This window comes from Silurus meridionalis, chromosome 18, assembly GCF_014805685.1.
Source record: "Silurus meridionalis isolate SWU-2019-XX chromosome 18, ASM1480568v1, whole genome shotgun sequence".
In the NCBI taxonomy this organism is placed as follows: Eukaryota; Metazoa; Chordata; class Actinopteri; order Siluriformes; family Siluridae; genus Silurus; species Silurus meridionalis.
In genome coordinates, this window is record NC_060901.1 from 9,696,151 (window position 1) to 9,840,329 (window position 144,179).

The following is a 144,179-nucleotide window of genomic DNA, read 5'->3' on the forward strand; positions in this document are numbered from 1 at the left end:
CTAAAGAAGTGCTATGTTATTTCAAGTGTTTCACACACCAAACAAATAGTAAATGTATGGTTAATAATTGCTTGTTTAAAGTATCAAAGAAAAAGAAAAAAAAAAAGAAATAATTTGAATTTTTAAAGTTTTTGAAGTTTGTTTATCAAACACCCAGCAGTGGCTCAGAGCTAAAATAATACAAAAAAAGGTGACTTTTATATAAGGAATTTTGTTCATTGAGATTAAAAAAAGTTTAGTGCATCAAACATTTCTAATTTCTAATTCCAATCCTGTCCCTCTTTAAAAAGTGCAGTTTAGCAAGTAATGTCTTACATTTAACAGAGATGAGTCAGTCTTATATTTAACAGAGATGAGTCAGTTTAAAAACAAAAAAACAAACAAAAAATAATTTCTAAAACACAGGACGTACCAAACGTGTCAATTGCAACATAGTGGCCCTTATTCATCATAGTTATGTAGAGATGAGCACAGATTTGTGTGCACAAAAAAAAATTATGAAATCTGATTCAGGAAAGTGATGAACATCAAAACAAATGATAATTTGAGCACAGATCACTCAGCATTTTTACACTGCTATATCAAACCCCATTAGCTACGCTATATGAACTAAAGTATTGGGACACCTGACTTTTCCAGTCATGTTTCTTCCACAAACTTTAGCTACAAAGAGTCACAATTGCATAGGATGCATTCGGGTGCAGTAGCGGTAAATTTGGCCACTTACATCTGCTCCAGCGTGACAATGAGCATGTGCACAAACCGAGCTCCATGAAGATGGTTTACATCGGTTGGAGTGAAAGATCTGCAGTAGCCTGCTATAGATCTCTGACCTCAAACCTACTGAACACCTTTAGAATGAACTGTCCTCCTCATCAGACATCAGTACCTGACTTTACTGACACCATTAAGGCTGAATGAGCAGTTCTCCACAAGCACACTCCATAGTCTAGTGGAACACCTTCCCATAAGAGTGGCGGTTTTTATAACGGAGACTGGGGAATAAATGTAGACGGGAATGTTCAAAAATCAAATACGAGTTTTATGGTCACATGTCCACAAAATCTCGTCCATACAGTGTATATGTGTATGAGGTTCACTAATGCACAAAAATGATTATTTAATAGATTTACATTTTTTCTACTATATTCCATATATTAAAAAAATGCAAAATTATATATATATATATATATATATATATATATATATATATATATACACACACACAGTACAGACCAAAAGTTTGGACACACCTTCTCATTCAAAGAGTTTTCTTTATTTTCATGACTATGAAAATTGTAGAGTCACACTGAAGGCATCAAGGGCTATTTGACCAAGAAGGAGAGTGATGGGGTGCTGCGCCAGATGACCTGGCCTCCACAGTCACCGGACCTGAACCCAATCGAGATGGTTTAGGGTGAGCTGGACCGCAGAGTGAAGGCAAAGGGCCAACAAGTCCCAAGCATCTCGGGAACTCCTTCAAGACTGTTGGAAGACCATTTCAGGTGACTACCTCTTAAAGCTCATCAAGAGAATGCCAAGAGTGTGCAAAGCAGTAATCAAAGCAAAAGGTGGCTACTTTGAAGAACCTAGAATATGACATTTTTTAGTTGTTTCACACTTTTTTGTTATGTATATAATTCCTCATGTGTTAATTCATAGTTTTGATGCCTTCAGTGTGAATCTACAATTTTCATAGTCATGAAAATAAAGAAAACTCTTTGAATGAGAAGGTGTGTCCAAACTTTTGGTCTGTACTGTGTGTATGTATATATATATATACTGTTACAATCGCTTACGATGTAGATTTAAGTAATGTCACTACAAATCAAGCAGTGGTAAAGTAGACTGCTCACATTTTTTTCCTCGCACACTAACCAGATGCATGTCTGATCATACTGAGTCACCAAAAGATAAAACTGATAAATAATGAAAATGTTTATAAAAATAAAATAAAAAAACGCTTTGGCTGTAAGTAACATTAATGAATGAGGGCCATTATGACAGCAAAACGTAACAGTCAGCATAAACATCAATCATTTCATCTAGATTAACGAATACATGTACAACCAACCTAAAAAAAAAAAGGCTTCAGGAATGTATAGTTTTGAATAATATGTCCAGTATTTAAGGTAAGAACGCGCTATGCTTTTACTTTAACAAAGGTTGAAAAAAAAGTTTATAAAGTAATGAACAACAAGACTTGTAGGAAAACACTGTCTGGTTATTTCAAAAAGGAATGAAAACAATGACAAGAAATGGCATTCATTATTGTTAAGCTACATTGAAACAAAGGACTGTCTACAAAGAATATCCTATTTTGAATAACTTTTTTTTTCTCCCGAAAAAACTTTCAGAATTCATTATTAGCGTTTTTTACACCATCCTATCAAACACAAAATGAGGGGCCTGTAATGAATGAAGATACAGTAGACAATGCTTAAAGAAAGACCACTGAAAAATAAAAACAGGCTGTTGAGTAGTAAAAAAAAAAAAAAAAAGAATACCCATAAAACACAGAGCCTAGACCTCTACTGCATAAGAGTCATGAATCTGTGGAAATTACAGTGTTGTTTTAGAGCATAGTAGTTTGAAACCTACCCTAATATAATCTAGAGTAATACATGAAATACGCAATCATGGTTTAAACTGAGTTAGAAACAAAACACCAAGACAGACCTAGTCAACTAAAAGACGTCTCCAGAATTGTTGACATTATTCATTGCAATGAGCAAAAATAAATATATATTCTGAAGGGCATGCACAATGAATGCTATGCTGAACAGATTTAAAAATAAGTAGCATTGATTTAATTATTAAAACAAATATTATTTGGTGAATTGCATCATCCTCTATGTGCAACAAGGTCGTCAAAAACTTATAAAGGTATCCTAGACCTCTCGTCTATGCATTTTACTTAAACCTCATTTATATTCTCATGTTTGCTCATTAAACAGCGGTCAAATCTGTTTCTGAGAACATTTCAGTGTTGATTTACAGGTATAGTCTGGCTCATGATTTTGTTTAGAGACCCATCTATGGTCAAGTAAACAACCTTGGTTTGGACTTTATTATCGTAGTGTTTAGTGCAATTCATGGATCCAATCATCATAATGTATTTTGCTGATGCTGGTTTTGTTTTTTCCTTTGTACACATTGGAGTTAAACACACGACTCTATCTGTACTAATGACAATCATACTCCGAGATCTACATAAATCTGCATTATATACTTGGAAACATTTTGTTTAAGCACGTTGATTGTCTTGCTTTTAGAAAAAAATGACGTGTACATCTTAAAAGTCAAACTACATGTACTTTGTCAAAGAAAATTTCTAGAACTATTTTATTTTTCTCCACAGAAATGATCAATTGTTTGCATTATTTTTAAATATAAAAAAAAAAAAAAAAAGATTTAAAAATCCCCCCAAAAATTGTTGGGGAGAAAATATGGTTATTACTTACAGCTTGAAAAGACAAGTACTTTGCCCAATTAATTTTGAATCAGTGTGGTGTAATGATTATATTATAATGTGATATTTGCTCATGCTGTAGGTGGCAACAATTCGGGAGTAAAAAAAAAAAAAAAAAAGTTTATAACAAATAATAGAATAACTGAGTCATAATATTTACATACACAAACACTTTAGAACGTATGGAGTCAAAGCAATAAAGTATCTGTTTGTTCGATGAAGGCCAGACTTGTATTTTTTTTTTGTTTACGTATATGCATAGTTATCAAACACAAAATACAAATATACATGCACATGTGTGTGCTGTCACACACTGAATGTCTCTCTCTCTCTATGCGCTATCCACTGGCAAACAGGCTTTTATGTGGGAAAGCAGATGCCACAACACTCCATGCAGATTTCGAGGCAGTCAGAGGATTCGCAGCAGGCGTCCATAATGCCGCAGTCCATGTCGCAAGGGCAGTTGCAGTCGTCTCCCAGGTCGTCTGCGCAGCAGCAACAGCAGCAAACCTCTGATGTGCAAGCTCCGCATGATGCCTGAGCCACCACCATGTTGCAAAGGGTGAGGAACTCACAGAACAGGCAGGCTAGGATGCAGTGCACACAACAGTCTGCTCCCACTAACCGGTTAAGAAAAGACAGTTCAATTAACAGAGAAAAAAATATTAGTAAGACCAAATGTGCCCATATACATAATCAAAAACATATAATAAATTTACAGAACACAAACAGACTCCTACATCCTTAAAAAAAACATCCATATTGAAAATAATTATGCATTTTCAGTACATTTTGACCGACTTATGAATCACAAAATAACTGCGTGGGTGTGCGAGAGAGAGTAGGGTGGATACCAGCTAAGCAGGGAGGAAAGATGGGAAGAATCAGAGAAATTCAAAGGAATGAATTCCACTTTATGGCTGATTAGTAGCTTTGGGAATAATGGGGTTATCATCATGCAAGAGCACAGGCTTGATCACGTAAAGCTGATTAGCAGTGTCCGAGATTTTCCCTGGCAAATTGCATTAACGCTACCGTTTCTCTCATCCGTGATTAACATTTAACCTCTTTCCTGACCTCTTATAAGAAAGCAGCACATGATTTCAAATTATAGATGTTTAAGATGACAGATACACAGCTTTTCTGCGGTTACAATGGCATAGAAGATGCAGATGTTTTTCACTTAGTGAAATACATGTTCTACATTGAGTAGCATCTTGATTTCTGAACAAAACAATATTAGAGGCATATTAAACAGTTACATCTCACTAGGCATAGTTTTGCCAACTTTGAACCAGGTAATAGGACTTTATTTATTTTTTCGAGAAATTGGTTCGATTGTTATTCCAAACAGTACATGAGCATGGCTTTCATCAGTTCACGTGAGCTGTCAGGAAGACTATTCAGTCTGACTGGAGCTGCCATAAGAAGAATAAAGAGAGCAGCTCAGCCTCAAGACCCCTGAATGCTCATGTTTGTATAATCAGTATTTTATAAGAAAAGGAAATATCCCTGCTTACATGCAGATTCACTAAAAGTAAAATGCACCATTAAAAATCCTGAAAAGTTAGAGACATTATATTCAGAAACTTAGACACTGCCATATGTCAGACTTGCAAATTAAATTGATTGTTTACTTTTTTTTTTTTTTTTTTTAAACAAGGTTTGCAATTCAAAGTTTGCAAACCTTATGTCAGATTTCTACTGGTAGTTTCTAAAACGGTGCTTCATGCATTCCCTTGCATGCAAAATTAATCGGCAGTGATTATTATGAAACGTAAGGAATAAGAGGCTTGGTAATATACGCAGGAGACAAGCAGGCCTGCAAAACTGACATCACTTCTAGGAACATGTTATTCTTAATGTCAGCTGTAGCTGAAAAAGTCCAGAATTTAAGAAACCCAAACCAGCCTGAGCACCTCAGAGGAAACAGCATGAGACATCTGGAAAAACCCAGAGGCTAACATCAAAAAGAGGGGCAGCCTGACATAAAACAAGATGGATCTGGCACAGAACAGTGAATTGTGTAGGAACATTGAAATGAAGAAAGTCTTTTCTTTTTTTCTATTCTTCAGACCCCAAATGACAGGGGAGCCAAAGACAGGCAGAGACAGCAACTTATAATGCCCAGTCAAGTAGGTAAAATGTAAGGATATATATATATATATATATATATATATATATATATATATATATATATATATATATATATATATATAAAAAAAAAATTTTTTTATTTTTTTTTTTTTCCTCAGGACCTCACAAAACATTTCACACAGCAAACTTAACCAGCATACATGCAATTTGAAAAAATTATAAACATTCCGGGGGAAAATATTTGGCTGCACTGAGGAGTAGAGACAAGAGATAACTATAGTAATATAAAATATTGAATAGCAGCTATTCGGTGGACTCTGCTGCCCTAATTAAATTTGCCAGAGAACTGAAATGAGTGCATGCCTACAACACAAACTTACTAGAACTCAAGGTCCTAAACGATTCACGAAACAAAGCAGCTCTCAATTAAAGGTTGCAGTTATCACATTTTAATATAACTGGCAGACATGGAAGCCAAGAATGCAAAAAAGCAGAATCCCCTGAGCACCTCCTTGTAAGGCTTTATTCTTCTGCTTTCCCACCTGTTTAGTAGCTAATTTCCCATGCAAACGGATTATGTTAATCCATGTAAACATTAAAACACAACAGATTGCTGTTCTCCAGTGGGAAATAAATACTTGAGTGAGCATATTGATTTAGACCACAATTCTACAAATAACAGACACAAGCGCAGTAATGAGACTTATTGAAGTGGCTTTTTTCCCCCCTTTCTTACCAATTAACAAGTTGATGGCATGATGCTATTAAAACAGACAATTCGGTCGAATCAATAGGGACACAAAATCTATGCCACATTCTTTCTCTACCATAACTGAACTTAACATTGATAAGCATGTTGCAACTTTATTTTTTAAGAAAACAGAAATCTATGCATGTTTTGAAGTTACACAAAATTTCGGTTATTAAACCCCCCCAAACGAACATATCATGTAACTACACAATGGACATCTGCTTCATTCTAAATGTTAGTATAAAGGGCAGCATGGAAGAGCACTATGCCAAAGTGGGGGGTGTGAGACAGTACTGTCTCTGTGCATGTGTGCGACGAGCTGAAATGGGCAGAGGTGTGTGTTGGCGAGCCACAGAGCAGATCTTAATGAGAGGACACTGTGAGAGAGGAGAATGAGAGCCCATGCAGAGGTGGAGCTGACATATGGTAGACCCCCTACTCTCCATAGCCTTGTTAAAAGGTCGCACCTTGGTGACCATTACTAATGCACTGGTGAGCGCCTTCATTACAGCATTCAAATCATCATCAAACCTGACAAGGTGCAAGCTGCTTTTTGAATGATCAAAGACCTTGCACAATTTTAGCCTTGTGAGCAATGATACATATCCACCAAATAATAATAATAAAAACATCTACGGAGATAATTATAAAGAATTGAATTTTGACTAAATTCATCAAAAATAGTGATTATAGTTGTGGCTTTGTTTGCAAGACCAAAGAGAAGAAAGAGCTTAAAAGGTTTGAGCAATAATTATGCAAAATTACTGAGCTTATAAAAATATTTGTGTGTGTGTGTGTGTGTGTGTGTGTGTGTGTGTGTGTGTGTATGTGCGTGCGATATTGCTTACCCTCTGGAGATGAGCCCGGTTTGTGGGAGCCTGTGGAACTGCCTTTGCTCCTCCTGCTGCTGTCACTGTTGACGGACAGGCTGGAGCGGAGTTTTTTCTGCATGCACTGAGAGACAGGGGGTGGAGGTTTTCTCGTCTCAGAAAAGGAAGCAGAAGAGGCTGCAGGCTGTGTGGTTCCTGGTGAAGTTCTGTGGCCATTGCTCATGCCTGGGTGGAGGCCATTGTGCAGTCGTGTGGCCTCTCCATCACTGGGTTGAGGCTGGGCTGCACACACACGCACGCACACACACAGAGTTGAAGAAAGAGAGAGAGAGAGTGAGAAAGAAAAAGAGAGAGAGAGAAAGAGAGAGAGATTTAGTTTTAGTCACAATGCTAAAAATGTTATATGCTTTAGAATTACATGTAGATTAGTGTCAAATAACTTATCAATTATTCCCCAAAATATCAAATTATTACCCAAAATATATAATTGCACATCATTCGGATCTTATATTCGAATCATCTTTCAACACAACACAAACTGAAAAAGATAATACTTTAGAGGACACACACATGGGTGCAAAAGGGAGTGGTAATCAAAATAGGCATGTGTTTCTTAAAAAAAAAAAAAATAAATAAAAATAAAAACAGGGGGGTAAAATGCCAGCCTATAGCCACAGGCGAGTCTTATCTATCTAAAGTTAGTGTTTGGGTGATGTAGCCTGTTTGTAAATGCAGTTACTTCAACAGTGAACCAGTACATTAGGCTTGCATCAAGAAAAAATTAAAAGCCATGTAGGTTTTGGATTTGTAAGGATGAAAAAAAAAAAAAAACCTGCTGTGATCCATTATCAGAGGTCTGTCCATCCAGAACAGCAGCCTTCACTGACTAAGAATTTGACTTTCATGTCATCTTTGCTCATAATAAGGTCCACGCTGCCATGATGTACATTCACTCACATCCTCACATGTTACAGGCTTGAGAAGGTGCTGGGATGAACTGATCTACCTGAGAAAAAAGGAGCAATGGCATTCTCCTGTGTATTAACTCTACTGGGAGAGCAGCCTTCCTCACCATCTGTATCAGAGAAGGAGTCACACCTCAGACACTTATTGAGCTCTGAATTATTCATCTTTCTTTGCTCCTGTACATTCTTCAGTTTCACTTTGCATTTTCTTTATGCAAGTCTATACAACAGTAATCATAATCCAACTTTTTCAACAGCTTGCAAATAAGCATTGATTTGCAAAAAGACTGAACTTTTCAATGAAGTCAGCAAGAGAACAGCTTTTTTTTCTTGTCTTTTTTTTTTTTTTTTAATCATCAGAACACCAACAAGTGCAATTACAGTTAACAAGAGGCAGAAAAAATGCAGCCCACTGCTTTTTAACAACACATCACCGAGGGAGATCTCGGACAAGAATGCAAATGTAAAACAATGCAATTAAACACAGGCAGAGCCTGGATCTTCATCCTCTAGCCAATCTACAAGCATGTTCTCCTAAACAAGAGATATGTCCAACACCAAACATGCACAATAAGGTCATGGCTATTATTTCATGCAGCTGCTGGTCAAATTTGATGACTTTACAAGTGTTGATGAACACTTGTTCAGAACAGAATCAGACAAAAATTATGTCTGCATCTAAAAAAATGGAACGGATACAACACATTGTCAAACTAAAGACACAACAAGAAATTCTTCAGATTACACCAGCGGTCCCCAACCTTTTTTGAGCCATGGACCGGATTAATGCCAGACAATAGATTCACGCAATAGATTTCCCACTGGCCATTATGGAGTGGCGGATAAATACAACAAAATAAAATGATATGACCGGCATAAAAACTGTTATTTTCTATATATAATAATAAACGTGAATCCATTGTGATGGTTTTTTTTGGTCATTTTTGGCTGGCTTCGGGGTTTCAATTTAGCGGTAATGTATTGTGTGTTACACCACATGTGTTACGCCCGGTACCAATTGACCCGCCCGGGGGTTGGGGACCACTGTTATACAGGAATGACTGTTTTAGGGTACATTTCGAATTCTCAGCTGACAAACAGGTAAAGTTCAGTAATTCAGTAAAAAATTTGTGTATAATATCTATATATATAAAACATTCAAATTTAAGGTGGAAAGCCAAATTCATGGATAATCAATATGAACTATGAATAATGCTTTAAGCTCATCATAGTAGAGATCCAAACAGATGCAACTAACCAGAAAAAAAAAATTATTATCCCAAGGGCTGTTGTATACAAGTTGACAGGTTGCATTAAAACACCATGATCAGAAATGGGGGGTTAATTGGACTTCTAACTGCTCAGTTTTCAACACATCAACAACTGTTGAGAGTGTACATTTGTAGTTGAATAATACATGGTATTCCTTTACTCACTCTGTCAAACACATCACAGGCAAACTGGGGGTGAGTGCTTCTTGACTGTCTAAGCAGCATCCCAATTTGGTTCCCTGCATCTGACAGGCTGAAATATCTTGGGAGCATTTTTAAAAGGCCAATGTTTGATGGATTCATGAAGAACACACAAATATAATTGCCATTTGTCACCATGTGTTCGGCGAATACCCCACACAGGGACCATGCAGAAGGAACACGGAGTGAAGCGGCATCGCTGCTGCGGCGCTCTCTATGTAAAACTGTGGATAAACACTATCGTTTTTTTTTGTGTCACGGAAAATAGCTCCATTGGAAGAATTTCAAATTGTACCCCAAAGACCCAGAGCCAGAGCATCACAGACCTCCCAAGAACGAATATGTATGAATATCATAGGTGCAGCATAAACAAGACTGGGTTAAATATTTAAAGAAACCCCCCCACCCAAAAAAAAAAAAACACAGAAGTAAGGAAAGCCAGGTACACCCACTCATTTACACTACTATCAGTGGGAAGCTGAATCACAAATAGAAAAAAAAGGTTAGACTTCTGCATTTCACCGCTTATTTGGCAGTATATTGTATATTTGGTTTTGTTTAGTGAAATAAAGATTTGTTTATAGAAATGTGCACCAGCTGTAACATCCAATAATTCATTTCAGACCTCTGTTGAGTCATCCAGCTAAATAACAGAGCGACGCATTAATCATTTCTAAATAGCTAGAAATATTAAGCGATAATAACTTAACATGGGAAAAAAAATAAACAGTGCTGCAGTGATTTTACTGTAGTTTTTTAATTCAAATAATTTTACATGATGTATATAATTAGTGTACATATAGGTAATGTATATATGTATAGTCCCTTCAAAAAGGTTTGTCCTGTCTAAAGGGAGAGACGTATATTAGGATAAACTCATCCAAAATGATTTATTTATATTCTCCTGTCATCTCAGTTTCATAATATATCCAAATAAAAATATTTCATTTATCCTCCTGTGTCTGCCCCCAGACTGAATGTCTCCTTTAGAAAATATGCAGTAACTTACTAGCCAGGATTCTGTCTTCAATAAAAAATAAATAAAAATACACAGCCCGAGGTGGCATTTTTTCTTCCAAACAAACACACTTGCTCATGCAAGTCCTTTCTATTCAAAGGGATATTCTTCTCATTAGAAACTATATATTTCATACCCATACATATAACACAAAAACAATAAGATTATGTAAAAAAAAAATAATAATAATTATATATATATATATATATATATATATATATATATATATATATATATATATATATAATGTACATTATTACTAACAATTCAAACCCCACACATGAGCTGACCTTCCAACTCATAACAAGAACTTTCTTCACTAAGCAGTGTGGTTTAAAAATAGTGATCACACTGGAGGTGTGCATTGGGACTGGTGTAATACAGAAGTCCAGCAATTCATGACAGGGGCAGTTCTCCTGCAGGCTGAAGAGGGAGGTCAGATATGAAGCTCATGGGACAATGAAAACCTAAATGAAAGAATTGTGGACATTCAAGCACATGTACTGTGGCTGGTGTGTATAATCTGGGATATATATTTCATATATTTCACTTCTATATTTAGAACTCAAACAAGGGTTTGTTTTCATATAAATTACTTATATATTCTTTATTAACTCTTGGCCAAGCAGGTAACATTTCAGGAAATATAACTAAATATCTTTATTAGGGAATATGAAGGATGAACAAAAATAAATGCATGAATATTTTAGAAATCAAAATTCCTTTAGGAATGAATGGGATTGAAATAAAAAAGGAATGCATTCCCACATACAGACCTTTAGATCTCACTACCACACAAACACTATCTGCTTCTGCCTTGACCTACTCTGACTCAAAAATAATCCAAGTAAAGTATAGCATTTGCATAGCACCCCTGTAAAACAAAAAGATATACAATTTCTTATATTGTTTGACAATTTCATGCATCTATACACATTATCTTATTTCCCCCCCCACTTGAAGCTGAAAATGAAACACAGCCATAACAGGCCATATTACTTAATTGCTCAGTAATACTACATTTCTATTCTGTAAGTCATGCAAATTTATTCCCTTAAATAAACTGTAGAAATGACAATAATGTAAAGGTTCTACACACCCCTCCTGTATAAACTTGACACTTGACAACTGTCTGATATTCCAAATCACCCTCATTCACACTCACCCACTGTTTCTGCCCCTGCCTGCCTCCTCCTTTAATAACGATGAGGAAAGCCAGGCATCTGGGATTTACTAATTTCAAATTTGGTAATTTGGCTGCTGATTGAGTGGAAAAAAAAAATAGCCCCTTCGGACCTTGTTCTGCTTAATTACATTTTATAGTGGAGAAGGCAACTTGAAAGACAAGAGTGGGGATTCTTGTGGAAGAAATCTTTCGCAGCTCCAGGGAAAGCAGAGGCAATCATCAATCATTCTTTGATTTCAAAATTGTATTTACTGCGATTAACATGTCTGACTGCTATAGAAATCATTAACTCATTCAGTGAGTGACAATTTGTGTCAAATAACATGGACTGAGAAATTTTTTTTTTTCAGTTTTCAAGAGTCTGAATCCAGGCTCTGAAGTCTCTTTTTTATTGTGCCATCATCATCACAATGCAAAACGAAGAGACCCAAATAACACACTGGGATAATAAAATGTACTCAGGGTTTTCTCCTTTTTTTGTTTTTTTAGTTTTTCTGTTACCTATATAAACTCTAAGGCTTTTTCTTACAATCTGGGTGTATTCTGGGAAAATAGTGGAATGCAGTAATTGCAAAACTTTACCACAAGTGCAGCTGTAAAATGCACATCTTGTACAGATTTAGTCCTTTTACACAGCTACCACATTTTCTCGAAAGATCAGTTATGACGTGCCTCAGCCCAGGCTGCTGTGGCAGCTGCCAGCACCAATGCACTCCACCCAGCCTCCTGAACAACTCCAAACACATACCCAGCAACACAGTGGCGAAAGGGGCAAGATGGAAGGAGAGAGGTATTTTCAGTTTCAGTTACACAGATGACTCACAGATTCCAACAAGCTTCCAAAAAAAAAAAAGTTGTCCAGGGCTGTGGGCTCACCAAAAACAAACTAGCCAGAGTCCAACAGTGTTATACATCAGCTTTACAAACAGACACAAGAATGATGAGTTTTGTATCAGTAGCCAGGAAAAAAAGGAGCATGGGATCTGGGAAAGAAGCACTTTTCCCCAGTCCACTAGAGACTGGACAGTTCATAAAAAAAAACACCTATCGACATGGTTCCTTTATTTGCTCTGTATCAATCTCTAACATTAACAGGACTAATATGACAGCTGTGGGTCAGTGAGCTCTGGCTTTAGGGTGCCAATCAAGACCTTAAGCCTAAAAATCAGGTTAAAGGACAGAGAAGCTTGTGTGTCTGAGTGGCTTTTTAACAGGAGACGGCTGTATCGATTTTAGCGCTGTGTGCACTTCGGCTCCCTGGTCACTCCTGAGTGATCAGAGGCCTGACGGAATGACCTTCTACGGAGCCAGTGAACCTGCAAACATGCAGGGCCAGTGGGGGCCACATCACCAGAGATCTCTGTAATAGAAAAGGGGTTTAACCTTAATGTTGAAGCCAAAACCCTGTTAGAAGGCCAGTAATCCCCCTGCTCTACTATCATTTGAAGGCCCCCCTCTCACTGAAAGGCACCAATTCTTGCTTTGGTTGATTCTAAGGCAGGCCGTGTTCTGTGTGGCTGTAAAGTAACTCACAGTCCTCATACAAAATACTAGCTTTTTTATATAATGCAAAAACCACAGTGGACACACACACACACACACACACACACACACACACACACCTCATATTTTCATAAGTAAACTTCCCTTTCACAATGAGCTTACCTTGTTTAAGAAGGCTGAGGTTCCTTATTTTGTTTCTGCACAGAATATATTGACATAATGGCATTGTAAAGTTGAGAAAAGTCAAACACACTTTGATTACTTGGAAAGAAATGGATGCATGAATGAGATAATTGGACTAAATCCAACATGCTGAAATTCTTTGGAACGTTTAGGCATTGGCAGAATGCTAATTAAAATGCTTGAAATTTTCCATATGAATTGTATCTACACCCAAGACAATGAGAAAATAATTATCACAGAGGTAGAATCACAATGGCTATTTTAATCAACCTCTGTTCTAGCATTTCACCCTATTTATACCGCTTTGATTTCATGACCCACTGCGAAGTAATCACTTGAAAATTAGCCTTCTGTTCTAATGGGCCCTTACGTTGGAGGCATGTGATCAGACAAAATTAGCATTCTGTGTAGCGTGAACGATATTAAGCCATTCTTTAAAACTAAAGCGATTAGAATATGCAGGATCAAGGAAACATATGCTGCTATATTATTTGATGTTTTTTTTAATTAGGCCTAAAACTATTCCTCGAGTAATACGAATACAAAAATGCATCAAGGCAAATTATCTACCTCAATGCTTAGTCCATTTAACACTGAGCACTGCGTTTCCCCACGGACTATTATTACAGACACACCACCCGCTAAACTCTGGAGCGCTCTGTACAGGTAAACACTATGGAAGCCCGTTTCTGCCACATTTTCCTAATTCCAACTTTTCATTTTTCTTGCAATTCCGTTTTTTTCCAGTGTAATTCGAAGCTTATTCGAAAGTCTAAATGTGAAGTGAAATAAAAATTTTATAATAAAATTAAAAAAAAAAACATTACACAAGGGGAAAAAACCCAACACATCAAAACAAATCAATACATCAACAAAATGATAAATTTAACAATTAATTGTTAAAAATTGTATTTAATTGTATTTGTCAATTCTGTGTAGTTTTGGGAATTGAAATAGATTTACACCATGATTTAAAACTAACGATTAAATTAACGACTCGACAATGACATAATTAATAATACAAATTCAATAATCAAAACTAAAACTTTTAAAAATTTTCCCTGTTTAATTGCATTTCAACCCTTTCAGGAATGCTGTAAACTGAAATCAGTCATTTACATATTCATAAATTATTAGCTGTAACTAATCTCATTATAAATGATATACAATATTAACATGTTAATATTCTGAACACCTGGAAAAACACAAATCCTACACACAATCTGCATGAAGTAGATTATATTAGGACACAAGAACACTTGTCTGTCACATGTTTCATAATAAAGCCAATTTCCCAGAAAGAAGTGAGCTTTACTACATCTTCACAATGTACAATGTACATGTACATAACCTGCATGGTTAATAGCAATCAGAAAGCTTTATTAATAAACATGTTTTAGGAAGATGTGCAGTTGCAGTTGAGCAGATACAAAGTTAGAATTGAAGAATTTTATCACAATTCTTGAGGAGAGATATTTATATTTATATTATGGGTGTAACGGTAGTCATACCTAACATTTGCAGTACAGGGCTTGGTGCAATCCTTTTGCAAGTTTGCAAAATTTTGTTTGTTTATTTATTATCCGGCTTGCACTTTGAGCCAATTTTTATTTATTTTTATAATTATACTTAAAAACATACACAGCAATGCCAGGGGTATTAAAAAAAAAAAAAGACACTAATGAAATATTTTTTAGCGCAGTGTCACTGTGGCTACTCACGTAACAGAAATAAGATTTGTTTTGTGCATGCATGAAAACGTTAAAGAATCCATAGCGCTAGCCGCTAACCAGGAAGAATTTCTCATAAAAGGAGAAATTCCTAACGATTCCACATATCATGGGAGTAAATGAATGAAGGCTGGAAGGAGTGAAAACATGTGAAAAAGTATGCTGAAATAAAAACAGGTAAAATTTTAATGTAAAATATTTACTCAATTTTATTTAATCAAAATAATTTGTTCAAATTTAATTGGTTGCTCAATTTAATCTATATAATAAAGTGTATTGGATTAATTAGATTTATTCTATTTAATTTTTATAAATATATATTTTATATAATATTTAACCAAGCAGGCATTTGCAACTGTTGAACTGTTGATGGTCACAAGTATTAATAATAACAAATTTATTAATAAAAACAAGAAATTGTGTGTTGCAATTCTTCCCCAAACCGTACTGAACTGTGAATTTTGTGTACCGTTTTACACACACTCACACACACACAAACAAAAGTATATGTTTGTGTGTGTGTGTGTGTGTGTGTATTATATATATATACACATACACAGTGGAACCCGGTTATGTCGATGTCCTAGTGGGTTGCCAAAAAGCATCGAGTTAACCGATGATCGAGATAAAGGAAAATCAAAATGGCGGCAATATATTAATGTGCTTGAAATTTCTTTATGTACATGATGTGCGTTAATAAATGAGAATGTGCATGCACGTGTTTTTGAAGTTTTTTTTTACACAACAGCGTTGCCGTGATTTGTTTGATGAAGGCATGCTATAAAAATACAGTACATGTTTATCTGTCAGGAATCCACCTGCCACGCCCCCTTCGGCCCCCTTTAGCGTGACAGGTGCTTTCTCGGCCGCTTTCTCTGAAGCTCCCGGCTTCAATCGCGCACATATGGTGCTCGTTTATCATCATCACCAGCTCCTATTTAAACTTCCACACTCTCACCATCCGTTATTGTTGGTATATGTTGGTTCACGGCGGTCGTTATCGCTCATGTGTATCCCGGTACGTGTCTTCCCACCGGCACTCTCTCAACGGCTGCTCTTTTCTTCCCAAAACGCACCGCGGATTCCCCCCCGATCCTGCCGGTGTTCATTCTATGCTTTTGCTGCTCATCCCACGTTCCGCGCCGCCAAGCGCGGCTTTCGCCTCCCGTTCATCGCATAACATTTAACAACAAAAGGCATATGTGCACTAACTAACAGCAGAGATTCACCAGTATACAATACAACACCTGTAAGCCTTGATTTTTCCGCCACTTTCGCGAGTTCTTCTGCGGCTGCACCAAGATAACCGACGTTAAATGGCAAATTTTTCCCCCCTTGTGCTCGAGATATTAGGGTTCGACATAACCGATAAAAAATGCTAAGACAAAGCGAGAATTTGGCGGTTCCACTTCAAAAACGTCGACTTAATAGGGTTGTCGAGTTAACCGAGGTCGAGATAAGCGGGTTCCACTGTATATATAAAAAAGTTCTCAAGGGACAATACTGTAGAAATTAAATTTTATATATTTTAGAGTAGTATGTGCAGCTTGTATAGCAGTACAGATTTACTGTCATCTAAAAATAAATATTAACCAAAATAACCACTATTATTTCTGTGTTGATATTTTGTAGGGCTACAACTAACGATTATTTTGATAATGTATCAATCGGACAATTATTTTCCGTTTAATCGGATAAAAAAAAAACCCTACTTTATTTAGTTGAGTATATATATATATATATATATATATTATATATATATATATATAAACCCTATTTCAGGGTATTTATGTATAAAAGTATAGCTAAAAAAATGCAAAAGCCACATATTGAGGTTAACTATCTTTAATTTTGACACTTTATAATGATTATAGTAGCTGCTTGTTGAGGAGTGCATGGGGGATTAATCCTTTAAACAAATTTACTCATGCTGGGTTGTTTCTCTCTGTAAAAAAAAAAAATACAGCATTTGAGTATGCAAGGTGAAGCAATCTGTGTTAATCAACATTTGTATTGTTTTTAATGATAATTGCAGATGGCAAATTGGTAAAAAAAAAAAAAAAAAAATCAAATAAATATATTACATTGTTTTGACAATTGGTTAAAAATATAGACAGACATTTTGTTAATTTGTGACGATATAAGCACCTGGAATATATAATTTAATTCTGTATAATAATTAAATGATATGGATAAATTATGCAATCATTGAAAACAAGCATTTAAACGTGGTAAAGCTGCACTATATCACATTTGAAAACAGACAAGTTAACTGTTGTAATAGACAGATGCTATAAAAAGAGATTGGAACAGAAAAACTGCAGCAAGTAAAAAGGCTTGATAAAAAATTTAAATAAAAGGAAATAATATGCATTGGTAAACAAATGCCAGTTTACACAATAGCACTCAATGAAACTATACCATTTCACACAATGTGCCACCTTCATCCGTGACACCAGTGTGTTTTCTTTTCACGTGCTCGTGCATTACTGTGGTACTTTCATGCTACACAAGCTCCGCTTTGCATAACTTGCAGGTTAGAGTGTTCTTTGTTGCGTTTAATATAAAATGCTCCCATGTCTTGGATGACTTGGGACATACTTTTTCCTGCTGCCGTTTGACCTGTACTCTCCGCCATTTCGCAAGCGGCTGTTATCTTGCCGTCATGCTAACCCGTAACCTGAGCAGCCCAGCTGATCAATAACGGCATCGTTGACATTTTCATTATCTATTATTATCGATTAGTTGCTGCAGCCCTAATATTTTGTGTGAGCACCATTGTTATCTGGCACTGCCTTAATCCTCGGCATGGAATTCACAAGAGCTGAACAGGTTTTTGCTAGGATCCTATTCTACTCTTCCATAATTACATTACAAAGCTGCTGAATGTTAGACACATGGCGCTTCTACATCTACCACTTAAGGATGCCCCACAAGTGCTCAATAGGCATCAGGTCTGGAGACATTCTTCGCCACTCCATCACCTTCTTCAGCAAGGCAGTTATCTTGGCGGAGTGTTTTTGATATTGTTATTATGTTGGAAAACTGCCGTTCAGCCCAGTTTCTGATGGGAGGGCATCATGTTCTGCATCTGAATGTCACAGTACATGTTGAAATCCATGTTTCCCTTAATGAACTGCAGCTTCTCAATCCCAGAAGCACTCATGCAGCCCCAGACCATGATGCTACCACCACCATGCACAATTTTCTTGTTACTCCTCACCAGGACATCGCCACACATGCTGGATACCATCTGAGCCAAACAATCTTTTATATTGGTCTAATCAGACCACAGTACATTGTTCCAGTAATTCATGCTCTTGGACAAGTTGTCTTCAGCAAGCTGTTAGTGGGCTTTCTTGTGAGCCAGCTTCAGAAGTGGATTCCTTCTTGGACGTCGGCCATGCAAACCGACCTGCTGCAGTGTGTGGTGTATGGTCTGAGCACAGACAAGCGGACTTGACGCTTCTACAATCTCTAAAGCAATGCTGCAGCACTCATGCGTCTGTTTTTTGAAGCAGCTTCTGCACCTGACGCACAGCACGAGGACTCAACTTCTTTGATCGACACTTGTGAGGCCTTTTCCAAGTAGAACCTGTTTTGGAAAACCTCTGTATGACCCTGGCCACTGTACTGTAACTCAATTTCAGGGTGTTACTAATCTTCCTTCGGCCTCAGAATCTTTGTGGAGAGCAACAATTTTAATTCTCAAATCCTCAGAGAGTCTTTGCCATAAGGTGCCATGTTGAACAGTGGTCAGTATGAGAGAATTGTACTCAAAGCACCAAATTTTAACTGCTCTAATACAAGATACACAAGTTTCTATGGTCCTGAAAGGCAGACAAAAGCATGAACATGATAAATTGGACATGTGGCTTTGCGTGGTTACACGACATACAGCCGTTATCACTTAGGGTGTACCCACTTTTGTTGCCAGCTATTTGGACAATAATGGACAATAATAAAGGACAGTAAATATGTACTGCAATACAAGCTGCACAATGACTATCTAAAATATATCCAAGTTTCATTTCTATAGTATTGTCCCTTGAGAAGATATACTAAAATTATTGCTGAAATGTGAGGGGTGTGAGATACATGTCTGCATACACACCAACAAATTTCAGTTTACCTTTAGCATGATGTACCACAAATAAAAACATGGCCTTAGCCATGTCCGGTGAATAAGTGAGTTTTATATATGAAAACTATAACTGCAAAAATTGATAAACTGTCACGTTTCTGATGTGTTATGTCTATTATGATTTTGTGTGTGGGAAGGTGTGCTTGCATATGTTTATGACGATTAGAGAGAGAGAGAGAGAGAGAGAGAGAGAGAGAGAGAGAGAGAGAGAGAGAGGACACTCTCTGACAAAGCATACAGCATGAAACTTGGGTTTTTGCACTCCACACAATGGAACTGTAGGAAGAGGGTGTGTTTGTAATTTTCCTCTTCAAAACAAGTGTTGAGAAATTTCCAATCACAACCTCTGTTTCAAATCTGGTTCCATAATTATTTCCTACCAGTGCAGGGGGAATTCAGAAATTAAACATCTTTTCCATTCATACCTATTGATGCGAGTCTATTTGTATAAAACTTACATACAACTTTGTAAATCCTTCAGGCTCAATGAATGAAACTCTCAGACCCTGGTCAAACATTTTACTAACCTTTTTTTTTTTGAAAACATAGGATTGTTTATACTGAAGTGCAGTTAAAATATGTGCAAAACTTTAACATGTAAAAGGCTTTCCAAGTCATCAAGCTCAAGTTCTTAGCTGCGATTCCCAGATCCAGGCCAGCCAATGCCCATGCCAAACCACAATGGGATTTCCTTACTCAAACAGCTCTCAAAGAGAAGGCTTTGGCCAGGAAACCACATGTAGAATTATCAACCATTATCCAACTTAACTGTTGCATGTAGTAGGATCGTGGGTTTAAACAAAAACAGGCCATTCTCTTTGTAAACATCTTACTAATAAAGCATACAGCACTACATTCACAACAACAATTTGCATAATCAAACTCAAGCACTGTAGATAACAGGCAAGGATATTAGAACTAAAGCAAATATACAAGGAAAATTTTTAAATCAACAAAGTGTCAGCAAACAGTGTTTACAAGATTAAAACTACTTTAATGAGTTGTTGTGATATGATTGAGTATAGTATGTATTGATGCTATGAAACATTGATATCCATGCTGATCATTCTTCACAAGATCCAAACTTGCATGCTTTGTAGTTTATGGCACAATAATTCTTTATCAAAGTTGGTCTCATTGTGTATGTAAATGATTAAAAAATATTTCTCTGTCCATGCATCTTAATAACAGAGCTCATCAAACACCACCATAGCTATTAGTTTAATAACTAGTCCATTAAATTAATTACAATTTTAATGAGTTAATTTAAAAAAAGACACTATTTTGTTTGCTTCAGAGACTGTTTGATGAAAAAGTGCAATATAATAATAGGAAAGTTAAGTCGCTTGAGTAGTGATGTTCGCATCCTATAAATATAGCACTCTTTCATATGAGGCAAGTAAATGAGGCAAACCATCAATTTATCTTTGATATTTAAAAATAAATACATCAAACAGGCTATAATTCTAATAGTTATTAAATTAAACAGGCTTTATAATTAAATCTTCTCACCTCTGAGTCTTTTTAGGGTATAGCCCAATGCAAAATAAAGACATTTATCACCTAATAAGCAAGATTTTTAAAGAATGCCTCTATATTCATACAGTATATAAAAATACAATATTATATTTGATTTAGATTTTTGTCAGCCAAATTATACTCTGCCTTGTCTTGTCTGTGTCTGCCCCTTTCTCCTGTCTTCTCAGTGCCTTATATTTAAATCCCAGTCTTGTATTTTTCTCCACAGGGTAGAACAATTTAAATGTACTTCCTGAACTGCACTTCTGCAGCCAGCTATTAGAGGACAGTAAAGCAGCAATGCTATTTACATGTTGGATCTTAAAACTCTTAAAGCTTGGCAATATATAAAATGTGTTTGCTTCTCTGGGGTGAACCTTTCTTTAAACCCACATTGTGGTACATTAATACTGTCAGACACCAGGTGACCAAAACCCTTGACAGATGAATCTGAAGGGTCATCAAGGAGCTGAAACGTGATTGATTCAAAAAGTGCAGAAAAGAGCTAGAGCATATTCAGGTTAATGTTCATGTCTTTGTTGCTCTTATTATTTAGTATACAGCTGAATAGCAGTCTTGTGCTGTTTTAAAAGCAAATCATTTTAACCTACATGATCAATTTAAAAATGGGTAAGGCAAAAACACAAAAGTTTTATAAAAGTGATACATTTTTGTTGGACAAAGGGTTTGTACAGTACTTAATACATGGCATGACTTGGAATCTTTGCTAATTATTTAAAAATAAAGTTGTAACCACCTGGCAGAGACAACAACATTTCAGACTAAACTGTTTTAGCAATTAGCATAATATGTAATGGCATCAACCTTCACATTTACCACCAGCCAGAAAACATCCACAAGTTGCTTCAGTTTGCTTTTTATTTTTTCCCATATATTTACTTACTTACGACCAAATCTGTGGGAAATACTGTGCTTTAACCACCCCTTCACCTTTCTTTCAAGTGTGAAACAGTTTCTCTACCATTAAACTGTACATAAGAGCTCAAATACAACACTTCCCACCATCATATTGGCTACAGTTTCTAGCTTCAAATAAATAAATAATTAATTTGCTATGTCAGTGTTTAATCTACAAATTAACACTTACTCCGTATAGGTTCAGCATGGGTGGGGTTATCCGTATTCGTGCCCACTTGCCCATCAGCACAATGGTCTCTGGAAGACAGAGTTGTGTTCGTCTCTGTGGTTTCCGGTAATCCTTTATCATCAGTGTGGCATGTGTCTATGAAAAAATTACAAAAAATATATTAGACATAATCCAATTGAGAACACATTAAGTATACAATATATCCACCCTTTACAAGGTCGTCAATATAAGGGAAAAAAATGAATGGTTTGGTTCTGTATCAGAAATAACAGAATATCTTTAATTTGCCAGATAAAACGGATTTATTTAGTGAGTTGTTGCAGAACAGTGTGGGTGATGAGGTACAAGCCAGAACTCTGGATCTAATTTTCTCAACTTTCCTCCAAGGTATGCAATACCTGCCAAGGTTTTTACAGGCATGAAAACAGCATTTATCTGAACTGAAAAAAATACAAGTATAAAGTCAGCAAAATGCATAACTGCCTGTAATCTAAAAGAAACAGGTTACTTTTACATTTTATATACTGGTGTAAAGAGCAGGCCATTGACAGAAAACTTTATAAAAAATTTAAATTATAAACTGCCTTTTTCTTTCTTTTTTTTGCTGCGTCTTCCTTCTAGTTATTAGTGCTTCATTACTTTGTACAACTGCATATCTGATTCATTACAAAAATATATAATTACTTTAATACTAAAACTATAAAAGAGAAAGGGCTGATTATCATGAATAAATGTTCACTGAAATAAAAGTAAGATCACAATAAATTAAAATGTCAGTCTTCTGAAGAAAAGACATTATTTGTTTAACTTTGTTTCTCTTGAACTTGAGAAATGGAACTGTGTAAGCTTTCAGTGAGAAAAATGCAATATGAGTCAGCAGAACTACTTTCCTGGACCATCAACACCAAATGGCTGACATGCTGAAGTAGCTTCATATTCAGAGATGAATACAGTGTTACCAGAGCCCAGGGCTGATTTATGGAAAGCCTTTATACAGACAATGACTTCATGAATCGATGCACACTTGCAGTATGCCCAACGTGTAATGCATCACGGTATTTAGTGATTACAGTTTAAAATGAATTGTTCTACTCTCTGCACCTAAAAGGGAAATCCAGTGTTAACTGTGAGGCTTTCAAGGTCTCCTGATTATCCATTTGCAGGCAAAGCTGGTGATTGCTTACTTTGTCCTACTTTGCTATTTTTGACAGTACTGTAATGATGCTTTGTATAAATAGTCTGGTTAACGCTTCAGTGCCCAAAAAAAATGAGACAAGGCTTATTTTTTTTTTGTGAACATCTCACCAGCAACTAAAAAGTTAATTAAAAACTATAATTGCTGGTGGTCCTGTTAAAAAAAACACTCTCTCAAGCTCAAGTTCATAAAACAATAAAAAATATTACCATTCTTATTGGAACCACCCATTAAGGAAGGTATGGTGGCTAAACAGACTCAAACTTTGAAAGCATTTTAAGAGCACTTCCTTGTGTGTAAAGAATCACAGAGTGTTTCATCTGGAGTGGAAAACATCTGTCATTAAACAGGAGGGTAAATCAATATTAGCCGACTAACCAACTTTTGCTAACCTGGCATAACCCTAGCACAGCTACAAGGCAGCACAAGAGGGAGGATCTGCCCATTTCTGAAGTTATATTATAAGCAGTGAACTGTTTTAAGGAATTTGATTATCAGTGTAAAGATATTATATTATATCACACAGTTGTGCCCATATTCAACATTCAAAAAGACTATGTACAGTATAACCTCACTTTAAAAAGTCACTACATATGCGGACCTGAGCATCACATCCATATGTGCTGGGTGAAAATCTCACTCCAGATTTAGTCCGCTTTGCAGTTTTACTAATGTTCACTCATCTTTTTCTCATTTTGGAGTGTGGTAAAAGGATTTCTGATCATTTATCCACCAGAGCAGTGAGGTCAATCACTGATGTAGGGTTAGGAGGTCTGCGGTGTAGCCCGTGCTCCAATTCATCCCATGGGTGTTCAGTTGGGTAGAGGTTAAGGTTTAGTGGTAATTTACATCAATCTTGCCTTAATGGATCTTTTATGCACGAGCTGTCTGCATCCTGGAACATGTTGGAGCTCGTTAGTTTGTGTAAAGGAAATCTTAATTCTGGAAGTAATTCGTTTTTACAGAGAAATCAGTCTGAGGAATAGCCAGATATGGCTGTGATGGTCAGGTGTAGCCTGGGGTCCACATACTATTGGCATGACATATTTATATACACATTTTTTTAAACGGAAGTTCTGAAACATGTTGTACAGGAAGAAGTGACTTTAGTATAACTGCTTACACCTCCAACAGATTTGGAAGCATTTCACTTGCATGTTTTTTTTCACAACTAAGCTTAACAAAACTGCTTAATCAGTATATTTATAAACACAGACCTGCCACACTGTGCATGTAAACAGTACAGCCAACACGTTAAGGCCCATTGCTGCTTTCTCAGTGCATACTGCAGAAAGGCAGAATGAATGTGAAAAGTGCAGTGATGAGTTTTGAACTCGGTTACACAGTGTGTAAGCAAAAGCTGATGGAATAGCTGTCAGGAACATTAACTCAGCCCTCTCTCACCTTGGGAGGTAGCCAGCAGCAGACTCGTCTCATGCTCTCGCTTGTCCGGACCTACAGGCCCCTCCGGAGGTAACACTGTCTCCGCGGACATGAGCCAGACCTCTTGTGGAGATACGGTACACACCCGAAACAAACACACTGCCAACCGTTCTGTGTCAGCCGTCGACCCTGTCAAAGAAAAACGCAAAAACCCGAAGATAAAACCCGAGCTACGAATCCTCTGCTTTCTGAGGAGAAAAGTGACGTCAGCCGGCAAGATGTCGTTAAACTCAAGTGGAAAGTTTTTAGCCCTTTCCTTCTTCTGTTTGAGCATGTAAACAGTTCACTCACTCAAATTTCACTTTGCGACATGTTAACCACTAAAGTTTAAAGTCAGATTTGACCAAGGAGAGCGCTTTTAAATAATAAAACAACAAGGGTTTGGGTAATGTTACCTTTCACACATGTCAACTGCACTGCTTCAGTTCAAGGAGCCTCCTGATTAATCATCCTCCGGCAAATCTCGCCGTGTTTAAACTGTGACTGATTTCAGAGGGGAAAAAAAAGAGAGAAAGAAAATAAGAAATCACCTGCTTTTCGGGGTAAAATAAACTTCTGTTGAAAAGAGCATTTCCGGCTAGCAGCGAAGTTTTGAAGCGACTCGGAGTCGTGAGTGAATCTGAAGAAAACTCGAACTGAAACGTTTTCATCATATCCGGATTCCGCGCGCTCGGCCAGCTGCACACAGCTAGAGCCCGCGCGCGCGCGCCCGCCTGCCCCACTCACGCACACGCGCGCACAGAGAACATGGCGGATTTTCCCCCACTTTTTTCTTATTGAGTTTCCACATAAAACTATACAACCGTTTAGGCTTCTTTTTGACAAGCATTTACACACCAAGAGACTGTTGTTTATACATTTAATTATCATTAATAAACGAATACTTTTCTTTCCTCACTGTTAAACAGTTCCCAGGTGGCTTGTGCCCAGCTGTGGCACATCCAGTGCCAGCTCATCTCAGGGCAAAGTAGTTACTGCCTACTACAACATAATTAAACGTAATATTGTCCTTTCCCTATAGAGTTTTATCAGAATAGAAATTAATAGTATTATTGATTTTTTTATAAAATGATATGGTCACTGTAGCACAACCCATTCATTTATATATTCACCAAAACAATCCAGCTGTTCATATATTCACAAAACATTACAATATCTAAAAGTGCTTGCAGTAGGTAATGAAGGAAATAGTTATATGCTATACGGAGTAACTTTGGTCAATAATTTCTAACAGTTTCTTTGAATTTTATTATGAAAAGTACAGTGGCCTGTCGGTTTACATCAAGATTCTAAATACTGTAAATTAACCTACATCCTATTTATAATTGGGTAGTATCACCCCTTAGTGTGCTGTTGGCCTACACTTTGCTAAATGTGTAAATCATGTCGAAAAATCTGGACATTGCACTAGTTCTAGCTCCGCTTGGGCCGAAGTCCATAAGCATGGTTGATAGATGTGAAATATGCCCTCTCCATTGACTGGGTGAACTCCATTTTCTGCCCATAATGCAGAAATCACTCTAGATCTCTGGCATAATGATTTACGATGAATCTGTGTCAATGTTGAACTCACAAACCCCACATAATCCATCTTGCTGCAATGCGCCCTCCTCCATTTATAAGTGTTGAATCTATTACCACACTGATTGGTAATAACTCTTGGCCTCAATGCTCTTTGGACAGTCATTACTTGGATAGCAATATTCCTAGAGACCCTGCACCAGTGGCAAAAATCATCATCGACAGGGCTTTATCCAGAACCTTTGGCTTGCACAGTTATCTGTGATCTACATTCACCACAGAGCACCATATTCCACATGATCACATTTACTTTGAGGCAAAAGGGCATCAATTTCCCCAAGCTGGTTTAGTGTCAACTTAAGCAAGATACTCATTTGAATATTTTGCTCTGTGACACTTGCATAGGAAGATGGTTAGACGATGTTATGTAAAATTCTATGGTGACACTGCTGACAAACATTTATCATGTGTTAAATCATAAGAATTAGCAGGAGCCACAACGTTTGTATCAGGTCATCACATGGTGTCAGTGTGGTGTCAGCAACATGTCAGAAGTGCATATGTCACTGTCCCTATTCAGACATGACAGGAAATGTCTGTGTTAGCTCATGTGTAGTTGGCAGCATGCCTGATTGCTGAAAGAGTGCCAAAGCCTCCTAGATAATCCTCAGTGGTGACATCTTCCCAAACACTGGGGTGCAGAATGTAGGAAAATGTATGCACTGTTACAAAAAAAAAAACACCTGTTGTAATTTAGTAAATATTCATTCATAGTACACGGATGTTGATATTGGGTGTCACATGATCTTTTATCTAGCAAGTAATGTTGAATACAGTGTCCAATTCAAACCTGATTTTTATTGCATCCATTTATCAGTGTCAAAAATCGTTACCTAATGACTACAGCAATTTAATAATCATTGACCGAACTCCTAACACACCTAAGAAATTGAGCACCTTTGTTATGAAAATGACAGCCATTTTGAAGTTGCCCCTTTCTCCAATTCCTAGGCAATGCCCTGATTCAAAATGCTAGCACTCAATTATAGCTACTATTCAACACAGTGAACAAACTGTCCAAAGCAGACATGCATGGGAGGAGGTTTTAAACCCAGAGCTTACAATGTGGGGCAGGGAGCCCTTTGTGGCGCTTGGCTTCTAGCTCTTGGTGTTCCTAGCATTTGGTTTTTGTTATGGAATTGAAATCAGAAGAAAAAGCAGCAGAATAGGAAACCTGTAATTAGCACTAATGAGCTTATTCTTTGGCCTCTGTGATTGGAATAAAAATGGGTAACTTTCTAATTCATTTCTCATCTTGACTTTAATGGCCAGTGAAATAAAGGTGTCACTTTGAACCATGGCACAGCCACAATGCACATCAGCAACTGATCAAGTCTTCAAAGAAAGCTGGCCAAAGTCTCAGCTGAATGAGAAGAACTTAATAAGACCTGCTTTGAAGCCAGGAACAAGACCCTCACCCCCCCAAGCAGAGCGTGAAATGCAGAATGAATTCTAGTGACCTACATGATTAATGGCGTTAGGGTCATTTTTACATATTTTCAATACAGGCTCTGATCAGTGGGTTTACTCTGTCCACCCGTTACATCTGAAAGAGGCACAGAGGCTTGGGCATAACATGGTACTTGATTTTACAAGTTTTGAGTGATTATGACATGGATAAATAAACTCAACTATTTTTTAGATTGTCTCACATGTGTAAATCGCAGCAACTTTTAAGGGGAAAAAAAAGAAGGATATGTGAATTTCTAGCTTTATATAAATATGACTAATATATGACTAAAATTTTCATCTGAAAATCAACAGTGAATAGCTGCACTGACAATACCTCACAATCACAAATATGTATTTCCTGAATAAAAAAATTTTCATATCTTAGGGAGATGATAAGCAACGGATGACATCATTAATGCAATACTCCAGTTTTTCAATATAATCTGCCATTATGCAGCATTAAGTGATTTCCACAGGGAACATTTTACATAAAGGCCATTTTTGGGCAACATAAAAACATAACTCACAAACACAAATTCACAATAATTAACAAAAATTCAATGTGATATCACATTTAAAAAATAAAGGTCTTAGAATGTAAGGTTTTTACCAAAACTGTTCAGCAGTTTTATAAAGAAAATCATGATCTTGTGCTATACACACATCCAAATCACAGCGCTACCCTGGTGACACATAATCACAAAAATATCCCTTTGGAGCTTAGTTTACAAACACCTTTCAGTGGAAAAATTCAGGAAAGTGTACATAAATTTGTATGGGTAAACATTTATTAAGTTTCTGAACAATGTCCTTATATGTCAATTTTCAATGCAGAAATTTGTAATATGTCAATCAGTGGTAATTGTCCATATGCTACTAAAGAAACATTTTTTAAGTAAAAAAAGGTTGAAGCTGTAACTGTACTTGTATAGAAAGAGCTCAGGTGACTCAGTATTTATTGTGAGTTACTACAAAAAAAGAATAACAGGTCCTGAATAGAGAAAGCAGATATTAAAATGCTGACCTGTATGTGCTGCCAATGTGGCAGTGTTGAAATTTTACAAAAATTACAGACATGTCATTTTATCCAGTCTATTGCAACCCTGTTGCTTTCCTGTCAAGACTGTGAGGTTTCAAATAGGAGATTGAGAGAGGAGAGAGAGAGAGAAAGAGAGAGAGGGGGGAGAAAGATTAAGACAGTAAATGTAGTGTGCATATCTGGCAATATGCTTTAGAAAATAAAGCATTTAGAATGTTATATTTTAGGAATGTAAAAGACTCACATTTAAGACTTTCTGAGCAGTTTTAGTTATTAACTTCGAAATAAATCAGATTTCTGTATTCTGACCTAAACCTATAAGCATAACTGGTTTTTGCCCTAATTGATTTGGCTTCATGGATTCCTTTAAACCATTACAATATAATATTTTGAAAGCAATGACTTTTAAGAGTCCCCTGATTTGTTTTTTTTTATCCAAATTACAGATGAAATATTATTCAGTTTTTGAATTTAAAAATTATTGATTTATTGATTTTTCAGAAGCTGTGGATAAAACATAATTTATAAAGTCCTTTAATAGGACTATAAGCAATATGATTTATATTAATGCACTCTTTCAGTATTGTATCATTTGTAAAAAAAAAAAAAAGGCAGAAGTTGCCTTCAGAACTGCCTTAATCCTTCGTGGCATAGATTAAACAAGTTACTTGAAACATTCCTCAGAGATTTTGGTCCATATTGACATGATAGATTTGTCGGCTGCACATCCATGATGCGAATCTCCCGTTCCACCACATCCCAAAGGTGCTCTATTGGATTGAGATCTGATGAATGTGGAGGCCATTTGAGTACAGTTAACTCATTGTCATGTTCAAGAAACCAGTCTGAGATGATTCGCGCTTTATGACATGGCACGTTATCCTGCTGGAAGTAGCCATCAGAAGATGGGTACACTGTGGTCATAAAGGTATGGACATGGTCAGCAACAATACTCAGGTAGGCTGTGGCATTGACATGATGCTCAATTGGTACTAAGTGTGCCAAGAAAATATCCCCCACACCATTACACCAACACCAACCAGCCTGAACCGTTGATGCAAGGCAGAATGGATCCATGCTTTCATGTTGTTGATGCCAAATTCTGACCCTAACATCCGAATGTCGCAGCAGAAATCGAGACTCATCAGACCAGGCAACATTTTTCCAATATTTTATTGTCCAATTTTGGTGAGCCTGTGCGAATTGTAGCCCCAGTTTCCTGTTCTTAGCTGTCAGGAGTGGCACCCAGTGTGGTCTTCTGCTGCTGTAGCCCATCCGCCTCAAGGTTTGACGTGTTGTGCGTTCAGAGATGCTCTTCTGCATACCTCGGTTGTAACGAGTGGTTATTTGAGTTACTGTTGCCTTTCTATCAGCTCGAACCAGTCTGGCCATTCTCCTTTGACCTCTGGCATCAACAAGGCGTTTGTGCCCACAGAACTGCCACTCACTGGATATTTTCTCTTTTTCGGACTATTCTCTGTAAACCCTAGAGATGGTTGTGCGTGAAAATCCCAGTAGAACAGCAGTTTCTAAAATACTCAGACCAGCCCGTCTGGTACCAACAACCATGCTACGTTCAAAGTCACTTAAATTACCTTTCTTCCCCATTCTGACGCTCGGTTTGAACTGCAGCAGATCGTCTTGACCATGTCTACATGCCTAAATGCATTGAGTTGCTGCCATGTGATTGGCTGATGGGAAATTTGCGTTAACGAGCAGTTGGACAGCAGTGTACCTAATAAAGTGGCCGGTGAGTGTGTGTGTGTGTGTATATATATATATATATATATATATATATATATATATATATATATATATATATATATATATATATATATACAAAAAGAAAAATCTAAAAGAGAAATAAAACATGCTTTGTTATTATTGGAAAATAATTCGGTTAGGTAAAAGTAAGTCCATTTTGTGTCTGACTGAAGCACACACACACACACACACACACACACACACACACACACACACACACACACACACACACACACACACACGTGTGTGAGCATGTGAGTAACCTTTATGCATTATTGAAATATAACAAGAGAATACTAACATTTTGGCCCTCTCTGATTAATTCAATGCTTTGCCTTAAAGTCCAAGATTAGGCTTCAGCCTACAGTAGGTTGTAATTAAATATTGAGAACATAGAAATGCAGTAATATTTAATTCTTCTTTTAACCAAATCGGAATTTTAATTTACCTCATGCCGTGTGCACCTGCAGTGCAGGAATCAACATGGCATTGGTTAAGACAGGAAGCCTGGCTTAGCCACGGACCAAGTGCTTCTAAAATGGGCCTCCTTCCAATTTCTGGAACGGCAGTCAAATATTTATCTAGTTGATGAAGCAAAGCCAGTGTGCTGCACTGACAATAATTAAAGTCCAGCCTATACAATGGTGAATACCAAGATCATTTCTAATAACCTGTACTGGGCTGGTCATGCCTCGTGCATTGGCTTTCTGTAGCTATCTCAGAGACGTGAGCAGTTCTGTTTGTGAGGAGTTTACTCAAGGAATGTTAAATACAGTTACTAAAAGCTGACATTTAACATGAGAGTTTGTATCCTTCTGGAATGCTTATATGTGGGATGATTAAAGCAGAGAAAGCACAGTTTACCAAACACACATCATGTCGGACAGAGGCTTGGAAAGAACCTGCCTTGGGAATGAGTCTGTCTCATTACTTTCACTCTACTTAGCCTGTCAAACATTTGTACACACTTAGTGTTTCAACTTTTATGTTTGTCAGTTTAGAACCATATTAAAGATTTAGATTAAATGATTTAGGTTATTAATGATTTAATACAACACTGCATGTTACTGCAGTATTTATTACAATAAAGAACTATAACTACATAAAAATACATTTATAGTAACATTTTATAGGAAAAATAGAGAATCTTGAATAAAATAAGCTTGGGTGACATCTCTTTCCTTTTTTGTAAAGCTTTTAGGTGTGTGGGGTCTTTAAAAACTTTTCGCAGACCTGTATCTCTATTGCCTCTTTGAAGGATTTGACCTAAACATTGAAAACATTCGAAAGAAGGAGTTAGAAAAAATCTATACCTCAGAGTTTGAAGCTTAAACTTCAATACATTTCCTTAGAAGTTTGATGGGATCTCATATACCTATATACATATATACATATATACATATAATCTCTTTACCTGAAAACTGGTTTGACCTGAGTAATTTTTGAGATAGTGTGTATTGATATAACAAAAAAGGGTGATTAAAGAAGTTCAGAATGCACACCTGATGAGATATACTATATGTGCGAGTGTGCGTTTATTTGTGTGTGTGTGTGTGTGTGTGTGTGTGTGTGTGTGTGTTACCAAGTGAGAGAGAGAGAGAGAGAGAGAGAGAGCAGATAAAATGTATACACAGTTGTTATGAAAACTCTATATTGAACATGTTCATACATGTCTTTTTACCTGACACATGCATGGAGTTATAACCCTGAATGTTAATTAGAGAAGCACATGTGTTTAATTATTTGAGGATGAATATCAGCTGACCTTTGACAGGTCTTGGTTCTTTTTTTTCTTTTCCTGCAAATGCAAAAGAACTAAAATAAACTCCATTTAAGTTATTGAGGATTGAGGTTTAGTTTACTGTGTGTGTGTGTGTGTGTGTGTGTGTGTGTGTGTGTGTGTGTGTGTGTGTGTGTGTGTGTTTTTCCTGATACATTTGAACATGCTGTTGTAAATGTCAGTTCTAAGCCAGAGTCTTGCAGTATTACTGCAGCGCGTGCAAGCTGTGTGTGTGTGGGAACAATTCAGTAAGGATTTCACAAATCACTGATCAAAGTTGTCTAATTATGTAAATCAAGGACTCTCCAAATGTCAGCATCAGCAAAGCAGATTTGCAGAAGTAAATGATACCTTGCCAATCAGTTAGACACGTCAACAGAAATGTCACTTTTAATACAATGTACTGATTTATTTACTCATTCTTTTGATTATGGTCTGATTTGAATTAAGTATAAAGATGCTAAAAATGTGCACAGATCCTTATTACTACTTTTAATAATTACTTGGGAACACCTCGCATTGTCCACGCTCTGAACCATGTGTGAAATCTGGCCAATAGGCAAGTCGTGACGTCGCGACAACCAGGAGCTACAAAATGGCTGCACGGTGGTAGCGACATGAGCTTCTGCTTGTTCGGGTAAGTGCTTTGTGTGTGATTTCTGTGCAAGCATGGATGACAAACAAAAATATGGGTTATGTGTTCACCCTTGCCCCCGTTTCATTACGGGGAAGAACACTCATGATTGGCGTGTTGTTTGTTTGGGATTGGAGCATGCTCAATCGGCTCTCTTGGGAGTCGATTGTTCGCATTGTAGCTGCATGGCTATGTGCACGCTTTGCTCTCTTCTGAGGAGAGCGCTCTCCCTTGCGGCTCCGGTCCAACTCTTGCTGTGGCAAAGCCGCGTCAGCAGTTGTTTGGCTCGCAGGCTGATCTTGCAGAACGCATAGATTTCTATGAGTCCTCTCCAGCCTCAGCATGGTGCTTCACAGCTCTCCCTCCGAGGAGGATGAAATAATGATGCTAGCGAGCCTGCAGACTCCTCACAGCCTGTGCTGTACGAGGAGCTCCTTCAAGTCGTGACGCGGGCTGTGTCCAAGCTTTAGCTAGCTTCAAAAAGTAGGTAAGCTGGTTGAGCGCTTCCTGCGCCCAATGTCACAGCCTCAGCGCCGGGGTCTACCGTTCTTCCCTGAGAACGAGGTGTCCAGGTCCTGGGAGACCCCGTATGCAGCACGTATTTTTTTTCCAGCATACCTCGCTATACGCGAATGTAGCTTGAGCTAAGGAGTCCGGCTACGGGGCGATGCCGCGTGTGGAAGAGACGCTAGCTAGCTATCTTTCCCCTGGCATAGCATTGTTGTTTAAGGCCCCGGTGTTCCCTACTTAGCTGTTGCGGGCTACGTCGTCCTTAGTAGGGAAGGCTTACGCGGCAGCGGGTCAGGCTGCGGGTTGCCTTCTCTATGGGTGTGTTGCAGGCATACCAGGCTAAGTTGCTGCGGGAGTTGGATGAGGGGATAGCTCTGGGGCTGACGACAATAAGGAGTTGTGTTGCGCTGCAGATTTAACCCTTAGGGCCACCAAGCACACCCTGGTAGCCTCCGCGGCGCCCGGAGGCTGAGGCCCGGGACGTGACCCATTGTGCCTGTCTGGGACTTGGCCGTTGTGTTGGCGGCTCTATCCGAGCCCCCCTTCGAGCCCCTGGCCGAAGTGGCTCTTAGGTACCTGTCTGTGAAGACGGCTTTCCTTTTGCTCTGTCCGTGGCCTCGTCCCGCCTGAAATTAGCCCCTGGCATGGCCTGTGCATTTCTCTACCCGAAACCTGGGTACACTTGGAGTGTGGTGGCTTCTACGGCCTGGTCCGCTGGAGTCTCACTCCAGGACATCTGCGACGCTGCGGGCTGGTCCACCCGCTGACCTTCATCAGGTTTTATGACCTCGACCTCAGAGCCACTCCGGGCTACTCTGTCCGACGTGCTGTTTGTGAGGCTCTCACACAAGGCAGGGTCTGGTCAGTGTGGCGTGATTGGGCACTTGTTCCCAAAGCGTTGCGACACAGCTCAAGTTCCCGAATGGGGAACGTCTCTAGGTTACGTATGTAACCCTAGTTTCTGAGGGAACGAAACGCTGCATCCCCAGGCCACACTCCCTGCATCCCTGCGGCACCTACCTTCTCTCTTTTTGCAGAAGCTAATGTCGCTACCACCGCACAGCCATTTTGTAGCTCCTGGTTGTAGCGACGTCGCCCACCGATGACTTCACGGCTTGCCTATTGGCCAGATTTCACACGTGGTTCAGCGCATGGACAACGTGAGTCGTTCCCAAACCGTTGAGACGCAGCATCTTGTTCCCTCTGGGAAACTAGGGTTACATACGTAACCTAAAAACTTACTTAAATGAATTATGTTTTAATCAAATAATTGAATATTTTTAATAATGATAAATTAGTGTTTGATAAAAAGGAATGTACAATATAATAATATCTGACAGTCTGCATTAAAAGTGTTAAAGAAGCTGCAAGGCAGTGATATTAGATAGCAGGTTTCACATAAAATATTTAGTACAAAACAACTACTGATAAGATCTGAATGTGTTGCTACAATGATTTGAGCATGTAGAGCTAGTTCCATTAAAGTATTTTGTTTTATCATAATAAAATGATGCAGACAGAAGCATAGGTACAATATTACAGTAAAATCAATAAACCCAAATTCTACGCAATCAAATAGTAAACACAAATTGTGTGTGTTTGTGTGTCTGTGTGTGTTTGTGCGTGTATAATGCTTCATTTGGCATTTATTTTATTTCTTTAAGTGTAAATATGCCACATCATTAACTTTTTTAGGCCACACAGCTGGCAGTCACAATGCTCTGGGCTTAAGAGACTTGCCTTCATGTTCATTGATCTCTCATATTGATCATCAATACTTAACAAATAATATCCAGTCAAATAACACAATAAAGAGTGTTTACCAGTGACACAGGGCTGCATGTAAAATCTATAGCAGGGGCTTATGCACCCCTGCTGGTTGTGTGTGCGTAAAGGATGTATTCACAAAGTCATTTTCAGGGTAATGAAATATGGTGCTTATCAGTGGGTAGGGTATTCCCTGACTTAATATAATGCAGTCAAACTCATCTGAAACCAGAATTCCCCATGGTATGATATTGGGAGAGATGCAAATGTATGAACCCTACAGATGCCCTGGGCACCACTGCAATCATTACCTTTAAATAAGTGCTGTTTACCTACCAAACACAAATCTTTGTGAAACGCACCCGAAGACCAGTTTGGATTTTTCAATACTCTGGACTTAAAGTGTGTGGTGATTTTGAAAGAAAAAAAGCTGCTCTTTCTTTTTTTTCTTTTTTTTCTAATAAGAAAAACCTTCAAAAATATAAAAACTCACCGTCTGTAATTATTAATAGCATTTCAATCCATCAACAATATTATCAATGAATAAGTAAAAACCTAAGGCTCATATTTGGGTGTTTAATATGAAAGATGTTTCCAAGAAAAATGAAACCATTCGAGGTTTATGGTTGCACATTGTCCATCTTTGTGGTAGATTGTGGAGATCTCTGGCTGCACCATGAATAAAAGATCAGAATTGTGCTTTCCAGCAGACCATGGTTTTCCTCAAACACACCCACCACCAAACACCACCAAACACACTGGAATATACTTAAGACAGAACAAAACATGAGGTATTACACTCCATTTGCATATTATTATCAAGACAGGGGGCCACCACCTTTATGGGTTATTCCCTTATAAATATATTTAAATATATAAATATCATGAATACATTAATTGATATTGCCCTCATATCCTCTCTAAATTCATCCCATCACCTTCTCATTGTATATCTAGCTCTCTTGGGGCAAAGTGACATACACACATACATATATACATATATAGACATTTTTAGTGGTTGCTGATGTCCTCTGTTTTGTGCCAGAATATGAGGAAAATGTTCAAGTTCTACATGTTTCTTTGTTTCACATTCTCCAGCCTAAAGACATGACCCTGCTCAGGGCAAACACCTGGCTATGGCTACAACTGCAGCCGAGAAGCATAGGTCACACATGTCAAAGTGTGCTTGAAGAGAGGGACAACAATGCATGAGCAACAATTATCTACTTTTTGTAAAAAAATACCTTACATACTCCTGCCTCACTTCATGTTTCAGTCTGCAGTTTTCTTTACATCAGGACTCAATCACTGCTATAAAACACTTTAAGTCTAGACACCAAAAGAAAAATTGTGATTTTGCTTTCAATTTTTATATTGAACCACCTTCAGTGTGTGCTAGATCCTGGTCAGGGTTGTAACACAGACTTCCTGGATAGGACACCAGTCTATTACAGAGCTCCATGCACACACTTACAACTAAGGGTGATGTAAGTTATAGGCATGTTTTTGGAATCTAGAAGGCAACTGGAAAACCCAGAGAAATCCTACGAAGGCCCAATCAGAAACACCTCAGAGTTCATAATCAATTTTGTTTTTATCTTCAAATTCACAAACTAGTTCATATGTTATAGTCATAGTTATATTCATAGTTCATATAGCCAAATTTTATATACTTTTATATACTTTTTATATACAACTGACAAATGACCATTAAGATGAGTTGTGGAACTATTTTGGAGGATGGATCATTCTTACTAAAAAAAATGTATCTCTTAATTGACATTTTGATGATTTAGCAAAAAGTGCTGATAAATATATCACTCTAAAACCTCTCAGGTGTTCTAGTCAGGATTTGGTGACTATGAAGGCCATAGCATATGATTTAAATAAGGTCATGTGTATAAGGACTTTTACATTGTGGAAGAGGCCACTCCTATTAAGATAAAATGTTTTATTATATGATAATGGCAATCAGTCAGAATAATCTGTATCGATTTAATTTGCTCTAAGAGAACAATTGGACCCAAGCCATGTAAGATGCTTCTTTTAGAATAACTTTGATTTGTTATCCATTTGTGTAAGTTTTCCTAATACGGTTAATGTGTAATAACTAAGCAACATTTTATCCATACATGTAAAAGATGCACTGTTAATGCATGAGCATGAATGTTTTTAAATAATTAAATGAATGGCAGGCATGTTAACACAAAAACATATTCAGTGTAAATTTCTTGAAAATTAGATTTTTTTTCTATTATGCAAATCAGTGCATAATTAATTAGCACTTTCCTCATTTGCATGCTGTAATACATTTTTAAATAAGTGGTGTAAGTATAGTCAGATCATTCCTTTTAGATCATAGGTCACTCTGTTACCGCTCTACAATGGCTAAGTAAAAAAATTGTACACAATACTGTGTAATGACACAAAACAGACTTTTTAACAGTATGATTATCTATTTATTAGATTTCTGAGGGTGCTGTGCCTGCTGACTCCTGCATGACCCTTCCTACCTCTTTATTGTCCTTGTGAGCGTTGTGTAACAAATCCCACGCCACCGCACTGCATCACTTGTTGCTGGCAGAGTGCCGCCGAATGCCGCTTAGCCAATTAACGGCAGAATAAAGCCAAACAGATTTCAACTGATAAATCTTTAATGATACGAGGGATTTTACACAAACGCACACTTGACAGTGCTAAATTAAAGTAAATACTGTGCATGATTAAAATTCCCCCGGCTGGGGGAAGATAAATGTTTGAATAATTTATCAGATTTAATTGACATGACTGTGATGTTGTAAACAGAAATGTTTTGATGTTCATAATACAGTTTGACAAGAAGATTTTTTCTTTTTCTTTTTTTTTGTTTGGATTCAAGAAAGCTGCAATCAAAAATGATGACAAATACTGTGTGTGTGTGTGTGTGTGTGTGTGTGTGTGTGTGTGTGTGTGTGTGTGTGTGTGTGTGTGTGTGTGTGTGTGTGTGTGTGTTTGTGTGTGTGAGTGTGCGTGTGCATGTATGTCTATATATATCATAGTTGAAGCAAAATGGATAGGAATATCAGACGGTTTTGACCTTGTGGGACATTAGCACACCCCCTCCACCCCTCTATTTACAAAAAGTACAGCTTTTAATGTCCTAAAAGAGATTAAAAAAGACAAACGTATGTGTTGGGGTGATGATTGAGTGGTGCAAGGTGTATAACAGAGGTATGGTAACTAATTTAAACTTCAGTCATGACTTCTGTAAATGAACTTTCAGTGCTCTGTATTTACATTTACATTAAGCTGCGGCTCAGACTTGGTGAAATGGGTAAAGCCACTGGGTATTTTATAATAAGCAATTTTAAAAAAGGTGTGAGAAGGGAGGAAAGGAGAGGAGGGAGGTGAGAGAAGCAAGAGTTGAGGAGTGTTCTGCAAACAGAAGGGTACACAAAGCTCAGAGCCAGCCCCGGGCTAAAGCACTTTAGTTTAACCCTGGGAAGGCGATACTAAACAAGGGTGTAAATACAGCTGGAGAGTGATTATGACAGTGGGGACATGGCTCACAAGTACTTACCACACACACACACACACACACACACACACACACACACACACAGACACACAGACACACACACACACACACACACACAGCTGTAGAACTCTAGTACACACAATAAAGCATCACTTAGACTAGAGGCATGTGGAGAATATAAATTGCATGAAATTTCTAAGGCACCAGTTTGAGTTGTGCCAGAGGCACAGTGTCCAGCTCCTTTTTCAGATAAGCAGCATTCTCCCGTCACTCTCTTCACCTGCCCTCTCCCTGCCCGCTAAACTTCACCATGCTATCTGTAAACAACAGGCTCACTCACCACCATAAATGAATACATCAAATTTTGATGGAAAGGCTTTGTCGGGCCTCTGTGGCCCTCAGTAGCGTGCGGCATGATACAATGTACACCTGCATACATGAATAGGAAAGAAGGGGGCCGCTGTTTGCCAGACTCTGTTGACTGAATTTTTAAAGCAGTAACTCAGATTTGATACTAGACCACAGCTCTGTAGATACACACAACAGGGACATGAGAAAAGACCTTCTGCTTCAATGCCAGCTCAAATATTCTCCTATGACAGGATGCAGCTTTAAACCAAATCACAGAGATGAAAAAGAAGAACAAGATACAGATTTCATTCTGGGTCGAGAAAAATGCCCTATATAGATCAGGGGTCAGTGATTGGTGTGGACCACAAAGTGTTTCAGCGGTTTAAACTGACCACTGGAAAATATAGCAGAAACAGAATCTATGCGTATAGTTTAAATGTTTGAATGTGATTGAACAAAGACGTATGCACTTGAACTTAAAAAAGAAATCTGTTTCGAGTCCATAGCATGAAACAGCAGTGAAAAGCAAAACATAATCATTGTAAACTGATGCATTCTATTTACAGCAATAAACCTGTCACCAATGTTTATAAATCCTTTATAGAAATTGCATGTATTTCATGCGATCAAACATTTCACAGGTGTAATTATGTGAGTGATGTAAAAAACATGTGGCCCTAAAAATTGCTTGTGAACACACGTGACCTCATGAGAACAACATGTGGTCATGAGAAAATAATCAATCATGTGTTCAAAATGGCATGTGAAAATAAATGAATCATCATGCGAAATCACGGGTGAAAATGAAACCACATGCCCTAGATGTGAAAAGTCCACTCTGTATGGAGAATGTGTGAAACCCTACATACTGAGTAAAAACCACATGTGAATTTCTGTGAGGGTCAGTCATGGTTATTTGGAGATGTGAAAAAAAGGATTTAAATGAAGCTAAAACAAAGAGGATATATCGATACTAGGATGCCTAATACACACAAGCTGAAACACACACACTTGTGCAGACAAAAACAAAACATGAAGACATACTTCAAACGCTGAACATCTTATGCTAAATGAAGGCATTCATGTGGCGGCGCGCTTTATTAACTTTCAATCAATAAACATGCAGTCGAGGCGAGAAGTAATCAGGAAATGCAGCCAAATGGGCTGACAGCGTATCAAAGCACTGCGCTCGAAGGCAACAGCGAAGCCCTAACAAGCAGTTTATTACCGGTAGCTGTTACTGACATTAGTCAACACTGAGGAAGATAAAATGGAATAAGGAATGGTGCGTCAGAGAAAAGGCCCACAGGCGGTGAGCTCCTCGCACTCTCTTGATAACGGCACGTCTCCTCTTTGATATGATAACAAATATATGTTGCTGAAACACATCAAATGCGTAGAGAGCTCCGGCCATGGCATGGTGCACAAGTACTCGCTAGGATCAACTCAGTAAGCAGCGTAGGCCCTGTGGATGCTGCAGCATCTGATGCACTAAGCCACACTGGTGAATCAGTAATCCAAGGCTATTTACTGTATGTCTTTTGAAACTGTAATGATAATTGGCTCTGGTATATTACAGGTCTCTGGAGTGGTCCATAATACAGACTGCCTGTTTATTAGTTATGTGAGAGTGTATTCATACTGACCACACACTTGCAACAACATTTGTCTATATTTAGATCATTCACTCTCACCTACTTTTACCAAGTACAAACAAAGTGCAGAGAAGAGCACAGACTGAACTCTGCTTCAGATTTGCTCACAGGCCTGTTTGCTTAAATCCAGGGCTTTCGCAGTTTTTCTAGATAAATATTGTGCAGTATTGCTTTCACATAAGGTTACAATACTTCTTCAATTTCATCTCAAAATACATAATACAAAATACAAAAGTGACGACTTCAGTCATTTGAATTTGAATTTAGTTTTTTTTTTATTTTGCTTTGATTTTATTTAAAGCATACTTAAAGTGTAGTATAGTATGCTACATTTATATTATGCAATACTAATAGGAGAAACCATTGCAAAGCCTAAAACGTCACTTTATCTAGTGTTCAAATGTGTTTTCTCTCTTCTTTTCCATTAAACAACACAGTAGTTTTTCAAATATAAAAACTCTCCTGTTATAATGAAGTTTCTGATAAAATATAAATTCTTTATAGCTTTTTTTCTCATCCTCTTACCCCGAGAATCAATTAAGATGAACGTGTTTCCAAACATAGTTTAACTGCCTGTGGCTTTTGTTCCATTATTTTTATTGTTCCATGTAATGTAGTATATTTTGGTTACTAAAAATATCAAATAAAACAACATACAACTACTACTGACTATTATAATAATAATAATAATATTATTATTATTATTATTATTATTATTATTATTATTATTATTATTAGCTCTGTGCACATCTGGTCATATTCAGAGTTTGGCTTTTTATGGAGATCAAGTGATGTCATGCAGTACATGAACATTTTGACATTGTGCATGTGTGTGTGTGTCTCTGTGTGTGTCCAAGCGTCAGGGGAAACATGACTCCATCACCCCTCAGGTATATTGAGAAGATGCTACAGAGGGAGCGCAGGAAAAAAATCTCATCTAAATAATTTTCTTGCCTTGTGGGCAGTTACATGCAAATATGAGATCAAACACAAATTGGGAAGTAAAAGTGAGATTGGTGTGAATATCATCAAGCTTGCAGAGTGGCTGGTGGACTACACGGGTGGAAAAAGGGCAGGATGCTGAACACCACTGAACATTCAGTGTGGAGAGATAATGTGTTTGTGTGTGTGAGTGTGAGTGTGAGTGAGAGAGAAAGAAATTGGACCAAGTGGACAGGATGTAAATGAAACATAACAGCTTAGTTAACACCTCTGGTGCAAATGCACGGGAGAAAATAGCCTGCTTCTGGTTTTATACATATCCATATGAGAACATGTAAGTGTTGGTATGGGGTCTATTTACATAGATATTGTAAAATTTCATTGTCGTCTATCATATCTTAAATATTTTACTGCTACTCAAGTCAAGTCCAAAGTCTTCAAGCCACTACTTAGGTCAAGAACAAGCAGTTCCTCAATTAGATGCTCGCAAAGAAAGTGTCTCCTCTGATTACTGAATTTAATTAAGGCACTCGAGCTACCATATTGAATAAATAAATAGATTTAATAATAAACTTACTGTAATTAGCCTATATGACAGATCACACAAGTTTGGTTACCTTTTTCAAATCCTATGCGTTTAATCAGTAAGCAAGTCTCAAATCACAAATTAAAAAATGTATATCTTCTTTCTTTCGGCTTCTCCCGTTAGGGGTCGCCACTGCGGATCCTCCGCATGTTTGATTTAGCACATGTTTTTACACTGGATGCCCTTCCTAACGCAACCCTCCCCAATTTACCGGTCTTGGGACCGGCACTGAAAGTGGCTGGGGTTGGTTCCCTGACCGGCGATCGAACCTGGGCTGCAGCAGTGAGAGGACTGCATCCTAACCACTAGACCACCAGGAAAGCCAAATAAAAAAATTCATATAATCAAACAAATTGTGACAAACTTAAATATATGTCCAGTCAATTCAAGTCCTGCATTCAAATGTTACATCTACTGAAACAGAAAGGGCTTTTATTACCTAATCTGCCTTTAACATTGCTTAATCAGTTGTGCTCTTCGAGGATTTTCTGTTAATTAAAAGATTTGTGCTGCGATAATTGAATAAGAAATACTTTCTATTTGAGATCTCATTAAGTGACATTGAAAGGCATGGCAGAACTTGTGTTCTGACACAAAAATGGGAGACCATTCCTCTAAATGTCATTTGGTTTAATCTCAAAAGAGTTGTGCCATTTGAAACTGAGTAGTCATGAGAACAGTGAGGTCACTGGACAGCAGTAGGACAGAGCAAATCACCTTCATCTCCACTCGTTCACCCATTCACAACTTCAGGCTGAGAGAGACATAATCTCTTAATCCTCCTCTCGTTTTTTTTATTCCAGATCTCTCTGTCGGTCTGAGACCTCTCTCTCTCTCTCTCTCTCTCTCTCTCTCTCTCTCTCTCTCTCTCGCTTTCTCTCTCTACACACGTTATCTATCTGTCTGTCCATCTTTCCACGCCTCATTATTGCCAATCATTTGAATGCTGAGTGCCCAATGTCACCTGCTCTATATTCTGATTACTTCATGCAGGAATTAGTATGTATATTTAATGCAGGGTTTTCCTTTTTCTTTTTCTTATCCATCTTGATGAGCACTGCGAGGAGAGGAGGAAAGGTTGGGCTCGCCTGTCTGGCAGACATGCCAGCATCGGCCTAATAAATGACAGCGGATTTATGCATCTGTATTCTTTTATTTATAAAAAAAATAGCAAGCTGGATGATACTCTGATATTAATAATACAAGTGGATCCACTTTGATTAGGCCTGCGCAGAGAGGCGCGCATATTCAGCATTACAATTAAATCTTGTGATGTGAAATGGGAATGACACGCTAATGAAGCGAGCCAGCGAGCCTGAACCGAGTCTGTCCAACATCATTATGGGATATCTTAGATGAAGAGTAATTATACGAGGAACACTGAAATGTCATTAAAAATCTTCAGTAAGTGATTTAACCCACTATTCCTCTGTAATGCCATCTCTTGCTCTCCTCTCTCTCTCTCTCTCTCTCTCTCTCTCTCTCTCTCTCTCTCACTCCAGGACAGAAAAGTTCCTTTTCAGAAGTTCCAACGCAAAATTGTAGCCCTTCAAACACGCCGGGATTTTCCCAGACAGACACAATCAAGTGTCCTAACTTAATTTGGCGCATCAGAACTCAGTGGTGGTTTGATGTAATTGAAACTGTTTTTTAAAAATTTCAGATGAATTGCCAATTAGATCCTGATCTCAGACCTAAGCACTGGCTGAAACTGAAAGCAATATCACTCCTGAGATTTTAAAATATGTATTTAATAGATGTTCATTTATGAGATTTTTCACTCCTCCAGCTATATTTAGGATGAATAGATTAGGATTCAGATTATTAATCAAATAATAACAACACAATTGTTCACTAAATTATATTGATTTGTGAACAGTGTTTGTATGTGTATATATGTGTGTCCCCCTGTGTCTTTGTGTGACAGAAACAATAGATGTGTGTATCTGAAGTGTGTCCATGTATGTGACTTTTTAAGGACCCAAAAGATCAAATGTCTTATAGATACAATAGTATAGTATGTTCTTGAGGTCACAAAAAATGTGCTGCAGATGTAGTTTTTAACATTTGATGCAACACTGGACTTTTAAAAAGGAAATAGCATATGTGTGTATGTGTTTGTGTGTGTGTGTGTGTGTGTGTGTGTGTGTGTGTGTGTGTTGGTGGTTGGGGTATTGGAGGGAAGGGTTTGGTGGGGGCAGTTTTGACCTTGTCGGGACATTTAGCTGCCCCTACAGGAAAAACAATAAAAGAATTTCGCAAAAAACTGCAAAAGAAAGAACTGCACAGATACATGTTTGTGTGTGTGTGTGTGTGTGTGTGTGTGTGTGTGTGTGTGTGTGTGTGTGTGTGTGTGTAGACAAAACCTCACCATCGTCACAATGTTTTACACTTTCACACCTGTTCTACCAGAAATCTACACAAACACATTAAGTTTTATGCCTTATTTCAGCAGGTTTATCTCATTTCTTTTCCCAACACCTGACACTTATACCTTTATTTGTTTTTGGTTTTAAAAAATGTTTTAATACTCTGTGGAAATAATAAAAATAGTGTAGTCGCACTTCCTGTATAATACGTATGTGTAGTCGCACTTCCTGTATAATAAGTACGTGTGCTTCTTCAGTGTGTGAGCAGGTGCAGTGATCCCACATGAAAGCCTGGGTCTCTGTGCCGGGGCTGATGAGCACATCAGTATCATGACCAGCAAAACAGGAGGAGAGATACTGTGCACTAGTGTCCCTTCTGTCCCTGAGGGGGGACCGAGAGAGAGAGGAGAGAGAGAGAGAGAGAGAGAGAGAGAGAGAGAGAGAGGGAGAGGGAGAGAGATCAAGAAAGAAAGAGAGGAAAAGAGAAAGAGAGAGGGAGAGAGAGGAGGCTATCCAACCCAAACGTGCCTTGCAGCCATGCAATTATTTTTTGCACTGCATTCCAATATCAGGTCGGGAGCAATGCAAATTATTTAAGACATACTTTTTTTCTGGAACTGCAATTATAATAATGATGATCTCAATTAGCGTTGCCATCACCTTGGACTATTTAGTGGCCGATTGCGCTGCCTGAGGGTGCCTTCTGCTGCAGACATGCTGTCAGAGTCAAGAGGAGAGAGACTGTTCTGGGCAATGAACCCAGAACCTTAATATACCATGATTCTCTTCTGCAATCATACAAAATCATAAGGGCCAATCATAAGGTCCATTCTGGGCCATATGTAAAGTTATGCACTTTAGAAAATTTGAATATTTACAATATTTGCCTATAAAAAAATATGATTTTTGCCTTATATGATGGCAACAATATTTCAGCTTTCTGTAGTGTTACTGCCTCACGTTTTTCAACCCTTAGCTCGAGATTACAGACTGTGTAGAGTTTCTAGCTTTGTCCCTGGGTCAGTTTGGATCACTTCAATTTCCTCCATAGTACATGCAGGTGGACTGGGGACTCCAAATTGTGAATGAGTGTGTGATGGTGTGTGTTTGTATGCAGGATGTCCCATCCAGTGAGTATTCCTACTTCATGTCCAGTGTTCTCAGGACAGGCTTTGGAGCCATGATAGATCTAAAAAGGGTAACGAGAATGCTGATGATTATTTAAGAATACATTTAAACCTAAACAATTGACTGATCTAATATTGTATTTGTGGGTTTTAATCAAATTGAAATTGTGGGTTGATATATTTGTTGTGGATTGATTTTTTTTGTGTATGGATTTTGGGTGGTTGATATTTAGCATGCTTTAAAATCTGTATTTTTCTGCCCTATTTGAACTGGTTTTATTGACTCAAGTCTCAAAACTCTGCCTTTAATCCAGCCCAAATACAACAATGAACTCATCTGAATTCAGCTGCCAGAACACACTCACCTCTCAGCACTGATTAGACCATATCTCAGGAATGATATGGAGCAGAACTTACAGTTAAGCCACGTTTGGTGTGAAATTGAAATGCCACACAAGCATTAGACATGGATTGTTGCATTTGGGCCATTTTTAGCCCAGACCCCAAACATGGCAAAAAACCTAAATGTTAGTATTCATAACTAAGGTTTTTTATGGCACACAATTGTATACATTTACTACCAAAATATTTTACATCTACTACACACTTTTGCTTGCAATTTTTTAAATATATATTCAATGATTTTGGCATTATCCTTATTCTCAAGTTGCAAATAAACCGATTAGATTTTTCAAACAATTTGTTTTCACGTGTTTCATTCGTTTTTTTTTTTTTTATATTTATTTTCAAATGTAATTTTTATATATGCTTCATTTTGACATGATTTAAAAAAAAATAGGAGGATAGGATTATTTTCAAATGGGTACGCTTTTTTTCACATCAATAATTCAATTTCACAGCTGATCTCATATTCTACACATAATGTCACATGTTGACTTCACACATGCAATTCAAAACCATAGTACAATGAAATGCACCATCACATTTTTTCCCCCACACATGTAATCGCTTATATAAAATGTAAGTGACTTTTTGGGCTCTTATGTACCTAACTGACCAATGGTAAAAACTAATAAATTTGATTTAATGAACCAAAGTCTATTTCTTCAAGTGTAAAATGCACATTGACCCATTTCAGAATTCCCTCTCTATCTATCTCTCTGTGTCTGTCTTCTTCTCATACTGTTTAAAGTGCCTTCCTCTTCAGTGTGTGGTACAGAAGCCTCGCACCACTACCCCTTTCTTTTATTCATTGCACTGTAAATAACTCCACTTTATGAAAAGCAGCCAGTGTGACTCACGGCTACGGCTAACCACAACACATTATTATTTCATGGCCTTTGAAAGAGGGGTCTGTAGTGTTGCTCACACTTTAATGTCTGCACTCTCTCTGATGTTGTGTAGTACACAGCGCCCCTTGTTGCGTGCCGTATGCCATCCCTCACTTGAATTCACAAACACTTCCAAGTGCATAAATAGCACAGAAGAAGAAAAAGCGAAAGAAGAAGACGAGTGCCCCCAGAGCTGGTGTACTGGAACTCTGTATAACAGCCCCACTAAGACTACCAGCTGTTGCCACCGGGGTGAGGGGATAGAGGAGAGGGGTAAGGGGTAAGAGGGGACAGGAATAGGGAGGAGGTGGTGGATGAAACTGCTTCTGATTTTAGCAGGAGAAAAGCACAACAGTTAGATATGTATGGACGGGTTCTTCGGGACCTGTTAGAGCAGTCTTTAAGGAAAAGCCAATCCCCCTTAGACTAAAGGAATGGACAGGGACTGAGCCTGAGCCATCAGTTATGGTAGGACTGGTGTAAATGGTAATGAGACTCTAAGTCTTACACCAGAGACTATGGCTGGTTTTAGACTTTCACTTGAATTCTTTAACAGACTGAGCAACAACGTGTTCTCCATGTCAGATTATGTGATGCAGATCCTCTAACGATAGACTATATATATATATATATATATATATATATATATATATATATATATATATATATATATATATATTCTGCTCACGTCATTAATCATCATGATCCTGGCCCATGTAGAAAACGTTTCATAACAGATAAATTGTTCAAAATGAGCTTGAGGGAATTCTGATGTGGAAGCTTGTATGTAGTTTGGGGGCCGTTATTGCAACATGGTGGATGTTTTTGGTTAATTTTATTCAAAGTGTTTTTAGTTGAAACAAAAAATTGAATGATGTGAGAAAAAATCTTCTTTTTCTTGTGCCAAAAATCTTTTCAATGCCTTTTTATAAAAACGGTTTCTGGAATCTCTTCTTCTGCTTAGCTTTGTCGGTCAGGTATTCCTCATCAACATCAGTACAAACTACACTGAACATTTAACATGCAAATTGATCACTTTTGCCCCCATCTGCTGCGGGCATCTCAGATAAACGTCTACCACGGTTTGTTATTGACTTAAAAAAATAGAGCTACCAAAGTTGTAATTATTACCATTATGTTGGATGTGCACTCACCACGTAATCACGAGATTCCCGACACGACCTGAAGGCAGCCTATAATCGCTACCATTCTAAGCACAGAACACTGGACTGACTGCACTAACGAGGTGCATTTAATTATCTGTGCTGTTGGTTGCAATAACCATAAAGGAAGTGAGGGATTAACGTTTTATTTCACTTGCATAATAATTGCACAGTCACCATAAAGAGGGCCCACTGGACCCCAGCAAAACATTACTGACTGTGTAACGAGCATTTCAGTTCAGGTTGCTAGCTATGCTACACTTGCTGCAAGAGTTAAAGTTATTGCTTTGTCAGCGCTGGAATGGGGAGTGTCCAACAAGAATGTTAATCTCTCAACTGTCTTGCATGTAGACTTATCTTTAATACTTGCTTTTTGCATTTGAACACTGAAATCTAAAACAAAAAAACATGTTTACCAGGTTCATTATACAGTATAGATAAAAGTTTGTGAACAGCTGACTGTATGTGCTTCTGGAACAATTCGCTCCACATTTAGTCCGCATTTGCTGTTATAATATGAATGTGTTCCACTAGATTTGTGGTCATTCAGCCTCCAGGGTGTTAGTAAAGTGAGGTATTGATGCAGGGTGAGGAGACGTGGGGTGCAGTCAGCATTCCAATTCATCCTAAAGGTATTTAATCGGGCTAAGGCCAGAGCTCTATAGCAGGCTACTCAAGATGTTCCACTTCAACCCATGTAATGCATAGCTACATATTTCAGATATGTTATAATATATCCTATATAGCCTTCTCTGTTTTTACACTCTCTGACCATTTAATCAGATCATGTTGCAATACTGTGAGCTTTTTGCCAATACTGTTGACTTGGGCAGGTGGTAGAACACTCTGTGCACTGACATGCACATGGTAGTGGCTGGTATAATTTTTTTAGACACACTTACTTTGTTGAAGTACTGTGTAGGTGTACAGCTGGCCATTTTTGTTTAAAAAAAATGTGTTAATCATCCTTTAGCTTTTACTTCTTCCATGTCAGTTTCTGAACCCAGGATATATTTGGTCTTAATCTATAATACCTACAAGTAGATAAGTTTAATAATCTGGTCAACACACACACACACACACACACACACGCACAAAGTTATACTACAATGTTAGTTTACGATCTGGTCAGTGGAGACGGCCTTTTTATCTCTAAAACAAATCTGTCTAGCCACAGTTGGGCCACAATCAGAAGGAATACCTACAGTATTTAGACAATTTAACCAAACACAGTGCACATGGTGCTACGGCTCATTGTAATAAAACAGAAAAATGCATACGCTCTCCAAAATACGACTGTAAATATCCTGGGTTTTTTTTTTTTTTTTTATCAGGCACTCGGAAAGAAATACACGATGCAGTGTATCAGCTGGCCAAAACCCCCTGATCTCTTCGGTCACATCTAAAATGCACTGTTAAACACACACAATGGAGTCAGAGACAAAAAGAAATGAATTGAAGATGTGCTGCTTTTCCAGGAAGGCCACAGTCTAGCTGTTAAGTAGGCAGCGTTAGGCCGTGTTCTTCCAAGATCAAAGTGGTGGACTGAGCCAAGTAGACTGAGGAAAATCTGTCCTGTCTATGGTCTCTTCCTCAGATCTGCTCTTCTAAACAATATTCTAGGTGCTGGAAGCTCAAACAAAGACATGATTAAACATTAATTGTTTATTCGCCTCTTTCTCTCTCTCTCTCTCTCTCTCTCTCTCGCTTTCCCGGTTTTTACAAATACTTTTTTAACATCGCATAAAAGCATAAGAGCGGCCTGTTTTCCACGTGGTACAGAATAAAACATATTAAGGATGACTACAAAAAAGCAGGGACTCCCTGATGTTGGCGGTGGACAGCGTTTCAAATCCTAGTTTTGGTCCTTTATTTTATTCAGCAGTGGAAAGCCATGAATACAGAAAATAATAATAATAATAATAATAATAATAATAATAATAATAATAATAATTAATAATAATAATAATGCCTGTTACAATTCTCCATCATGATCTCTACTCTCAGAAATTATGGACACAGTACACGGTAATGAAAAGTATAAAAAAAAATGAGTTAACCTTCAAAGAAATAAAGGGAAAAAAAATCACCAATTACATAATTTCTTTTTCTTTTTGCTACTGTCCCAATTTACCGTATACACAGAGGATCATATTCCCCATCATCAAAGAATGATAGTAATAGAAAGGTACATGACTCAACGGCCAGACATAATGTTCCATAACGTATGCACAGAGGTACAAGCAATAAATACACACATTAGGTAAAGCCTTACAGCTACGCAACGCAGATGCAGGAAAAAAGCAGGTTTGCTATTCTCAGCAAGCAAGATGACAACAGTAAAAAGTCATGAAAATCCCAAAAAAAGAAAACACTGATCTTTTAGCTTAGAAAAAAAAATGTCTGGTAAATTCATGAATCCACCAACATTTTTTTAATCTTTTTACATAATATGCACAATTATCAAAATACAGACAAAATCATCCCAGAAAAAAATCCAGACAATCCTAAATCTAGTGGAGGAGCAGATTGCAGATCTGGAGGTCTTTCTGGTATTATGTGCAAGCAACAGTTGTAGACGTTTTTATTTCATTTTATTTTTTTACAAAACCCATGCAAAATCTACAGGTAATATGCATTTTGTGGTTGAAAGTTCATTTTTTTTCTCCATCTTTCCCAAAAACAGTAGGGCTGAGGTATGCATATTTTATGCATTGTACACTTAGGCCATCATCCTGATCTTTTTTTTTTTTTTTATATGCTTTTATTAAATCATATTTCCAGTCCACCACATGAGTTTAGACATGCATTTTTAAAAAATAAAAAAAACACAATATCCCCTTACAGGTATATGTTTACATAATCATTCTACAAATATTCCAGGACAAACTGTGACAATGCAAACCTTCCATCTCTGGCATTGGGAATGTAAACTGTATTGGCAATGTTGTATGGAACAAGTGGAGGAGAACATGATGGCTCCTGTAGCTTTCTATTAACTCATGCAATCTGCCTTATTTTGTTCTGAAATCATGGTGAAGAGGTAGAACCTTTTAGAAAGCCTTTTTGGATAAGTGGGAGAACCCTTTTTTTTCAAAGAAGCTGCGCCCTTATATTTGGTGTGATAAAATTAACATGAACGTCATCTTCAAGTCAATTTCCAGCAAAGAATGTGGGATAAGCTTTGTTCCTGTATCCAGCTCCTTCTTCGAGCTGAAATGGATTATGTGTATCTGCGCTAAGCTAAAATAACAACCGGAGAGCAATAACTGCACGTTCTCTTATGCACAAATTATACTTTTTAGGTACAATAATTGTCGATGTTTTAGATTGCGTGTGACCTGAACAAGGACGGGAAAAAGTCAGCAGAGTGAAAAATGCTGGACTTCAGTGAACCTTACAACAGCTTTGTGTGCTAGCATCTCTTATTTCATAAAAGAGGAGGCAGAATTTTGTGTACCTTTGGTTTGACTTGAAAACAGAAATGACTGTTAAAGCAACAACCCCTTTTCTAGATGACATTAGCTGCGATCGCACGATACACTAAACTCAAATCTGACAGAAATGTTCTTATCTCTACAGAGAAAACACTGTAGTCTCTCTTAATAACCTACTGTATGTGGATAGACATGGATTATACAATGAGTTCTATGAAGCAAAGCAAATATCATCTAGAAAAAGTTTTTGACATCGATCTCCTCTTTTATAATGGCTATTTTATTTGCTTTTTTTTTGTTTTTGTTTTTTTTAAAGATAACCAAGCCACATCATTTCAACTTGAAATCATGACGTTTTTTGGCTTTACTAGATATCTTAAAGTTTGGTTCCTACATTTGTAGTTTCGCATTGACACGGATCGGAGAAGAAAACCATACAGATAGAAGACATGACAGATCTGACAGTCTCACTGTACAATACATTTCACTAGTAACGAGAAAAAAATAAAATAAAAAAAAAGGAGACATTGACGTAAAAAAAAAAAATATATATATATATATATATATATATATATATATATATATATATATATATATATAAAATGATGGTGTATATATAATATTATATATAGAACAAACACAATTCTTTTCTGCACTTCCACGGACACACAAATGGTTGTTTTGGTCATGATCCATGTCTAGCTGCTCTCTACTGCTAGCCAGGCTACATGCTCTCTCTCTGGACCAAGTAAGTGGTCAATGGGAACTTTCCAAATAGAATTAAATAAAAACTTCTGTCTTCTGTTTTATCTTTGCACAGGGCTAAATGATGCGATCCCAGAGGTTATTCAAAGGTAGTTAGCAGAACTAAAACAGAAAAAAAAGCTTCTCTTTGTACTAGTTAAAGTCACAGAAGGATGACCAAAGAGTCTGGTGGCTTCTGTCTAAGCTATTGGCCATTGATAGTGTTGGCTTTGGTTTCTAGCTGTTGCCTGTGACTCTTTGCACGTAGACAAAGCTTTAGAACAAGGAGGTAAAGAGACTAGAGAAGAGAATATGCAGAAATGCACATTTTTTTTTCCTCAGCATGATGCTTACACAAACATTTACATTTCAACTCAGTTATCACATTTCACTTTTCAGCACAAACAGAGATAGAGAGACACTGGAGACTTTTTTTGGACAGCTGCAACAGTCTTGATACCGCAGGTCTGTTATTGGTGTGATGTTAAAAATGGCATTTACAGTCGGTGGTGTTGTAAACATAATGAAAAAAAAAAGCTTTGTAAAAGGAACGAAAAAAAAAGACAAAAAAAGAAATACTGTTTAAAGCGTTCAGCAACATACAGGCAGTGACACTAATTTCTGGTACTACTCCTGTGCAAATAATAACATAGCAACAACTTGAATTGAACCAGCAATTGTTTCTAACATCAGAGACTACTGTGGGTCGGATATTCACAAATTTTAACTTTTTGGCAGTATATGTGGCCATCAACGTTTCTACAGAAAAGACTCGAGTTTTTTCATTCTGTTTTTATGTCCATGAATCTGCTGTGGATGGTATGAAGTGGCCAAGCAATCTGAATGAAATCTTGTCCTATTTTCATTTAAAAGGCAGACATCTGATGCCTGTTCTCATGCGGTCCTCAAAGGGCTGTAAGTGTTTCTTTGGGACAGTCTTCTGAACACTTTCTAAATAAATATTCCTCGCTTTCATCCGCTGCCTTTCCGTGGTGGTGGAGTGGTTAGAGGGGCTGGCCGCTCGGGGTGGGCAAAGTCCCAGCAAATGAGAGAGGAGAGAAACGTCACTCCAAGTCCTCTGATAGGTTTCCCTCCTCGAGCTCTCGTTCCTCGTCCAGCTCTGGACTGTGATCGGCTGTTGTCACCAGTGACATTGGACAGTCATCATCGTCCATGTTGAGTGGCTCCTCCTTGACGTGAATCGGAGGCCTGGGAAAAGTAAAAAACAGTAAAGGTTTAATGCCCTGAGTTATACCACAGACATGGTGAATTCTCCATTGTGATAAGTCAGAATAATTAATTTTGTATATAATTTCTTAATAACCAACTATTAAGTATATAATTATAATTTAGTAATAACCAACTTCTAAGGCAGAAGCTTCTTATTAACACATAAAAACGTCTTATTGCTTTTTCTTATTGCTTTTGCATCTCCAGATTAAGTGTGTTTTCTGAACAGTCAGAGGTTAAGCTGTACGCTGTAAAGTTTATACATTGGAAAGTCTACAGGGGATTCACAATTTCTCTGTAACAAACCTTTTTAAGATGCAATTTCATCCCAATTATTTTCAAACAAGAGAAAAACTGTAAAAATCTGCAACTGTAAATAAAAAAGTATTATCTGTTTTAATAATAAAAAAAAAACAAGCAGAAGAACACTTTGTGAACATTGTGAACGGATGCAGGGAGACTAAAAAAGAACGTGAACGACAAATCTTTTTTCAAAATCCTCCCAGTAAGACTCCAACAAACTGATTGCAAATTCAAACCACCTTAAGGACTTCTCTCAGTTTTTTTATTTCGTATAAGAGCAAAGCTTTTGATACTTAAAGTTTACTGATCGCACCTGGTTGGCAAAAAAAAATAAAAAATGCAAAAAAAAAGCAGCAACCCCATTATAAATAATGGAGAATTTCTCATCCCCGCAGCCCCTGGAGCAAAGGGGGAGTAAGGCTTTTTTATCTTGTTAATAGAACGTGCAGGCCTTCGTTAATATGCAGAGGCTGCAGTGGCACTTCTTGAGAGGAGAGAGGACCTGCAGCTAGGCTCTTCCATTAATCAACTCCAGTCCGTCAGTTCGCTCGGACACTATGATCCATGTTTTTAACTCCAAATGGATGAATATCTTTACTGACTGTCAATAATTGGAGCAGAGAGGGAAAAAAAACCCACAGTGATGCTGTTAGCAAGCACCTTCTTCCCCCTGCAATAAAAGTGTGGAGTAGAGGGTGGAAGTGGGGCTACTAACAAGAATAATAACGCTGTCACACACAAACAAGGCTTAACATGATCCTGGGCCCTTGGCAGGGAAAGGGGTTTGTGCTACCATGATAAATCTGACAAAACCTAATTATTTCTGACACGTTGGATGCATCAGGAAATCCCGCCAGACTGTGAAAGAGAGAGAGAGAAAGAGAGAGAGAGAGAGAGAGAGAGAGAGAGAGAGAGAGAGAGAGAGAGAGAGAGAGCAAAAGAGGGAAAACCTTATCAACTAGTCTCTGTATTAGAACATGTCTGGCAGACATCTCTTGGGCAGCACTCATCAATGACTGGGGAGCTTTAAATTTGAAAAGAATTTGAAAAGGTACAGATTGCTTTAATATTCATAGCAAAATAAATTAATATTCAGAGGATGGTTACTTTTGATAGGAGAGATGTTGTCTGGTAAAACCAGTGGGTTAGAGAGCGAACTAGATTAAAACATGCTCTTCTGAGGGACCCACTAGTCTTAGATATATTTTATATACTAGAAACTATACATATATACTGTATAAAGTGGATGCAGCAAAAATTCACCAGAAGAAGCTTGTAGAGTCTGTAGGGGGCAAATGTCTAGGGAATTCACATGACTTCTACCACTAAAGAGTTATGATTTTACTGGACAATTTTCACTGATATAGTAGTCAGTGTGTGGTATTGCATCGAACATAACTGGACATTCACTTTAGTGTCCTTGCTGGGTTAAACACAGGTCCCATCATGACTGTTTATTGTTTTAAACAACAAGGATACCGTTGTCTTTTACATTATACGGCATTTCATTTTTATAGTGCGGTTGCGATCCATTTCTAATTACACCTATGACTATTTCTACCCACACAGCAACACGTGTGCTGTAAGCGTGTCTGTAAACATGCATTATAGCGATATAATGTGGAATGGGGCCATAAAAACTCCCATTGACCTGCACCTCAGCTCTTCGCTTGGCTCTTTTAAAGCCACCGAGCTCACATTTATCATGCCATAATAAACAGGGCTGCAGATATAGGCCTAAAGATATTACCTGGAGACAAATGATCCCGGGCCATGGCAGCGCTACACTGGCCATTAAGCTCGACACAGGCCTTTAGCCTGCATGTGAAGAAGCATGGCTTACAGCTTTCATTTGCATTTATTACAAATCAGTATCACACTCGTGTTCTTGGAGGAGGGAAGAAAACGATTAATGCCTTCTCCACTGTATTAAGACATCAGGACGAGTCATTTAGTGGTTAATGAGAGGATCACATTAGCAAGCCATGAGCTGGCAGCAAATCTACACTGTATATGGCTGTTTGTTTATCAGGACATGACTTCCACATCTAGGTATCTTAAATGGTGAAAAAGCCTTGATTTCTCTTATATCTGATTTAAATGGGACAATTTATACAGTATCTCACAAAGGTGAGTACACCCCTCACATGTCAGCAACAATTTTAGTTTCTAATTTATTCAAATCTAATCTAAATAATTTAGTTTTTCTCAAGGGACAATACTATAGAAATCAAACTTGGATATATTTTAGACAGTCAATGTGCAGCTTGTATAGCAATACGGATTTACTATCCTCTGAAAATAACACAACATACAGCCATTATTGTCCAAAGCTACATGTCCTATTCATTATGTTAATTTTTTTTTGTCTACTTGACATGACCATACAAATTTGTGTTTCTTGTATTAGAGCAGTTAAAACTCTGTGCTTTGAGTACAATTCTCTCATACTGATCACTTCAACACTGCACCTCATGGCAAAGAACTCGAGAATTACAATTGTTGCTCCACCACAAAGATGGTCGAGGCAAAAGGAAGATCGATAACACCCTGAAACTGAGTTACAGTACAGTGGCCAGAGTCATACAGAGGTTTTCCAAGATGTGTTCCACTCGGAACAGGCTTTGCAAGTGTCGTTCAAAGATCCTCGTGCTGTGCGTCAGGTGCAGAAGCTGCTTCAACAACAGACACATGAGTGCTGCCAGCATTGCTTTAGAGGTTGAAAAAGGGGAAGGTCCGCTTGTCAGTGCAGTCGGACCATAAACCACACACTGCAGCAAGTCAGTCTACATGGGCATCGTCCCAGAAGGAAGGAAGGAAGCCACTTCTGAAGCTGAGATGAGATAAACACAAGACAAGATAAACTTGCTTGGCTCAGATGGTGTCCAGCATGTGTGGCAATGTCCTGGTGAGGAGTACCAAGAAAATTGTGTTTTGCCTACAGTCAAGCATTATGGTGGTAGCATCATGGTATGGGGCTGCATGAGTGCTGCTGGTACTGGGGAGCTGAAGTTCATTGGGGGAAACATGGATTCCAACATGTACTGTGACATTCTGAAGCAGAACATAAAGCCCTTTCTTCAGAAACTGGGCCAAACGGCAGTTTTCCAACATAATAACAATTCCAAACACACCACTAAGATGACAACTGCCTTGCTGAGGAACCTGAAGGTGAAGGTGATGGAGTGGCCAAGTATGTCTTCAGACCTGAACCCTATTGAGCACCTGTGGGGCATCCTCAAGTGGAGGATGGAGTTCCATGTGTAAATATATATATATATATATATATATATATATATATATATATATATATATATATATATATATATATATATATATATATATATATATACATATTTTTTATTTGTCATTTTATTCCTTAAGCACACTTTTAAACAGCACATATCCAAATTGCACACCTGATGTAACATAGTGTGTTTGTTACTTTGTTCTCTGGGGAAAGACACATTCATTATTAAATACATCTGAAAAAAGCCACTTACAAAACACAATTCTTCCATTTTGTAGTGGCCATGTAAAGGAGATACAACATCTGCCACCTTTAATGTCCAAGCCAAGACCAGGGAGAGAGAGAGAGAGAGAGAGAGAGAGAGAGAGAGAGAGAGAGAGAGAGAGAGAGAGAGAGAGAGAGAGAGAAAGAGAGAGAGAGGGATGGGGGGGGAGAGAGCAAGAAAAAGATACTCAACTGTCCATTATTAAAGATTAAATAACCTGAGGGACTAAATATTCTGTCTGACTTTCAGATTTGCTCCAGTTAATGCTCCTGCCCCGCTTCTTAACCTAACATACAAACATACACCTACATTTAGGTAAAAAGAAAACAAACATCAGAGTAACACTGAGCAGCTGCTAAATGCCGCAAATGTAAATGTAAATGTAACACTGAGCAGCTTGGTCATACAGTTAATACCACTAACACACCTGTATAGAAATCCTGCATTACAATTACAAGGGAATGAGTCAAACTAAAAGATTTTTCATACAGACTGGCTGCAGTTGTATATACATACCTACATACACACGTCTGCATCTATATTCTATCACTCTATGTGTGTGGGTGTGGGTGTGTTATGTGACAGTGTTAAGTGTCCTATCTTTGGCTCGGTAAACATGGTGCAGTGACATGCATGACATCACTGATTAGTGGGGAGCACATTCTCTACATCCACATTCCTCAAACTCACCACATGAATGTTTAATCAGCCTGCTCTCTCTCTCTCTCTCTCTCTCTCTCTCTTTCTCTGCACCATTAAAAAGGATGGAAAGGCAAAGATTTTAAAGTAATTAATGATACAGTTAGCTGCTAAATATTAATAGGAACCGTCGTGCATAAAATATAACATCTAAACCTCTACGATGCAGACTTTAGAGTAATTAAACCTGAATCTATAATAAGGATTGTCTCTATTTATAGGTTTGGGGGACAATTGGACAATTTAAGGTAAACTTAACTTGGTGTCCAAAAAAATAAACAAGAAATTATATAACCACTTATGCATTTCACAGAGTCAGATTCAACTTCTTTGCAACGGCTAGTGTACTCACAGCAGAGGGAACACTCATTTTAACACTAATAGGCTTGACCAATGTGAATTTAAAATATTCTCTCTATATTTAGGGCAGGGAATTTTAAAGAATGAGAATTTTCGGTGTAGTTGTGTGAACTCCGCAGTGGGTTTTGAATACTAATACAATATCACATTTTCACACATACATTCTATATTTATAATTTATAATATTTAGATAGATTTATAAGTGTCAAGATGTGTGTTTGTACTGATTGTCTGGGGTCAATCCATCAACAATTCTTTTTATAGTTTCCAAATGCAGACAAAAATGAATCACCAAAAATATGAAGGGCATATTTACATATGTGTAAATGTGTTAAATCATCCTGTGGATGGTTAGTATATTTTAATTGTAGAATAAAACTTTTGCAACAATCAGTGAAGCTATCCATTGACTGATGAACAAATAAATGCTACTGAAGCACATTTCTTTTCTTGTTGTGTATTTTTGTGTTTTTTTATCTTCAGTCTGTCCAGTGCTGTATGTTTTCAAAATACACAGCTAAGACCTTTTGACTGGAGTGTCTGCAATATGCAACACATGTAAATGTAGAGACTCACATGTGGGTGTGTGGGGAGTAGGCGGGGCTGCTGTGACCGTTAGTGTCGAGGTGGTCGAGGGAGCCGTTGAGTTCGTCGTGGAGGCTGCTCTGTAAAAGGCTTGGTGGGCTTCTGCTCAGCAAACCTGGAGGACTGCCACCCATCAGACCTGATGCACTGCTGTTCATTAAGCCTGTGTTACCCAGCAAGGGCAAAGAGGTCTCTGCCAAAGCCGCCTTGCAGGACACAACAGACAACAATGTTAAGAGTTAAAGTTTAATAATGTCATGTTATGCAGTTTATTGTGATGAAGCATATAAAAGATTCTCTAAAAATGTTCTTCTAGCTTGTGTTTGAGTTCCATAAACAACTTCTTTAAATAGACAGACAGGCCTCAAACATGCAGTGGGGAAAAAAAAACCCATCAAGCATCTACATTACAATTCAACTGCCCGAAACTTTACCTGAAACTAGCAAAAAAAATAAAAAATCTCCTGACATTTTTGCCTCCTGCACATTAAAGTTATATATAGTAATTAAAATTTAAAATTTTTGCCATGAGCGCCTCACTGCACCAACATTAGGAAGCCAAATCATTTATGACAGCTGGGATAAATATTAATGCTTATGCCCTTGCATTTGCACAGGCTGCTATCAATCTGAAGCACAGGTGCAGAAAACCTGACTGGCAGAGAAGCTACCTGCCTTTGCCACATGGTGTCCTTCTAGACTCTCAATGCTTTTCCTATGCCAGCCTGGCTCTAACCCTTACAAGTGCACACACACACACACACACACACACACACACACACACACGCGTACATGCTGAAGAATTATTTCTTCTGCTGTTCAGACTGTAATTATAAGAATAGAAAGAAGCATACACAAACTGTGTACTGAGGCAGACGCTAAATGCTCGCGCTAACTCTCTAAGCACAGTCACTGGCTGCCTCTTTATGATTTGTGTGTGTGAGTGTGTAACACCAGTGATAGCTAAACTGGCTGCTCACCTGCAAGCTCGCATTAAGAGCTGCTCCATAACCCAGACTTGGCGGCAGGTTCTTCACCAGTGTTGGGCTCCTGACCAGAACAAAACACACACTCAGTTAAAACAGTACTTCTACAACAAACATCATACAGTCATCCTCAAACTTACTACAAATGAAGGAAAATATATCCAATCATTTTTACATTTGTAACAAAAAATTAAACAGTGATAAAAAATGCTTGATAAGAAGCTTCAGTCTGAGTTTGAGTTTAATTACCACTAAAGGACAGATTCAGGACAAACTATAATTGTTCATTTTACAAAAAGGATTTAGATTTTATGTCCATTCATTACTTGACCCACATCCACTGATTTTGTGTTTCAGAAACTGAGAAAAGGACAAAGGGCTGTACCCTGTTATCTTCTGAGATCTGCGTTTCTGGTACTCCATCTCATCCACTGTCCACACTGCACCCTTCACATTCTCCACCCGCACAAAACACTTATGCAGACTGAGGTTGTGGCGAACAGCATTCTACAACACACAGAAAAAAAAAATGTCCCAATGGGTAAAAAAAATTAAGAATAAATACTGGGAATTAAAAGAAAATTAATAAACCAATGTTAAATATTTAGTGTAGTGCAATTAAATATTCATCTCTAAATGTCTAATGTCTACATTAATAATGTTTATTCAGGAATATATATATATATATATATATATATATATATATATATATATATATATATATATATATATATATATATATATATACTAAGGCATTAGTCTGTGCATATGCTAAGATGGTCACTATTAATATCCAGAAGGTCTTTGAATTGCCCATGAACCTCGCATGGCACTTCTGACATCTATTTGTGAGAACATACCTATATTTAAATAACCAGGATTATAAAAATGACCCCAAAACACATCTAAATGCATAATTAAGAGGGGTGCTTGAAAAGAAGGGTCTCCTATATAATAAAAGAATCGTATCTAATTAAAACATGCGGCAGTGACAGCCAAATAATAACCATGCTTTAATATTACAATTTTTTTTCATTTATTTTGCCGACTGGGTTTTAGTGATTTTGCTCTAAGAAAGGGATTCTATAAGACAGGAGAGTGAAAAAAAAACTCATAAGCAGATCTCGCATCTGACCTGAAAATCCCAGGATTTGATTGATCTTAATGCCCATGGCTCTGAATATGATAATTTTAATATTAATGAGCAAATGAGCAGTTTTATTATGCATGCTATATAGTTATAACTAATAAGCTGCCGGGTTGAGAGCTGGATCCCCAAGCTGAGCTGATGAGACCAAGCGGAGATATTAAATCACCTTTCATTCCTTTTTAAAAATTCTCTCAGTTAATCAAATGACAAGCCCATCACAGCCTAGCCTTGTAGAGGCAGCACAAAGGAACAGCCAGGCTCAAAATGTAAATATCTCAGCACCGCTATTGTAAAAGGAGGGGCCCAAATACTCCTAATGCCAATCCATTGCTTTTTTGTTCCACTCATGGCCAGATTTAAATATTTTGTGATAAGGAGGGAGACTCTGCGAGCCTGTTTATCGGTGTGAGTAAAGGATATGTACACAGAGAGACACTATGCATTGCACTACGCTATCATTTACAGCAGCTTGTAACTAGTAGCTTGTGTTTAGGATCAGAGAGTCAAGCAGTAAGCAGCTGTCTTTGATCGTTTCTGTGCAAGACCACATACAGTAATGGAGTCGCAGCACTGTGCGCTGATGTACAGGGAGCTATTGCACACCCTTGTGGAGCTGTAATCATATGCCAGCATCATTAGCAACCCAAATCCAAATTAATTCACTTTGCTAAATCTAGAGCTGGTGGATGCTTAGCATGCTGATGAGAGAGCTCGCAGACTTGCTCTGAGAAAGGGCTGGGTTTTTTTTTTTTTTACTCAGGCAGGCAAATTCTATAAAACAAAATAAACGAGCACATTGCCAGCTATCTTATCGTCACAAACAGCAACCCTGTCCAAAAAAAACAAAACAAAACTAAAAACCCTGCAAGGCCAAAGACATTTTTAAACTCCTTGTCTCCTTTTCTTGTCTTTCCCGAGACAGAAGAGACAGACATTGTAGTTGTTGGGACAGGGATACAAATGAGAGCCTTTGTCCTGGTAAATAAAGAACGCTTCCATAGTGACAGCAGCATTTACTTAGTGTCGGACAGGCCCTAACCTCTCTTTCTTGCTGTATATACATGAGATATGGTGTACAAAGAACCGCCCAACAACGGCGCAAAAGAAAAAAACAGCTTGCATCTGAAAGGCAAACAACCATCTTTCAAACTAATTAACCAATAATATGCCAGAGAAGGGGGTGTTCTGGGGTTTTTGGGGGGTGGGGGTGGCGAGGGTGAGAAGGAGTGTGCAAGAGAGAGAAAGAGGAAGAAAGAGAGGAAGGAGTAATACACTGCATCTAACAAAAGGTGCTGATGATTGAGTGTCTGGGTAGTAATTAGCATGTCAGAATGCACACCTCCCCGCCAAGTCTCAGCTATTAATTGCACCAAATTAGAAAACGATATCAGAGGCCGAATAATTCTTTCACTTGTCATTTTTCTAGAGCAAAGAGAAAGATAGAGAGAGGAAATTTGCCATTTTCAATAGGCAGGTTAAAAAGAGGAGGATGATGCTAATGTATCCATGTCAAGTAAATAAATGCCCGTTCAGGATCTCTGTCTCTATCCAGTGGACAGGCTAAGGAGGAGGAAGAAAAAAAGGTAAATACATGCAAAAAAAAAAAAGCGAAAAGGAGTAAAGTGTTACCTTCCAAGTGGCAGCGTTGCGTCTAAAGTAGGCAAAGGTGCGCGTGAACCAGCTGTAGATTTCATTAAGTGTTAACTGCATGTCTTTTGAATCCATGATAGCCTGCAACAAGACGCCACCACAGAGCATTAGCTCGTTTAGCCACTCTCACCCCGGCCTAGTGTTAATTCAGGCAGCAATTAATTCTAATCTAATCAGGCAAAAGCTAATTTATTTCTCCACTCACCTGCCTGATGAGTGTTGCATATGTGAACGGTGGTCTGACATCAGCATTTTATAAAACTCATAGTTTGGGGCTATTTCTGCAAGAAAATAAATAAATAAATAAATAAATAAAATTCAAGAATAAATAAATAACTATCAACATTGAGAAAAATTGCCAAATGACCCCTCAAGGAAACAAATTTACCTAGGATTAATTTAAATTATAAAGTGGTGAAGTGAATTGGGGGGGCACATCAAATCACCATTTTACATGTCCAACAAAATGCAATTTTAATTAATCTCTCTCAAGAGAAATCTTAAACACCAACACGTGTGAAATTCAAGCTTGTGTAGCTAGCTGGTGTGGTATTTCATGCCCCCCTCCTTTTGAAACCAGTAAATATAAACATCAAAAAGAAGGGTTTTTTTTAATACACACACAGTTTAATAAGCAACTCATCTAAAATGTGATGAATTTTGTATCATTTCTCTGTTTGACTGTAATTAACATTCATAAAATATTGAGGAACTGTACAGTGTGATATTTGTCTCATTTGCACAGAGTGAAAGGAATGAAATCAAGAGCTTCGTCTGGATGCTGGCTCTTATTGGAGCAAACAGCACACCAGGAGGAACGAGTGTGTATCCAAACAGAAGATGAACGCTGCAGATGCTTCTTGTATTTACCTGAGGATAGTGGCATGGAGTATTTGTCGGAGTGGCGTCTGCGCATGGCGCCCATGCTCGGCACGCTGGCAGGGCTCAGGACGGAGGGTACCTGGGGCATCTGGCTCAGTGGTGTGATAGGGGTGGTGGGTGTGGTGGGGGTTTGGGGCAGGATTGGGGTGACAACGATGGAAGGTTCTTCGACATGGTCATGCTTGACACTAGATTCAACTGATGAGGAAAAGCGAGAGAAGGAGAGACAGAGAGAGCTTTTTAGTTTTGAAGGACTCGGACAAATAAGAACAAATTCCGCCGTACAGCTGTGTTCACACTAATAAGCTGCAGAGAAAACAGCCAATCTCCACTAATTACAGGATGAAACTGTATCATAAGAATTCTAATTAGAGCATGCTGTTAAAGATTATCTAATGATGATCCCTTTTGTTATCTCAACCCATCTCTATCTCACAAGAGCTTCGTGCTTGTGTGAGATTGAATGTTTTCTAATAGAGTGTTGCCAACTGTTATTTTATCCTCATCTAGATCTCTTGAAAGCACCTGGATTACAATCCCACATTGAACAACCCCCACCCCAACAGTTCCAGAGGATACAACAGTTTAAATAAATTGATCCTGACTCTCATTTTTCTCATTAATTTGTCCAAATTGATTCCATTACACACTCAAAATTTCTTCAAGTGTAAATGAATGAGCGAATCCAGGACCGGCGTTGATGGAGAGAAACTGGAAATGACAGCGAGAGAATGAGTTGGACATCAACAATCATTTACAGCAGGTGTTGATAAATAGCGGGAAAATGCCAAGCTGCACGTTCCCTTCATGGCGAAGTGTTTACATAGTTGATCATTACGGCACCACTTAATGATAATGAGATGATGACAACAGAAACAGCACTATACAGTTATAGAAAATAAATCAATTACTCCACTAGAGAAACGCTGCACCTCGGCATCTACAACATCAATACAACTTTAATGATGAACATGCATTAATGCTGACAGATGGATTTTTCTTTCCAGGATATGCCAAGCCTCTGTGTAGTATACCGTAATTCTGTTGTGACTCATGCTAGACACTTTCCATAACATCCCACTGCTCATGAACAATTTTTTTGTCTTAATGTAACCAGCGTGACACTGATGATGGTTGACTTTACTGGCATCATTTTCTTATTAGAACACTTTTCTGTGTATAATGCAGGAATCTCCATATAATTCAGTTAAGGTCAGGTCACAGCAATGGGCTGGTGCTCTAAAGAGCCTCCCTCTTAATCCCCATTCACTGCATGCCACAAAAACCACAATATCAACCAGTAATTATGTGCTACTTGTTCTACATCGGGACCAACAAAGGCTTCTGATACACCATCAAACCGAGCAAAAAAAAAAAAAAAAAAAAAAAAAGAGCACTTCATAATAAATCCTATTAAGAGTGAGTGTGTGTGGGGCATGTATATTTATAGTGTTAAGACAAGATTTTCTTCCCCTCTCTCTTCACCTGGTTACAGCAACAAGCGTAACATGTTTGCAGGCACACAATCCTGTATTTGCCAAATGGAATTTATTAAAGCCTAACTGAGCAGGAGTGAATGAGAGGCAGGGACGAGCACTTTGCCACCTCCACTCATCTGAATATATATTCAAGGTTGGCTGAGAGAGAGAGAAAAAAAGAGAGAAAAAGAAAGAGAGACAGAGGAAAAAAAAAAAATCCTCATTATTCAGGACTTGCAACCTTGGTAACTTTGATTTTCAGCCATCCATGACATGGCCAAAAGGTAACATTTAATGAAGTGCCATTCAGGGCATAAATGGGGTCATATAATAGACAGCACGCCTGCACCTTGTGTTGGGCTACTGATAGCTGTTAAAGGTGCAGTGATGAACCAACAGGGTTCATTTTGCCCTGATAATAAATTCACACTATTAATATTTATCAAACACGTGGGCTGCCTCTTTCTTAGTCCTATGCATGCAAGGTTGGAAATCTGTGCCATATCATCTATTACATTCCTCTTTTATGCTGTACATACAATTTCTAATGTTGGGTACACGTGTTCTTCTAACATCAGTAAAAATGGAATATGCAGTACATAAATTCAAGCGCCGCAAAAATGCTTAAAAATAAAAGCACACACACACACACACACACACACACACACACACACACACACACACACACAGACATACAGATATACACAGACAAGTGAAAAAACTCGTCTAAAAAGCAGCCATTAATTGCTCGCCATCAAATGCAATTAGAAGCCTTTTCATGTGTGGTTTATGTAATGTAATACTTCATTAATAGCATTCATTCATATGCAGTCTTGGATTACAGGTTGAAATTCTTTATTAGTGTAGATGTAACCAAGCTGCTGGAATTCTGAAGATTAAAAAAGGGAGAGTGAATTATAAATTGGCTGAGGGGAGCAGACGATTCCTGGCGGATCTACAAGATAATTATTCTATCTTGTGATTATCTATTTTATATAGTGGGAGGTGATGAGGAAAATTATGCCATTCAAATTAGGCACGTACTAAACGGTACGAAACACACTATGTTCTCCTGTACAAAATATTGAGCTCTCAGTAAATAAGATGGATAAAAATATTTATTTTTGCTCAGATGTTTTGTATGTAAATGCTTTCTAGGAACCATTATTATGTTATTATTCCAACATTTTATATATTTTTGTTTGACATAACTGAAATTTCTTTATCCACAAAAGAAATCCATTTTTTAGAGACACCATTTAACCTAAATTGTTTACAGATTGCTGGCTACTTCATTTCACATCTCGTTCGCCGAGCTCTATCTATCATTTGAGCTGTTTGTTTTCTGAATGCAATGCTGTCTCTGTCCTGTGGCTCCTTTGAGTGCTCCTCCAGTCACAGAGCTTAACAGCTTCTGCCGGCCAACAGGTTGTTTGCAGTATTAAAGCCATCAGGCCATAATGGTTGGGACTTTTTGGCTCAGATTGGGGCTATGATTTAATGCACTCCCCAGTGTCACAGTCTCCCACTGCTTATGTCTGATGGACAGCAGTAAAACCTGGCATTACAAATCCCATTCTCTCCTCATCCTCTCCCTCATTGTCTCTCAGTGCCGTTAAATGGTGGTGTTTAGAGAGCTCATCTGCAGGCTTGCCACCCTGTTTACTGAATGTAGAGCAATATGCACTCACCGGTTTAGGAGATGGTTTGGGCTCTGAGGGCCGCATGTGCAAGTGGGCCATCATTGCCTGAAGACGCTCACGTTCTTTAGAAAGCTGTTAACAAAAGAGAGAGAGAGAGGAAGGGGAAAAAAGACCGGTATTAGAAATGAGTTATTTTCCCCAGACTACCATGCTCATACATCTTGTTATTGAGCTTGTCTGAGTGTAATGAATTCTGCATATGCCAAGTTTGGATTTTTAAACATTGCAGATACAGGCTTTAAACAAACAGAGCTGAAATGAAAAAAAGAAGAAAAAAGAAAATTATATATATATATATATATATATATATATATATATATATATATATATATATATATATATATATGAAGAGAACCACTTCTTGTTCAGTGGTGGGAAGATGTGTGGTGCAGAGAGGTCATAAGAAAACAAATAGCACTTCATCTTTTTGTCAATAGCAGAATTTAGGTCAGCAATGCTCTGACAGTAACAAGCTACTTGGGCTGTAAATTAGAGGGTCCTAAGCGTCTAAGCAAAGTCCTGTGGACTCAGTTAAGGCTGGACTGAAGCCAGCAGCTGCCAAGAGGTGAAGGGGTCCCACAAACAGAGTGCCAGGCGAACCCCGCCTCCCTGCCTAGCTGCTTTCGGCCCACTCCCTCTGAGCTACAGTTAATGCCCTGGCCATCCGCTATCATCAATCTAGCTCACGGCGAGTGACAGAGACCAGCCCGCGACCGTGCACAGCCTGCTGAACTCTGCCATGAAGCCTGTATCCTCACTCTGATCCATGCCTCATTACCACTGACGGAGGGAGGAAAAAAGAAACAGGAAAAAGGGATGACAAAAAAAGCACGATGGAAAACAGCAACACTTCTGTAATTGGTCACAGTGTAAGCACTGGAGGTCGTGCGTCTATGGTCTTGGGGTGCTTTCTGACAGGAAAAATAAAGGTGGTGGACTTTTGTCATTTTAAATATAAACAAGAATTATTCACTGTTCCAGATTCATATAAATAGGAAGAAAATTCACAGAGCATAAAAACCTTTAAAGGTTAAGAGCAACACTTGGCAGGCATTTTTGGATTAGGCTTCTCTAGTCACAGGCCAGCAAATATTTATCAGGTTTTCTCTTACACTTAAACAATACTGTGCTTTTAATATTTAATTAGTCTACCATAACTTTTATCTCAGACATTATTAATTACGACAAGAGAGAACCTGTTGTTTTACACCTCTTCTGATTCAGTGTCATGGGGTTGACCCATGCTTCTACTCCCATAGTGCACTATGGCCGACAGGGGTGTGAAGACAAAGATGGTGTTTTGCCTGCAGGAGAGCTGGCCACAGCTCTGAGTAATAACGTCCTTCAATCACTGCACTCATTATCTTGCCAGCATGACTTCTTAATAAGGTCACGCTCCACCTCCTGAAAATAGTGGCCCACTTTAGAGTTTCCGTCAGGTGCAAAGTGCATTTAATTAACACCGACCAGCCCGAGATGCGTGCATATAAATTGGACAGCGTAGAAAATAAGTATAAATCCCTAATTCATTTTTAAAAGCCAGTGACAGGTTTCTTTAATGTTTCACTCTTTTCATCTGTAAATAATGTAACAAAGCAAAAAAATCTAAGTAATAATTGAAGATGAAATAGAATAGATGAAAGTCCAGTTACTGTAAATCTGTAAATTCACTAGTGTACTAGTGTATGTGTACGTGATGGCATTGTACCTGTATCTCTAGCTGCTGTACCACCTGCATTTGGACCCTGCACTGTGCTGTGCTCCTGTCGTCGAGAGCATGCTCACTGTTAAGGTGCCTGAAATAAAAAAGAAACAGGCCAATTATGCAACACACCCCATCACACATATTCAACAGTCTAGCATAATAATTTTGGCCAAATTATTTTTTTTGTGTTTAGTGTATTTTTTTTCTTCATGTGCCACCCTTTATATTTTTAAAAGGATGAAAAAGTGAAAACTACAATTAACAAATTACAATAGGGGCACTGTCATCTAAATGCAGAGCAGCACTGCTTATAAGGGATGTTGGCATACAAAAGGCATTACAGAGTGGTTTTGTCCTCTTCATTTATAGAAAACAATAAATGCAATTTAACTTGAGTAACATTTAAAAAGGCGCCTCCTACGGCGGGTCCATTATTCAGCCGACGTATTAAATGTATCTACTCATCCCTTCATTAGAATAAAGAAGGAAAAAAAAAAAAACGGCGGACCGCAAAAGCAGTCAATGACGGTTTTTCCTTGATTGGATTTTGTCTGCAGGACACAAAAGAAGCTCGCCATTAAAATAGACCTTTATTCCCTGCGAACGCACGGAGGCGAAAAGGTTTTTAAAAGTGTTGTGATGTTCGGTAATGAGCCTCTATCTAAATTATCATTGGTGACAAACCCACAAAGCGCTCTTTGAGGAGACATGGTTATGAAATGCCAAAGCTGCCACTTTCTTTCCTGTAATTATAGGTTAGCTTGCAGACCCTTCAATGATCATTTACAGTACAGCCTCCAGTGCATTAGAGTGAGCTTAAATCTCTCACACACACACACACACACACACACACACACACACACACACACACACACAAAAAAACGCTATGCATTTCCTCTATTCATTTTGAGCAGGCCATTGTTTATGTGCAATATGCAAAATAACAACGTATTCATAACCCTCCCAAAACACGCCAATCAAAGTGGAGGCCATCTGAACGCACAATAGCTCCACTACCTTTCAATTACAGCAATGCCCCATTTTAAATCATTTCATTTCATCATGGTCATTTCTGCTTTTGTAACTATTTCAGGTCGAATGCCCAGATATTCTCCATTATAAATCAAAAATGAGATGGCTTTAAAACAGAGAGGGGCTGGAAAAGCTGGTGGCTCCCTCCAGCCCATGCCTAATTGCTGTTTCAGAATGCGCATGCAAAGGGGCATTTCATTAATCATTTAATCATGTCCCTCGCAGGGAAGAGGGGAACTAATGTTGCAAATACCCTTTTCATTTCAATGCTCATAATGCTATCTTACGCACTTGATGTATGGCGGATGTCATAAATTACAGATGCTTCAAAAGGGCCAAGCGCCTTGAATGCTTTCCCCTAAAGACACTTACTCCTTTCTTCTTACAATCAGCATTCTGGATTTATCTCATTTTAGTGTTTTCTTTATTTTTAAAGAAAAGCATTGGCACAAGATCATTATTTAGCAATGTTAACTACAGATTAATACATGGATAAATGAGAAATAATAATAACGAACAAAAAGAGACTGCATGGAGAAATCTGAGTGTGAGACAAACGGTATGTGTATGTGTGTCTGAGAGAGAGAGAGAGAGAGAGAGAGAGAGAGAGATTGGGGTTAGACGAAGTCAGCAATACCTCTTAATGAGGCAGAGGCGGTGGGCTCAGTTCAAACAGAAAGGTGAGGAAAGGATGAGAGAGGCCATCTGCACAAAGACAGCTCTGAACAAACATCTTTGGAGCGGCCTGTAATTTATGGGTCATTTTATAGGCATATTGATTTTTGTTTTGAGAGAGGGGAATAAGAGCTCTGATGGCACTGGCTCTGTAAAAAATGACTGACAGGAGAAATCCACATTAAAACTGAGTGCATTTAGCATTTCGCACTACCAAAATGAAACTTTTAACAATACCTCGGATGGATGTAATGACAATTGAATCTTAGAAAGTCGCTAGATAAGTAATGTACATAAATCACATAGCACTGTTGTCTGGTCTGGCTAAAGCACTTATGAAGCCACTCAAAAACTCATAACCAACCCACTTATGAAACTTGTGGCAACCCTGTAGAAATTATATGATACGATTTCGTATAAAAATTGCAGTTTCTGTGTATCATGGTTTAAAAAACATGAAAAGCAAAATATATTAGTAATTCCTCATACAGAAGTTTGCATTACATAAACTGAAACTACCCAGTAAGATAGAATTTCCCTAAATATACTTTTGAGAATCACATTTCAATTTGTTGTTTGGCTGTGAGAACGGTTTATGTGATGAAAAGCAAATTGATAATCTAACTAGCATGGCATCATGCTGCAATGCTCTACCACAAATGGCATTTTAATGGTATAATTGTTCTCAGAGATTTTGTGATAAAGAACATGCTATGAGTGTTAGCATTGGTAGTGTGTTTACAACAGCCCAGTGTAGCCCAGTCCCTTATTAGAGGTTACTGTAGTATGATTAAGGTGGAAATTTTGGAGGAGCCACTGCAGCACAGGGTAATGGACGGAAAAGCGTTTTAAGTCCCCACTGAGGAGACTGCCCAATTATACATCATCACTATCTATAGAACAGTGAGGGGCAAACTTGCGTAACCGTTTCTGGGCTATGAAGCACCCTGTTAATGTTAAATTATGCATCTATTAGGTAATTATCTACATTATGCAATATTAAGTGAAGCTGGGAGTTAAACACAAAGCTGGAAAAAAGGTAAGTGAGATTACTGAAGACATAATGGCCATTTGTAAGACATTTACTGTAAATATCCAGTAAAAACACTTTGTACTGCATCATCCTTTTTCTCTTTCATCAGAACACGTAAAAGAAATCCAATATGAGAAATAGAGCAGCAATCTGCAGCTTATATAATAATAAAAAAACTTGCCAGCACTCGAAGAGCAGAACTTAGGTGGCATGAATTTATTATGCATTTCTTTTAATTTGACATACTCCCCAAATAGGTTGCCCTGAATCACACCACAAGCACAAGAAGCTCTCAGAATAATGTGTTCTCTGTTGCATAAATATACATATCTTGAGGAAACACACCTACACCCACATACCCACACACCCACACACACACACCAACACACACATACCCACACACACATACACCCCCACACAGTAATATTCCATTTGAATTTCAGAGCTAATGTAAGGTGCCAGGCACCTCTAGGCTACCTCTCCAGGTGAAAAACACTTAAAAGAACACTGAACAGCTATTAAATGCTGATCTTGACAAGTTTCTTAAACGCACAGTGCAAATTCTTCACCGGCAGCTACAACCCCAAGCCGCCCGCCACCCCTTCAAAGGTACCATTTGATTCTGACACCTGTTTTATGTAAACCATTTTAGGCGTGTGTACCGGGATGATGCATGGCAGTGACTGCCATCTCCTAAACATTAAAAAGCCTCTCCCTGACACAGACAATAGCTCATCCAAAGCACAGTGACACCCGCCATCTCGATCTCTCAGATCACACTGGCTTTGTGGTGGGGGTTTCAGGTGAGGCTTACTGTACTGGAGATTCTGAGTCAAGGAATGATCAGGGGAGCGTCGTGCTTATTTCAGCGCTACACACACTTGAAACACATGCTGCTTCACACACACACTGACTGTTGTGGCAATGCCTAACTATTTAACATGTCACCGTGAGCTTTTTTTTATGGGTATGTGTCTTTGCTACCTTTACTAGTGCGTAGAGTTTAGTAATCTAGGTCATTTATTGAAGATATTAAAGATGTATATATGTAAGTATTAGAGTAATACTAGCAAATAAAGTCTTTCTTTTGGAATTAACTCGCACATGTCTAATGCCTCTGAACTATACAATCTCTAAAAAAAGAAGACGAGCAATGTCCCCACTTCCAAATGCTGTTTATGCGAACTGACGTGGACATTTGCGCCCACCATAATGTGTTCAAGATCATTATTTCACAGTTAATTAACAAAGCTGATTAGAATATTCAAATGAACAGTTTTTTTTTTTTGACGTTGAGGCACTCGTCTCCAAAGTGGCAATGTGATAACCTATAATCTCCAGCACGGCAAACACCTTCTCCTTTGATGGCCCTCACTAACAACCCAGCAACAAAGCAGACCAATTACAAATGAGCTAATTAACTAAATTGTTGATGGAGCATGAAGAATTCATTTCACTCCATTGGCTGCACCATGACAACACTAAATGTATCCCTTTGTGAGGGGATAGCATGGCTACACAGGCTGCCATTAGCTTCTGGCACTTCTCACCATCCCATCATGCTTTCTTCACGGCTGGTGCAGGAAACTGACGCTTCGTTCCAAAGCTCAGGCTATAACAGACTGACTGATAACACTGAAAGCCAGTCAGAAGCATCATTATACAAGTTTTACACTTTTCAACTGACTGTGAAATCTTTCAGCACCTCTAGAGCTGGTGATAAAAACACATCCTGTAAGCGTTTTGAATTTTTTTTTTTATTAATTAAATTATTTATTTTATTCATTCATCGCTATTTTGATGAACAAACACTGGAAAAACTAACAAGGAAATGTCTGTAAGTTTATATTTTTTTGTATGATTTATTAATTATGGTTTTGGAGCAAACATTTCTACATGACTTGGGAATATTTGGATCCTAAAGTGAATTGGTGATGAATAACAAAGTCTAATGTGTTGTGTTTTTGCACAGATTTGTCAAATTGCTGTAAATAATCATGGATACCTACTTCAAAAACTGTCCGAAGTCCTCACAGATGCTCTCACAGCCTGGCCATTTGCACACTCCATGGCCATAGAGGGAATGTGAGTGTAATGCTCCAGTCTCTTCATGTAATGAGCTAAGAGAGTGAGCAAAAGAAAGAGTAAGAGAGAGAGAGAGAGAGAGAGAGAGAGAGAGAGAGAGAGAGAGAGAGAGAGTGTCAGATTTTACACAAGAGGCACAATAGCTGGAGGCCACTTGCACCTGTCAGGTTACAATCAGTGACAATCAGCTCAAAACAGGTCAATTTAGATTCAGCTCTGTTCTCCATAAAAAGTCTGACTGGCAGCAAAAGGAAGAGGTCTAATTAGAGAAAAGGTATAAATGCTGCTAAGCTGCCTGCTAAAAAAAACTGCAAGACACACAACCTCTTCATGGTGCTACTGTCTACTTATTGATTATTATAATTTACAGTTGAGGACTAAACAAGGTGTAAAATATCAGCACCAGCCATCCTTTTCCAAGGATTTTTAAAAAATGGAAAATGCCACTAAAACCATGACATGATCCAATGTTCACTGCCATATTTCCCTTTGTATTACAACTCTTTCCAAACCTGTAATTAAATCTGACTAAAGCTGTTCTTATACAAAATGGACACCCTCTGACCAATCAAGATCAGATAATTACAAACAAACCTGGATATCAGACGGAAGACCAAAAAGCACTACCTTTGTGTTCTTGTTATTGATAATAAGAGCATTTTAGTTATGATTTTATAAGTCTGTTAAAACTTTGTTGTGATCCGTGCTATAATCATATCAGGAGATAAATAAATAGCATAAACAGTACATTTAAGGACAAGGAATGCCAATTACAACCTCATCTTAGTGTTGTGATGTGTTAGGGCTGAGGAATAAACCTGACAGGAGACTAAAAGACTCAACAGGTCTGTGCTTGTGTGTTCACCTCAATGACTGTTTTACACTCAGTTCTGCCTCCATTGATCATCTCCTGTTAGTAAGCAGCCAGCTTTGACAATTCCCCATGCTCAACCATTAAAATAATGTGTTTTCAAATTATTTCCCCACATTGCTTCCCTCCTCTGTGGTTAATCTTATTTTTTTCTTAGAGAAGAACTGCTCCTATATTTTTCTGAGCGGGGTTTAAGTAGCTGCTATCTACTTTACCCTAATTACACAACACATGCACTAACAGCGAAGTCGACGGCTGGGGTTCTGCATGTCTCGCGTGGCAGCAGGAGCCTGAATAATGTATGGAGCAGGTAGACAGAATTGCAAAATGCTGTTTCACACTGGCAGCACAGCAAACAAAAGGACCATCACATGGATAAACAGCAAGGAAATGTCACACTTGCATCTAGTATTCTGTTTACATGACAGCCGGAGCTGCCGAGGTAATTCCAAAAGAGAAAGCACGTGCTAAACGCTTCGTGTGCGACGAGGCCTGTTTGTTGCACGCTCCTGTGAGATGTGTCTCCTTGCTTTTGATATAATGCGTCTCCTTGCTTTTGATATAATTTGATATCAAGTTTATACAACAACACACAGTCCTTCATCTCCAGGGAGGTTTGGATTTTTATTGCAAATGTGTTAATAAAGTATTGATGAGCAAATAAACATGGTATTTTGTTCCTTTAAGAATTAATATTTCTCTCTTGTTCTTAAACGGGGACAGCACTTTTTTTTTTTTGATGATGTCCCACATGAAAAAGAGTTTAAAAGGAGACTGTGGCTCGTGTTTGGGTGCATGTGTTGCGTTTATATATGCATTAGTTGTTCTATTTATGCACGTATGCTCAGAAGGAAGATGTAAGACAATATTACCATTTGTAGGCTTTAAAGCATGAATGTGTATGCAGTGTTCAATGTGAAGACGTTTTCACAATATATGGCACCTATCATTATATTTAGTTGCGGAAAACATTAGCAAAGTAAAAATTTAATCCACAAAACGTGTTTGGTCAATGTTCGGAAGTGATAATATTCTAACACTGAGTACAGTGAGTATTTCTGTGAGTAGGTTTTGTGTATTCATGTGTTTATCTGTGCATGTGTGTGTATGTGTGGCGGTACTGTACCTCTCTCTGCGGGTGTTGATGGCTGGGGACTGGCCGTTGGAGATGGGGTGATGAGTGATTGGTGGAGAAGCTTTGGAGGTGGTTGAGGAGGTAGTGGATGAAGTGTTGGTGGTGCTGAGGTCCAGGCCGCTGTGTTTCAGGCCATTATCCTCCATGGTGTGGCCGCTGGTCACGTCCTTCCACAACTGCTGAAGCTCGGCGGGGCTCAGGCCTGCTGTAACACGCATATACAAACAAGGTTGGTCAAGTATGTTTAACAGTGTACTACTACTTCCTAACGAGAAATAGGTCCATCATCAGTCATCTTACTATTGCAGACAGCTAAAGACAAGACAGATTTCTTGGTTATAAGGCAAGATAAAATGCTTATTATTATTTTTTTTATACCTTACTGACAGAACAAACTACATGCTAAAAAAAATTATTATTCAATGTCTATGCTCTATCACTGTTACCAACTGCTAAAGCTGGATCACAAAACATGCTAATTACAACCTTCCCAACTGACACACACACAAATAAAAAACGCATTCCTAAATCTGTATGATAGATTGCTTTTTGGTTTGATGGTGTTCAACCTTATAATCTTTATTTAATCTCCCTGATTACTTTCCAGACCTATTTTTCCTCACAGAACCTAAGTCCATGGTTCAAATAGACATAAGGACAATATTAGAAACGGAGCACCTGTACTGTCCTTGTGAGTCTCATGCTCTTCATCCATACTTTCCAAATGTCCAGTGTGTCCTTTAAGCATTTGGAGATAAACAGGAAAAAGATCCACTTGCACCTTCATCTCTTTGCTCTGAATTGCAGAATCCAAAACAGCTCGACTTGTAGCAGTGTGGAACTCATCTAGCCACGAATATATTCTCACAAACAAGCTTCTGTCTGCAAAGTCATATCGTCATGTAATCCCTCAGCTGAGACAACAACATGCCACAACGTTTCAACCAGTCTGCACTCAAGACCCGTTTGCCACAGCTGTTATCGTCTAATGCGACACCGGGTGCTCGTTCCAGCCAAAGCAAATGGCAGCTCTTCATTTTCTAGGCTTGCAGTGCGAGGCAGTAAACAACAACAACAATAACAACACCACCAAGCAGCGAGGGAGGAGGGGAGAAAAGAGAGAGAGAGAGAGAGAGAGAGAGAGAGAGAGAGAGAGAGAGAGGAAAAAGAAAGAGAAACAGAGCGAGAACAACAAGCATGCAAACACAGCCACCAGCCCTGAAAAAGAAGACAGAGACAATGAGAAATGCCGACAGAAGACGAGAGGTGAGAGAAGAACGATCGACAAGATAGCAAGAGATAACAAGGAAGAGAAAACATGAGAAGAGACAAGCAGGGAGCAAGAGCGGAAGAGAGAGCTGTGCACAGACCGAGCATGTGAGTGCGAGTCACGTGATGGTGGTGGGTTTACCTGGCGGGAGAGTCTGCGCAGGGAGGGCGCTCTGTCCTGGGCCCGGGGGCAGAGAAAGCAGGCCCTGCCGCTGCATGCTGAGCAAGTGCTGCTGCTGCTGGAGCTGCTGCATCTGAAGGAGCTGCTGTTGAAAGACCAGCTGCTGTGCCGCTAACTGCTGCTGATGCTGCTGATGCTGCTGATGCTGCTGTTGCTATAGTGAGAGTGTGATACACAGAGCACGCACACACACACATACACACATATCACACACATTAACAAGCAAGTGGGAGCGCAACAAACATATGACTCTAATGATCCTTTACTTTTATTCATCTCTCTCTCTGCCTCCTTTTCATGCTCTCTCTCTCTCTCTCTCTCTCTCTCTCTCTCTCTCTCTCTCTCTCTTTACCTCTCTCCAGGGCGCTAGGAGGATTTAGAAGTGTATGGTATGAGTGAGGGTGGGGCGAGGGGTAAATCTCCTCCCCCTCTTTGCTGATAGTTAATTTTCTTGCATTTCAAAAGGTTTATTAGAGAATATGAGGCTGCAGGGAAAAAGACAGAGAGAGAGGGTAAGGGAGATGGAAGAAAATAGAGAGAGGAAGTGAGAAACAGAAAGAAAGGGAGAGAGAACAGACAGCCCCCAGCTCCCCTCCCTCTGCCTTGTTTACTGCCAGCCTAGTCTGCCTCTTACATAAGGCAGAGCAAAACAACAACAACATCCACAACAACAAGAAGCGACATAAAAAAAAAACAGGGCAGCTCAGTGTGAGCAAAGCACAGCCACACTACTGTTTCTTCGTCCAAATTTATAAAATGTATTATCATTTTCATTTTTTTCAGTTGAATTTATATTCACTAAATCAATAGTGTATGCGCAATTACAAGAATTCTGATGTTTCCCTGTACAGAGAAAAGCACAGCAAGCATCTTTTCGATACACAGTTATAATGGAAGCCTAAGGGCTGTTGCAGCATTCTGTCAATAAATGCAAATGAACAGTTATGACTGCCTCAGGATGACACAAAACAAGGCAAAGTATTCTCAAAGCTGTTGCTATGCACTTTTACCAAACTTTTAAACACTGGCTGTATAGAGTAGTCATTTCGGATAATAACAGTTCCCTAAAGGTCATGTGGTTTAGAGAAAATGCTCAGATTCTTTTGTGTTCTTTTGTGTTTCATGACAGTAATGAACAAATCACAGATTCTTTTAAAAAAAGTTGTCTTATCTTGGATTTGCTGTATGTTTGGGTGGCATGATGGTACCGAGGGTAGCAGTGCATTTCCATCTAGGGATACCTCAACCACTATACAGCAGTTAGTAAAGGTGTATAAAATATTATACATAACTTTGACTAAGGAAAATGTAATACATTTGGACTTCGAGTTTTAATTATTAGTACATGGTAAGGTCTAGCAGCTATTGTATTAACTATCATTATGGTTCAGGTTATAAAGTATACCAGTGTAGTGAAAAGTTGGCATATACAGTATTTTTACACTGTGTAGCATGTGATTGACATTTCTGAGTTGTGTCTCTACTGAAGTCTTGTATCTGTCAAAGTCTAGCATTCTATAGTATTTATATGCCCTATGAACTGAATTCATTACCAGGTTTTAGGTGCCAGTTTTAAAATTGCCTGAGCTTGGGTTCTCAGTGGACTCTGCGTACACTCTCCAGGGGTCTATTAGTAAACTAGGATCTCTAGCAAAGGGCTTCCACAGACACTCTGAAGGCTTCAGCACTTGCTCTCTTCTCTTGTCAGAATACATTACAACCTGGTACTCAAGTCAGTGGAAGAAAACTTCCCATTTTTGCCTGGAATTACAAGAGCGAGCAGAGTAGAGCAGGCCCCGGAGGAGCTCTTCAACACATCACACTTCAGCCTCGGACACGTTCTCTGCTGTGGAAGACCTTCCTGTTTTAGTTTAGATGTGGGGGTGGGGGTGGGGGTATATAGAGAAAGCACAACTTGTGATGCGCTCACTGGAAAACAGGCTGCATAATGGAGCGAGCCATGTGGATTGGCCTCTGTGTCTCAAGAGAAATAAGGGAGCAATTTCTATTCCATATTTGATGGTGGAGGCCTGAAGAAATTCTATTCACAAATCCAAACAGAAACAAAGCCTTCGGGAGGTCATGCCTGCTTCCTCTTGGCTCTGCATAATGGGACACGGGAAGAAAAAGATGAAGAGACAGGGTGTGTGTGTGGGGGGGGGATCTGCCATATACCTGATCAATTTAACCGCTTCAACACATTCTGTTTGGATTTGGGCCCCCCACGTGCAGCGTTTTGTTTTTGATGCCTGTCGCCCCATGTGTCTCTCTCTCCCACTTTCTGCCTCTCTGTCTGTAAACTGACTGTCAGCATGATTTATGAGCATGTTGTAGACTAACTTTTCAGCTCGTCGGCCTGGACCGGCAGCGTTGCTTCATTAATCAGCGGACCCTGTGTACGTCTGTCCCATCCTGTGTGCTACACTGGGCCTTTAACAGCACTTCTTGCTTTGCATCCTCTAGCAGCCTGACACCTGCCAAAACCTACGTCTGTCTGCCTGCCATACTACACTGTCAGCACAGAGCTTTCCTAGCAGCCATTAGAAGTTTCCTTTAATGTAAAACCAAGACTCCTCCCAGTGTTTTGCACAGAGTCAGCAGAACCCGCTTTATCGCTGAGACTGAGTGTTGTGCAACTTTCTTCTGTCACAGAATCCGCTAAAATGTGTGCGGTTTTGTCTGGGTGTCATTAAGCTGTACCTCTTTCGCCTGCTTGGTGGGATGCTGCTGCTGCAAAAGCTGGAGATGAAGCTGCTCCTGCTGCTTCTTGTAGAACTCCTGCAAGTGTTGCTGTGGACAAACAGCCACATACAGAGTGAAAACATTGCTGTGGCTCCTCTAAGCTATAAAAAGCCATCGTCAATAACAGAGGACAGCAGTGTAATCATTGCACATCCAACTCAATTGACAGTGCCGTTTTTAATAATCTTTTGGGGGCTTTAACTTTTATTGCCACAAACATAAAACTTTTTACCAGACATCTGAAATACACGTGAATAAACAAATCCAAAGCCTGTCCTGCATAAATACCCTGATCGAATAGTCCAGAGCTTCTCCATATGGACCTTAAATGCTCCCACACAATATTCCACCAGGAACAATTAATCACTTGCACTATATATTTTTGCTCTGATACCCTGACAGGCAGTGAAATGCTGAGGAGCACTCTGAGGAGCAGATTCATCACTGTGAATTAATGCCTGTAACACAATTCTACTCAGCACCATGAAGAGCAATGTGGATTACTGTACATCTCCAAGATAAAACTGCACCAAATCACTCAGGGTTGTTAATAAAGATTTTCTTAAAAGCAAAGCTCGAGAAGCTAGGTCTTTCCAGCACTATGAAGAGAACTTTAAAGAAAGTCTACATTTGAGTATCAGTTTCTACATAGTGTGGTGAGTGAAGCTAGGGCACACTGAAGTCTCTCCTGTCAGCCTCACTTATGTCTTTACTGCATCAGTCCTTGAAAGATGTCCCCACTGAAAACACCTAATTATACGCCTGTCCATTATTGTTTCCCTCATCTAATGTCAAGTACGGGAGCGTTGGAGGAAGGGGGTCTGCACTTACATATGTCTATACCTATGGAAGACTGATATCAGTATCAATTTGAGAAATTTGACATTGTAATAATGACGCTTTATGAATTTCTGAGAATATTGCAGGAATTCAAGTCCCGAACAAGTCTAGTGATATTTGAAGTATCAAACAATTGACAGAATTTTTGATTATTTCTTACCAATTGCCTCATTTTCCATTCTTTCTTTCTATAATTATTTACAAATTAATAATTTATTTTCTATATTTTTCGACGCTTTCTCAGAAAAGTAAAATTTATAATGGATATTAGGTATCATAAAAATATACTGAAGTGTTGTAATGCTAACTTTTATGAAATATATTCCAGTCCTACATTACAGTTCATAATTACAGACATATTCATGTGTATTAGGGATGCTTTTTTTTGGGTAACTATGTAGCTGAACACAACAAATTGATGACTCAATATTTCAAATAAATAGCCTCAACACGTGCAAAAAATTACTAAGCATTGAACAGCTCCAATTTAATAACAGAAAACCAACATTTCCCATTTTAGACAAAGTGGCAAAACCTTGACAGCCAATTTAATTCATTTACTAGTCGAATGCATTTGAATATTAAAGAGCCTATAATTTTATACTGGCTCATAGAGTAAACATTAGCAGGAGTGCGACAGTGCCTGTTCATATTGCATTAACAGCAGTCAAAAACTGTAAAAAAAAAAAAAAAACTGTAACTGTGTTACTTTTTGAAGTAAAAAAAAATATATATATTTTTTTTTAAATATATATTTAAAAATAAAACTCAAAAGAAAAAGAAAAAATAACTTTTCAAATGAACTTTAAAGAAATAAAGCTGTAATTACAAATTACACACTACATAAGTTAGCAGTAGCACTTAGGCACAAAGGCTACATGGCTGCTTGTTCACTAAACATGCTCACTACATTGAATGTAACACAATCACCTTCACCTTCATTAAAACATCATTTAACAGGCATGATTAGTCATTGACAGTCTTGTGCTCAGTATGATCTATATGAGACCAGCAAAAGAGACACACAATGTATTCACATTTTAAAGTTAAATAATGTATATATTTGCAATGTTATACAAATACATAATATTTTAATAAATTATTTGGTGGTTTCTAATTTAAATAACTAGTGCCCTAAGAACTATTTCTTGGTTGTTTTGTGCATGTGTGTGTGTGTGTGTGTGTGTGTGTGTGTGTGAGCGCACCTGCTGCAGCATGACTGCCTGCTGTTGCTGTAGAAGTGCCTGGAGCTGCTGAGGTGAGAGGACCTGCTGCTGAAGGATCTGCTGCATCTGCTGGGGAGTGATTACCTGTGGACTCATCATGGCCACTGACACTGGCACCTAGACAGTGACAGAAAAAGGATCAGTGCTATCTTTTTTATGATCACTGATACAAATGTGAGGTTGAAGCACTGCTAGCTCTTCCTGCTTGAGTTCCACCAGTGAGAATAAGATCAGCATTTCTAGCCTTTCATGCTTTTTGGATTATATATGAACAGAGATTAAGCACATGAAATTAAGACAAATTTAGATTTAATGGCTCAAATGCAAAAAGGCATTAAACTGGTGAAGCCGAACCAGATCTCCTCCTTATAGATAACATGTCATTATATTCACATGGACCATACATGTACATGCTGGCACCTTTTTCTAAATTCAGCATTAATGCAAAGCGTTGTTAATATAACAAAACCCCTGCAATTGAAGAACAACACGGGCATTTGGTGGTCAATTATTATAATATGCATATAAAGCATTTTGCAGCAATCAGATCAGAGGTTGACCTGACTATATGTGTGAATGCATGTAGTTTAATATGTGTGTATGTGAGAGTATAATGTTCTTTTCTCACTGTGAGCACTGGGTCTACTTTTGATGCAAAATGATTAGAATTACCAGTTGTTTTTTATTTTAATCAAGTGGCACCCTTATTAACTCTGGGCAATACAGGTAAATACCAACAACTATGGAGATTAATTCATGACCGTTTTTTGTGGAGGAAAAAAAACCTACTTTTTTATCAGGGGTGTATATTTACAGTACAATATTCCAGGTTGCCTTATTTCAGGTTAGAACATAGTGTGTCAGTGTTGGTCAGTACGAGCAGCGAGTGGAGGCCCATGGGGTGTGAGCATTGTGTGTGGTGCGTCGAGGGCTGTAGAGACACGGGTGCTCCTCACGACGGCTAATCAAGCTGCTTGATTGCTTTCCATACATCCGAGCTCTCGGGGCCTTGACACGTCCTTGTTTTGCTCTCCTCGCTTGCCCTGGCTCAGGTTCCCCTCTTTGATTAGCAGAGACATTTGCATGGTCACTACACATTTTTCATTTTAGAAGTCATTATGCATTAGTGCTCCTGATCGCCCAGCTTGACTAATCCTGATGAACTGAGTCGCAGAGATGAAGGTCACACTCTATCCTCACTGCACATTCATATTCATATTCAAACAAATCCAAGCACCATTCTTCATTAGACTGGCCCCAAAACTCAACAAGCTCTGCCATGGAGGAGTTGAAACACACACAGCATGCCCACACACATACACATACACCACACACTATCACTCGCTCTAACACTCTTGGGTGGATGTGTAAGTAATAGGAGAGGAACAGGAAAAAAAAAGAGAAAGAAAAAAGTAAAAAAAAAAACAACAACGAATAAAGCCACAAAATCACAAATTAAACAGCTGCATGTAATTATGCAAATCTATGCTTACACCTTCAATGTTATTAAACCTTAAGACACATTTGTGATGTGTAATTACCCCAAGTTCAACTGGGGTTCTGCGTCGGACTAAACGACAATACAAAGACCAAAGCATAGAAGCGCAAGTGATGTTCTCATTACGCTTATTATTTGTCTATATAAATGAGCTTTCGGTGAATAACAAAAGAACCCTTGGTGTTTCTACAGTCCACTGAATGCAATAAACATGTAAATTTCACAACAATGAGGTATTAGTTTATTTATCTATGCAGTCCGATTACATGCAGTAAAATAGGCAGTGAGTGGAAAAAACGCGATTTCTACTCATTTCAGAGGCACTGAGCAAGAAACCCACCCTCACAAAGGGAGAGAGAAAACAGCAAACAAATGAAGTCAGGAAGCGCCTTTCAGGCTTTCATTAGCTTTTTAGTGGAGAGATGGATGATAATCATCTTCATTTCATCGCTCTTCCAAACAAAAAGAGGCGAGAGGAAAAAGGCAAAGTGGAAGGCCCCGACCCATTCACTGGGAGCCCTGCACAATGCTAATTCCTGCATTTAACGGCGTGCTTTTCTGCCTGACGTATCAGAGCTTGAAAGATGAAAGCAGATAAGTAATTGCTCTCCTGGTTCTTATTCTTCACTGACAACCCATAAATTTAATTTTACACACACGTTCATTTACATTTTCGAGTATATGACATGATAATTGGTGGAATATAACACCTCCATTCTGCTGGATACTGCACCGGAGGATGATTGACAAGTCGGGTGAATTGAAAGGAACAGAGGCTGAATTGCCTCTCCTGGAAATGATTTTGCAGAGAAGGGACAAAATTAATGAGCATTTACAGGAGGGGTCGAGCGGTAAACATGCACACACAATAGGCAGCTCTCTCTCGCATGGATGCCACACCAAAAACACAAACCACAATGGTGAAGAACACCCCCGATGGTGAGGCCGAAAATCTATTACCACACAAACTCGTGACCAAATGATAGTCTTCAAGAATCAACCGTCCCATTTAAGACATTAATTGGGAAAGTTCTGTTTGGATTAATCTTTCTGAACCGCCATAACTTCAATAAAAACAAATAAGACAACCTATATTATATAAATTGTTGAAAATGATGAAGCATTTTGCAAATTGCCAATTCCAAATTGGATGGTCATGAAAAATCCACACTGGCCTTCTTGAATAAGATGAGGAGGATCTTTATAGCGCTCATTCCCACTCAGAGCATTTGAAAAGCTCTACTTAAAATTCTTGTTCATTTCATGAGCAGCAGATCAGGTTCAAAATGTCAAGAAATGTGTTAATGCATTAAAATAAAAAAATATAATAAAAAAATAAATAAATAAAAGACCAGGACGTTTAAAAAATGATTGTACCTTACAACACTGCAGGGTTTAGATTCTCCTTTTCTGGAACTTTTAAATTGTTTAAAATCTTTCATGATCTTAAAAAAAAAATTATAGAAGGTGAAAATTGCAATCTGGCGTTAGTCCAATTACAGTGCTATGATCCAAAAAGGGACCCACAGGATGTAAAGCTAACAGAAACTCTGGAAACTGCATTGCTTATGCATAATATGTTCAATTCTTTACACAGGTGAGAATAAGGCACTATACTAGTGCCTCTTATTAGAAGCTGGAAAGTGCTTTACACATTCCTAAGCACTGTTCACTTCCTTCCCGCTAGTCTGACAAAGTGCTATTAGCACTGCTTGTTTATCCCTATTACAACAGCCTGGAGTGCTGTGTTTCGATTATCACCAGCCCAGATACACGGGCAGGGTTAGAGCAGAAACAGTTAGCAGGAGCCAATTCAATACACCATTTCTGCACCACTGATAGGCTAAGTAAAGGAAGGCCCATATTAGATGTGTGGAAAAAGGCAGGCTGGCTGCTGAATAGGGTGAATAATGTGGCCACTTCAAAGGTTGCGATGATGGCGGTGCTCGCTACAGATACTGTTAAGATAAACAAAATGAGAAATGGTGGGGCAGGTGGTGGTAATTACTTCAGCTGCTTGGCAGTGAGAGGTGGAGTGTTAATTAAGGTGTAAAGCTCAGTTTGATCAGAGCAGGAGGGCACAGATACAGTGGAAGAGGGAGAGTGTGATTCCACAGTCTCGGTCCCACTACAGTTTGTCTCATTCGCAGACTCCTGGAACAGGAGGTCTTAAAGTCCTGACCTCTCCTTTAATAACTTCTGCAGACCTGACACTGTTACTTTATTCCAATTATTAGCAATTGCTATTAAACATGACGGGGGCAGTTACTGACATGCATAGCCAGGAACGAACCCATTCGCATACCTTTTATGAAAATTCTCAGACATTTTCACACGCACACACACATGCACACACAAAGAAAGGTCGTTTGGATTAAGGGATCAATGCGAGTGATCCTAAGTAGCAGAGTTAAGTAGATTACAGGAATGATTTCCCAAATCAATTTATTTTTCAGTTCAGCAACACAGATGGGAAGTAATGCATTTAAAACAATGATAACGTGGACGTAGTGCTCTGTAAGAAGTGCCAGAAGGGTAATGGTGATACAATAGATCCCTCCAAGCAGATTTATCACCATGTAGATAATCATGTGTTCATTTCCATCAATACAGGGAAGTATCAGTACAGCTGTGGACGACAGATGGAAGCTTCTGTGCTGAGCCTGTCTGTGCTTTCCAGGAAACTGTAATGAGTCTTAAAATCCTTGGAAGAAGGCAGAGATAAAAAAAACTGAAGAAGACCTTTCAAATATGAATGAACCCCAGCCAGCTGAACAAGTGCTCTTGATCTTGAGCCACGGAAGATGAAGCAAGGTCTGAGCATGCTTGGAAGTCCTTATAAGATTTTTTATGGACTTTTACATTTTTATTAATAAAAAAAAAAATCTCATATACACTACCACAATTAAAGAGGGGTACTGTGTAGCATTTTATGAGGAAATCTGTTCTACTGCTCTCTCTCTCTCTCTCTCTTTCCCTCCCTCCTTCTCTCTCTGATGTCACAGGTAATAGGGAGTCCATCGAATCCAACACCTCATCAAATGACATGCAGTAAATTACATGAGCTTCAAGCAGCTAGGCGAATTTCTGTTCATCATTTGGAAAGACTTCTCTTCACCAGGCTACACATATCAGATCTGCCAGTTAGGATCCAATTAACACCCTGGCCAGAGTAATCAGATTGCATGTGTAAAGGCTGCTAGAACTCGTTTATTGCTCCCATGAATCTTCTGTCAGAAGGTAAATTTGTTGCTACTACATCAAAGCGTGCACACTGTGGCACACTTTTTTTTCTTCCTCTCCCTACATCTAGCCGTAGGGTTATACTCCAACTTCTTTTGCATCACAATGACAAACTCTGCACGCTGTCCTCTGCAATTTATACCGGCAGAAAAAAAATTGTTTTCTAGTTATAAAAGCAATAACTGCTGGTGTTCAAGAGAAATATGCACACACATACTTGTAACCCTCCAAAGGTCCTCATGCATGTCTTTTCTTTCCATAAGAATAACTGCTTCTACATAGCTACATTTCTACTTGTGGGCCCACCGGGGGAAGTGGAGTTAATAATAAATGTTAATGTGGGAGCATATGTCTCTGTATAAATTCAGCTGGCTTTTCGCATGGTTCCAGATGGAGAGCTAAGTAGATGAACATGGCACAGGAATGCGGTGCTTTGATGAGAAGTGTGCAGCGGTGACCTTTAAAATGGCGACACACTGAAGATGGCCCAGTGCTCACAGCGTGATTGGGTGGGATATCTCGAAATCCTGGGCTCTCTTCTCATCCAGAAAGCTGTGCCAGCTCACTCAGCCCCCATCTAGGACAATGCATAGGAAGGAAGCCAGGCAGAAAGTCCAGAGCAAGCACAGAGAGTAGGTTTTTGAAAAGTTGCATTTGCTTTTAGACTGCGGACCTAGAGTTAACCAAAGGTCAGCATGTCCAGAGGCGTTTCCTTTCGTCCATGGAAACGTAAACCTTTGCTGGTCTGTGGCTGTTTGCGCTGTGTTCGAGGCATGTCTATGAGCACAGAGGCTCAAAGTGCTTTTGTTCGCTCTTTCATTGTATTTCTTCACCTCGTTAATGCCTGCCCAGCAGCCTGGGCAGCACTCAAATGCCCTGCTGTGACCACAGGCCAGGGGTTAGCTCTCCTTCTTCATTCACCATTCTGACATCTAGAAGGATATGCTCCATCACACATCCCCCAACACATACACATGCTGGCATGCCGTGCTATGCGACTGTTTGCTCAGTCTGTGACTTCTTGCCATTCGTATTCAGTGCACCTTACACGTGTCAGCTTTGGGTTCTGGTAGATGCTCCCACTCTGTTAAATGTCCATTCCACCCACCAGGATGAGACGATTAGATATCATAGGTCTAGGTGCATCCACGGGGAAGCGACAAACAAACAAACCTACATGCAGATTACACATATGAAGACAGACAACTGAGCTGATCTGGAAGGGGACAATTCTCAGGCATGCAGGCTTGCGGTAATCCGTCTTCCCTTTCATCCTCGCCACTCCTTTATTTGTGTTTTAAATGTCAGTGTATAAAACGTGGAGGAGATATTGCCATGCGATGGGAGAGCTGCAGAGACACGTTAGGGCTGTTGTGTGCCTTGGGAAATCCTTGTAAGCAGTGTGGCAACGGCACAGGGATTTACGGGAGAGAAATAGGTGTTTATTGAGTGCTCCCGTGGGCTTACTGGGTAATAATAGACCTGTCACATTACGCAAATGTGGAAAAGCAGCTTGTGTGCACGTCAACAGCCTCAGATGCAGGAGCGGATAGAATTAGTCAAAGAGCCTTTAGACACTAATACGAGTAATTAAAACTGCACGCTGCAGCACTTAGATGCTAACGTGGTAAATAATTTATAGGACGTGATATATGGATGGTTTCCCTTCCTCCTGAGAAGAAAGCGGTGGGATTTGTCACTGTCGCTTGTACACAGGCTTCTGCTTACTTAATGAGGGGCTGTTCAAGCCGTTTACTTGCATGCTGCTGAGCAAGTGGTGGTTCTTATGTGAGTATTTACAACATTGCTGTCTAACACAGGCAATGCTACCTGAGCTGAAAACAATAAAAGTAGCATAAAAACTTATAATGGCGACCGGATTCTTACTTAAGAGTTTACCTATCCAATTGCTTTTGGTCATTAGAAGATGTTAATAAAGAGTGGTCCAATAGTACTGAAGAAATACAGCCTGTAGACATGACTCAACAAGCTCCCGATTCATATTGATTCATATGGCTAACATGAGGCAAGGAAGGAATAAGCAAATGTAAATATTCAATATTTACATATAATGTGTCCTGGCCCAACAGTTGTCACAGACTTTCCTCAGCCAATATCACTCTGCCTCATCTAAGTATTGTGTGGTATGAGTGGTAATTTGCAGTCACACAGTGTGCCTCAAATCCATTCTCTAAGTATACACAGAGCTGGGGAAATTCAATAGGCTGAGCATATTCAATACCTGCTAGACTTTTGTTTTACAACTAATGTCTGTGCTCTGGGGGGGATACACCAAGTTATGAATTCCCTAATGCAAAATGCATATTTGTACTGATAAGTCTGAGTGTATTAACATTCACAATACAACTGATTTGACTGGGAGAGACATGATGGCACCCCGTTGCAAAGCTTATCTTTTGCCACCACATAATTAGACAGACTGGGGTGTGACTCCAATTGAAGGTGTTGCCATTGTTATGCTTGGTGAAAATATTAACAATGAGGGTTAACTGCATTTTTTATTTGAATTTTTGCCTTTTATTTAATTAAATGTACAGCGTACTAATGAGGTAAACCACTAATCCCTGATAGCACTTATTAGCAGCAAAGAGAGCACACTCACACTTCAGATTGAACCTAAAAATACAGAGCCTGGCACATGTCAAGTGCTTACATAATGTTATGCAGGAAATGAAGGCTGCATTTGTATCGTGGTGATGTGAGAGAAATGGTCTAATATGTTCTCTGACAGCGATGAAGTAAACAGCTCTGGTGGGAGGGAATGTGCTGTGCACAACGCTAGCATGACCTTTACCAAATCACTGACAACAGAAATAGAGCGCAACTGGAATCAATATGGCAAATTATCTTGGAGGAGTTCAAATGGCAGCTAGTTAGAATACACTACATTATAGGAACGTCAGCAGCTGCTGTCATTCATATAAGGTTTTTTTCTTTTTTTTTGCAAGTAAACGGACTGTTGGTTTATGTAAAGGAAGGGTTATCGTGGAATGCATGCATATTAATGTAATCATGTCCAACTGCAAATAACACACTGTGTTTGTGACATGCATAATGCCAGATTGAACAGTATTGTTATTCAGACTTTGTTAGCAAGTAAATTGTTGACTACCTTCTCCACTCTTTACAATACTCACATAGTAGAACATTTCTGAGGTGAAATCCTCCATCTCACAGAACCTAACAGAGGCAGAAAGTTCACTATAGAAACGTTAGTTGTGTGCTCCTGTGTCTGTTTGCCCCTTTGTGTGCATATGTGCCTGTGTGTGCGTGTGTGTGTGTGTGTGTGTGTGTGTGTGTGTGTGTGCGTGTGTGAGCGAGCATTTCCTCACAGAACGGCAGTCCTGACAGGTTTAGAATTTCAGTGACAAGTCCAGAATTACATTGCCAAATCAAACAGACTAGTGGAACAGAGGAAATCTTTTCCAGAGCACCATGTATTATGGATGGACTTAAGAGATTAACAAGAAGCTGCTCACCTGCAGTGGACGCTGTTTGTCGTTGTTCTTTGGAGACTTCAGGCCACTGCCTGGTTGCTGTAAGAGTAATTGCCTTGCTGCTTGAAGGGCCTGCAAAGAGAGTAGAAAGAGAGTGGCAAAATTTGATTTTTATGTCCTTTTTCCTCTCGACACACACTTATACGGAACCAAAAGCGCATAATCCAATATCAATCTCACATGTACTACCTGTTTTTGGCTTGCAAACGGAGCATGGAACATCGGGCAAATATTATACGTTTTTCATGATGAGCCACGTAGCCGTGATGAAGAATAAATACAGTTTGTCTAAAGCACCCGTGAAGTGGGTGAAAAACCCAGCGAGCGCGTCAGTAGAATTGACCTGTCTAGTGTGTGCTCAACTGAAATACCCACTTCTCTGCAAATTACCAGGCCATTTGCATATTCATAATATCAATTTGAAGTAGAGGCAGGCAATGTGAAGTGTTCCTACAAGCTGTAATTAAAGTTGACAAAATCAACATCAGATTACCTTAGGAGTGAATTAACAAGGAGCTGGGGTTTTACACTGTGCATTAGCCGTGCTCATGAGCACAGAAGGGGAAAATAGGCTTTCTAGGCCTAATCATACTGGCTGCCTACTGTGCCTTCTCAGAAGGGAAGACTGCTACCAATGTTACACTTGTAGCACAGAAACTAGGGGGGGAATATTGTTTTATTCTGCAAGTAAAATGATGACAATAGCAAGAAAGCAACAAAGTGATGCAATGTGTTGTCCATGTCTATCTAAAACTGTATCTACTGTCACATCTAGAGAGGAGACTGTCTTTACAACTGCACCTCCCAAAATCCCAACAAAAATAGATAAATAAATAAATAAATAAACAAAACAATACGTTCACAGATGTTTCTTGAAGTGGAGACTGAGCCAAGGTAAGGAGTGTGAGAGAGAGTGAGAAAGAGAGAGAGAGAGAGAGAGAGAGAGAGAGAGAGAGAGAGAGAGAGAGAGAGGGAGGCAGGAAAAAAATGTCTTCAGATAAAGCGTGACACTACTTCTTGAACATTCAAGGGGTTGTTTTATTTTCTGGTGCTTGCCTGTATCCATGACAACAGCTGCCTTCACAGGATGTGCATATGGCACTGGTCTGCCAGCTGATGAGAACAATGTTTGAACTAGTGCATTGAGATGCTGAGCAAACAGGGAGAGGAGAAAGAGAAAGAGAAAGAGAAGGAGAATGGGGGGACAAGAGGGAGCTGAGGGGAGGGAAAAAAAAGTTGCCACATCTTTACCCTCTGGGAAAGCAGCCATCACCCTGATCAATTATGAAAAGAGAGAGCGAGGAGCTGCCATTGTCTGTCTGGCTGTGGCTCTGAGGAGCCAGGCTCTCAGAGCCCCCCAGTAAACAAACACAACAGAGTGGCGCTAGGTCCTAACAGCATCGATCTGTCTCCTCAGACACATGCACATGATGCAGCGTGCTGATGTGGCCTTATGCTTCGGGGGACGCTGGCATGGCAGGGACTGCCGGCATGCTTTACTTTACCTGCAGCATGTAGACCCAAGCTCCAAACAAATAACAAACAAGGCATGTCATGGTGCCTAACAAATAGCCGATTTCTGGCTTTTTCTCAAGCCTGGAAATATCACTGCCCCATGGATTCATAATGCCTTACAGGTCTCTCCATTTTAATGTTGAATTGATTGATTAGTTACGGTGCTCATGGTGCTCCTGGATGCATGAGTGACTTAAAAGCCACAGCCAAACTTGCTCCAGGTCTCAGGTCATTACTGGTTTAGATTTGAGATTGAGATTGTAAATTGTGCAAGATTTCACGCCCATCCAAGCGTTGATTGTGATTGTGGAGCTTTATCTACTGCCTAATGGGCTTAGCACAACAATTAGCAGAAGGAAAATGTTTATCTGAGCTGGGATCAATACAGACTCGCTGTCCTTGAGTGAAGACAGACAAAGTCAAAGAAGTTATTCAATAATGTACAGGTACAGGGTTGTACCACTCTTTAATGGCTTCTTCAGTAGAAACAGTGAAAGTGCTGAGTGCAGGAGAAAGCAATCAGCTTCCTAAAGCAAATCAAGCTAGTTTTTTTCCTTTTTTTTCAGCAAAAAGGTGCAGGTGAAACTGTATGGTTTTTTTAATGGAATTCATCTCATATCCTGCGTCAAGGATAACATGAACATGCAAATCAGTGAGCAAAAGCACATATGCATTGGCTTTGTTGACCACTTTATTGCAAAATTACAAAATAACACGAAACGCGAAATAGCGAAAATATTGTCTAACCTGACCTGCTTAAATGTAAATAATGCTGCCATCAGTACATCAGCTAAACTAGCATCCAGTAAAATGTTTTTAAATGTATTTACATAAAAAAATGTGAGCAATTGTTTGTGTGACCTTAATGTGTTTTAATTCACCAGAGATATTTTATTCTATCCAATCTATATACAGGTACCTTGTTAGATATAGACACACATAGAGATATACTGTATTTCTAACACACTGACAGTTGCCACTGCTTTTATTCACCTTTGTGGCTTTTACTGTTTATGGTAAAGATTTTTTATTTTTTTAGTCACAGCATAAAAGCAACAGATTAAAACACTTTTACTCATTGCATCTTCCACTTATTCTATCTTACTTTCTAAGAATTTCATAGGAAACATTTGTAGTCCATTCTAGGCGACCTTGATGCAAAAGCTATTGTTAGGGTTTATACAGAACCTCGCACAAAGCCGTTATCTGCTATCAAACTTTAACAATGATGCATAAAGTAACCTAGCCATCAAAAGTTTGCTGAAAGCCCAAACCCCCAGAATGTGTTGCTGTGTGCGAGAAATGCCAGCTTCTATCCATTAATGCACACATTGTATAAACAGCACAATGTGCTGCATTCCTCTGAGCTAGGAGCTCAAGATCCCTGGCTCGAACATAAATAACAAGGCACTCAGGAACATATTTGATGTTGATATCCATCTCTGAGGACTAAGAGAAAAAGAAACACACACACATATTCTGCACACCAACACACACAAAAACACACACATTCTAGGACACAAGCACCCAGCTCAGGATCCTTATGAAAATAAGTTTCGGCCAAATGGATATGCTATAATTGGTTTCAGATAGTGAGGTCAGAAGAAAGCTGATACGAGGAACTATTATGCGAAACAGAGGGAGAAACACGAATGTTTACACAGGCACTCCCCAGCTACATTAATAGCCAAGCAGAGCTCACCGGAGAGAGAGGGAGTAAGAGACAGACGAAAGAAACATATGTCAGCTTACCCCCCCTACCCGTATGGTCTGTGTTTAGACTTAATACATCAGTAATAAAAAACATATCACAATGCACCTTTGTGAGAGCCATTGCCTGATCTAAAACAAGCATGAAATACATTAGCAGCCAGGCGCAGTTTGGCACATCTTTACAAACACGTCGCCATTCCTCCAGACCACCACTTGAACCGCGCTTTAATAGCACGATCCAGACTCCATAGCTGTGACTAAAGGTATTAAAAGAAAATACAAACAAGGATGAGATAGCATGCAAGATGAATTACCTCCCGAGGGTCAGAGCTAGTTGATTTGTTCGAGAAATATATCCAAAGTGATGTAGGTCCTTGGGAATGCTAGGCCCACTAAAGCCATGATGTACAAAATACAGCGTTTAGCGGGTCATTACACTTTCTCGAATCGATTTTTGAAGGAACAATTAAGCTGAACAGGCCTGAGAGCCATTACTAGATAGATAATTTTGAATACCAAAATACTAACATGATGAAAAAGGAAATAGTTTAGGATTACAGCATAACTTTCCAGATTTCTTGTGAAAAGAATAGCAGAGAAGGTATATTTTCAACCAAACGTTTCAAAAAGCAGTGGACAAAAGAAGTGAAAAGGTGAACATATATAAAAATACCTGACAGATTTAAGGAGCTGGAAACTGACACTGATCTGGTTTTGTCTTTAGAGCATTTAATTATTTTAAATAGATTTGTTTTTACTTTACAGGATAAAACATGAACTGTCCAAAAACCACAACTGAACGAATTAATTTATTTACCACCAAATACATTTCCACCAAATAATCTAAAAAAAACAAACAAACAAAAAAAAAACATTACAATGACAACTACACTGTGCTGTGTCATTTCTGAATAAATTAAATTAAATATTTGTGCAGGTCCAGAAATAAACCACAAATAAGACCAACTTACCAGACTATTTAGTATATGTGTACCTCTTTTTGTCATGTGATATGAAGAACATCAAACTAATCATCAGGAAACTTGCTGATGTAGGATCAGTTTTACTGTTTGGTGGCAAAACCTTTACTTTTGTACTTTTGTGCAGTGAAAAAGGCTCTTGGTGTTTTATAGGCTCATTAGAAGCATCTCTCCCCTCAAAGAGTCACAGCTGGAATAAACACCTAAAAGTGTTGCCAATAAAGCCTTACTTCTCTCTACTTCCTCCTGAGGTCTAACACCTGACCAGTACCAGTGTGCTAAAGGAGCTATTGCCATTAGAGGGGCAGGGAAAGAAAAATACATCTGAGGATTATGAGTGAAGATAGAGAGAGAGAGAGAGAGAGAGAGAGAGAGAGAGAGAGAGAGAGAGAGAGAGAGAGAGAGTGAACAGATATCAGAGTGCTTGTGGAAATCAGTTTTTCAGCATGTTTTTCTCCAGCTGAATGTCACGCTTTCCAGACAAGAGAAAAGGATGTGGGGATAATGAGCATTTTTATGTATGACTCAATAAATCAACAGTGTGCGGTGCACGGGCCGGTCCGTGGAGAATCTGCCTCGACTGCGGGCCGGAGCGGGAGCTAACCAGCAGAACAATGGGCTTCTGTGTGTTTCTCTGGCTGCTGCTACTACTTTTCCTCCCTCTTTCTGTCTCTCACTGTATTCCTTTCTTTTTGCGCCCCCAAATCTTCCACTTTCTCCTTCAATGCCTCCATTTCTTATTTATGTATTCCCCCCCACACTCTATGCTCTCAGATCTTTCTTTCTTTCTTTCTTTCTTTCTTTCTTTCTTTCTTTCTTTCTTTCTTTCTTTCTTTCTTTCTTTCTTTCTATTTCCCACTGCCTTTCTCTCTACCTGTTTATTGATTTTCTAGATTAAGGATCCCAGGGAGAGGGATTGTAACACACAACCATAAAATTATTTTGGGGTGTGCTTATTTGCCTTTCCCTTGCATCTATTTGGCCTGTGTCTGTAGACAATTATGCTTCCTCAGCCCAGACTCAGGTGCTAATAATGAAGGACAAATAGAATCATATGTGTAAACTTCCCCTTCTGATGAAAATTTATATTAACTTTCTGCCACTGTAAACAGAGAGGCATAGCACAGTCCTCCCTGGTGAATTGGAGATGAATTCAGTCATTTCTACCCCAGGAAGCAGTGCATTTAGAGAAGGAAGGGAGGGAGAGACAAAGTGGGGAAGGAAAAAAAAAAAGACTGCCTCATTGTGTAACCTCACACTTATTTTTCCAAGTGTGAGAAGACAAAACATGGGTCTGTTCAACCTATCAGTGTGTGTGTGTGTGTGTGTGTGTGTGTGTGTGTGTGTGTGTGTGTGTGTGCACATGTGTCTCAGTGCCAATAGTTGTCTGTGTGTGTGTGTGTGTGTGTGTGTGTGTGCGCATGTGTCTCCAGCAGGCTCTTGTTGCGGAAGCCCTGCCAGCAATAACAGGCCAAACAGAATGAGCTTCCATCGTTCACTGCAACCACAAACATTCATACACTTCCCGCTTCATGCAGCCGCTGTTATGGATGGCTCTTGCAAATCTGCGCCACACGTATGTGATGGAGCACGCATAATAGTTTACAGTATTGCCAGCAACCTGTGGAGAGAATTAGGCTGTAGGGGCCCTGTACTCAAAACAACATCTGTAACCCATAGAAATACAGCAACAAATAGTGCAGGGTGGTGTAAAGAGACCCCTGGCCTCCCAGTCACCACTGTACCATTACTGCTACTATTTACTAGAACTACATGCAGAATCATTCACTGTGATATCTTTTACCGTGACTAGTTTTACTCACTGCACAAAGTTAGCACACTTGCATCTGTCTCTGTCTCTCTCGCTCTCTTTGGGAACATTGTCTCAGTGTGTGTGTGTCTCTCGCTTATGAAATTCAATTTATCCCCCATGCACTTTGACTGGCTTTAGTAAAGCTCTCACTTTCAACAGTTGTATAGTGCTGGGGTTTAGATAAGGTGACGCACAGGGCCATTCACAACTCTTTTATCTGCCTCCTTTAAGAGAAATCCTTTACACAGCCACAACTGAGAGCCTGACTATCTGCTATATCTGGTAAAAAAAAAAAAAAGAGAGAGAGAGAGAGTGAGAGAGAGAGAGAGAGAGAGAGAGAGAGAGAGAGAGAGAGAGAGAGAAAGAGAGAGGCAGAGCTTTTCACTTGCGCCATCAACACGTGTGCAAGAATAAGAGAAAGGCAGAAGGGAAAAAAAGGGTTGGAAAAGGGTCGAAAGATGGAAGACCAAAAGTGAGGCTGGTTACACCCACTTCCCCTTCGTCCTAGTGTGCACTTGATCTGCTCTGTTTGTCCTTACAGTGATTATGATCCATCTCTTTTCACAGTTCTATGCCGATGAGAGCCACACAGTTGGAAGAATACCTCTTAATAAATGTTGCATTAAAGGGAGAGAAAAAGCACTCTGCACTTCATTTAAAGAGAGGCCAGTGGAAAAAGGGAAGTGTGGTGGATTCATTCGCTGAGCGACCACTGGGTTTCATGAGACGGATGAAGCTGTTTTCTTAAGTTCTTCTATTCTGTCTTGTCTTTATTGACAAGGGCTTGTTAAGCGGTTCACAGACACCAAAGTATACGGCCAGAGGCGAAGAGCAGACGTGCTGTGTTGTGGGTAAAAGCCGCCAATTTTATATCAGCGTCGGCTAAAGAAGGGTTTGTTCTTTGTGTCCATAGCATTAGCGTGACTGGTGTAAAAAAAAATGCTGAAATGTAGTCATGTTTTATAAACGTGTTAATCTGTTTAAATGTGAAAATAAAGGTTTTAATGCTCAAAACACTCACATTGTCCATCTCCTCTGATAGCAATCAACAGTGTTTGGTTGCATTACACAATGTTTCACTTCTCCACCCAAAGTCTCTCGTTATTTTTATTAAATGAAACATTTGTGTATGTGTGTGAAGGAGGCCATGTGTGTGTGTGTTTGTGTGTGTGTGTGTGCGCGTATGCGATCATTGCCAAGCCACACACATGGAGACACTCAATCTGTGGGTCAATAGCGTGTGTCTGTGTCGGAACAACTGAGCCACTGCTCGTACACTGTTACTCAAAGGGGTCGATCAAGCGGCTCCCTGCCCTCAGATGTAAATACCTTAACCTTAATTACCGTGGCTCTGACCTCAGAGAGCAATGCGGTAGGTGAGCTCCCCAAATGCGTTGAAGTTATTGCGCGCGTCCCTTTTACTGAAAGAAATATGTGCTCGGGCCCGCACAGGAGAGCAAAACACGCTTCAACTTTATCACTCCTGGTGCGCTGGGGGGGGAAATGACCAACATGAAATGAGATAGAGTGCAACAAATACAGTACAAGAGCGAGCTGATCTTGTCTGCACTCCAGGTGAAGACAAACTATTGTTTTCAGTCCATTTACCTGAGCGTCAGGGTATCATTAGACCGCAGCGGGCTGCTGGATCATCCAGCCAGAGTGATGGATCTCTCCAGTCCATATGAATGAGCGCACGGCTCCACCAAAGATCAGCGGAGTTAATAGCACTGCATCTTAGCTGTGGAGGGCCAATGCATCTCCGTCAGAGCTGCCTTAGCTACTTATAAGGCTGTGGGGTACAGTCTAGCGCACGCCACAATGCACGCTTGTGATCTGTGTGCTTGCCTTGTGAATATTCTGATTACAGCACATGCCTGACCTTTCCAGAGAGCCGAATGAGATACAGTTATCTCCCAAACTGACATGCGGCGTCTATCAATCAACACTGCTTCATGCAGAGAGAGAGAGAGAGAGAGAGAGAGAGAGAGAACGATGTATAGAGAACTTAGCGGTAGGTGATGGTGTACACACTAATTAAGATGTATCCAGTGCATCCGCATGCATAAATGCGTTCAAAGACAAGCATACGTGCTCACTCTGTTTCCAAAGCCATTTATAAAGGCTTTAATCAGCCCTCGACTGCCTCCATAAACAACGGCCGTCCCATGCCAGGCTCATGAGGAACGTAGCGTGAAGGAAGTCATACTCTTTCACTTTCATTCCTCTGAGCTGCCCACTCATCCCCCAACCCCACCCTGAGTACTAATCTACATCTTTCATTGAATCAAGAATGGAAATTCAGAAGAAATGCTTCTTTTTCAATTTCATGCTGAAGTAGCTCAAGTTAGTGGATGTAATTTCTCCTAACAAGAAAATTTATCACTGTGTCGTTCACTTAGTCTGCCCATATGAGAAGCAACCCGCTTTCTTTTTTACATCCACATTTTCTTTTTCTGTGCTTTGATAAATGTGCCAAAAGCACGATCACTCGTTCCAAAGCACTCCAGACAGGAACAGCACAATTATACAGCTTAATAAAAAAAAAACCCTTTGACTACAATCTCCATCAAAAAGAAATGACACATTATTCATAGTGCGGCCACTGAGTGCAGGTATGGGAGAGTATAAAAGCATTTCACCTTCATCAGTGATGGTCAGAGGACAGATGAATCATTATAACACCTTGTCCAATAAAGAGATATATGAATTAGTGAAAGTACAAGTGACCACCAGTGTTTGGTTGAATGGTGCTGATTTAATTTTGCAGATCCTACAATGTGTTATTCAAGGATTAAGGTAGTGTAAATTGAATTTTCTTACAATTTTTAGTAGCTGTGTGGCCAATTTTTTTCATAGCTGATCTTGCGTTTGAGACAAAAACAGCTCAAAATAATATTTAGATACTTTGACTACACAATACATGTTATAAATAGCTGCTAACCAACTGAGAGCATTTAAAAAAAACTGTCTTTAAAAGAAAAATTTTACACTGGAAAAAAAAAATCAAACTGCTTCTAATTGCTATAAATAAACTTAGATGCTATTATTATATGGTTGATCATATTACTGAGTTTAAAGCATCATAATGCACTGCCATAATGCAAAAGTCACATTGCTACGTGTAAATGAGAGACTTGGAACAAGAGTCTGCAACAAGACTTCAATGCATTGAATCATACTGAAATCTATTTTCGCCACCAAGCTCATGTGATAACATATATCTAGCTAATTTAGGTGATTATTATTAATTAATATAATATGGGTTGTTATTGTATATTCATACAGATTTTTATACAGAATGTTATAAAATATAATCGTTAATCAACACTCACACAAAACTTATCCTTTGGATAAGCCATAGTCTATGATGATGTGTTTATGATTATTTTATGCTTTATCACCTTCGAATAAGAACATCTACTGTTCCACATGCGTTACGTTTGGCTGAATTTGGAATCATTTCTGAGGAGAAAGAGGCCAAATTTATGCACAAGTGCAATACGGCCTAGCAGGCAAATTCATTCCGCAGGAACATACATCAAATAACTTCGGGTAAATACTCGGCAATAACAATCACATTTCAATTGAAACGGAGCGGGCATTGGAAGACTCAAGCGTGAAACCAATATCAGCTTAGCTTCAAGTCAAGCATGAAGAATCACATACAACATTAATACATGCAGTGCATATGATGACAATGTTTCCTTATCGCATACACACACACACACACACACACACACACCTACACACACACACACACACACACACACACACACACACACACACACACACACACACACACACACACTTAGTGTGCTGGTACAGTGGCACAGTGGGAGGCAAGAGGGCTAGTGTCTGAATGCATACAGTAGGCTTCACTCTGTGTGCATATATGTGTGTGTGTGTGTGTGTGTGTGTGTGTGTGTGTGTGTTGACACTACTTTACTGGGGATGAGGATAAAGACGTCCTGTCCATAGTGACAGCACTAAAGAAGACGCAAATGAGAACCAACCCCACTTCAAAAACAGCCCTATGAGCCCTTACCACAAAACACCCACGGAGAAAGAGGGAAATCGCAGGCTAAGTGACACATGCGTGTGTTTGAAAAGCCTCTTGTGTATTTGTGAGGTGAAGCCAGGCTTATTTACCACATTTGTTCAAAAGCCCCAAAGAGGTGCAAGCTGAGAGGCTCTCTTACATATGTATTCACCGTCTGGGATCAGTGGGCTGTGAGCTGAGCTGAACACACACGTACACACAAACACACACACATATATATACACACACACACACACACACACACACACACACACACACACACACACACTTTTTTTCTCTCTTTCCACAATATGTAATTGAAATATTCAAGTGTGAAGCGGCAACAACTGGCAATGTGGTGCATAGTAAACAGCGAAAAGAAGAAAGAGAGGACAACTAAAAGAGAGAGAGAGAGAGAGAGAGAGAGAGAGAGAGAGCAGGAAGTTAGAGAAAGGGAAAAGGAAAGGAAGCATTAGAAATAAACTTCCAGCATCCCTGCCCTCCCACCTCCTTAACCAGATTTACATCATTTTAATATTTGTCAGAGAGGAAAAACGCACACACAAACATCCCAGGGCAGGCGTTTCACAGGCTGATTTGTTACTATTCATGGCTGAAGCACACAGAAACTGTAATACTAGACATGCTTGTTAAATTCACAAGGCTCCAAAGCTGCCTTCTAGCAAATCTAGCAAATCCTGCCTCTTGGTTGTCAGCTTAAGACGTTCGGCATATGCATATATGGGTTTTTTAAGCTCTGTTAAATGGATAGCAGTGTCGCAAGCTGTCAAAGACTTGCAGGAAAAAAGTAGCACAGAACAGCCCCTCATCCTGCAGGGACCCAGTGCACTATATATTTTTACATTGCTTTAACACATACACTACTTTCCAGGGCTTCTACCTGGAAAATAATAAAAAATAAACGCTCCAAAAGATGAATTTCAAAAGTGAGATCCACCATGCGAGTGTGTGAATGAAGCGCTGCTGCTTCTTTAAGACTTTCCTTTAATGGGATGGGTCAGTGTATAACTGCTCGGCTACTGAGGGCAGACAGCAGCCTCGGCCGTTAAGGCTCTATAGATCCCGTGTCATTAATTTCCCCAGGCAGGGCAGTTAGGAGGCATAAAAGGAAATGAGTTGAGAAGTGGTCATTGATCTTGACCCTGGCTGCCTGGCTGCGTTTTAGTTACCCACCGAGTTTAACCCCAAGCACTAAATATAACCTACAGGATCACATAAACAGTTATATATATATATATATATATATATATATATATATATATATACGCATGCACGCACGCACACACAATACTATATATATATATATATATATATATATATATATATATATATATATATATATATATATATATATATAGTCCTGAAGAGAAAAGCTGTCTTATCCTTTACACAGTCACTAGGCACAAGGTTTATTTGTGTGTATGTGTGTGTGCTGCACCTGTGATTGTCTTTGACCTGCGCCGCTCTCCGTCACAATGGCACAGAGCTGCTCAAGCATAAAATGGTAGTAAGTGTTTGTTTCCAGCAGATTTCACTCTGACTCTATCTCACGCTCTGTCTTTTTCCTCCCACTCTCTCTTTCTCATCCCGTCCCTCTCTCCATGTCTCTTTCAGAACTGCAGCTTGACATTTCCCAGGGTCTCAGGAGAGCCTGATGTGAAATGGAGTTACTACAGAGGCTGCACTGTAAATTCCATACAGCCACATGTAATATACCTTAAACACAGATGACCACTCCTGGTTTGTGGCCAGATCACTGGAAAAAGTGAAAGTGCATGAGCATGTGTGTATATGATGTGTGTGTGTGATAATAAAATAATGCGCAGCGTTGTCCGGGGAGAGGAGAAAACGCATGCAACACTGTCATTCACTGTCCTATATCTTACTGTGTCATCGCCAGGAGGACGACGACTCTATATGTCAAGCTTCAATGTACTATACAGAAGGGACTATCTGAAGATAGTGAAATGTTAACAGTGAAATAGAGAGCACAATAAATACATCATGTGAGCCACAAGCTTCTTCTACAGAGCGCCAGCTGAGCAAAAAAACAAAACAAAACAAAAAAAACACTCTATGGAAAAGGCCTTGTTCGTCATTTTATTTCCCTTTGATCTGAGATTTACTCTTGCTTTACTGAGAAGGTGAATATGCCTGTGTATGTCCCAGTGTGTGTGTTATTTACACTCTGAAGTGGTGCAGGCTTGGGCCGGTGTGATAAAGCTAATGAGCTTCGGTGTTGGAGTGTAAATGAGATAGTCACCTCGCCCAGCCTATCGGTACGGCCGAGACTCCAGGGGTGATTATCTCTTTAAATTATGCTCAAGGGCAAAGCGCTATTTGCATCACAGGGGCTTTTATTTGGTTGATGAGCGGTGGAGGCCGTCATCATCCAGCCTGAAGATGTTGCGCTCCCTGCTCCCTGTGGACGTCTCTGAGAGTGAGGAGGGTGATGGAGACTGAGGCGTGGAGAACACCCTTGTGATGCCTTCACCTTACTTTCCTCCTGAATAACATACACCCAAGCCCCAGAGACCCCCTCCTCTCCCCACAAAACACAATTTACTCGGTAAAGCCTGGGTGCGTCTGTTAGGTGACAGTGATGGCAGCCTTTTTTAAACAAGAGTGGTCCAGTTAAGTGCTAAATCAAAGCAAAATTTTGGACACAGTGATGAGCCAAAGAAGATAATTAAAGTGAAGACAAAACTAAAGAAAAGGTTAAAGTCAGTGCTGCAAATATGAAACACTTCTAATAATAGTTAGCGCCTTCATATTCACTCGCGCTCCCCTCCTCAACCCAGTAGCCCCCAACACCACCTCCCAAGTGGCTTTCCTTAGCTGTGATGCTACCTCCAATTTCATTTGCTCTTAAACCTGGAGAAGAATAAAAAAAAATGGCTGACATCGGCTGTCATATATCTCATCTTAAATTCTCCTCAAGCTAAAATGTCGGGTTAATTGCTGTCACTTTTACATTGGGCCAGTGACTTACAGACGCCATGCTGTAACAATCTCTGTGGGCATGGAATAATATATATATATATATATATATATATATATATATATATATATATATATATATATATATATATATATATATATGTTTTTGTTTTTTTCTAAAAACCATCATGTCCCCTGTCTTCATAAAGACCAACACAACTTTAGCAAACAGTCCATTCTGAGTACAACTGGGGCTAATATAGCAGGCAAAATGTAAGAAAAACCAGGGTTTGCTCTAAAATGAAAAAGACAAACTGCATGGTTAAGTTTGGCTGCTGCTCCTTTATGTCATAAACAAGACCAGGAGGTCTTGGTCTCTGATGGTACCTAGAACAGTGCTGTGGCTCTCCAACAAGAAATCCCACTGCATCATTTAAAGCATAATTCTCCCTAAACCATCAATCTGTGCAATAAAATGCATGCATTGTAGATCAAAGTAATCACTCAACGGCTCCATTACAGTACATTACTGTATGGATCTTCAGATCAATGTAAAGTCTTCATGTATCCACATTATCATTACCATGCATTAAAACAGCTATTCAACGTTGGCTTATAATCAATAATTATTAACTGCACTAGGCATTTTTTATTCTTCCACACAGCAAATTAGGGCCTTCTTTTAAAAATAAATTCTGAAAATATCAAAAGTCTAGTGTTTTAATTTGTGATTAGATACACAAAACACACTATCAATGAAGTTGGCGAAATTAACATTACTTTTTAATAATAATATATTTTTCATGAACACACACACACACACACACACACACACACACACACACACACACACAATAGCAAACACAAACATTTTCTGCACTGAGAAAATCAAGATTGTAAAAGTTATCCGATTTGAACCAACCAAAGAGCTCAGGAAAAGAAAAAAACTCAAGAAAACAAAGTTATAGATAATAGTGGAGAACAAGTGACTTACAAAAATATTACAACCATAAGCTTTCAGGTAATGCCTTAAATAAATAAAAATTATAATCATAATAACAATAGTGATTAAAAATTATTACATTATTATTACTAATATTCATAAAGATTATAATCATAAGAAAAACATTATTATTATTATAATTACTAAATTCCAAAGTAAAAAATATTATCTAAAACTGTCTAAAGTTTTAATTTAAATGCAAACACTACTCCTTATTGAGCCCTCTGATTTAGAATACACACTCACTCACACACACACACACACACACACACACACACACACACACACACACACACACACAAAAGACACTAAGAGAAAGATTGGTAATGTTATTAAATGTGTAGGTATTGTCTGCCTTGCTTGGGTGTGTGTGAAAGAATTAAAGAGAAAGGCCGAGCAGGGCACAGGAAGTGTGTGAAGTTAACAGCACCTGCCCTCTTTTTAAAAAGCCTCTGGGGGCCGTGAGTTGGAGTACTCATTTCAACACACAGCAAATCTCGTCCACTTTATCAACGGTTGTGTTTGTTCCTCCATCTGCCTCCTGTCCTATTATTGTCAATAATGATAATAATAATAATAATGATAATAATAATAATAATAATAATAATAATAATAATAATAATAATTATAATAATCATCATCATCATCATCATCATAATAACAATCATCATCATCATCATATTATTATTATTATTATTATTGTTATTATTATTATTATACTTAGATTCCAAAGTCATAAATTCAGTATAGCCAATTGCCTTCTCGTTATGATAAGTTTGAAATTAAACTAAATTCAGACATGCTGCAGTGTGTGTGTGTGTGTGTGTGTGTGTGTGTGTGTGTGTGTGTGTGTGTGTGTAGGTTAAAACAGAGGACAGTAATGAGAGAGAGGGGGTTGACCCCAATCAGATGTTTGTGGAGGGAGAGACAGAGATGAAGACAGAGAAAGAGAGATGGAGCTGTGATGATGAATGGGAGGAGAGGCCATGGTGTCGGGGTACTGTTGTAATCACCAGCTGGAGTGTGTGTGTGTGTGTGTGTGTGTGTGTGTGTGTGTGTGTGTGTGTAAGAGGTAATAGAGGGGGTACAGATCCCTCTAAGACATTCTGCAACAAATTTTCAAAAACTCACAGAAATTTACATGTAAACACACACATGGGTCAGCTATAAACTATTTTACATGAAATATTTGTATATAAAATATCACAAAATAAAAAAAAGTGGCAAATGAATTAACACAAAACATGTCAAATCTATTAAACAACATGCAAGCAACTGAAAATGAGGTAAAAATAATAATGATGAAATCTTACACACAGACACACACACGCGCACACACACACAGTGCCCCTAAACCTCTCAGGCAGTTCCGCCTGACCCCAAGCGCTGAGCTTTTGGTGAGCTGTCAAATCCATCAGTCAGTGAATGGAGCCTCAGTGACACTCGCCGAATCTATTGACATCCAAACCAACCCACTTTGGTTACACTAACACACACGCACACACACACACACACACACACACACACACACACACCTCACCTAATACCAATTCCTCATTACGCAGTCCAGGTTTCTAAAATTTTAAATCCAACTCTAAACATTTAGGTGTAAAGTTCTTTTGCCTGTAAAAGCGAGGTGTTTGTATATGCGCAGCAGCGAGCAGCATAAGTGAAGCACGCCACAGAAAAGAGGCCTCCTTTGAAAAGAGTCGACTGGCTCTGTCGAGTTAGGATGCCCTCTGCTGGAAAAGCCAAAACCCCGGCATACATACGCGCTCGCTAATTCCGCGCCTCACTCCCTCCCATTTCCCTGACACACACACGCGTACGGCCTCGGGTGCAGCGTGCCATTCAGCCGGGCGAGTAAATACAAATAAAACCAATAAATATATTTTTTTAAATTCACACAACCCACACACACAGGTCCTCTTTTCAACATGGGCAACACTACCACAAAAATAACACAGCAATGCCACACTAAAAAACCCACCCCCAGTTACACAAACAACAAAACAAAATAATAAACAAAATGACACAAAAACAAAATACAACAGCAAAGTCCCTCAAAAATCCTGTCCGGTCCACGTGCGAAAATTACAATGAGATGGTGTTAAGAGCCACTGTGCCTGCATGTGAGTGAAAATCGAAAGCCCTGAGAGCGAGAAACACAACTTACCTGCTGTTGTTGCAGATGCAGCAGCTCGACTGTGCTTACTTCGCTGCTTGTGTCACCGCTTGATCTTCCATCTCTACTGCCAGCATCTAATTGGCTGCTTAGGGTGCTCATTCCATTTTGACTCATTGAACTGTTGCTTATTGTCTCACTGGCCGACTCCTGCATCATGACTTAATACCTAGAAGTGATTAAGAGGCACCGGTTAAGGCTCTTGTTACAATCCCCCCCCCCTTAAAAAAAAGAAGAAAAAAAGAAAAAATTCCATTATCAAGCCCCGGTCCCTCTCTGCAAATTAAAGCATTTAATGGGGGAGGGGGAGGGAGATGCAGAAGAAATTATGCATTCATTGTGTAAATGAAGCAATACAAAGAGATGCTCGGTCTCTGTGCTTAAACCGGGGGTGTTGGGTCATTCTTTTTTTTTTTTTTGCCTTCGAGTTCTTTTTCTTTTTTTTTTAATTGAACAGAATATTATCACACAGAATAAATCTAGACGATTCAGAAATAAAAAGATATAATTTAGATCATAATTTTGAAGAAATCTTTTTGACATTAAATATATGAATATATAAAAGTGTGTGAATGAGTAATAAACCACGTGTGTTTTTCGACCTCGCTCGTGCACACACAGTCTCCTAAAATATCCCCTGTCGTCAGAGTTTTACGCTGCGTCTCGATTGAATGAAGTTGCTTAATGACGCACAGCTAATCATGCAAAATTAAAATTGGGTCTCGGAGACAACGGGTGGGGGGGAGTGAGTGGGGGGTGGGGGTGTAACAAATCACATGGTACCAACCCGTGACGAACGGTACAATGGTCTTCGTCCTTAACTGAAGCTAAATAAAATTTGCTTCTTAAAGAGGGGAAAAAAGGCACATGACACATATTGACTATTTTTTTTCTCTCTCTCTTTTTTAATCAAACGTATGATATTCAATTATTTTTGTGACATTTGAAACATTTAGTGCCGTCATCCCCAGAGCACAATTATTGTGGCCAGAGAGCTGCAATCAAATGCTACAGACTTCTTAAACCTCAATTTTAACGTAGACAAATAAATGAAAGGTATTAAATTAATTTCACCGCCATCTATTAGATATGAAAAGCAGAGGGGAGCAGACGCAAGAAAAGAAAAGGAAGAAAAAAAAAAATCTATCATGAATATCACTAATGATTGTGCTAAAAACAGCATAAATTATGCATATTACCTCCTCTCTAGTAATAAATGTTTTATCATTTTCCCTGCATAAATGCTCCGTACTTTCAAAGGAGCAATGAGGACTCCTGCCCGGATCTATGGAGATCCTCGCAATAAATAAAAGAATCGGCCTGACCCAACAAATGCAATTCAAGGTGTGTTCTGCATAGCTAATATCCCCACAAGAACCTTCTTAATTCACACACTCTGTGGATCAAGCCTCATCACCCCTCCGTCATTCACACAGTCATTAAAACACCTTTTTTTTCTTTCCCATTACACATTTTGTTCCTCGCAGGAAATTATTTCTACCTGTCTCATATTTTTATCTGATTAAAATATAAACAATATTAATTACATTAATGGAGACAGCATTCCAAAATAATAACCCTGATCCCATTGGAGTGTTTAAAGATGATAATATATATATAAAGAGAGAGAGATTATTTTATTTTTTTGCACTATTTTCGTTCATTTTCCTGACAATGTCGCCATCCTCCTTTGCATAGATTAAGCAAATCAATTTTGTCACCTGCGCTGCATGGATAAATAGGGTGGCTCTATGAATAAGACGATACAGTAGCAAGGCAGACTTAGTGGCAAAAATTAACATTGATAATCAAATGCTCCACACAACAAAAAAAGACGTCTAAACCGTGACTGCTTTTCAGATGGATAAATTACATTTTATAGGCAGAGCTTTTTTTCCTGCTGAAAACCAGACGCAGCGGAGCGAGCGTGTTTGCGCTGTCCAGGAGGAAAAGCCTGAAACAGCACCAAGGCTGAAAGCACGCAGCTTAAAGTTACACGCAGGGGGACAGCTGCGAGCACTGTGCTCAACAAACAACCAACAAGACATGCTTAGCTGCAAACAACACCAAATGCCAAAATGTACACAGCATTAACACACACGCACACATGGACAAGATAGAGAGAAAAAGGGAGAGAGAAGGAAACACGACGATGAGGCGCTGATGAATCTCACTTGAAGAAACGCAAAGCTGCCACAGAGATCAGGCGACTAATAAGTATTCAAATTAGGCATAAATTTTACATGTCCCATGTTTTAAATATTCAGAGAAAGAGTGCCTGATTGCTTTTACTCGAATTTTAGGAACAATCTAATGGAGTGTTTTTTAACAGCAATGAAAGGGAACATAACCTACAGACCGAGATACAAAAATCAAGAAAGATTTTTCTTTTAATTTTACAAAAGTGCTAATTAATATTATTTAAATAGAAAATTCAAATATTTTTTTTAACCATATAAAATATATATATAAAATATATATATATATTTATTTAAAAAAAAACATTTATGTGATATTTACACAAATGACTTGCTTTTGGTTCTAATCAAATATAAATCATGTAAAATAAAATACTTTAAGATCATACCCTCATTAATGGCACAGATTGCTGATGAGATCATTAAAGGCACACACATCATTAACATCCGATTTACCTCCAAATCCACATTATCTAAAAGTTTGCATGTAAGTGTGTAACTGAAAAATAATAGGCATGCAGATGTATGCAAAGTGTATTCAGGGAGATCAGATGGTGCTTTAACCTTAATGACAGCGGTGAGATAAATTAATTAGCCATCTAACAGCAGCATTCAAATCTGCCAATTACAATGTCAATTAGAATCGCGGGCGCGCCTGCTTTCGCTTCCACGCCACGGAGCAGGGAAGGAGAGTCTGGACGCTGCTGGAGCGGACAAGTGTCACCACTCACTGCTCTGCCGTACCGCCGGAGAGAGATGGACAGTGACAGGAGAGAGAGAGAGAGAGAGAGAGAGAGAGAGAGAGAGAGAGAGAGAGAGAGAGGGGGCAGAGAAAGAGAGAAAGGGAGATGTGTTCATCACAGACACACTGCCCCAAGGGCTGGCAGCCTGTCACGATATCAGACTGTCCTTTCCTAAAAACCCACTGGGGCAGAAGGTTAGCCCCATTGGAACAATATTTACAGCTCCTTTTAGTAGTGCTGAGACTGTAGGGGTGTCAGAGTTGTGAGATTTAGGCAAACTGGGATCATCACAATGTACAATTAATTAATAATTTTCTTATATTCAGGATTTCCAACCGATGTCAAAAGTGTGACATCCGTCGCCACACATATTCTATATTTGTCCTACAAAACTGCATATTCAAAGACCATGGAAAAGCCTCGACCCTTCAACACTGATACAAACCAATCGCTCCTGCTCTGATGTAAAGAGATATTATTTGCCCTGTGTCTTTTTGTCTGTGTGTGTCTGTGTGTGTGTGTGTGTGTGTGTGTGTGTGTGTGTGTGTTTTACGTTGTTACACTACCACACTCGCAATTTCTCTCTGTGCAAATGTTTGCTCTCGACTAATACGATGTGCAATTCTGTGGTTTCCATCAGGTGAAAAATCCCAGGATCCTGCCAACGCATTTAGGGCTACAGCTGTGATTTTGGGGGATCTAAGCAGCCGATAAAGTGTGGGAAGGAGAGAAAGCCACTTACAGCCCAGATGTTTTACACACACACACACATTTAATAATGAGTGCATAAAGACACCGTTATTGACTCAGTAACACTCTAGTAGGGATTTTTTCTTGAAAACATTTCTTTTGTGAATTAAATATTTAAAATAGTTTTTAACTGTATAACAAAAAACACTTTTCCTTGGCTACTTGTTTCTGTCCTTGGATAAACTGCCCTACAAGAATGCAGAGAGTTGCAGAGGAAACAGAGTCTGATGATGATTCTTTCAGAAAAGCATCAGGAAGGCAGACTCTGTGATCCAAGAAGTGTATTCATTATCAGCGCATTGCTCAGGTGCTCGGAATTCCAAAATTGCAGGAAAAAAAAGCAAAAAATTACATTTCACAGTCTGCTAGCTCCTCCTGCCCTGATCCAGTTAAGATATGGGTACCATTTAAAATAATCACAAATTCTGTGCTCCACTGAAATTAATTCATCATTGCCATAAGTTACAATGCATGTGAAATAAAGAATTATACCCGCCTGTATGCTCAAATATTTAATAGATAGGATTGCTTAATAAATCAAAAATGCCAGCTTTGGACTGTTACTAACATGTCATAACATTTATACATGCCTGGCCGCACTGGCTAAAGCGATAGTAGTCATTTTTATTTAATTGTCATTTTATCCCACACTTATAGGATTTTCGGGGTCTGATCAGACAGCAAGCAAGATGAGGAAAGGACTACAAAACAGCATGTCTATAAAAACAGGCTTAACGCATAAGAATAAATATAGGCACTTTCAACATTCTAAGTCCTGTGAAGATTAACAATCTGTGCCAGACATCCTTTGGTTATTTTTTATTTTTTGGTTTTTTGGCTTTAAAGGGCCACCACACAGAGAGTTAACAACTCCCATTTAAACCTGAGTAATAGTATGGCACTCCTCTCAGATGGGATTTCAAAGTGATTCAACAATAGATGAGATTGCTTTAGAAATAATGAAAGAAAGAAAGAAAATCATATTTACAAAAAATATATACGATTCAGAATGAAAGGAGTCAGGGAACAATACGCGTTTTTTTCATTTATTTTTTCCCCCTTTCGAATTTGCGCTGTGCAAAGAAACAGGATCAAATGTTATCTGTAGTACAAGATTTGAAGTAAAAAGAAACCGTAATCAAATTTAAATGAATCATTTCAAGCTTTATGTCATAGCCATTTTGCACAGGATGTTCATTCTATTCTATTGACATTCGAACATGAAAGTCGGTGGGAATATAACATAAAAGAATATTTAAAAAAAAAAAAGGAGAAAAGAGGGAGAACCCAGTTAATCATTGTGTGTGAAAAAGCGTTCTATGTAATCTAAACGACTGATAATAATCACATTTCAGTGATTTTATTATAGCCGTTCTGATGGATGTGATACAAATCATCAATAAGACTAAGATGCTAATTACTATTAGTCATGAACTTTTTATGTAAAAGGTTGCATGTTGTGAATCAAAAGCAGATCCACAACATGTACAGTAAAACATTTTGCATGTGCAGAATGAAGACTCTCTTACATCACTACGCTCCATTCTTTAGTTCTTTTCTTAAAATTAAAATTTTATCCAGCAAGTACCTCCCTCTAGGAGAACAAGGCTCTGAAAATAGGTGAACAGACAGTGACACTATCTAATCAAGCAGTCCCCCCGTTTTCATTTTGGGTAATTTCTTTAATTAACTCAGCCCACCTAATCATCAGTAATTGACCTATAAAAGGGGGAGGCCCCATTGTCTGCTCCAATCATCTTTGGCAGCAGAACAGTTCGGAGGCAAGTGCTCTCTCTCTCTCTCTCTCTCTCTCTCTCTCTCTCTCTTGCGTGCTCTCATCCTTTAGCTTGTTCCATTTTCCTCACTTGCTCAAAGCTCTATTTATCCATCTTCCTGGACTATTTATCAGACTCAAATGCATATTTTATTTCAGCATAGCATTGTTCTAACGCAATTATCTTCTGTTACACCGGCTATTTTTTTTTTTGCATGAGATTGGGGGGAGAGATTAACAGGGGACTTTGACTCGCATGTGAGATGTGTTTATAAGTCTACTGGCGGTAACGGTGGAGAGAGACTGGAAACAGTGAGAGGAAGCGACCCAGCCGCACTGCCACACAACCGCGTGGCCATAGAGACATAGCTCATAGTGACGTTTCCAGTTATTTGGGGCTGATTAGGGTCATTATGTCCCCAGCTCTGATTTATGTTGTCATTCCCTCTCCCCAGTCCTGCATCGATAGATCTTAATGAATTGGTAAATAAGGGTGAAGATTATACTTGACAACACCGCAACATTTCTCATTCATACCAGACGAGATTTATGTAACCAATTAGGGCTGTAACAGGCGGGATTGGTCAAGAGAAAAATAATCTTTCCAGAGGAAAATTACCCAAGTCTAACCCTTGACAAAACAGATAATGGGCAGTCTTTAGCAGGGGCTTATGCACTGGCAGCCCAAGTAGGCTGAAGTGCATTTATACAAGGAAGCTTTAATTTTTTTTCTAGCTTTTAAATTGATTTTTATTTTTTTTTTATCTAAGCACCACACTGCACAAATTCTAGCCACACTACATTTCAATGCACTTTCTTACTCAGACTTTATCTTTCATCACAATATCTAAAGCACATATGATAAAAACAGTAGATTAAAATTTTAACAGGAAAAAAGTACTTGTAAATTTCAACAAATTCCAATAATTTAAAACACAAACACCTCTTTGCAAAAAAAATTAAATATTTTTCAATTCACCACTAAATCCTTTCCAATAAGCCATCTACACTCGTACTTGTACATTAATCAGCTGGTCATTAAAATATTAAATTAAAATCCTGATCATCAAGACAGTGACAGCCCGGGAGGATCTGAAGGGTGGGAGGGGAAGAGAGGTGGAAAATAAAAGCAGAATGAGAGCTGCTGGTAACGGCTCAGCCAGCTTCCCTCTGCAAGAACATGCAAATGAGCTCGTGATGCTTAACTGCATCTTTTATGGGGATAATAACAGCATCATCATTATGGGACTCAAATTAAATTACATCACAATTAGCATAACAAAGTGATTGGTTAAACTTTCAAAACAAATACCCCGCTCAGCTAATGAACAGTGTTAATTGGCCTGGGTGAATTCTAAATAAAACATGGAGATAAACATGTGTTTTATTCAAACAATGTTAAAATTCATAGTTGTTTGAGAAGGACGTAAGTGAGAGAGAGAGAGAGAGAGAGAGAGAGAGGAGAAGAAAAAGGCTCAAAAGCACAATATTGCCAAGGGGATTTGTAAGCTGAAATATAAAATGTGTAGCTTTTAATTTCATTGCACTAAAGAACCTATTATATTCAGACTCTTGAGAACAATGTGAATTATCTCTCTTCAGAATGGAGTTCAGCCAATTCTCCATATGAACTAATCACACAGCTCATTATGCATCGGGGTATTAAATAATGAAGAAGAGCCCTTCTGCATTCCAGCACAAGCCCTATGAAATGTTAATAATATGCTCACAATAGCCCAATACCATGCCTTACTCACCCTCATGAATATTTAAGTAAACAAATTATACACCTGCCTTTGATAGAGATAATTAGTATTTCACTCTTCATAATTTTTGTGACCCCTCCCCTCAAACTGAGACAGGCTCTATAAAGTTCTGAATGGCTGCAAAAACTCTTAACTCCTTCAAAAAAAAAAAAAAAAAAAAAAAACTGTAGTAAAGCGGATATACGCAACTCATTTGTATTTCACCACTATAAGCTTATTAAGGACGCTTAAATCCTGGCCTCCTCGTTTGTAAAATCAACAGCAGACAATGAAGTACAATAAAAACATTAATTTTCCCTCTTCATTTTAACGATCACACACTGGCCTATTACATCATTGTAATCTTAACAGCTTGGCGATTGGCAACACTTTACATAAAAGCGTGTAGGCAAAGTTGAACTACATTGTTCTCCTTCACACACACTCACACACACACACACACACACACACACACACGTGCGCACGCTCACACCTATCCATTCATCACCACTAAAGCTGTAGCAAAAGTAATTAAAGTAACGCACAAGGAAGAACAAGAAAGAACAAAAGCGACCCCTGGCTCACTAAAGCGGCGAGAGGGAACAGTGGACAGAGAGATGGATGGAAAGACGGATGTGTTACCTGCAGGTGAGTGCTGATAGGACTGCTGGCTGTTTGGCGTGTGCTGGCGGCTTGTGTCACGGGGAGTAGTGTGCGCTTATCTGTGCCATCACTCCAACTGTGTTTATACAGTGGGGCATCATAAACAAGCGCCTCGCTCGGCCCCGTCCCTCACGCGCCTCTCATGCATACTTAAGTCACCGGTGCCCGGGTTAGAAAAAAAGGACCTCACTCTCTTGACAATTATTCCATCATTTCCACTTGTCACTGGGCAATTACAGTGGACAGGCAGGGCCCGGTAGGGCTTCGGAGAGCAGCGTGCCTGGCCAGGCAGAAGGAGGAACAAAAAAAATGAGCAATGTGAAAATGTATTGCCCTGGTCAGCTGCTTTTCTCCTACATGACTCACTGGAAATAATTACACACAATTGTTCTCTTATAATCTAAAAAAAAATCACACTTACACTAGTTTTTTTTTACTAGCTTTATTGCTTGAAAAGTGTTAGAAGTTTGTCGATTGTTCGCAATCTAAAAAAAGGACCTTAAAAAAAAATCGTCTCAGTTTCTCTACGGCACGTGTGTGAGTGTGCGCACGTGTGTGAGTGAGCTGGTGCTGAGCGGTTTGAGCGCTCTCTCAGAATCTGTGAGGAGCTACGGCTCCGTTCGCACCTCCTCCGCTAGTGCTGTGCCCCGAAAGATCGGCAGCACACACTCACTTTGCTCCCCCACTCACACACTCACACACACACACGCTGTGCCTTGCTCACTCCTGCTTTCCGACTCGTTTGGTTGTGGGGATTTAACAAATGCCTGGCGCTGCAGGAGGATGCCGGGGCTTCCTGTGATGCTCCCGGAGAAAGGTATGTGTTCCTGCTTTTATTCCAGCTTTTGAATGAGAGCAGTCTGTGAGACGTAGCGGCAGCTGGTAGTCTCCACAGAGCGCTGGGTGAGGGAATGCTCCTCTCTAAACAACAATTACTAACCTCTTGTCTTTAATTGGCGGGAAGTAACAGCTTAACAAAAAGGATGCCACATAGCTAGAATATTTACCTCCGAGCAGCACACACAAAAAATCCACCCACGCTCACACACACACACTACCAGCAAGAGAAGGAGAGAAAAGTAACATACCTTTTAAACAATGACCGTGATTGACGCTCCCCAAAGGTAGAGTCATTTGAAGATATTCTTAGAAGCCTTGAAACATTAATATGCAACAAAATGAGAAAAAAAAAATGCCACTGGTAGGCAACAACATCAGAGAGAGAACGAAAAAATAGAATGGGGGAGAGAGAGAACGCGAGAGAGGAGAGGGTGAAAAAACTAGCTGACGCTCACTGTCAAAGCCATCATCAAAGAACTATTTACAGCAGTATTTACATGACAGCCAGAGCTCCTCTGCCCGATCACATCCCATAGCTGTAGCACTTTTTACGTTTGCAATTACAACAAATCAGACAGACCTCTGGTTGTTTTGGCATGCCAGGAATAATCGTACACAAAAATCAGCAATATGATGGGCTGGGTGGGGGGGGGGTGCTTGAGGGTTGGAGGTATTGGCAGTTAGAGTTCGAGGAGGGGCTAGGAAAGGGGTGTTTTCTTTTGTGCATGGTGTCGGGAGTGACCTGGGGTAGTCAAAAGGCGCAAAGTAACTATGCTCCACTTTTTTCCCCCCTCACATTCACATAGAAAATAAACTATAACCATAACTATAACTATAACTATAACTATAACTATATATATATATATATATATATATATATATATATATATATATATATATATATATATATATATATATAAACTTCCTTTAGCTAGCACAATGTGTCTTAAAGCCAATATTAACAACTGTGAAAAATATGCCTCCCTCTTCCCTTATTAGGACAAGCCTGCTGAAACCCCAAAAAGAAAGAAAGAAAGAAAGAAAGAAAGAAAGAAAGAAAGAAAGAAAGAAAGAAAGAAAGAAAGAAAGAAAGAAAGAAACTTGCAAAGGAAATGTGTGAGTGCAGGAGGAGGGGAGAAACACAAGCCAGACAAGCTTTTTCACAGCTTTTCCTTGCGTCTGATAAAGCTTGGAATCCACTTCACAAAGGCAAATTTGTCTTTACAGATGTTAATCAAGCTTCAGTCATTTTGAGCTGCAGATTCATCCATTTACTAACTGTAATCAAAATTGAGCGGGGTCTCCTGCCAGACAGCCATCACAGTGATGTATTGACATATGCTCCGTACTGTAAACAGTACACACTAGCAACGACATAGAACGTCTTCTGCTAATGGTGTTTGTCAAACCTTTTGTCAATTCTGCCCCCTTTGCCGGCTCCTCCAACCCCCCCTGCATGCCACAGATGTTTTTCTTAGTCACTCCAACAGACAGGAATCTACTTGCAGAGAAAAAAAGCCCTGCTTTCCCCCAGGAGTGGTGTACAAAGCCTGGTTTGCACACAGCAGATGCAAAAGCAAGTCCATCTGCTAGTAGCTCCCTTCGCCACATGGACTTGGGGAGATTGAAGAGTGAGGCTTGTCTGGCTTGGTCTGTATGCACAACGCTGGATGAGCTGGAGCGAGAGAGCCAGCTGTTTATGAACTCAAAAAAAGTGTGTGCAAGCCAGAAAAAAAAATATATAACTACAAAAGTTACATTTCAAGCTCTTAAAGCCAGTATGAACAACTCAGTGAAAATATCTAAAAATAAATAAATTTAAAAAAGAGTAAAACCAGAAGAATTTAAATATATGTTTTATTTGGATGTGACATAAAACCACTCCTGTAATCAATAATCTCTCCCATATTTGGACACACTCACAAAGTAACACACACCTTCGCGTACATCCGACACTCACAAACACTACGATAAAGCGTGGTGTGCAAGAACTTTCATGTTGTGTGAGATCCACCCAAGACAGGCATGACAGATTTATTTAGTTAAACATCTAGCCTTCAACGTGGCATAAAACCACTTTGAACTTTTTGCTTTGAATGCTGTGCTGGCATGACTTAACTGGCTCCAAACAGTGTATTATCTGCTAGCTCAACTGGATCATATTTTAACGGTATGATATCATCAAAACTGTTGATTGTAGGCCAGGAACTATAACACCTTTTTACTGCCCTCCACCCGCTTTCACTAAACAACACAGAGGAAAGGTTGCTTCATTAAATAACAGCTATTTCTGGCTTTTAGCCTGGCAAATGACAGACTACGCTGCTTCCTCCCCTTGACTTCAGCTTCATTTTTTAACGCTCTCCCATAGCAGTGCCATGACTCCTTGAATATGTGTGATGCTAATTTTTCTTCCACTTCTGTCTTTTTATTCTTCATTTTGCATAGCTTTGGACTGCCAAGGTCAACGAGGACGAACAATCCCACTAGCGGCACTTGAGCAGTGGCAGAAGAACGCAAGCGGCTGGTGGGTGGGGGGAAGGAACCATTGGCATGTGTGGTGGTCACCGCTATGCCGCTCAAGCTCTCAGCTCTCAACATGCAATGGCATCATTTCCATAGCAACCGGCTCTAACGATTCATTTTCAATTAGAACAGACACAAAACACACTGCCCTGAGCCAGTAGGCAGTGTCAAGAGCCCATCTCCCTCTTCCTCGCCCCCACATGGGGGGAGTGATCCAGCCTCTTCAAGTCGAAGACACCAGGCTGTCTTACAGTAACGTTCACAATCCACTCGTTTAAATCAGACTCGTATTAACAGCAGTGCAAAAATCAATGGGCTGTTAATAATTAGCAGAGATTTACAGCTATTGCATTTATTGTGAAATGCAGATGAATGAACATGTCTCGAGCAAGGCTGGGCTTGTGTGCAGTCACTAAGAATGTAATGTGTTTCAGGCCTGGCAGAATTGCCACAAGCAGCAAAGCTGTTCTTTCTGGCTAGAGAGTTTTGCACTCGAGTTCATATCCACCTCCAGTCTCCCTCCCTGCTGTGCAGCTGATGTCCGATCCGACGCTATGCATGCTGCACTTCTAAACATTGCCCAAATAAACTCACCGGTGTGGTTCTATATGCCTTCCAGCCATAGACCTGACTTTATTTGCACATGTACAGGAATTCAATAGAAAGTGACATTTGAATGCAATTTCAAATACCAAGTTTAGTCTAAACAAACATCAGCATTATCACTGAGTTGTCTTGCAGGCCATATAGGAAGGGTCAGTACTAGATTGTAACTGGTTAAATCCAGTCACATCATGGTGGAAATAAGCTTAAAATCCTAAGCATAGCTAATTATTAATAATAAAATGTTCAAAAGAAGTCAGCATTGTGACAGTTATGCCACAAGATTTGTTGTTTTTACATAAAATCTAATCTTTTTCATGAAGCCATTTTTATAAATATTTTCACCAGTGCAGCAAATTCTGACAAATGCACTCACGTAATCTTTGCAGTACCTTGCTTTTTAAAGATGTGTCTTCTAATATAAAAGTCTCATTGTGTCATTGATGCAAATGTTCCATACCAACCACTAAAAACTAATAAACCACATCCAAGGTGTGAGTATGTTTGCCTATTTGTGCTGGTGAAAATAAAAAAATAAAAAAATTGTTGCTTTGTACAAAAGATTAATGACAATCTAATAGGACAAAGCATTTCTTCAGACTAATGATGAGAGAGATGCAGCCTGAAATGGACCATTAGAAAACAGGGATGACATAACACAGAGCTAAACATTATAATACACTGTACTTAAGCACCAGAGTATCCATGGCAACTTGCCTTTGCTTTGCATGGCAGCTCCTTAATGAAATCCCTATTAAGTAGCCTATAATGATAGTGTCCAAATATATTTGCATACATATTTCCGGGAAGGGAGGGAGGTGTGGGGGTGACAAGCACAAAAGTAGAAAGCTTACTGAGTGCATCTATGCTTCATTTGTAACATTAATCTGGATGTTAACGAGCCTGCAGCACAGGAGCAGGCAGACACAATGCACATCAAAATAAGCCACTATCTGGGCTGGTAAATAAGTCGCACTCCGTGGTTGCACCATTAAAACGCTAATTAAGGCCAGTGGCCGTGAGTGAGAGAAGACCTCCTGCAGAGCCTGGGCCTGCTCCTCTCCGCTCACCTCGCAGGATCCACACGCAGGAGTTCACACATGTGACTTTCATTTGTGACTCTGGCTGGCTGCCCAACAGGACATCCCCGAGTGAGTGTTTGCTCGACTCAATATCAACAAGCCAAGTAAGCAGCTCCAGGGAAGGGCCCCGATTTCAGTTCCTATTGAAAATAAACTGGCGCACATTCGGCGGACTGGAATATCAACATGCAAACAGGAGCCACGTATAGAATTCAGCGGTGTTCCCGCTCTCTCTCTTTTTCTCTCCTGTTTAATGATACCTGCACCACTTCAGCAGCTGCAGGGAGAATTGAAGTATACATTACAGCAGAGAAATAAAAGAGACAAAAAATGATAGAAGTCAGACAGTTCAAGCTGACCAGCCACTTCAAACAGAAAGGCCTGACAAACGCGACAGACACTCCAGGTTAAATTGGCTCTTCGCACCTTGCCTTAAAATGTGGCTTTCTTCAAAAGCGCATTTGAATTAGACTAGTTGATGAAATCAAAGACTTGACTGTGTGGGTAAATTTATACAAGCAAGTACACCTCACAGCAGTTTACCTATTATGCTGCAGATTGGAGCGAGATGAAAGAATACTGCATGACAGCGTACTTCCCTTTTCACACACACAAGATATTATCATATTGTAAAGGCTGCAATTTGTATTAGATTCACATTGGAGGAAAATGTAGGTGACAAGGCTTGAGACGCACACAGCTGTCAAACTTGTAATCGGATAAAAAGATATGCACTAAAGGCTCTCTAACAACCACTTGGTGTATTCAGTGCAATAAAATAAAAACAAACACCCCCACCCCCCCAAAAAAAAACACCAATTCATTTTGTTCAAACGCTGAAAAAAACACAGAACAAAAGAGAAGGAAAAAAAAAACAATACGATAAGTGACATAAATTACACACTCAGCTGGAACCGATTTGTGAGATTTAAATGTAACTTTAACACAATGAGAAAAACAGTGAGAGGGATCGAGAGAATGCGAGAAAGACAGACACAGATGGATTTATTCAGGATACTCTCATGTTACATCAGGACTACCATGAGCCTCTTCCTTTCAGCAGTTTAACACTATTCAAACAGACACAAATTAACAGAAAAAGACAGAAAATTAATAGAGGAAAATGGCATCCCACCAAAGAATAATAAACTCATTATATGGAAATTTCAAACGTAACCATTCTCCATGCCGCTGCTAATTTAAACCTAATTGTTACTAGCCACTAATTCGTTAAGGGCGGGGATAGGAATTACATCTGGAGGTAATTCACTGCATGGAACTGAGCCCAGTGGGGGCTACCCAGGGTGAGAGAGAGAGAGAGAGAGAGAGAGAGAGAGAGAGAGAGAGAGAGAGAGAGAGAGAGAGAGAGAGAGAGAGAGAGAGAGAGAGAGAGAGAGAAAGAGTGGGGGAAGTGGGGTTTCAATCCGAAAACTGCCGAATGTTTGCATGGTGCTGTCATTTGACAGAGCTTACAGCTGAAAAAGGTGTTGGAGACATGGTAAAGAGGACAAAAGACAGACAGGAACAAACCGAGGCACCCCCTGAGCAAAAATCCAGCCTGTTATAAGTCTGTTATAAGATTACTTTTTTTTGCCAAAAATAACATCATAACTTAATATCAACCTAAGATTCTAAATGACATGAACATTTCTTCCCCAAATTTCAGTTCTGCAAGCTTTTATTCTGGAAATTCCATCGAACCCACCTCAAAAAAATAAGGTTATCAATGATGTGTGGCAATCAAAAACTGTTCAATCTACATGAGTGTCTTCTGTTTGACTGCTACTGTCTACTGTTCATGCATTGTCTTTAATCTCATAAACATACAGATGCAAGAACAAAGTATAGGTGCTTAATATAAAATATAAAATATATAAAAATACCAGAACTTTTTTTTTATTATAGTACAACGATATAAAGGAAGTGTTTGTCCTCCAGTCTTACACACAAAAAAAAAAGTGAGACTAGGAGTTTGCTGTCTTGATGGTGAGTGTGGCAAATACACACACCAGTCGCACGCCTGTCTGACAGTCCTAGTGGGAGTGGAATACAAAGTTTGGGCTCCAATTATAGTGGGTGAAAAGTGGCTCAAAGAAGACATTTACATTCGATACAGAGCCAGGCAGCCCCCTCCTATCCATCTTCAGCTTCTCTTGAGGTGAACAGAAAATGTGTTTTCCAAATGAAAATAAACGGAGGTTGGCTGGTTTGAGGCAGTTAAACTCAGGAATATGAGATCAAATAAAGGCTCCTGTGGAGTCTGAAAGGAGAAATGAAATCGCTTCTGAGGGGAGATGTACCAAGTAATAAAATCACTCCTTTATATCTTCCTAAACGGCACATGTTCCTCAGGAGTGGTTAAGCTTTTGCATTGCGGTCAAAGACAGTATGCAAGTGGCAATTTTTAGTTCCCAAAGATTTCCCCCACTGATATCCTTCTTCAGTCTTGTGCTCTGCAATTTGGCCAAAACGGCGAACTCTTTCACATTCGAGTTTGCGGCAAACTTTTTTTTTTTGAGAATTGCTTTAATGACGTTTCCAGTCTGACAGCATGTGAAAAAGTCCATATTCTATCAGGTAAAAATGACCGTAATAGCACTGCCATTGGTTCAAAGGTCTCGAGTTCAGGCTGTAGCCATTCTAAAACACACTTAGTTGATTGAAGACTGATGACATACTGCACAAACAAAAAACACTTTCATTCTGTGGGGTCCGAAAGTTCATAGATCTTCTCTCACAAATTCGGGCCCATCCACTCGGCCGTCCATAAACTGATTGACAGCAGAATTGTGGTGCATTACCAAAAAAACTTAATTGATTTGTCTTTTAAAAAATATAACCACAATAAAATTCAGAACACATTTAGCCTCCATCCTCAGATATATCCAAAGGCATTAGCAAACGAAGGAATACATTATAAATTATAATACAGCAGCTATTATAGTTCCAATAAAAAGGGCTTAGAGAGTGAAATGAACCACTTATCAGTTTGCTGCCTCTCTACCTTAAAAGCCATGTCCATGTTCTATAATTTAAACGCAGAAACATTCTGACACTGAAAACAGGAGTGAATGGACAAATATTCACCAACACAAATGGCTTCCATTAATTCCGAAAGTGGCAGAAATGGGAAGTGTTCATGCTAAAAAATGAAAAATAAAAAATTTAGATTTTAATCTATAGTGTTAAAAAAAAAAAAAACACCCACAAGTCCCATTTTAATAAAACTGTCAATTAAAAACAGGACAAACATACAAAAACCATAAACATCTAAAATCAATTTTGCATAAGAACAGAATTTAAAACTGTGCCTTCTTGATTAAGCTTATAAACTGTATACATTTATACAAAAAAAAACTCTACGATAACAAGAAAAATGACTGATATTCATAAAAATAGGCACGCGACAAAAACCTTTTGTATTTTGTAATATTTTAGGCGTTAATGATTTGTAATTACTTCAAGTAGTTTCGTTTTGACATCATACCGAAGCACATACTTTTGCAGCATTTTTTTATTTCTACATCCATCCACCCACTCACACAACATACATATCAGAAATCAAAAATAAATATTTTAAATTAAACCGACCTTTTGGTGATGTATGATTTTCATTTTCACATCTAAACTCAATCATACTGCATAGCAACACTGTGGACTCCCAATTACATCCAGACACCTACAACTTTTTTTTTATTCATTATCTTACTTCAGCACAGCAAGGATTATTATTATTTTTTTGCCTGCCTAGAAAGAGTGATGGAAAAAGGAAGGTTTAAAAAGTGCCCAGCAGCTGCTGCTGGGCCATCTAAAAGCACATACACCATCCACCTCCCCAAACAAACAGAAGACTCGACTTCAAATACATAGCTGGACTATTAGGTAATCCCTCTTTTGTTTGGATTCACTGAGCCTTGATGGCCAGCCTCCGTCTTCCCCACTGCTGCTGAAGGACTGAAGCCTTAAACTAACACCGTTACTCTGAATGCCAGCATACAAACAGACACACAGTAAATATCAGGATTGCAGAAATACGCAGGTCAGAATTGACGTCAACACCGTTTCTGCTACTTGTTTTGAGCGATCACAAAAGGAGAAAGAGCAGCAGGCAGCTGTACAGGATTCTTTTGTTTAGCCCGGACAAAATCGGGGCTTCCCTTTAGGACATTTAATACTCTGCAGTAGTTCTCTGTAAATTACTTTTAGGAATGTATAAAAGCATTAATAAAGACAGCAATTTGTGTAATATCCCTACTTGTTGCTAAATGTTGACTGTTTCACTACATAAAGTGAAACCTCAATCTTCTGATATGTAAAACATCATATCCTCTACATTTCCTTCTTCAATAAAAAAAAGGCAAATATTTCATTACCAAGTGATTTTTCGTTTGCAGTAGATCCGACTGAAGACATGCATTCACACATGCAGAAATTATAAATGCAAGGATCTTACTATAGGGAGGTGAACTTTTCACACCTTTTCAAAGCCACAAAATTGGCTGCTTTTGGGCTTTCTGCAGCTGTTGCTCTGCACTAATGCAAGGCGGTGTCATATGAAAAATATTCTTCTCCCCAAACCACAGAGCTGGTCATTAATGAAATACAGGCTGCACAGTAAGGTCATGCAAAGTCTACGTTCCAGCAGCCGCGTTTGCTAAAGACAAATCTGCTCCGAAAAAGAACCATGCAACATGAACACAAATCAGATTCCAATCCCAAGGACAGAGAAAAATAAATAAATAGAGCAGGCAAGTGGTGGCCTCTCACATTTTCCCCAGCACTTTGCAAACAACCGTCAACTGCTACTCAGAAACAGTGCGGGTTCACAATGAGAGCAGACTAAACAATCAGATCCCAGCCAAGGCAAACGCTCTGCAACTCTGCACACAGTCACATTACAGGATGTCTCAGTCTAATTGCCAACTATCAAATCTCACAATGGAATCTGTCCATTTGGCCATGGCTTCAACTGTACACCAGATAAAACGTGGTTTAAAAAAGAAAAGTGACAACTTGGTCTAGAATGAGGAGAAAATCAAGCTAAACAAATGTGCGTTTCCAACACAGCTTTGGCTGGAATGCATTCATTTGTTTGCCTTCCTTTCTTTGCCTGTTGTCAGTGGAATGGAAAGAGAGTCAAAGAGCGTTTGAAAGAGCATTTAGCAAGCATGTTTCTATGCAGCATTACCCTGTTGAACTTTGGAAAAGAAAAAAAAAGACAGTGCAAGTTTATTTTATATTTAAATCAAGAAATTTTGGCCTGGTAAATTAGATCATATATTACTGTTGTAATTAATGGTAACAATAAGTTTTTTTTAATATACCCTGGTATTTACAAATATCTTCTAGATCATAGAACTGTCTTTTAGTATAGTGATATGAACATATCACCTACTTTTCCCCTACAGAGAAATGTGTGGGACAGGTTTGCAAATAGCACAGACAGTTTCTGGAAAGGAGAGAAGATACTATGATTGGATCGAGACAAAACAAAACTCAGTGATGATGCCAGGCTAATCGAAGGGTCACTCACTGTGGCAAGTCTAAATCTTCAGGTCCCTAAACCAAAACTTCAAACAACCAAAATACCACCACAGTTATAAAACAGAACAGAACTGCTGGGAATTTAGGGAGATAGAAAACACACACACATGCACACACTCACACACACACACACACACACACACACACACACACACACACACATATATATATGCACGCACGGCCAGACTTACCAACACAGGCACACAAAGGTAGCTGGCCTCAACAGCAGATGGTAAAATTAACATTTCAACAGTTCTTCCCTTTCATGTGGGTCTCGGCAGAACTGCTTTTTATTCTGAAAAAAAAGTAAGGGCTATGGTTTGGAAAGATGCAGGGCTAGAGAAAGCATCTGGAAAATGGGAAGAAGAATATTGGCTTATTGCTCCTGATGGTCCTCCTCCATGAAAAATTAAATAGGTCTGTTTTCGGGTTCCTCTCTGGAGTGCTCTAAGCTGTGTTATGGAAACATCATCTCAGTAATTTATATGTGCAAGAACACCTGGTGATGAAAAAAAAATGCTTTTTAGGTGGCTTTAAATCTAGTCTGTTGGCTTTTTCACCCTTCTTTAATCTCCTCGATTTCCTCTTGTTAACTTCTACACAATAGTTACTTGACGCTTTACAAACTTCAGCTTTCATATGAGCAAGTTCAGTAGAACACAATAATCATTATCTTGAGTTTAATGTTCAAAAAATGTACAGAAGATAGCCAAAGTATTGTTGAAGAAACAATACAATAAGTGAGTGAGGACCTGCCAAGCGCATTTCCACCAAGTGCATTTCCAACAAATATACTAAGAATAAAATCATAAAAATACCAAACTGCCTGACTCATCTGGGCTTGGTGAATGGAGCGTCTGTGTAGAGGCCATTAATTTGGACACAGTTATGGCTAAATTACACATGTTCCACCTCTGTGACATTTTAAATGCAATTAAAAGCTGGTTATGAAAGAGTGCGGACTTCCTTGTGATGAAGGAAATCGCTTTCGTGATTAACATGTAAACGAGCTCACGCTGGCAGAGTAGATTGGGGTTTGAAAACCTCAATTACTTTTGTGTGATTATCTATTTACCAGTACACAGCATTTCATTTTTCATCCCTTCTCAGCCTTCCCAATGTAACACCGCTCTTTTAAACTCCCGCTTTTATTTATGATTAGCTCCGCATTGAAATGTAACTGCAGCAATTTTTCACACTGCTGTTTTGTTTCAAATGCTTAGGAACAAATGTCCCGGCTATACGAGAGTTAAAAGGTAAATGGACCTGTTAAAGTTCATATACTGCTCATTAAGACAACAGCGCTACTCTTCGGCACGATAATGCTGAAAACGGTTAGTTATTAATGAAATAGTTGCGACTGCAATTTCTTAATTAAACCTCCCAAATGCATTATACATTGGATGAATTAACACCAGTTGAGTAGAAGCCCTTCTGAGTGTGTGAGCTCCTGAAACAGGACTAACCTTAGTCTCACTGCTGGAGCAGACGATTCAGGTTGGAAACTGCCACCTTGGAAACACTTTCCACCCTATTATACTCCGGCGTGCTGATGCAATTATCATTCGAACGCCTGGCAGCATCAGAGGAATCTGATTTAATTTATTTAGGTGGGTGAATAAGCTCAGAACTCAGGATGAAGTACATGTACTCAGAAAATGAAAATCCTAAAACATAGTGCAGTGTACGATTGGGACCAATTGCTTTGATTTTTGTGTACTTCAGCAGTGAAATTAGTAAAATTTCATATTATCTTTGGTATGGTTTGGTATTTTTTGATTGTGTAAAAAAGAAAAAAGTGTAATGTTTGTCAACATTAACAGTAAAAGACTACAGTATACAAATGGAAACTGTAATAATTACAATATTCATTGTGTCCTGTGAGCATTCTGGAACTTTTTTTTCTATACAAAAAAAAAGAAAGTAAAGAAAAAAAAATATTTTTGTTACATATATGGAGGTCTGTGGCCATAGGACTTCTGATTGGAAGGTTGTGGGATTTGAACTCACAACCTTCCAATCAGAATCACTAAGCAAGGCCATTAACTATAAAAAAAAAAAAAAGAAAAGAAAATGTAAAACTGGGTGACACAACTTCGACAAATTAAAAAACCTATGAATTAGGAAAATGTTTTCCCTTGAAAGAATAAGCTTATATTGCATGATATTTCTGCCAGCTCCTTTCCTCAGGCTGGAAAAGGTTTAAGCCCTGATTGGCAGATTATGCTTCAATGCTGGGTATGACTTGAGCTGCTTGCCCTGGGACACTGGTTGAGAAGTTCCTGCCTTTTCAAGTGCATTCAGCTTACATAAAGCATACCCTGTTGCTGAAGCAAAGAAGGCTGAATAAGGAGGAAAGAAGGAAACAGTGCCATCATGTGATGTTTCTGAGCATTCCTAAGTGCATATTTCCTCAGTTTAGGAAACATCTCTGTCAAGTAGGGTGCAATATTTGCCTTCTTTTACCCAGACAAACATTGTACCATATGTTTTCAATGCGGACTCAGGTTTGTGGGTAAACCATAACCACTGGGAATTAGGCAGGCTCCTAATGATGTGTGAAGAGCTTGGATCACACATCAGATAGAACTCCAGGTGAAATGCATATGAAGACCATGGTTAACTCCTTAATGCTTAAATTGTAAAGTTATATCTTAAAGCACATTATTCATATTCAATATATTAAATATTACCTTTCGTCTGTGCTTTTCTACATTTATTTTCAAATACATTATTTTGTGATAGTGTGCGTCTGCTGGTTTACTTTCATAAACTCTTGACTTGCAGGTTGTTATTCAGTTATTCATCTTCCAGCATATTATTCAGCAACTACTATAAATTATTCAGTAACTACAGTGACACCAATTATAAAGTGATGTAGACACAAGAGTGGAGAATATATGGTTAAACAAAGGCACAGATGTGTGAAAACATGAGATATAAACCCAGGAATAACCATCAGCAGTCAGATTCCATATTGTGCCTACACAATTAATTAAAATTTCGCTAAATACATACTATTAATCTATAAATGAAGAATTGTACTGCTCAGCAATACAGGGAGGTTTTCCAGTTCATTTGAAGGCAAAGCCCCTCCTAGCTTTAAATCTATTGATCTGTGAAACACCCTACTCAAGGGAGGCGATTCACTTAATATTATACATCTAATCAGAAGATGAAGAATGATTATACCATTTGGTAATTAAACATCTTACAAACCATTTAACTGACTGCATGTCAAAAACAGGCCACCTGAGGTCAAAGCGATTGTTTATTATTTTAACGTGGAAAGACACAGTAGTGGGAGAGTGGAAGACAGAAGAAAAAAAAGAGATGCACTACGTGACAACAGTAAAAAACAAGTTGATCGTTGTTAGTGGCTACAGCACTAATCCTCTCTGCTGTCAAGGCAATGAAATGAAAACAATTTGAAGAGAAAGAAAGCCATCTTCATGGAAAAGTGGGTAAATTATATATATTTAGAAAGCTCATTAGTCTGCATGAGCATGGTTTCATAAAGAAAAGGTTCAGCCACTGTGAAACAGAGTTATGTCCCTGATTTCCAGTGTGTGTTTGTGTGTGTGTGTGTGTGTGTGTGTGTGTGTGTGTGTGTGTGTGTGTGTGTGGCTGGTATGAGTCATTAGCAGAGGCTCTGTGTATTACAGCCTCTGATCCACAACCAGGTGCATGAAATATGCACTAAAAGCCAATTTGCTGTCAAGATTTTAATTTTAATCTTTACTTAAAGCTAATAATTACCCAGTTTAGCAGCTCTAGTTTGTTGTTATGTAGACAGGGAACGTCCCAACTGTGAGAGGTTAATGCTATGTGTGTGTGTGTGTGTGTGTGTGTGTGTGTGTGTGTGTGTGTGTATCTTCTCGTCAAAAAGTGAACATATACATATTCAAGTATTCTGTAAAACAGGGTTTACGCATGAGATCTTCATCAATAAATCTTGATACATTTCATATGTAATGGCAATATTTATCAAGTTGTCTCCATATTTCTTGTCACAACATTTCTGCAGACAGTGTTATGTCCTGGACACGCGTCGATTGTCACCTGTCACTATCTACACTTTTTCTATGGGCACGAACAAACGTGTGCACATTTAAACAAGCACAGATACAGTCATGAATTTATTTCTGTATTTCCCACAATGCCGTTATTCTTACACTCGGCACAGTCAAAGGGAACAGTGAGCCAGTCAAGTGCTTACAGAATGACAGCTAGTAAACATTGTCATGGGGAAGTGAGCTGGATTAAAGCCTGGTATAGGCATTGAGCAAGGCAGAAAGAGGATAGAAATCCAAACAATGGCAAAATGGAGGCCAGTATCATTCAGTCCAATGTCAGCCATGATGAATATGTGCAAGATTATAGGCACCATTCCATCATTTACATAATGTAAAAACTCCAAGCTCCATCCAACCCCCCCACCCCACCCCAAGCTCCTCAACTATTCACTAAATAAATGAGAAAACTATCAAAGCACTGAAATGTTTGACAAAAGGAGGAGAGAGTGAATTCAGAATGACCTAGCGCTCGCCACAAAGCAGGAACATTCAGGGCCAGCAGACTGAGGAGGAGCTGGTAGAATATTTATTATTGAGGACAATAGTAATGTATTACTGTGTCACCTATACTAGCATTCAGTCCAAAGGAAATCATGTCCAAATTTGAATATGGTCATTCCCTCCAGCAGAGAAAACTCTACAAGAAGGTTTAACACTCAAAATTGAATGTAAATCTTTGGAAAAGAATTAGATTGAAAGGCTTCAAAATGAACAGGGCATTTATTTAAAATAGACAGGTTCAATTTCCAAAACCTTAAAATCTCTACATTAATTCAGCAGACATGCAGTCAAGGTGATGGCTCTACACTTCAGGTGTAATAGGAACGAGAATGTAAAATGTATGTTTTATGATCTGTGTTTATGTTTCTGTATATCAAAGAAATCTTGGAGTGTATTTTCACTTTGTAAATAACTATCAATTACTATAAACTACAAACATGCATAAGGTAACAAAGTCAATCTGTGTACGTTTCACTTACGTGTAAAAAAAAAAAAAAAACAGCCTCGCAGCACATTTTGACATGCCGTGTCATTTAAATGGCCAGAATTACATCAACAGAAAAGTATGATTGTGCTCGGAGGCAGCACAATATACTTCAACTAAATTTATGATTGGCATTCCTTGAAAATGGTTTTAAATCAAACCGTTTGCTTTCTCCCAGACTTCTCAAAAAACATTGGACTTCTGAAATTCCTGAACCATAAAAAATTGCTGCGTCCCTCCCTAACTTTAACACCTCTAGAAAACACAGCACACCAGTTTGCTTCATTCTTCAGTTCTCTATGAGCTAATCTCACGTGTGTGTGTGTGTGTGTGTGTGTGTGTGTATGTTTCAGATCATTCCAGTTTCTCTCATTGAACTCACATAAGGCAACCTATTTTATTTACTTTATCTTCAATAAAATGGTTCAGTGAACATTAGCAACTTTGAGACATGGGTTTCAATCAGTCCTGTGGCAGCGGCGTCAGTCTGCATTAAAGCCTGTGTGTGTGTGTGTGTGTGTGTGTGTGTGTGTGTGTGTGTGTGTGTGTGTGTGTGTGTGTGTGTGTAGAAGAGAACTGTGCCTCAGACAGGAGGATGGAAGGAGTGGGGGAGCTGTGAATGAAAGGGACAGAGTGGATTAAGCAATGGAGATGGCTTTGGAAAAGGAGTCAAGTGAGAAAGGCTAGAGACTGAGACAGGAAAAGGAGAGAGAGAGAGAGAGAGAGAGAGAGAGAGAGAGAGAGAGAGAGGGGTAAAGTTTTCTCCACCTCGACATTCTGGAAGAACTCATGTACAACAAAACACAGGTGAGTGTCCTGACACTGAGTGATAGCACACAGACCAAACAACTCTGGAGCTTTACATGACATGAAGTGTGAGCTCTAAAACCTGAAATGTTTCTGAAGAAGACAGAAAGACACAGTCTAAACGCGGGAGGAAGTGAGTTTTAAGGAACGGGTTTTCACAGGTGAGCTGGGCCAGAGGACACCATGTCTTTCTTTGCTGCTGAAATGGCATGTTTATGCAGACTGGAATCCTCTCACATGACTCCCCTCTGGCTGCTCCAGTCAACATCACTCCACGAGCCACAGAGTCAGCGAGTGTGACCACACAATTGGCCCGGAGGCACCACTTTTATGTAGGGAGGGGGGTACTGAACTCTTACTCTCTCTCTCTCTCTCTCTCTCTCCCATACACACACACACACACACACACACACACACACACACGCACGCACAGTAATCAAAACTCTATTCCATCTGCGTTTGGACAAACGTGCACCTATGTCCACATGTCAACTTTCTATAAATCCTAACTAAACGAGGCAGAGAACGTTTCACAGATACACACTTTCACACCACTCCATCAAGCCAGGTAGGCATGACGCGGTTACATTGTGTAAGCTTGCGGTTTGTGGTCGAGAAGCCAAATTCCGAGCACTAGTACTTATGTTTACGCTGTATTGTGTTTCAAGCCGCAATCAAAATGATCACAGAGAACAAAGCAGTTGGCTTTTTGCTTTCTAGCTTCTGAATGGATGTGACTACAAGCATGCAAACAGAAACATTTCAAAACAGCACTATCAAAGCAATGTGAAATAAAGTCTACTTTCAAATCATATAATGGATATTTCAACAAATGTTTGCAATTCATATTTAATAAATGTTTACACAAAACAAACCTAATTACTTACATGAAGAAAAAACCACACGATCCTGAAATGTGAGGACAGAACAAATGAGAGATTGAATTAATTTAATCTAATTTACATTTATATGAATCTTCTTTGTTACCAATTATTCATATAATCTCTCACAGGTCCACAGGAGGCTAAAATCCTTCAAAGCACATGAAAATAAGTTTCCACAAAACCAAGTGAAGCTAACAGCATATTTGTTTTGTGAAATGGTTGTTTTTATATTTATTATATGGTGCTTGCAAAAATAATGTAGGTTTATTTTGGTTCTGATGGAACTGTGTTCTTGACATACTTTCTCTGAATATATAATCTGCTAATTGCCAAGTTGATTAATGAATAAAAGGCTTGAAATTAACTTTGAAGCTCATCAGCCACTGCAGCAAGTTGCTTTCCAAGATTTAGTAACCAATTAGTATTATTACTAACCAAAACATTGCCAACCTCAAGGCAATGCATAAATTACAACCAAATCAGTTAATTTTTTCTGTGCAACTTCTACAAGGACATGTGTGTCTTTGAGTGTGTGCGGTTTTTAATCCATCACAAATATAAGCCTATATAAGCTAATTCAAAATCGACCGGTTTCTGGATTGTACTAAATGCAGGATACTTCAGCAAGATGCTTGGTGGATGATTTTAAGCAGTGCACCTTGATTTTTTCACCCACCAGGAGTGACTATGTAAACATTTGGACAGACCAATCATGCCAGATATCATGCCAGAATGGCGTCCCATTTCACAAAATATGTTCAAGGGTTTATAATTTAAGCCAGGGTATAAAAATGCCACTGAAAATGTGATTATTTGACTAAAAAAGCAAACATTCAGTACAGATGTGAAAGAGTCTTTGACAGAGTTTTTCTATGTGTTGTGAGAGTAGGAGTTTGAAGAAGGAGGGGGTGTGAAGAAAGAAGTGAAAAGACAGCGCTGGATTAGAAGTCGTAGTGAAGGACACTGAATCTTGGCTCATTCAGCCTGATGATTAGCATAGCTCCTCACTGGATCAATAACCTCATTGAGTCAGTCTGTCTCCTGCATCAGGAGTGATGGCAGCACAGTGCAGACTCTCCGTTGTAACTCTATTCGAATTTCAACTGTTCATTTCACATTTGTTCTTTTCCTTTACTACAACACTCTGTTTCTGCCTACTGTCAGTACAATACACTAAAAGCTGTGAAGGAAATAAGACCAAATCCCAGTTCTTCAGATTACCAGATTGTGTGCTATTAGCTGCCTTTTAATAGTAGCAAATTCAACTCAAAGTGTAAAATCTGTCTGCAGTGCATAATTTCTTTTTATTTTTATCCCAAAAGGCTTGAATCTATTTGCAGAAAACTCTATGGGCAAGACAAGAAACTGCTTATGTTACAATTTACTCAAAGCATGACTTTATCAGCCCTTAACTAATTGTATTTTAACATGAATATAAAAACTTGGTCAAGCTCCAAAAAAAAAATATTAAAAAATCGAGACAAATCAAAGAAGCAAAGAAAGTTTTAAGAAAAGAGAAACCCCAGATACACGAAGCAATGAGGAAAGACATGAACCTTTGATGACAAGGACTTTTTTTGTCATGGAAAAGGCTTAAGTTTAAAATATTCTGGGTGGCTGTGAAAGGGGGATTGACCACTGACCTGATCCCTAGAGAACTTCTGGTTCTGGGGTTAATAGGGGATAAAGATTAGCTTCATTCCTATCCCATCCACCTACCCTCCAATCCCAAATCAGCCACACAATGACACCTGCCAATAGGGACAGAGCCCGGCTTCTTTGATATCCTTCATCTTCTCTGCTCCATGTGGCCAGAGCAAAGCTCCGTGGAGGTTACACTCCTCCACGCTAGGGAAAGGAAAGAACTCTCAAAGAGTCATTTGGGAAGGAGATGACAGGCGCTCTACCAGAACATGAAATCAGTTTTCAAAGGCAAGCGTGAGCAAAGCTGTCCATTGGAACAGTCGCCTTCAAACTTGAGTGAGATATATTTAATTGAGGCAGATTTCACAAAGTGTGTGCTTACCCAGTGTAAAGTCAGGGGGCAATTATACTTTTGTTCCTGCCATGATGAGAATAGCTCTGTTCCAAAAGGATACTCGCCAAATTAAAAATCAACATTCAAATCTCCTGAAGATATGAACGAGAAAGTTGAGTTCCTTTTAAGTTGTGTGAGGTGATGACTCATGGGATATGATATCCAGCCAAGCCATCCAACCTCACAGCAAGCTTTAATCATGTCTGCAGCTTCCAAAATGCAGAGCTGTGGAGCACGATAGCCACACCAATAGGTTCTTCTTCCGTTACAAAGACCACAGGATTACCACAAGACTTCTCTAATCAAGGTGGCCAGAAAGTGTGCATTAAAATCTGTAAGAACTTTTAAAAAGGAAATTAAATCATGGCTCTAATATTCAATACTGATCATGGATGAAGAGGTCCACCTTAACTTCTAGTGCCATGTTTGAGGAATAACTGAACATATAACTTAAAATGACCTAATTCAACCTCCCACATAAAATCACTTCCTTTCCAGCATGGCTTCAAGCTTTTCTCCATCACTGTCATTGTCTGGCAATGTGTATATAACTATAGGAAGCTATATGGCTGATGATAAACCCACCACTGCTGTTCATTAATCAGCAAGTGAGCAAATTCCTCACACTCCTTCTACACTGACTTGGTGACAAATTGCTGCTGTTACTGTGGTTTGTTAGAGAGGACTAGAGGATGTGCTCAGACACAGTGTACAATTGCATGAGCTCATTATGTCATTAACATTAAAATCTGCAGAGCGAGTGGTGTTTTGAGAGTTTTCAAGAATTGAAACAAGACACATGAAATGCATGCAGAAGTTGTTTCATTGTTCTGTGCAAAGTCACAGATATTCCCTGGATTGAACGAGTTAAGACAAGATGATCAAGCAAATGATCACAACACGGATTATGTTTACTCACCACTTCTGCCTTGGCTTCAGAGTGCTCAGGTTGTGCAATGTGCAACTGCCATACCAGATCCTGTCCTGAAACAGACAAACACAAGAGGAAATTCACAGTCAAACATGTTAATGGTTTACTTTCTCCAATTGTTGATCATTCTCCTTTTCAGCACATACTATATATATATATATATATATATATATATATATATATATATATATATATATATATATATACTACATCCCTGCAATTAAACTAATTGAAATACAAAACAGGCATAAATGCATGACATCACATGAGATACCATATGATTTTTATCGACATTTATTGTGGATTAGCCTGGTGTGCACCATTTTCCTTTTTTTTTTTTTTTTTTTTACGCATAAACTAAAACGTTGGAGACCATGAGAGAAGTTTTGCAAACTTACCTTAAAGAATAAAATGTTCAACTGATGTCCGTCTTTGAAGGGGTGTGTCCGGGTCCACAAATGATCTGTTAAATGAAATAGAAAATATAACATACAATATAAGTATAGTGTAAGAAAGCTAGGTATATTAAATTTTTTGTAAAACTGTCAGATATTTCTTTAAAAAAATCCAGAAAAAAAAAACATTTAGTATTAAGTGCATAAGTTTAAGATGTGTCACAATTTTAATTCTATTTATCTTTTATGCAGGAAGATTTTTTTTTTTTGTCATATAAAGTGCATATCATATCTTTAAAGTGCTTTAATGTATAAGGAAAACTGTATATGTTTGCTGACACTAACAGACCAAATATATATATTTTTTAAAGAAATCGGCACACATGAACTCAGGGTATAGAACACACAAACACGTTTTCTTAACCAAGTGGTCCAGATACCCATGTGATTTTATTTTCTCAGAATTCCACTGACCCTGTAGGCAACCAGCGACTGCTGGATCCTCCGGAATGTGCACTCAGCATTGTACAAAAAGGCAGAAGAGCATTGCTGCAAACAAAATCTGCCAAGTGCAATTACAGTGACTGGGTGGTTTCAGAGACCACTGCTGAGAAACAATTCTATTTAGTATTATGAAAAGTGCTCACTCTATACTAGTGGTTACGTTGTATTCTTTGAGAGACAAGAATGCATAATACGAGATTATGAAGATATATATTACACACACACACACACACACACACACACACACACACACACACACACACGCACATATATAGACAGTTTTAGACAGTTTGTGGAAATAAACACAAAGGTAAATTCAATGTAACACACACTTGCCACATAACTTGGTGTTGGTTAAACATTGTTTTTGTTAATGTTCCATTCATTTTAAATAGTCTGTGACTTTTCTTAAATACCACAATTCTTCTGAACTATAAAGGCTCACAATTTAAATCACATGAAATGCTATAGAAATACTATTAGCATGTGTGACCTTAGCATCAAGGGTTTACACAAAGACTCTAAATACTATTAAATTATACATACCCACTCCGTTAGCCATTCATAGCCGCTAATAATGCCAATGTCTGATATTTACTTAAAAAGCGCTGCACTAAGTCGAGATAAACTATTTCAAATCAAGCATAGGAATACCTCCACATCCCCAATACCATGTTCTGAATATGAAAAGAAGACATTATGCTAACAAGTCAGATTACTGTACACAATAATTTTTATCTTTAAAGTAAATACCATTCCTGTGTTGGGGGGAAAGTCATTGCAATATTTCTGACAGAGGCCAAATGCCCCTTATCTGTGTTAGTCAAGCAATTCAAGGCCTCCGAACAAAGATGGGCCTTCAAACTCCTTCTATTCATCACTGGACGTGTAATTACCCCCAGTTCGCAGTCTAGACGTTACCGCTTTCAGAGTGTTTAAGACCCCTTTTGCAACACGCATGCCGCTTGCGCCCGGCCCTGCGTTAAATCTGCACCAGATAAATTAGCGAAGAATGCAATAAAAAAAGAGCACAATGAAAAGAACTTTATCCTTCCCGCTGCTAAATGAGATTTCTTTGAAATGCAGATCAGTGGGGCTAGATTAGTGAATTTTAGCTGCTGTCAACATCATAACAAAATACAAATGCGATTGTTCGCCTGGTTCTTATCTCCTTGCTTCCATCTGCTGCCTCGTTATTTACTCTCCTTGATTTACTATGCAGATCTAAATAAGACGCATCAAAAGGAGGGCTTACAGCACAATAGCTTCTTAAGCTTCTACATCAAGGTATTTGAGAGCACCGTCACATGAAAAGCCGGCCCATCAAAGGCCCATCCCTAATGAACTTCCATATCAGAGAGGGGTGTATGGCGCTCAAAAGCAGCAACGAGAGGGAGAGGGACGTTAAATCAGAGGACGAAAATGGAAGCAGGAGACTTCCATGGCCCAGGGAGATTAACACCCTGCAGAGACCCTCACTGAAGCCCCAGACAGGCCTGGCCAAGCCAAGCATCAGCATGGCTTCTTGTCTACCATTCCTCTCTTTTGCACATTATCCATGAAATAAAACCCTTGTGTAGGACAGCGTGTGCTTGAGAGTGTACTGAATCAGGCCTAAAGGCAGGAGTGCTGCATGTAACTAATAAAATGCAAACCAGCGCCCAGGACAGACATGGACAGCTTGACACAGCTCCACAATGAGTAATCACAGGGAAAACACATTATTTCCCTGCATGTACATTGCACGGGACACAAGAGTTCAGGAGACGCTTGATTCTCCTGTCGGTGTCACAATGATGACGGTAATCTTCAAAGCTCAGCCGTAATATTTGGGGAATAACCTCTAATTTCACGCCATATTTGTTGCATCCTGCATACACAGACAGGATTACAACTGAAATCCCACAACTGACACAGGCGGAGGAAGAAGGTGGGGGGGGATACATGAATGTTTGAAGATATCTCTGATGCTCTGAGCTCTGGTTTGAGGTAAGAGAATCAGTTTAGTTTGGGCAATTACTCCCAGAGGCAGAGAGGATGCAGTGCTGGCACATGAGCCTTGGAGCAGGGCCATGGAAGCCCACCAGATGATAAGAGGGCAATAGCGAGAGGGGAAGCAAGGGGCACAGTGTAGGATGTGTGGCAGATACTCATGTACCAGCTTCTGGGCATGTTACCTGGGCATGTTCCAGCTCCCTAATTCCCCAGTCCTCATATAAAATGTGCAGGGAAACGGAGATGCCTTCTCCAATGGCCTGTTCATTAGAAGGTGCAGAAAAGAATCTGAATGAAAAAAATGCCATTGAAATTAAGCTGCATCTACTTGGTCAAGCCACTGTTAAACAAGCCACTGTTGTTATTTCTGTGTTTCTTAGCCTTCTCCAATCTGTCTCTCCTTTTTTCTCTCTCCCTACATGATGCCAAGTGGGCTCAGTGCCAGTCACATTTGCAACCACGGGGGACTGTTGCCTTTTTTTCTTGTTTAATGAAATGACAAAACAACAGATTTACATATGCAGAAACAGGTGTTGTAACAGGTTTGACTCCTCTTGACCTAAACTGTGTTCAGGGAAAAAGAAAGAAAAAAAAAACAACAAAAAAACAAAAAAAGTTTATTAGCAACAGCTGCCTGGAAGATATTTAGGCTCTGATGAGCATTCAAGTCTTCACCATCTGCCCTGCTGGTTGCCAAGAGTGACAATCTAAATTAAAACCCACTCATCAAATATTGTAAAAATAAACCATTGTATTGCTGGGGCCATATGCTTTGAGTGGACCTATCAAAGACAAAAGCCTCTCAGGTACATGCTTAGAGTATAATTAACCTTCGACTGAGCATGTGAGCCTCTGCATACGGCGCACAAGCTGACTGAAGACATCCCTGTGCAGAAAACAACGGCTTCTATGTTATCCACATACATTCCTGCATATCCCTGTGTGTATACTCCGGAGTGTGTGTCGTCGGAAAGAGGATGTCATTTCTAGAGGTTTTGAGAATTAACACAGACTCTGAAGCAGTTGCTGCAGGAATCTTAAGTGTGTACAATTCAGCAGCTTATTGTCAGTGGATTAGGGAACAATTTCGAAATTCTCTGTGGTACTTGTCATATTACATACATAACAATATGTTACAGCATATATCTAGTATTTTTTTTAGCTTTTAATAAATAATTTATTTTATTGATTATTATAATAGCTGATAAATGAAAAGAAAATACACACACAAGCAAAATAAATTCATATGTCAAGGATTCAGAGAAAAAACATTTGTCCTGCCCTTCTAAAAGACAAAGCCAGCATGGAAATGCTTGTTTTCAGTCATGTTTTTATTTAGAGGGATGCAGGAGGTACAAACCTGAGACAGTCATGACCCTGCCGCAGTGTTGCAACTTGTTCTCAGGCAATGCCAGCAGAAGGCAGCACCATATGCCCCCAGCCCCAAGCACGATGCTCTTTCTGCAGTCTAATACGCCTGTCACAAGACGTAACCATCACAAACCCTGCACTTTTAACATTTTCAAACAAACAGATTTCCCCCTCTTTCCCAGTTTCCATTTGGGGGGAAAAAAAAATCTCATTTGGCTTCACTGTTTTATTACAAATTATTCAACATGTATTCAAATTGGAAGCAACACCTTGGTGTTTACTCACTAATATTAATTTTTCATTAGCACTTTTTTTAATGACCAAACACGTTTTTTATGAGATTATAAATCTAGCCGTAGCAATAAACCACAAACTGTCAAACAGCACAACAAAAAAGGTAATTTCTTCCTCGGGCACTCTCTCTTTCTCTTTTCTCTCAAAGCTGCCTCGCTGTTTACTATACACTCGGGCCACAGATGAGCGTGAGCTGAGCACAGTTGACCTTGCTGTTTGGCATAAATGACACGCCGCCGCCAAATCTTTTATTGTGTTTCAGATTGCTGAAAACAAGACCTTCTCCATTACACCATCATTTTGTCACCTTTGAGACACCTTCACAAGTCAAACATAAGCAGAACAAGTAATGGCTGATTTCCTTCTAACCTACAGCTGATTTTATGCAAATAATACATGAATAAAGACAAGAATAAAGACTGGCCGGAAAAATAGGTTTCATTTACATTGGGTTGTGTGTGTTTTTCACAAGGGAAGGTGAATGTTTTAAGTGTGCCTTTAAAAATTATTTCAGGTTCATAATTAGACCTTTAGGAAACTGTTAGTTATAGCAAAGCTGTAAAGAAAAAAAATATAAAAATCTACTAAGGATTTAGTGTACCACCCCAGTGAGAAGGAAGGATAAAGTTTAGTGTATCATGTGCCTCTGAAAGAAAAAGAGCAACTTTTTATTTAAGGTTAAGGCACAGCTTCAAGAATTGAATTTGTAAAGGGTGTTTCTCGACTATCTAATCACTACGTCCAAACAGCAGTTAGAATGTGGAAAGATTTGGGTCATCTGTCCAAACCGCAGTTACTAAGAAGCACGGAGATGGAATTGTTCCTTTACTCTGCCTCTAGTCAAACAACACATTGGACACAGAGAACCGAGACTGCAATCCACGTTTAGTCCATATCCGCTGACCCCACCCAAGGAAGCTTTTTTTCCTGGCCAGGAGTCATGGTATTTTTTCTGATCGGGCTTAATAGGATGGTGACCCAGAGTGTGACTAAAAAAGCCTCAGCTCTCTCAGGCTCTTAGTGAAGCACACAAAACGCCATTACGATGATGTGGATAATTATGGTGCACGAGGGCCTCTTAACATGCACCACAGTCTTTTATCTGAAAAAGTCAATCTCTCCTGGTCTGACAGGTAGCAACACATGATCCTGGTAAACAAATACTTTTACACAGCACAGAAGTGCCATTAAAGGCCAGAACTGTCAACACAAATTCCATTTTTACTGGAGGAGGAAGGGAAAAAGGAAAGGGGAACAAACTTGATCACCTCTGGTTGCCTTAACTTGCATGGAGGTTGTCATGGAAACGTTTCTGTGAAGTTAATATAGACAAAAACAGGAGGCTTTCAAGCGTAATTTTTTGACCCTGTTTAGGAGATAGCAGGCAGTGCAAAGTTTTTCCAAAACAGTATGACACTTCGAGGTCAAATGAGCAGGGAAACTTTAAGTTGCCACTGACAAATAAAGAACAATGTCTCTCAAAGCATGATGATGGATGAAACTAGGAACAGTTCAAGCAAACAATTTATTGGATTAAAAAAAATCACTGCGCTGACTTTTTCAAGCTGAACAAATAAATCCCGGTCATGTGTTTCGTTATTCAAGTACCAAACAGCGCAGATATGGATCTGTACATAACCCCAGTGCCAGTCAAATCAAGCCCTAATTTTGACAAATGACTGTAACTTATCACAATGCATGCGAATTAATGCACAGAGCACATGCATTTTCCTATCATCTCAACACGAGCCGGCCGTGATGGATGGTGTAATCTGGAGATGTATGCAAAATGCCAGGGCTGACTGCGAGTTTGGACGCCGGTCACGGGTCAGCCCCCATCAAGCCATCACTCCGGCACGGGCAGGCACTGGGACAGAGATAATTAAAATCACCTGGAGAAAGCTGCATGAGACTTAACAAAGGGCTGGGCTTCAGATTACACAGCGGGCTTGGGAGCGGTGAGGTGCGTTCTGCCAAATATTACTACTGCCATTACTGGCGCTTTGAAGCGGCCATGTGTTGAGTGATGAAATGGCGCGAGACACACCTGCACCTCACCTGCACAGCTGCCAGACAGAAAACGCAAAATCCCAAACTAACACCGAGGTGAAAGCCTGAAAACAAATCACAGGTCACCGCCAGAGTTATGCTACTACACACCTTGTCAGCAATTAAAAAATAAAAATTTCATCCACCCTATTGATTTAGGTGCCGATCTTCTTTACTCACTGAGATATAGCCATTAAACGAGTGTGTGGTGTAAGACGAGTGCTGTCCTTTATATCACCTGCACCATTAACACCCGGCTTTAACTTACTATCACTACACATAGTGGGGACATTTCAGCAGGACCGTGGGACGGCAAACGAGCAAACACGGTAAGACATTAATAATAATAATAATAATAATAATAATAATAATAATAATAATTTACATTTAAGTTAATATCCATCAAAACAAAATGTTATATTACTGTGACATATTAAGGGGATACACATATATATATATATATAAAACATTTATTTTACTTTTAGAAAAAGTACAACAAGAATTCATGCAGAAAGAAACAAAGATGAAAATTGGGTCTATATAAGATAATTACAGAAAATGATAGATTTAAAAGTTTCTGCAAAAGCAGCTAAACAATAATCATTTGTTAGAAAGTTGTGCATAAACAATATGAATATAAATGATGCCAGTTTTACTTTTACTAAAGTATCATTTAAATACTACAGCTGTAATGAACTAGTTACACATCTGGTATTATTTATTTGATATTATTTGATCATTTCTTGTAGTATCATTTTATTTTATTTGGAAAATGACTAGCCTTTGTATTAAAACAATGAATCCTCATCAGGCGGTGATCAGGACTGTATCAAGACTGGGAGTAAATATAAACACCTCACTTACTTTCCTAATTCTTTTGCATTTCAATAGTAAGTTGAGCACTTTTTAAAAAAATATGTATTGTTTATTCTTTAAGTTGTGAACAAAGTGATAGTTATTGAGTGTTTAAAATAAAGAAGGCAGGAAAAGCGGACTGCTGAACATGAGCACTTTCCCTGACCTCAGTCTTCACCCTGGAAGCTCCTAAGCAACACGAGCAGCCGACCGACAAGCAGCGCGAGCGTGTGTTTGTGTGCGCGCGCGCGCTCGTGTTTGTCCAAAACAACAAATAAACATCTCGGACAAAAAAAATAAACACTTCGGACAACAAAAGCCGTTAGTTTAGTAAAAAGAAAAGAAAAGCTTTACAGCGCGGTAACTGTTTCTCCCGAAGCGCTACAAAGTGAAACTCCGAGTCACGAACAGCAGCAGAGCGAGAAACAAACTCACCAAACACACGCGTGCGTGTTTCTGTGCGCGTGTGTGTGTGGGGGTTTCCGTCACACTGGAGAGACAAGAAGAGCTGTGCGGAAGTCACCCAAAAAAAATCAGCCAGTTTTAGGGTTTCCTTAAAAAAAACAAATAAAATTAAATAAATAAATAATTAAAAAAAAACAGCAACAAAAAGCAGCGGTATTCCTCCGCTCGAAGATGCACGCGCACCAGCGCTCCTGTGTGTGTGTGAGTCTGTGTCTCTGTCCGCTCAGTGCTGCCGGTGTTACTGACGCTATCGGCCCCCAAACAGCTCCACAATCACTGCCGCTACGATGCTCTCTCTCTCACACACACACACACACACACACACACACGACGCGATGCGATGCGAAGCTGCGCTTGTTTTTCCCCTCAACACACCGGGCTTGTATACTCCGCCAGGTCTATTTAGGGGACTAGCTTATTAGAAATGCGGCCCCCGGGGAGGGGGGTGGGGGGGAGGCAGCACGCGCGGAGTTACAATAATAATTATTTTTTTTGGAGTTCAACGTCATGTCCACCTGCCATAAACAAAACAAACAAAAAAAACAACTCAAGGGAAACTATTTTTTTTTTTTTAGAAAGTCATCTAAAGTTGTGCAAAGTGCACCGGTGCTGCTTCTCCTCCTGCGACCCTTCTCCTCATCAATAGGAGAAAAAAAAGAAATATGAGATATACAATTTCTGCACAAAAAAAGTTGTTTTGAGAAAGAAAAGCTGCTCATGCATATGTGGTGCGACTTGGTATAAATATTATTATTATTTTTTTATATTTTAATACCTATAGTGCCTGATTTAGACCTGTGAAAGTCGAACCTGAACGTGTACCTTATCATCAAACATTGAGCAATCATACAACATTTAGTGCCGTTTCTGTTTCTCCACAGGTCTCCGGGTTAAAATGACATTTTAAACAATTAAAACAATTAACACACCCAACCTGTTATTATAATCAGTGCTGGATATCTTAATTGCCGTTGCCTGTGTGTGTTGGGGGAGAGGGTTTTTTTTGTCGTTTTGCGCTTTTATTTATTTTCCGTGTGAATTATTGAACGCGTTTTTATTGAAAGTAAAACAAAAGCTCGAAGTTTTCCAATAAGAGCGACGAGCGCGCGACTAATCGCAGGTTAACTCCCCGACGTTGAGATGTTGACCGACATGAGCATTTGATATAAATTATTCAGGAACGTTTTCTGAATAAAATCCCACCAAAACAAATTTCCTCACGCAATCATTTGTATAAGAAATCTGACGACACACCGTGTCAATCTCCACACATCCTCCACACACACACACACCAGGTTTAACTCTGCAGTTTAATGTAAATAGTTTGGGTTGTTATAATTATAGATTGAGGGGAATATCAATGATGATGTTTTTATTTTGGAGTATTTTTTTTTTTTTTACACAAGCTGAATATAGTTATAAATGTGCACAAAAGTATACCAGAGACGCCACAATAACATGAACACCAGCGAGTCTGTAGCTTTTTTAGGGATTTAATACTGCAATTGATTACAAAAAAACTATAAGAATAAAAACACTTATAAAAGAATGACTAATATTTTACATATGCCACATAATGTTTTATAATATATATATCATAATAATAAAAAAACATTAAATGTATTCATTTATTTCTGCAATTCGTCTAACTTAAAATAGACTAATATCATAACAAATAAAAACAAAATCATAACTCCGCAAGAAATTGTTTGAGTTGTATTTGATGTATTTTAAAATAAATATTAGTCATTTTAATGCATTTGATCATATTTCCGCTAATACCAGTGTAGAAACTGGTTACGCTGTAAGAAAATAAGTAGATGCGGGGAAAAGGCGAATATTTGATATTTGCTGCCACCTAGCGGATGCAAAACTACACTTGCATATCCATGAAGGGTGAGTTTAAAGACATATATGTAGTGGCACAGCGC

General features: G+C 38.9%; 2 protein-coding genes and 1 long non-coding RNA gene across 3 annotated transcripts; 1 reads left to right on the forward strand and 2 right to left on the reverse strand.

Annotated features, from left to right (window-relative positions):
- Positions 1-3,585: 3,585 nt before the first annotated feature.
- On the reverse strand, positions 3,586-25,331 carry mdfic (MyoD family inhibitor domain containing). The gene is made up of 5 exons (XM_046874208.1): positions 25,146-25,331; positions 24,577-24,744; positions 21,978-22,112; positions 7,169-7,432; positions 3,586-4,092 (listed from the first exon to the last, which is right to left on the reverse strand). Exons 2-5 carry the CDS (start codon positions 24,665-24,667, stop codon positions 3,833-3,835), a joined length of 750 nt encoding a protein of 249 aa, XP_046730164.1. The 5' UTR covers positions 24,668-24,744; positions 25,146-25,331; the 3' UTR covers positions 3,586-3,832.
- A 27,307-nt stretch (positions 25,332-52,638) lies between these two features.
- foxp2 (forkhead box P2) lies at positions 52,639-115,402 on the reverse strand. The gene is given in 19 exon segments (XM_046873078.1): positions 52,639-53,534; positions 59,009-59,223; positions 59,998-60,067; positions 60,389-60,510; positions 62,783-62,884; positions 63,009-63,058; positions 63,061-63,084; positions 63,674-63,826; positions 63,829-63,883; positions 66,855-66,938; positions 68,575-68,662; positions 73,321-73,431; positions 75,394-75,607; positions 76,814-77,006; positions 79,553-79,642; positions 81,640-81,777; positions 89,902-89,991; positions 106,123-106,300; positions 115,093-115,402. Coding segments are annotated over 18 exon segments (2,112 nt in total). The 5' UTR covers positions 106,291-106,300; positions 115,093-115,402; the 3' UTR covers positions 52,639-53,389.
- Positions 114,603-117,983, forward strand: LOC124401098. The gene is made up of 2 exons (XR_006928529.1): positions 114,603-114,821; positions 117,293-117,983. It is a non-coding gene; the product is annotated as an uncharacterized LOC124401098 (long non-coding RNA).
- Positions 117,984-144,179: the final 26,196 nt, after the last annotated feature.

Bases quoted from the DNA above. Each gene is read 5' to 3' on its own strand.
- mdfic (XM_046874208.1), bottom strand. From the start codon at position 24,667: ATGTCCGCGGAGACAGTGTTACCTCCGGAGGGGCCTGTAGGTCCGGAC. The intron at 7,433-21,977 runs GTAAGTGTTAAT...GTGTGTGTGCAG, and splicing joins CCATGCTGAACCTATACGGA to CCCAGCCTCAACCCAGTGAT. The intron at 4,093-7,168 runs GTAAGCAATATC...TTAACCGGTTAG, and splicing joins ACCGGGCTCATCTCCAGAGG to TGGGAGCAGACTGTTGTGTG.